This window comes from Rhinolophus ferrumequinum, chromosome 9 (genome assembly GCF_004115265.2).
Source record: "Rhinolophus ferrumequinum isolate MPI-CBG mRhiFer1 chromosome 9, mRhiFer1_v1.p, whole genome shotgun sequence".
NCBI classification, from domain to species: Eukaryota; Metazoa; Chordata; class Mammalia; order Chiroptera; family Rhinolophidae; genus Rhinolophus; species Rhinolophus ferrumequinum.
Genome location: NC_046292.1, coordinates 15204202 through 15333576, shown reverse-complemented (window position 1 = coordinate 15333576; position 129375 = coordinate 15204202). Strand labels below are relative to the sequence as shown.

Below are 129375 nucleotides of genomic sequence, written 5' to 3'. Positions count from 1 at the left end.
GATTAACACTCTCTGCTTTTCCCTCTGTTGACTTTCTCCACCTGCACTTTCATTCCTAGGCGTGGGGATCTCATCCTTGGAAAGCTGTAGGGGGAGGGCTGGGATGTGGGGGTCCCTCCAGGGGTCCACCTACCACTCAAGCCCCAGGAGCACCTGGTGGGCCAAGCTGTGGGGGAAACAGCTCCCGGGGACTGGCCCTCAAGTGCGGGTGCCCTCTGGGGACAGTCCTCACTCTGCCTCTGACTCGAACGGGCACAGACCTTTGCTCGGGCCCCTGACCACTCCCTGCTCCTGTGCTCAGTGGGGAAGAGCTGGACCCAGGGCTGGAGGTTCATGGCATGATAAAGGCTATTTGGGGAGTGTGTGCCGTGTGCCAGACCCTGCTGTAGGCGCCTTATAAACTTGCTGCTCTACTTTAAGCCTCGCACAGCCCTGCGGGGAGGTGCCGCTGAGGAAACTGAAGCGCAGAAAGGCCATCATTTGCCTTCGATCACACAGCTGGTTAAATACGGAGAGGTGCTCTGATCCAGATCCATTGGACTCGAAAGCTCACTCTCTCCTGTGTGTCTTTGTTACAGAAGGGAAAAGACAGCTCAAATTAGGAGCCCTTTTCCAACAGCTCAGATCACCTGCCTCAAAGATGTAGTAAGCTCCCTGTTACCAGAGGCGTTCAAGCAGACACTAGCTAGAGACTGTTCAAAGGTGCTGTGAAGGGGCGGAGGGTAAGGGAAGCAGCTTGGACTAGACCCAGAGCGGCAAACGCGAATGCCCACAGGAGACAGGCAGGCACCCTAATGAAACCTGCTAGGGGAGCGTTCCCAGCCCCCGCCAACATTGCCGTGGGGATATAAGCCCAATTTTATGCGTTTTCAAGAGAAGTTGAATATCTGAAATTTTTATGTGCTGTCTCCAAATATTTAAAGTTGGCAGCTAATGTAAACATTTTAATAACACCACAGTGTGGGCAAACCTGTGGGTGGCGTGGCCACAGCCCATGGACTCCAGACCGTCCTTCAGGGCTCCTCAGATGGAAGAGTCCAGGGCTGGCACCTCACTCCTGGGGCCTTAGGGGCATGGGCAAGTCAGGACAGAAAAACACTGACAGAGGGTAGGACACAGTCACGAGCACTCATGGGTGTCCTCTGCCCCAGCCAGGGCTCCCAGAAATATGTGTTGGTGAGGGAGGCTTTGTGGGGGGCTGGGGTTCTGCATCCCCAAGTCGAGGTAGAGCCAACCAAACCTGGGTTTTGCCCCTTTTGCAGGTGAGGAAACTGAAGACAGCTAGTCTTCTGGAGCTGGGGATCCTTGATGAGTGTCATGCAGGGTCTCTGGTCCCGCTCCCCGCACAAGAACGCAGGATATGGTGAGGGCAAAAAGGAACACCCACAGAGCCATAGATAGGGGAGTCATACCACTATATTCTCGCTGGCGCCTGGGTTGGTTGGAGACACAGGAAGCAGGAGCCACACTATCCGCAACCCGCCATCAACTTCTCCCTGCCAACCCACCAACCCCTTGCTAACTGCAATCCACGCTTGCTAGCTTAGCCACGGGGCAGTTGTATCAATGGCTAATGGCTAACCAGTAACAGCTGATGGCCAACTAGTCACAGCTGATGGCCATCTACTACCCGAGCCAGCACCTTTCCACGTGAGGCCGAGAGCCTGGAAACTGCTCTCTGGGACTCTGTCCCCACACTGAGCAACAAGGGTAGTTCTCTGTCAGGGGTCTGCTCTGTATTCAGAATCCTCTTTAGCAAAACAAGAACTTCATTTCATCAAATGTCCTGTGGGATAAAGACAGCTTGCTTTCAGGTGGCTTCCTGTGCCCTCTGAAATTCCCAGGATGCCCCAGCCCAGGTGCACCCTCTGACTCCAGTCCAGGCCTCTCACCCCTTCTCTGTCTGTTCTGTACTTCAAAGTGGCAACTTGCCAATCTGCCAATGGGAAGGAAGAAGCCCTTAGATCCAGCTCCTGGAGCAATGGGCATGTCACCAGGACCTTTGGGGAGATGTGCCTCCCCTTGTCACCTGAGTGGTCAAGCAGCAGCAAGGCAGCTGGGGAGGGCCTTGGAGGGGGCAGAGGCGAGACTTCCCCAGCGTCACCATCCGCGCTGGACTCTCCATCCCTTCTCTCGTGGAACCCCTGCAATGAAGGGCTTTCACCCATTTTAAAGACATGGAGAGTGGGCTTTATAAGGACTGACGGACGGAGCGGGAAGCTCTGTGGGGTGCAGGAGCGTCATCAGTGATGGCTGTGGTTCATTTGTCCCCTCTCTTCAACGGGATTCGGAGCTTCTTGAGGGCAAAGTCTATGGCAGGGTGCCAGCTGGGTCATGCTGGGTCCTGCTGGAGCCTAGTAGGTGCCCTGAGAATGTTTGCTGATGATTGAGTTGATGTCCAAGAAGCCCACGCCCCGCTGGCCACCTGTTTGAGGCCATCATCACCGGAAGGCCCTTTCTGGTTATAGGGCAGCTTGATGTCTGGGTTGCCACGCAGGTGTGTTAACTGAACCTGCTTAGTGGCCTTGACCTCCACTCTCCGAGGGGTGCATCTATACAGCACTCACCCATTCCTGCCGGAACACTGGCATACTGGACCTCATTGTACGGAACAGGCGAGGTTGGGGTGGGGTGAGCAGAGCTGGACTTGGCCAAGCAGGGCAGCCTCTGAGCCAGTCTTTCCCGCACCTCAGCGTCCCTCCCCTGACCCTCGTCTTTGCCTTCTGGGAGTGGCAAGGGGAGTTGCCGGGAACATTAAATGCGCCCCCATTACATGTGGATACGCCCAGGGGTATTTCTTCTCACCTGACCTCAGTTTCTCCAACTATGAAAATGAGGCTATGCCACCAACTCAGAGTTGCTGTCAGGCTCACATGAGTTCACAGATGCAAACATGCCTGGGAACCTGGGAAGAGATGGCAGAGTGGGAGGCGTTGCTGCATTTTAAAGGAGTTGTGCCCTGCAAGGGACAAACTCTGCAGGGCACCACTTCCGGCACAGGTAGAAGTTTTGGCAGGAGATGGGTGTGTGTGTGTGTGAGAGTGTGTGTGTTGGGGGGCAGCAGTTAATGGTGAAATCCTCTCATGCTTGAGCCACCCTAACCCCTGCCCTGGACAGCGCATGGCCCCAAGCGTCCCCCTCAGCAGAGCCTAGACTCCTGCAGAGAAACCCCGGCCCCTGGCCCCTCTCACGCTGGCTCTCTCGCTTGGTTCATTCGTTGAGGGGACGGACTGGAGGAGGCAGGCATTCCTCACATTTGTATAGAAACCTCTCCTCCTCCCCAGGCTGGAGCACGGAGCCATTCGGAGACCTTCCGGAGAACCAGGCTCCTCACATGAGGCTCACGTGGCCTCCTCACTTTGGGCCTCAGGGTTCCCATCTGTACTGGACCTGCTCCACCCGTTTTCCCATGTTGTCATGGGCATGAAGGGAGCGTGGTGCTGGCACTTCCTGGGCTGGTGCTTGGGTTCCCAGGTAATAAGATATAACCCTGCCTATGAAGTGTTCCCAGGCAGGGAGGAGGCAGCCCCCCGAAACGAGTAAGGAAGTAGCTTCTGTTACATAGAACAGACCTTCCCGGACCATGGGGACGGTGCACTTCACCTGTAGAGCCAGGACAGGAGTATCCAAGGCAGCCCCGCCAGATGGACATACACTGCGCGCCACACATGAAATTTCATATTTTTCTGGTAGCCACATTCAAAAAGTAAAAAGAAATCGGTGGAATCAAATGTAGTGAATACACTTGCTGAATGAATGTTGCCTGGTATGTAATACTAATTTATTTATGTCATATTAATTTATTAATCAATTCAGTAATTCGACAACCCTGCATTGAGCCCTCCTGTGGCGTTGTGGTGCCAGGTGCCGGGACGAGATGGTGGGTCACACAGCTGCGGGTCCAGTCCTCACAGAACTCTGGCCTAATGGGGAAGCAGATCACTAAATAGGCAGTGACAGAGTCCCCTTCCGCATAAGGGACAATTTCAGCAACTGTAAGCACCAACACTTAAAATAAAATGTACAACTTAAAAAAAAATCTTTATATTTTAAAAGTCCTCTTTAAGCAGAAAATACCGAATGTAATCTAGCTCTTTCTCAGTGGCTCGGAGTCATCACTCAATAAAGGGTCGTGGAATCTTGATGTGGAAAAGGACCTCGAGACAAATTAGTTCAAGCCACTGCTTGTGGGACAGTATGAGCCAGAGGTGCCCTCAGGGCCGCAGAAGTGGCTGGGCTGCATTCACCCTTGGTGAGTCAAGGACCCGAGCTTCTCCCCTATACTAGTGTTCTGCCAGCTGCTTCCTCTCTACTCCTGCCTCTGGACAGGACTGCTGCCTCTGACAGTTCCCAACTGCCTCCTAAGGTGTAGCTTCTAATCTATTTCGGACTAAAAAAAAAAAAAAAAAAAAAAAGGGATGCTTATTAGAGTTGTATGCAAAGTAAGAGTCAATGGGATCTAAGTGAGGGACTTGCCCAGAAAGTAAGGGATGTGTTAGTGTCCATGATTGTGGCTGCTTGGAGGTCTCTTCTGCTTATTCCTGGCTGGTCTCAGGATATTTAGTCTCAGGTTGGAGGGTAAGTGAGGTGTTATAAATACGTAAGAGGCTTATTAATGACCAGGCATGCACAGGCTAATTGCTTCCTCCTATTTGCAGATAATCAATCACTTCCACCGTTTGGAACCACTGGCAAGCAGTCGGGTGAAGTGGAAACATGATGAGACGGGATGGGCCTCAAAGGTCTGGCTCCCCACCATACTTCAAGCTCAAGTCTTTCTGGTCCTGAAAAAACAACAAACCAAACCATCCCTTTGTCCCTCACTCCCCTTGCCTAGTGCCTTCTCCCTGTCTCCTCCCCTTCTCAGCAGGCTTCTTGAAGGAATCACCTGTTCTCAAGGACTCCATTTCTTTCTCCCTCAGCCTCTCATTTTCCATCATCACCTCCACAGACCCTCACACACCACCTTCCCCAGACTCCACTCCAGGATTCTCTGTCCCACCCTGGTCCCCATTCGACACCACCATCTACCCAGCTCTATAAATCAGGAAGCTGAACTTGGTCTCTGCTCCCCCTTCTCTATCAGCTGCATATCTGGGACATCCCAAGTCCTTTGACTTTATCACCAAAACATACCTTGAATCCATCCACTCCTCAACCCCTGCTGCCAGCCTGGTCTGAGTCTCCATCACCTCTCACCAGGGCAACTGTGCTGACACCTCACTGGCCTCCGTGTACACTCTCTGTGGCCCTTCAGTCACGCACCACCCTGCGGCCAGAAAGGCCGTTCAGTCCCAAAGATCATGGTCAGCCCCAGGCCCTCCCCTCCCCTAATTTCCAGAGCCTTCCTCTGCTCTCTCGCTGCATAAATATCCAAATTCTTATCATGTCGTAAGGCCCTATCCAGGTGGTCTGGACCCTGCCGCCTCTCCACGCACCACCTCCCCCCTCTCTGAACACACTTGGGCCGTGGAAAACCCCACCTGCACTCTGTGATTCCTTGACTCACACCTGGGTCATGCCTTCCTATGACAGCAGGGACTGCCTCTGCTCTTGCTGGGCTCCCTCCACATCTGCATGCTGGCGGCCCCCGTAAGGATTTGGCTTTAGCCTTGGCTCCCGGTGAGGCCTGGCCCAGACCTAGACCCAGGGCTAGATTCTCTTTGCCATGACCTGCTGTGAGACTCTAGGCAAACCTCGTTGCCTCTCGGAGGCACGGCCCAGTGCGGACGAGGCCTCAACATCTAGGATATCACGGCAGAATCGCCACTGTTCTTATTCATCTTAATAACAGTCCTTTGAGGTAACTTCTGTTATTGTCTACACTCCATAAATAAGGAGAATCAGGTGGGGGTGGGGAGACATGCTTTGTTTAAGACGCCACAGCTACTAAAGTGGCTGGCTCGGAATTCAAACTCAGATCCCTGTTCTAGAGCCTGTGAACATGGTGAGGGGGCAGCTGGGAGCAGGGAGAGGGCTGAGTGTTCAGAAGAGTGGAATGTCTGGGACTCCAGGTTGGTCAGCGGCGAGGGAGGGAGCAGTTGCCACAGGAGGCTGTGATTTGTAGGTGAGCTAACCCTTCCCTGAGCCTCTCAGACTTCTGGGGTGTGTGTGGGGAAGTAAAGGAGCTCATGTCCCTGAGGAGAGGCTATAGCTGGGCTACCACAGAGGACGGGGCAGGGAGGTTCTGCCAAGCCTGGGGTCTGCAGGGACTCACTTGTCCATGGCTGGATTCCAGGGCCAGAACCGGGCTTGACCTCTCAGCTTGACTCTGGCATAGAGCAGGGCCCTCCCTCTGGAGTGTCAGGGTGACTTCCGGGCAGCAGTTGGGGGAAAACCTCTAGATTTGGGGGAAGGCAGCAAAGAGCTTGGGCTCTAGAGTCAGACCTGGTTCAAATCCCAGGCCTGACCCTTCCTGTGTGCTGTGTGTCTTTGGGAGGTCACTTCACTTCTCTGAACCTCAGGTCCTGATCTGTAAAATGGGGATACCACCAGCTGCTCTTCAGGGTTATGACAATTGAAAGGGTGCTTGACACACAGTAGGTCCTCGTGCATCACAGCCCTGTGCCCACTTCTCCCCGCCCAGCCCCAAGACCTTCCTCAGGGTGCAGGAGGGACCAGGCCACGCCTCGTTATCAGAAAGAAGAGCATTAATATCCCTGATATTTAAAAATAACCTTATCATCTTTCTGCCTTGTTAGGAGGAGATGAGCCCACATCAGCAATCTGACAGACGGGGAGCAGCTCTCGGTGTTTGCCAGAGAGAGACAGACAGACAGAAAAGGAGGGCGGCAGGGAGGGAGGGAGACGCAGCGTGTGTGTGTGTGTGTGTGTGTGTGTGTGTGTGTGTTTGTAAGCGAGGGAGTGTCTGGGTGACAGTGACTTGCTGGGGGGCAGTGGGTGAGTGTGTATGGGTGTGTGTGTGGGTGGTGATGGCACCTCTTAGAGCAGGGGAATAGTTTTAGGAGGGTGACTTGGTAACACCCAATAGTGAACGTATTGAAATGCTAAGCAGCTCTACGGATCTGTGTCTGATTTTCATTAGAACTGCAGAAGCAGAGCGTGTGAGAGGAAAGGCGGTGGTGGCTCCATCGCTGCTTGGAAGGTCTGATTACGGGAGCCAGAGCCAGGATCAGGACCAACACCGAGGCCACTCCCACCGGAACCACTGCTGCCACCTTCCCAGCAGCCACCACCGTTACCATCACCATTGGGATGGGGGCAGAGGGCTGTGCACATCAACTGCCCTTCAGGAACTGCTAGTCTGATGGCACAGACAGACCTAGACTCGATCGTTTCGTGGCAGTGGGGTAGGAACACCCACAAATTACTAAAGGGTCAAAAGGAAAGAGAGCTAAACAGGGTGGTAATGGTGTACATGTGGGAAGAGGGAAGGGAGTAGTCATGGGCCCAGAGAAGGCAGGTGATTTCCCTAAGGTCACACAGCCAGCAGCAAATCTGGGACCAGAACCCGATCTCCTGCCTTTTCATCCAATGCTGTGGTCCCTACATGAGGCCATCTCACCACGGAGCAGCCAGCACATGGAGAAGGTGACAGGGTCTGGGTCTCTTGACATGTCAGCCTCAGGGAGAGGTGTGGGGTGGGGGGGTCTGTGTCCTGCTCCCTAGCAGGGCAGGGGGGAATAAGCAGCTGGAAGGGGCCGTCATTTCTGAGGTGTCCACTGTGGGCTGCATGCTTTGCAATTCCCCTCTCCAGAAACCCTCAGCGATCTCATACCACTTACATGAGACTCTCTAGAGCCCCAGATGGACAGGTTGTCCAAGGTCACCCAACCAGGAAGCAGCCAAACTGAGAAGTGAACCCAAGAATATCTGACTCTCAAACTGTGTATGTCCCCCTCAGCCAGACAACTCCCTAAGCCCCTAAGGCAGGTTTCTTGGAAAGGAGACAGTGGAACTCAGAAGCTGGCGACCCATCAGTGGCTCAGGGTCACCTAGAAGGAGCTCCCAAGAGTCCAGTTTAATTTGGAATTGTCCCAAATGCAGATTTACTCCCTGGGATTCAAGTGGAAGAGGAACTGAGAACCCACGGCTGCCAGGCAGGGCTGTTTGAATTCCGGCCAAGCTGTTCCAACCTGGCCCAAGGTCATTTGTTGGGGGAAGAAAGGCAGCTGCTCAGCCCTGCGTGCCCCGCCCTCCCTGCTCTGAGCTGGGAGCTGGGGAGGCTGAAGGACGGAGTTCCTGGTGAAAGCAGATTACCCAGGGAGGGGGCTGGCTGGGCGGGATAGCACTGTGGTGACAGGTCCATCAGGCTCTCGCCTCTACCTCTCCGAGGGGATGTTTCCTGGGGCTGCTGGTGACAGGCCCAGGGTTGTGAAGGGAGTGCTGATGAGGTGGAGACAGCCTGGCCCCAGCCTGGAGGTAGCAGTGGGGGGGGGGGGGCGGGGGGCTCAGCCTCTGCTGCCTCCCGAGAAGCCTGAGTAATTGCCCAGTCACCAGCCCTGATCCAGCTCGGGACCACCCACTAAATCTGTCCCCTTTCACTCCATCACCTCGCTTTCTCCTGGCCACAGCCTCCTTGGGGTGGGCGTGGGGGTCTCCCTGCCTCCAGTGCCCCACCTCTAATCCTGCTTCCACCCACAGCCAGGGCAATCTTTCTAAAGCATGGCACTCCCCTGCTTACCTCCTGCAGCCACCCCACTGTCCCAGGAGAAAGCCCCAGCTTCTTGGCTTGAGAAGGGAAGCCGTTCATGGTCTGGCTTCTGCTTCTCTCTGTGGCTACGTCTTGTGCTCTGGGCCTTTGCACATGCTATTCCTTCCTCCTGGCACCCTCCCCTCACCCTGCCACTTCCCCACAGCAGGGCCTAACTTCTACTTCTCCCACAGGTCTCAGCTCAGACATCACCTCTTCCTTGAAGCCCTCCCTGACCTGAAGCCCTGCAGTCTGGATTGGGTGTCCCCCAGTGCCCCGGGCACTTACCCCTTGATCATTCTTATCCTCACAGCTCCCTGTGATAGATTCTCAAGGTACGTGGGGCATGTGCTGAGTGTTGGGCCCTCATTGTCTCACTCCATGCGACCAAGGACCAGTGTGGTTAGGGCCTGTTTGTCCATCTCACCCACCAAACCGGGTAAGCGGCTGGTGTGAACCAAGGATTCAAGGATCTCCCTACCCACACTCCATCCCATGTCCCACCCTTGGTATCTAAGCTTCTGGGGGTTGTTCTGGGTTCCGGCTGGATGCCAGCCCCGGTCAGTCAGACTGTTGCCAGGGCCAGCCCTCCCAGCAGCCCTGGGCTCCCATCCCAGGCTCCTGACAGTTCTGAGCAGCTTCCCAGCGGGGGCCTGGCGGGGCTACTCATCCCTGTGTGGCCATGAATTCACCGCCCTGGCCTCCAGCTCTCCCAGCCCCCTTTCTACAGCCCCTGGGCTGACTCCTGGTCCTGATGTCCCCAGTCATGACTTCCTGCTTCCGGATCTCACCTCCTGCTAGTCCCCAGATCCATCTCCACACTTCAGCCTCTTGGCCCCGCCAGGTCTCCAGCTTGCTGGCTCCATGTGGTGGCTGGGGACCCTGACCCTGCCAGAGGCCCTGCCCCAGCCCTCAGTCTGGGCTTGGGCTTCTTCTATCAGCCTGTCCCCGTATCAGAGCTTTGAACCCCAACGTGGGAGCTCAGGACTCTGGCCCCCATCCTCTCCCCACCACCATCCGAGGGGCTTGGGGGCTGCGGATGATGAAGTTGTCTCTAAAGAAGGAAGCTGAAGATGTAAACGAGCCCGTGAAATCCCCGATGACAGCCGTGACCACTGTGGCTCCAACCATTAAACACGGAGCTTTAACGGCCCCTGAAATACACCTGGGGCGGTTGTCAGCAGCTCCTGCTCATCACACGTTCACATGCGAGCCATGCACACGCCTGCAAAGGCGTGCACGCACACGCAGGCTCAGCGAGCAGTGCAGAGGGTAGAATGGGGCCCCCGGGGGGATGGTTTCAGCAGCCCCCTTGTCCTAAGGACAGGGAGACTGGGGTCCAGGGTAGGGGGCCAGGCATCCTGCCAGTCTGCGTCCCTCATGGCCTCCCCGTCTTTCCGATTGCATTTTATATTTGCAGAGCACCCACTCATCTGCTGCACCCTTCTGAAACAGCTTTGATGTGGGTCAGGTGCTGTGAAATACCCGCCCGTCCCCTTCCCCCAGCACAGCCGCACACATGCAGCTCCGTAGCTGGCACACAGCAGGCACTAGAAGACACGTGCTCACTGCATACACTCAGTTGCCATCAAGGAAAATTCCTGAGAACCTTGTGCTTTTTCTGATGCCCATTTGGTCTGACTGAAAGCCCTGGCTGGGGAGCCTGGGCTCTGAGTTCTGGTCTTGCCATTAACTCCTGTGTGGCCCTGGCCTCCTACACGGCCCAGGACTGCGCTGCTTTGGTGTCAGTTTCTTTATCTGAAAGGGCGCTGACCTGCCCTGGTCACGGGAGCATCCCATGATGGTTGAATCACATGGTGAATGTTGTCAGGCCTGTGGTCCCTGCAGCCTGGCCAGGGATGGTGGCCCGGCAACTGTGGGAGCTCAGAGCCTTCTGGGCGTTCAGGGCCAAGAGGTTCTGTGAGGGGTGCTTCCTTTGTGGGCAATCATTTTTGTTCACACAGCACTAAGCGCAAGGCACAGAGTAAGTGCTCAGGGAAGGTTGGCTAGTCTGAACATAACCACCAACTCCTATCAGAGTGAATTTTCAGGAAACATTTGAGGATCTCTTCTTCTGTGTCAATTCCCCACCGAGAGAGTTTTGGGTCCTGGCTCTTGCTTACCTCTCCAGCCGCAGGTCTCACCACTCCTACTTCCCCACTCTAAGCTATGACTGCTCTCAGCTTTCAGTTTCCCGTCTACTGTGGTCTCTCCTGCTCCCCTCCGCGAGTCCTTCGGCTGGCACACTCTTCCCCTTGCCTTATCCCTTTGCCTGGTGAACTCAACTTCAAATACTTAAACTTCAGGTCTTCAAAACAGCCTGCCCTGGTTCCCCACGTCAGCGTCAGGTGTGGCCTCAGGTTGCTCGGCCTCCTGAACTTCTGCCATCACAAAACTTATCATAGTGACCCGTCCTTGCTGGGTACCTGGAGCTTAAGAGGGCTGGCACGGTGTCCTGCCCAAGGCTGGGCCCATCACACCGTGAGCATTGATGGACTTGCTGAATGAACGACGATGCCAGGGCAGCTCAGGGTTGGCAGGTTCTGGCAGATGCCCCTGTGGCTCCCACTGGCTCTTGCCTCATGATTTCAGCGCCCACCTGGCTGTGCAGGCCCCTGAGGGCACGCCACATGTGGCCATTTCTGGGTCCCAGACCCTCCACTGGGCTGCCTGTCCTGGAGAGCCCAGGGCCAGCTGCTCTCGCGCAGCGGCCTCTGCCCATTGTGCCACGGGCATGTCAGCTGGGGGCCCCCCTTCTCAAGTGCCATGCGCAGGGCCAGCAAGACAAATGCCAGCCATTCCCTCCCAGGCACCTTTTCCAAACACAGCGAGCCCCTCTCTCCCACTCCCAGGGGCCTCAGGGCTCAATCTTCCCGTCTCACTCTGTTACTTTTGCCCTTTCTAGACGTCATCTGTCAGACGCCAGGGAACAGGGTGCAAAGGACTTTTATTTTAAAATTCCTGAGCAGAAAACTGCCTGTGCTTTCCTGGTGGTGGTAGCTAGCTTGTAACAAGACCAAACCTCAAAGGACTCTATGCAGTGGAAAAGGTCAGAGGGGACCTTAGGGGGAAGAGGACAGGTGATGGTGGAAAAACAGGTAGGCCCGCTGGAAGGGCTGGTAGCTCCAGGCAGGCAGAGGGAAAGGTGACCAGCCCGCATCTGGCAAGTCACCTTTGTCACAAGGGACTGAAAGTAGGGCGGGCAGAAGAGGCAAAGGGCAGGCTCAGGACAAACTCCAGACCCTGGGTATGGGGACACTGTGGGGTGCTGGGCGAGGAGGACGGGGCGACAGTGGTGGGGGGAACTGTGAGCAGGCGACTTCACTCCTCTGGCCCCATTTCCTCACCTGTAACATGGGGGCAGATGCTGGTGGCTTCCCCGTGGCGCTGGCCTGGGGATGAAATGAACTGAGCCGGGCACAGCTCTTAGCGCAGCGCCTGATGCGTATGAGCTGTGCTGGCAGCGATGACTGACTGCACAGGTTCTGCTGTTGCTCGTTACAGTAATGCTGATCGTTATTGAGCCGCACCAGTGTGCTGGCGTCACGCATGCGATGACATTTAATCCTCACCACAGCCTGTGGGTTAGTACCCTTATCCTGGCTTCCCGAGGAGGCCAGAGGGCTGAGGGCCGGGCTCCCGGTCACATGGCCGGGAGCAGCAGAGGGACAGCACCGACAGGCAGACCTTTCCCCAGGGCCTCAGGCTGTCTGCCCGCCCAGGGCTCCCTGCCCTGCTTCTTAGCCTGCATGCCCCACGGGTCCAGGGTTCAGTTATCCCCTGGGGAGAGACGGGGAGCCCGTGGGGGCAGTGGATGTGGGCCTGGTGAGGCTGGTGCTGACCCAGTGAGCATGCTCTGAGGGAGACACTGGTGACCACTGGGGCTGGACATGTCAGAGGGTCAGGAGTGTGGAGGGAGGGACGCCCACTCCCAGTCCCTGGGACTGTGGCCCTGCCCAAACCGTCTGCCCACCATCTCATTTCCAGCAGGGACTTGTTTAAGACTGATGACCAGCGTGCTAGGGAACTTCAAAGGTAATATTTGATGAGTTTTAGCAGCTTTAGCAAAACTCTAATTTGAATTTCAGGCGCTGGTGTGTGATTTCCTCAGTGACAGCTCCGAGGGGTGCTTGGGCTCCGCTGTTATCCAGTGGGGCCTCTCACGGCTGCAGCCGCCTGCCTTCCCGAGGAGGAGAGAAGGGAGGCTGAGGAGCTGAGGCTCCATTGAAGCTCAGGGAGGAGAGGCATAAGCTAGTGACAGGGAGAGAGGGGTGGCAGAGGGAGGGGGCCGAGAACATAGACAGGAACAGAGAGGAGGAGGAGGAGACTGCAGGGAATGAGGGTGAGGTTAGGGGTGGGGGAGAGACAGAGCCACAGAGAACAACAGAGACAGGAGGGGAAAGATAAGAAGACCCCGAGGGGAAAAGGGGAGACAGAAAGAGACAGAGACAGAGACAGACAGGCCAAAAGCCAGACTGAGGGAGGGAATAAGAGAAACCGTGAGAGAGACCAACAGCCAAGGATAGAGGTGGAGACAGAGACACAAGAAGACAGTGGAAGGCAGGAAAAGACAGGGATGGGAGGACAAAGAGAAACAGACTGGGAAAGACGGGAGAGGAGTGAGGAGACCCTGAGAAAGATGGTCATTCACCCAACCCACGTGTACTCCGTGCCAGGCTCAGTGCCAGGCCTGGTGGGCGTGGGGCCTGGGGGTCCCAGCCAGGAACAAGACTTGCAAGTTCCAGGGGTGTGGAGGGCGCCTGGGCTCAGGGTGGGATGAGAGAAGGTTCTGTCTCCAGCCCCCGTCCCTCTCCCAAAGCCCCCTTCCACCTCAGCTGATGCGGCTGTCTGGGAGGTAAGGGGATGAAGTCCTGTGTCTCCTGATCCCAGAGTCCTGTTCTGTCTGGCAGTCCACCTGCTACCCCAACCCCCAGCAACGGGGCAGTTTGCACGCAGGAATGCGAATTCAACCCCAAGGCTGTGTGTGGGAAGGGGGCTCGTTTCCCATGTAGCCCTCCCACACGTACACACACACGCACATGCACACGCACACGCACGCACACACACACACATACAGTGGCTGGGAAGGAGAGAGGAAAGGGGGAGACAGAATGAAAGAGGGACCTAGGAGCAAGGAAAAGTCCCTCCATCTCCCTGGAAAAAATCAGGAGCCGAATACCACACATCTCATGGGGCTCTTGGGGAATAGAAAGATGATTTACGTAAAGGGGTCAGCCCAGCACCTGGCACAACTGAATCTGAGATGAAGGAACACATCCAATAAAGTGGACCTGGGTTCTGGGATCTGCCCCCCTCCACCTCCTCGTTGCCCTTCCTGGGGGAAGAGGAAGGCGGTGCCGTCTACCCCCGCTGCTCCCCCGCGGCTGGCAGGGAGGAAAGCCTTTCTGGGCTGTGTGCCCCTTCAAGGCCCGGCAGGATTCCACCAGCCTCAGAGTGGACTCCTGGTGTGACAGGCCCTGTAACTGCCATCCAGACTGGCACTCAGCCAAGGGGGCAGGGATTGGGGGAGAGTAGGTGGCCCAGGGCTCCAGGCAGGATGGGTGAGGGTAAAAGGCTGGGGGCAAGACAAGAATTCCAGCCCAGTACAGCATGTGGCTACTGAGCACGTGCTCAGACAGCACTGAGATGGCTGAGGGTAGAAAAATGTGAAACATCTCATTATTTCTATATTGATTGCACGTTAAGGTGAAAATAATTTGTCTGTATTGGATTAAGTACAACAATTACATTAATTGCACCTGTTTCTTCTTATCCTTTAAATGTCGCCATTAGGACGTTTAGAATTACGCATCTGGCTCATATTATATTTCTATTGGACCTCATTGTTGTAGAACATGAGCTGGAGGAGCCATGAGACAGATATCCAGGCTTCTGAACCTCTGTTGTACAGATGGGGAGACTGAGGCCCAGGGGGGAAGGGACTCGCTCCAGGTCACACAGCCAGAAAGGAGTGTCTTGGACATGGGAACAGGTGACAGGGACAGAGTTGGGAAGATAAACACTGTCTCCTCTGGCGCTGCCTGGGTGCCTGGGCCACAACTTCATTAGGACGGATGAGAAGGCATAATTTCTGAGTTCTAACAACTGTGAGGTGGATTAGGAGCGTGCAAAGGCTCCTGCCAGGGCTGTTGGAAGGTCCTGACCTCGGGCCTGAAAGCCTCACCAGGGACGGGGGCCAGAGAATTAATGACACCACAGCCACTGAAGGTGTGTGCTCACTGAAAAAGAAAAAAAAAAAACCGGAGCTGAACTATGGACAAGAACGAAGGCTGCAGTCCCTACACGCTTAATGAAGAGCAGAATGGAATTCTGAAAATGTGACCTGCTGGCGCCAACGGCCCTCAGGGACCTGGCAGAGGTCTGTGCGAAGAACAAAGCCAGCATCTGGGTGACCTCAGGCCAGTCCATGGCCTCTCTGGGTACCAGCTTCCGCGTCTGTGGCCCAGCTGTCTTAAGAGTACAGGCTTTGGAATCAGACGAACCTGGCCACCGGCTCTGCCACTTATCAGTGACCCTGAGCCTGTTACTTAACCTCTTGGGGGCCCCATTTCCTCGTCTGAAAAATGTGCCTGACTCCTACTCAAAAGATTGGAGGCTTGGTGGATGACAGGTGTGGAGCGCTTAGCCCCTGCTGGGCCTATGGAGTACCCATGCGTTCCGCAAACATTTGCCAACACCTGCGTGGGCTTAGGCGCTGGGCCTCCAGCAGTGAACTAGACAGGCCAAGCCCCACCCTGCAGTGCTTATGGTGCAGGTGAGGAGAGCACTGAGGAATTTATTAAGATTGTGATGAGTGCTATGAAAAATACTAAAGGAGAGCGAAAGGATGGAGAGTGACATGGGATGTTTTAGTGTGGACAGGGAAGGCTCTCGGGGATGGGGAACCCTGAGCCATTATTAACACTGGGAGAATACCGAGACTCCTGGTGTCGGGTAGTTCCACAGAGGCCACGGATCTCACAGTCCCCCACCCCCTCTCCCCACCGGAGTGCCGTGAAGCACAGCTGAGGCTCTGATGGGGGCCTTCCAGGTTTTAGTTCCACCTCCTAGCGGCTATGTGACCTCAGTAAGTTCCTTTACTTCTCCAGGACATTTCTTCATTTGTACAGTGGGCATACAAGGCTGCGCTAGCCTCCCTGTGTGGGCCAGTAGGGCAGTCAGTCCCCCCACACACGACTCTGACCCGGCCCTGTGCTGGCGAGGAACACACACACACACACACACACACACACACACACACAGCTGCAGCACCGCCTCAGTTCCAAGAATGGGGAAAGGATGAGGTACCATAGAGGCCCAAAGGAGGACTTCCTGGAAAAGGTGGCATCTGAGTTGAAGCTCAAAATGGCCTCAAGCACAAGCAGGCATCCTGGCCTGGGGGACAGCAGAGAGATCAGAGGCTCGGGGAGCAGGCAGTGCTCGTCCTTCTTGGCCTAGAAGTGAAGCCAGGCAGTGTGTGTGTGTGGGGGGGGTGCGGGGGGGCTACGAGCAGTTTGAGTGAAGTATGAGGCAGGGATCGTGAGTGGCGAGGCGGGCGAGGCTGGCAGAGGGCAGATCTCAGAGGCTCCATCGGCCCACTGAGCTGTCAGGACTTCACTGCGGGCTGAGAGGGTTGGAGCCAGGGCACGATGTGGTCGGACCTGTGTCCTGAGCAGATCCCTCTGACAGCTGAAAGGTCTGTGAAGACAGCTCTAGAGACCCTTGGGCCTTCCTTTTTCGGCCTGGGGACGCCAGGGCCTCCAGCTGTCCCTGAGCCCATCTCCTCAGCATGTGCTCTGCTTATAAATGGCACCCAGAAGAGAGATGGTGGCAACTTTCTGGTGTGAGAGACATTTGGGCTGGGCCTTGGAGAACGGGGAGGAGGACGGACTGGCCCAAGGCCTGGAGGTAGGGAAGTTTGGCCCTGAGTAGGTGTGCTTGCTGGGGTACACAGAGCCCCTCCTTCTCCCCCTCCCACACACTGAGAACCTTGAAGCCCTGTCACCTCCCCTAGCAGCCTGAGACTTCAGGAAGGTTTCTGAAGTTTCTGATCAGAAAATAGGTGGCTGCCCGGGGTATCCAGGGGATCCTATGTCCTCAGGCCTCCTGAGGGGTAGGTTTGAGGAAATGCCCCATGCCCCTGGCCCCAGACCCGGGGTTCTGGTCTTGATCACCCAGCCAGCCAGGCCTACCCTGGAAGACTTGGGGCACGGAAGCACCTGGCCTCAGGCCTTGCCTCTCCCTATCAGTTCTAAGGCCACAGCCTCACCAAGGTCACGGGTGGAGCTCCTACACCGGTTATCAGCTCCTATTGCTCTGTGGGCACCAGAGTCCAGACTCAAAGCACAGTGTCCTCCTGCAACAGCTGGCCTTTCTGGGGTCAGGCCCAGGGAAGCGAATAATCTCTTACTGAGTCCCTTCTCTGTCTGGCACCACACAACGACCTTCATGGGTATTATTTTATAATCCTAAGAGGCAGGCAAGGTACTATTATCCTGCCCATTTCATAGATAAGGAAAACAGGGCTCAGAGAGGTTAAGTGGCTTGTCCAAAGCCAGAGCACTGGGCAGTAGAAAGGGTGACATTAGACCGTGTTGACTCTATAGCCTTCTCAAACCTTGGGCTATGCTGGGCTCTAGGCTTGCTTCAGACCAGAGCTCACAGGGATGGCAGAGCCACGGTCCCCAAGCCCCACTCTCCTCCTGGGACAGCCCTTCCCCACCAGCTCTGGGAAGCTTCCCTCTTCCAGGCTTAGATGCTTTTGTCGCCTGTCCCTGCCAGCTCCTCCCAGCTGTGTCAGTGGTGGGCACAGCCCGTAAGGCCCCAGCCCCCACTAAGGTGAGGGGGAGGCAGGGCTGCACCAGATGGAAATGACCACAGGAGGCTCTCACTGGTGCCACTCTCGGCTCCTGTGCCAGCATCTTGGCCCAAAGCGGACGTTTCCCCTCCCACGTGAGGACAGGGAGTTCTTCCAACGTCTTTCCTGAGAGTGGGTGCTGACGGACTGCTGGGGCACATGCATGCTGCACGAGCCTACCGTGGCCTTCACTGCACACTCACGAGGTGGCAGCCCCGTGCTGGGATCAGTCCTTACAACCCACTGTGGGGAAACCGACGCTGAGAGAAGTCACACAGCATGCAAGTGGCAGTCAGGTCCGGGAGCCTGACTTCTCTACTACCCGTGCCATATAAGGAATCATAGAATATCGAACGAGGGTCCTTAGAGGTCATCTAATCCACTTTCTGGGGTGCAGCTGAAGAGACTTGACCAAGGTCACACAGCTCATGAGTTTTCCCATGCATTTAGTTTTCCCATGACTTCCATTATAAATGTGCGGGGACATTGCCACAAATCTCGTTAGTGCCGAGATAAACATCGCATTTAAGATTATGGTATGCTTTTTAAAAACAGTTGAATTGCGCCAAGTACCTTCTACTCCAATGGTTGTTAGAAAGCCACATACACGAAGGTGAGCCTGCCCCGTGAGAGCACGCCTGGCCCCTGCCACCTACTCTGTGTGGATCGCAGCTGGTGCCCAGGGTAGTGTCTTCTCAAAGGTGGGGGAAGGGAGAGGGCTGCCTGGCTGCCTCTGTGGCACCTTCTAATTTCAGTTTAGCTCTGGTCTGGAGCTGGAGAGAAACGGGAGCAAGGAATTGGCATTTTACAGTTACACCAGTGTGACCTTTCCAGCAAAAGCTGGGTGGTCTTGGACAAACTTATCAAGATCTGGGAGAAGTTTCTCAACCCCTTAGAGCTTCAACATACTCATCTGTAAAATGGGATAACAGTAAGGTCACTAGAGTTGGTATCAGGATCAGTCGTGATGGAGGTAGAGCCCCCGGCACAATAAATGGCCTTGACAACGAGGAGGATGAAGATAGAAGAGGGCACAGAGTGGTGACAACACAGACTGTATGAACATGAAGCAAGGGAAAGCCTTAAAGAATGAAACTAAGTATTCTGAACCTGGCAGCGATGTTTACCACTCAATGCATTTCCCTCCTGACACTGGGCACCAGAGGAAATGTCATAGGCTTTGGAGTCTGACAGACCTGGTTTGAATTTGGGCTCAGCCACTTACTGTATGACTCTCATCCAATACGATACCCTTGTCCAATACGATAGCCACATGTGACTATTTAAATTAAAATGTTTAATTCTCAGTCACATTAGCCACATTACAAGTGCTCAAAGACACATTTGACTAGTGTTGGTGGCCGGGGCATAATAGACCATTTCCCTCATCACAGAGAATCCTATTGGACGGTGCTCATCAGGGCACCTGAATGTGGCTGCAGGACCTGCGCTGGGGATGAGGCACACGGCCGGGTCCAGGGCAGCGGGGAGCACATGGCTGTGCTCAGCCATCCCGGCCATGTGGACCCCAGTGGACCCCAGGGCCCTCGCTCACCTGGCCTAAGTTGTGTTTCCCCGGCCAAGTGGATGTAATGCTGGCTAGCTGCTCTGATGGCGGTTAAGCTACTGACTCACTATGTGACCCGGCAATGTTGCCTCCTGGAACCCCCGTTTCTTCATTTGCAAAATAATTCGCACCCCTCCAGCCTCACAGCATTGCTGCCAGAATCAAGCAGTAAATGACTGAAAGGGCACTGAAATGCAGGGACCACAGAAACACAGGGACAGCTCTGCACAGTGGGAGGAGCCTACCTCTGGTGTCGGATGGCTGGACTGCAATTCCACCTCTCGCTAGCTGAGGACCCTTAATTCCACAGAGGAGGCCGCGTCTGAATTCATTCACTCTAAAAGGGGTAACAATGAAGAGCCGACTAAACTGTCACTTTACTGTGAGGATCAATAATGTATATGAAAGTGATCTGAAAATAGCAGAGTGCTACTCAAGAGTTAAGACATTCTGGGGCTACCGTTACCTGTTTCCAAAAGGAGGGAGGCCCAGGTGGGCCAAGCATCTGCCAGCTCCTCCCCTTTCCGTGCTCTCCCTGCCTCACAGGTGAGGCCGCTCGGCTCCCATGGACCAGGTCAGGACCGAAACGGGGACAGCAAATGGACAGAGACAACCTGTTCTGCTAATGCTGGAGAGAACAAGACACTCACTCCACTGGGGCCACATGGCCACCCTGGGGCACTGTCAGATCCAGGAAGTCCGCTTGCATTTGTCACAGCCTTTGGGCTGTAGGATCTTCTCCCAGGAGGCTCAGCGACACAGCACAGAGCAGTTTAGGAGCAGGGTCCCAGGCACCCACAGGCCCTGGCTGTATTCCCGGTTTGCAGCTCACGTAGTCATACGACAGGTGTTCTCTGCTCTCAAGCCATGTGCCAGACACCAGGAAAATGGGGGACAGAGATTCAGACCAGGCCCTGCCCTCTAGGGACTCTGTCCAGCCTGTACTTTTTCACCTTTCTCTCCCCCACAGAAGCCCATCTTACCTGAGCTTTAGAAGCACCGAGAGGTGTCTGCAGAGCTCTGGGTCCCGATAACATGACCGGTATCATTTTTATTGAGCACCTGCTACATGCTATTACTTATACAAGAGTCTTATATGCGTCACTTTTAACGTCCACAATTACCCTAAGAGTTTTTGTTACCTTTATTTTACAGACAAAAAAAAAAAACAAAAAAAAAAAACAAAAAAATCAAGGTTAAAGAAAAGATAACATCCCTAAAGTCACACATCTAACAAAATAGAACAGGGATGAACCCAGATCTCAGAAACTCTAAAGTGTGCATTTTACATTGTCTTCTGTTCCAACACTCTCCAATAAAACGGTTGCTGTTCCAGAAAACATTTTTCCTTTAGGAGCCCAGGATTAGGGGAGAGATGGGGGTCGTATTGGCCAAGATGCTTCTCAGAGCTGCCTGCGCTGGGAAACCAACCTCGTACACTGTGCCAGGCACTGTGCGGGGCTCAGCTGCCCCCTGGAGGTCGGGCAGGACCAGTGTCTGCCCATCTCCACTCCAGGAAGAGCCCTCCTGAGCCGTCAGCTTGACGGAGGACTGGTGACACTGAGGGGCAGGGCCTGAGGCCACAAACAGTCTGGTCCCAAGCAAGGCAAAGGACATGACCTGTTGCCGGCAGACACATTTCTAGCTGATAGAAGCAGAGTTTTAGGCTTGGCTGCTGTCTCCGGCAGGATGGACAGAGATGGAAGAGAAAGGAAAGAGCAGGCAGGGAGACCTGGTAGGTCCTATGACAACAGTCCAGGTGTGACAGGCCAGGCTGGTAAGCACTGGGAAGTATGACTAAGGATTAAGCAAGAAATGCTTGAATATAGCATGGTATTTAAGAGCAAGATCTGGATTCAGATGGCCTGGGTTCAAATCCTAGCTGTGCTGCTCACTAGCTACATAACTCAAGTGACTGCTCTGGTGTTGGTTTCCTCACCTGCAACATGGGGTAGTAAATGCACTGTCCTCATGGTGTTGGTAAAATGAGAATTACATGAAGTTCTTTGTCCAGTATCCACCACGTGGTAAGCACTTAATACTACTAATTATGAGAATACTCCTACAAATATTAATCCCCCACTCTCATGAAAAGACAAAAAGAGAAACACAGCATTTATAGGTACTTTCAGTCCTGAGTCTGGACTGGCATGGGTGTTCTGGTACTTGCTTCTCACATATAATCCTTGCTTGGCCAGTGGGTTACCAGTCCCCTAGGAGCAGGAACCACGCACCATGTTGGCCCAATACGGCCCCAACCTCTACAGCATCTGGCACCAGACTGAGCACTTAGTAGGCTCTCACAGACTCTGGAACCTCAGGTCTAAAAGACACCTGATGTGCCAGGCTACCTGTGCACGTGTGTGTGTTAACAAAAAGGATAACGCACAGTTCTTGCCCTTGAAGGGGTCGCAGTTTAGCGAGGGAGGATCTGAAGTCGTCCTGTGACAATCGAATAATCCCCTGCTCCCAAACCCACTCGCTCCGACCTGGCATTGCTCTCACCCCAGGCGTGCATGCCTGCACAGCTACCCTCCTCCTCATTTCACTTCGGTTCCCTGGGCTCACAGGAAGTGCTGGCTTTGGGCTGGACCCTGTGTGGGGCACAGAGGTTTCAACCTTCAATGGAATGAAAAGCTGTTCAGTCCTGTGCCCGCCCCGTGGGCCCCCGTTTCCACCCCCTGCCCGTTCTTATCAGACCCTCCTGATGGCAGGTCTATGAAATCTCCCCTGGAGGGGACTGTGGGTCCCTGGACTGACCTTGTCCTGATGTGTTTGATCAGCTGTTCCTGGCTTGCGCAGGGGGAACCAGTGCGAGAAGAGCCGGCAGGAGTGGTATTTGATCAGAGCAGCTGGGAGCTCCGGCCAGGCTGGCTGCTGTAGCCTGCTGCTAATCTCTCCTTGGAGGACAAAGAAAGGAGGATGCTCTGATAGACCAGCCCACAGGTCACTTGGGAAACAGCCTTGCTGACAGGGGTGAGATGCAGAAGTTGGGTTCTCCCTGGGCGGTGATGAGGGCAAGTGAGAGGAACCCTGCTTGGTCCCGGCCGAGCAGCGACGACATCTAAGCACCCAACCGTGCTGTCTGGTGCCAAACACGCAGAGGTGCAAGTGTCTTAGTGGACACAAGCCACTAAGCTATGATCTCGTAGCACTGGGTGACAGGGCAGAAGATGGAACAGATGCCCAAGAAGAAAATGAGCTGCTTTCTATGCCCATATCCTAAACCCTCTTTTCTCGGTGAAACCTTGAGTCCTGGGTTATTTCCCAACAAAGGCTGATGACGCTTAGTCTAGGGCAAGTTCTTTCTCCACACCAAACACATCCCTGGGCACAAGCTCATGGAGGGTAAGATGAACGATGAGTACGAAAGCTCAAGAGTCAAGGCGGGAAGGCCAGAAGTCATTACTGTTCTCACTGCATGTGTTGCCACCTGACACTTGAGAGTCTGTGCCTTTACTCAGACATGACCCCTCTGCTCTGGTGCAGGGAGCTCTGAGAGTCTGTGCTCCAAACCCTCTGACCCCCACTCGCTCTGGTCTGGGGCAGAGGTTGCATTACTGTGGTGTAGCCCAGAGGGAAATCTTGCCTTGGTCTTGGGCACGATTGCACTCCATTCCGGGCTCTCTATCTTAGAATACGTTAGGTACCATCCTTCCCTGCCCTTCTCTGCCCTCTTCTCCCAGGCTCTTAGAGAGTATTTGACACATTGACAGACATCCTTTAGGAAGCACCTATATTCTGCCAAGCATTGCACACGTTACCTTCCCTCCTCACAATCACCGCTGGGCTCACCTTGCCCAAGGTCATCGTCTAGTCAGAAGTGGCCTGGGAAGCGAGCCCCTGTACCTTTCACTGTGCTGCTTAGCCTCGTCCAGCCAGGCCCCCGTCCAGGCCTGAGATAACTGGATCAGCAGGGGATCACTCGGCCCATTTCCTACCTCTGCTCAGTCACACCTGGCCCACAGCACCACTTTACCTCTGTGCTGTTCACCTTCATGGCTGGAGCCCAGCTGCCTGGACACTCAGGACGGCTGCTCGAAATGCGCCAGCTCCAGCCCTCTCTCCAAAGACACTGTGTAGGCAGAGGGACATTCCTTCATACAGCCCTGTGGGCACTGGATAAGGGTCTATTCAGGAGACTCCAGCACTGTCCCAGGAGAAGTGAGCACAGAGAGCCCTCTGCCCGGACCTGAGCTTAGACAGCTGCGGGATCTGATGCCTCCCTCCCCTTGCCTCACACGCCGGATTCTTACTGCAGAAAGTAGGTCCAGCCTATCTGTGTGTCTGCTCTTGTTTCCTTGTTGGCTGCCAGCAACATGACATTTTCAGCTGCTCACCACAAAAAGGTTTCTGCTTATTTTATAGTTATCTGCTCAGCACTTTATGCTTTGGGGGCAGTTGAGATTTAAGAGATAATGAAAAGTGGTGGTTGTTATAAGGATCCCTAAGGATTCAGAGAGATTGGAAGAAGAGAGACACGTACAATTGCAGGAATGGACCTTCTTCTCAGTGCTAGAAATTGCAGGGAAGAGCTCACCTGTGTGTGAAGGACTTTATTCCTAACAACTAAAAATTTCAACACTAAATTCATTAAATCCAGGCTTTTAATTCGTACTACAATTCTGTGGGGTAAATATAGTAATTTCCCCCATGTACAGATGGGAGCTGGAGGAGGGAGCTCAGAGAGGGTAAGTATGTCACCCAAGGTGACAGTCAGAAAATGGCATAGTTGGGATGTGCCCAGGTCCGACACCAAAACCTGTGTCTGAAACTCTGCTGATTTAGGAAGCAGACTCCACATGACAGGAGAGCACCCCGCACCCCCCACCCCCATGCTAACATGGCCTAAAGGCACACAATAGCCCCTGGGAAACCAGGCCTATCAGGCCTGTTTGACAGCTGCCCAGAACCGAAGAGAAAACAAGTGTATATCATCACAGCCATTTGAAACTCACACAACATCATTTTTTTCAAAGTACATATTTTATTTATATAGAATAGTGCAAGATGAACACAAATAATGGTTTGTAATCCAATTTATATAGCATCGTGTGCTGGTTAGCAGTCCTGATCACGGGTGGTTGGTGCCAGGTGGGGCTGGCCGTGGTTCGGGAAACAATGAACACTACGTGATTTGGAAGCGACCTAAAGGAAATTAGCCCACGGGACACGTTTTCTCAACAGCATAATCCCCAAAGCACAAACGGCTTCTCTTCGTTATAGGCCGAGCGGTAGGTGTAGCAAGTTTTTGAGTCCTGGCTGTGCTTCTGAGCTTCTGGTCCAAGTCCTACCAGCACCAAGGTTTTCCATGGCAACAAAACAACGATCAACTGCCTTCACACTCCCTGCAACACCAAGTCTTCCTTTTCCTCCCACACGCCCAGTGTCCCTGGAATACACTGGGCCAAGTGGAGCAGGGCTGGGCTGCTGAATTCTTCCTTTGGGAGGACTAAGACATGCCAGCATTTTTTCCATCACTGTCCAACTTTCTAGCTCCCATTTCATAGAAATATTGCTCGTAAGAACCATTCAGTATAAGGTGAGCAGTGTCTTCGTCCCTTATTCCTAGATCTCAGGCACGAGACATTTCAAGGCACAACCCTCCCATCTCATTAATGTCAGTGTGTGGTGACGGCCAGGTCACCCGGGGTGAGAAACCTCAGGCCCTATCTCATCTCATGGAGTCTGGGAGTATTCCTGATTTAGACATGGGTGGACAGGGACCTCGTCCTCCCGATCCACCCGAGAGACTCGAACTGTCAACCACCAGCCGCCTCTCAGAGCTCTTCCTGGGGGAGGAGGACAATGTCTGTTCTGGGCGTCAGCAGGACGGGAGAGTCAGAACGCTTCCTCAGAGAACTGGAATCACCAGGGAACCAGGATCCACACTGACCACGGTATGCGCTGGGCTCCAAGTTTTCCAAACACAAAGCTTGTGAGAGAGAGGACATGGGCTCTCCAACACAAACAAGTAGAGCCCTTCGTCTCTGCCCCGCTGCTGCCCTCTGGTCCCAGGTTCTGCCCAGGGGCTTGGACAGTGCCATCTTTCTTCGGCAACACTGTCTCACTTACCTGGGGTGGGTGAGTGCTCTTCTATAAGTGCCCCCGTTATTCCCACAGAAGTAGACTCCAGCCTGCAATCCGCCTGCCTTTCCCTCCTCATCAGCTGTTTCATGAACTCTGGGAGCAAAGGAGGTTTAGGGGCCCACTGAACAGGTTAAGTGTTCCAAGAAGTCCACAGACGCCTCCACACCCCGGCAAATGCCCCAGGGCTCAGGGCAGCATCAATGGCAAGGAGGCAAAGGGAAGACCATCTGCCCTCACGAAGCATGGGACATGGACTAAGGAGACCCTGGTGACAGTGTCCTCTGCGGCAGCAATTCAGAGGGTCTCTTGGGCAGAAATGGGAGAAAAGAACAAGATGGCCAAGCAGAGCTAAAGAGAGTCTTTCTACAGTAAAACCCACACCTGGGCGTCTCTGGGGAGTGACACTGTAAAATCACTGCCAATGCAGTGTCTTGCAAAGGTCCACTCAGAGCAAAGGCTAAATTCGGGATGAACCTTTCCTCGTCCCTGACTAGGACGGGTACAGAGTCCGCGCCTCCCGACGAGTGTACCCGGGGGAAGAGCTACCTTGTCGCAAGTCCGTCCAGTGTCTGTGTTTGCTCTCAGCACCGCAGAGAGCTGCTCGTCGGGTGATTCTGAAGAAAACGCGTGTCCTATCACAACCTAGATCCGTCAGAAACCTCAGAAAGGGTTTCTCAGTACTTGAAAGGATCTGAAACTTGGGTTTAAAGAGCTTTCTGTATTCAGAAGATTTTTAAAAAGAAAAATCACTTTCCTCCCTAGGCCCTTGGCAATTAATTTTTTATTTACTTTGTCTTTTGGCTGGAAGAAGTTCTGATGACACTGCAGTTCCCAACCACTGCCCATGGAAGGTGAGCAGCTGCATTCTTGTCCGCTGGGCTTGGCCTCCAGGCCCTGTAAGCACAAGCCACTCCGCTCTCTTTCAGTGGGTTTTATCTGGTGTCAAGGGGAGATGCAGTGTCATTTTGCCATTTGCAGGTCAAGAGCTCTCCTGGTCTGATGGCTCACAGGACTGAAAACCCATAAGAAGAGAGAGGCTTGGCAGAAGCGGTGAGGGCTTCCCGTGGAGGGCAAGTCTTAAAGGTTTGAGCACCATCTTCTGGTCAGTTTGTGGCTTTTGATGCCCGACTTGCCTTTGAAAACTTCATTTACTTCAGAATAAAGATCCCAGAGTTGACATGCTCAAGCGATTTGCATATCAAAATGAGGACCCCCTGGAGGCGGGAGCAGCTGCCTAGGTGAGCTGGCCCAGGCTGGAACTCGCTGCATATCCAGCACAAAGCTGGGTGGCAGCCGTACTGGTCCGTGTTAAGGATCCCCCTTCTGCCCTTCCAGCAGTGTGTGGTGGCAGTAAAAGTCCCAACCATGACCCAAATCAACCCCCCGACTCCTGCTTGTACCTGCTGATGTGAAATGTGCTTGGAAAGAGCGGGTGAACTAGCCTTCTGCCAGCCTACAGCTTGAGGACCAGTGATCCAATCAGACACCACCCTCTGCAAGGGGTCAGGCCACACGGGGGGACCGGGAGCCCTGCCTGTGTGTAAACACGGCGCTAGCAGAACTCAATCTTCTGGTACGGAGGAGAGGAAGATAAATGCTAGTCATTCCCTCCAAACGGCAGGAACCTACATCCGTCTAATTGCACTTCCTAATGGCTTCCACAAACCATTAATTATCAGATTACATGTTAGGAACTGAAGATAAAAAAGCTTTGTGAAATTCCGACTCCAGAGGATCACTGACCTGCAGTAGCAGAGGCAGTGTGGAAGAGCTCCAGGGCATAGACGACGGTGGCAGGGGCAGAGCCAGGGGCAGTCGCAGGCGCCCCTCCACCTGACACTGGGTCCTTAGCTGTAGTATGTGCTCCGGAGGGAGGGGCAAGGCCTCCAGATCGGGTAGCAGCTGCAGCCTTTGATGAGGGAAAGGGGTGAGGATAACGTGACGTGGAAAGGCTGCGGGAACTAGCTTTCAGGTGTGAACACCGTGAAGAACATCCTGGAAAGGCAGGGCCTGTCCTTGCAATTGGATGGTCTCACACGAACGCTGCAGCAGAAACACGCCAAAGGCTTCATTTTGCAAGGGCTGCCTGTGCTGGCAAGGAGGGACTCTGCATGGGAATGAGGCTTCCTGCTTAACACTGCTCCGGCCTGTTGCCACCACAAGGGGCCTGGGTGAGCGAAACAGCTGGGAGGACATTTACAAGTGGGGAAGGGGCCAAGTGTGCTCAAGGCTGGGGTCCTTAGGTGGTCTGCTGGTGTTTTTTTTCTCCTTTTTAAGTGGCCAGAAGGCACTGGCCGAGTTTGCAGCCCCTGTCTGTAGGCCACGGTCCCACTCCCGCCATTCTGCACACTAAGGGCTGCCGGCACATCGCACCTCTCCGGCTGTCCTGCTCACCAGCTCCTATCCCACTGTTCTTTCAGACTCTGTTTCAGAGGCTATCCGCCACTAGGGGGTGGACCGTGTCACGGAGGCCACAGCAGCAGGCCTGTGGGAGGGGAAGGAGGCCTGCCTGCAATGGAGGGCGGTGGTGTCGGGATCGGTGATTCACACGTTGTTGGTTCTGTGACTACAACGACATCACTCCTGTTTTCCAGATGAGACCATTTCGGCGGGTGCCAGGCTAAGATGCTCACTGCGCAGAACGACCAGGCGTGGAAGGACACGAGCAAGCTGTGAAGCATTCCCTCTGCAAATGCAGGGCCCTCCCCGGATGGGAAGCCACTCACTTGGCCTCACCGCAGATCAGGGTCACCGTGCCATCCAGCAGGTCCTCCACGGTCACCGCCACCAGCTCAGAGCTGGTCTGAGATGTCTGCGAATCTGGCAACGTCACAAATACCTGTGAACCCGCAAGCTGGGTCTCCTCCAAAGTGATCACCTGCTCTGTTGGGACCGCCGGCTCCGGGGTTTGGATTACCTGAAAGGGAAAGACCGTGAGGCTGCTCTGGGCAGTGTCCACAGTCGGCGTCTCCGAATTTACGTGGTTTTCATCTCATGCTGTAATGACGGTATTTATGTTTTCACCTGAGGAGAGCAATTACATGTGCCTAATGGGAAGAGGCAAATCTCACACACCGGTGATGCAAAAGAGAAGGCAGGCAAACAATGTAAATAACTCTGTGTGCTAAATTGCTATAATTTAGCTCAGTATGCCACCTGAGGGTGCCTGGACTCTATGATTACACACCAGTGAACGCTGGCTCAGTTTCTCACACTGGGTTTTCCTGTCTCGAGGATTACACTGCAGAGTAAGTGCCATGTGAAAGGAATGCCACTGAAGGTGGTTATTCTCATGTTTGAACCATGGAAACTGGAAAGATTTACCAGAAGCCTCACTTTGCCAAAGGTGGTGTCTCTGGACCTCCATCAGGCAAAGAGCCTTCCTCAGTGGTTCCATGGCTACAGAGCTAATGACTACAGGAGGGAGAGCAGGTGGACGAAACGTGACTTCTGTCAACGGCCTCATTTGGCTTAACAGGCTGGCAAGGCAGGCATCTCCTTCTCCCCTCTACAGGCTACACACACCCCTTCCAAATCTGCATCAGCTGGTAAAGATGACCTTCCCATCTCAGGGGGAGCTAGTCTGTGGTTAAAATACCCCGTTTCTGCCTGAACCTCCAGGTTGATGCTTCTGACCTGTGGAGCTTGATATCCCCTAGTATTTTCAAACCAGAGTGCCTGCAGGGGGCACAGGCATCCTGGCTCTTGAGAACCGACCAGGAGTGGGGAGCGCGGCACTAGACACGAGTGGGAAAAAGTGGGGAAGTCAGCTCTACCACCTTTCTGTGCTACTGAGAGTGAAGAGACAAACCGTGACATTCAATCAAAACTCATCTATGACAGTAGTTTTCAAACTGTCTTCTTTCTTTTTTCTTTTAGCAATGGAATCTTTTTCCTCCCTAAGGACATCTTACCAAGAATCCTAGTATGTGAAAAAGCTAAAAGCAGCACTTTTGTTCGGGTTGATACGGGGCTGGGAGTATCATCCAGAGGCCTGCCCACCTGACTCGCCCTCTGCGCCCCACCGACGCAGGAGAACACGGTTTATGAACAACTGGCCGCTCAGGAGGCTGGACAGAGGGAGATGCAGTTGGTTAGCAGTTCCTTTCCAGTCCACCCACAGATTCCGGCCAATCAATAGAAGGGAGTTGCTTTTGCTTTTCCTTTTCTGCCCACCCTCTCTGCAGAAGACTGAAGGAACAGTAAAAGAGAACCAGAAAGGCTAGAGCAAGCTCAGCCTTCAAACATCACTAGAGGTGGCTTCCCATCCTGGGAAAGGCGAGAGGCCCGACATGCCCACATGTCCTGCGCCCAGCCCGGAGGAACAATCAAAGTGTTGCAACTAACGTGTTCCCAGCAAAGAGCCCATCCACCCTTCTCTGAGGTTTCCTGCAACTCTGCCCACATCCCATAGCGTTTCACGGAAGGTGGGGAAGTGCGTGAACTGGGAAGAGAAGCCAAGGTCCTTCAGCTTTTGGAAATTCTTGTTCTAGGCCCCCCACTACGTAGGAGCCACCTCACATGTGGCCGCCAGGACACCAGAATTTTCTGTTGTTTAGTAAGAGGTCTGGAGACTGCCAGGTCCTCTTGGTGGTGAATGTGTTGCTTCCAGGACCCTCTGAGAGCCCGAGAGAGGGAGTCTGGGTGTTGTAACAGAGGCGCCTTGAGAGCCACCTTAGGGACCCTGTGTTAGTGCCCTCGTGTCTGAGGGCTGAGTTACCTGCACGACCTGTGAGGCTGCTGCGTGGGTTTCAGTGCCCGTCACCTTTGGGTGTTCTGACTCCAAGTGCCCCTCCAGCTGGGCCTGGGAGGTGAAGAGCTCCCCACAGAGCTCACAGGGGAAGGTGGTCTCCGATTGCTTGAAGTGCTCCGTGGTGACGTGGTGCTGCAGGGCCCCGGGGAAGCGGAAAGTAGCCGCACAGTACAAGCACCTGAACGGCTGCGACCCTGGAGGACGGGACACAGAGGGATGGGCTGTGGGGGGAATAACTGAGGAATGAGCGGGAAGAGGGAGAGGAAGGAGCATCGAGGACCAAGGCGCAAAGGCAGATCCAGGTTCTGCAGGACCTGAAGCTTCCCGGAAGCCACAGTGTCAGGGGCACTGGATTCAGGCCGAATCTGCCTCTGCTGAAGCCCATTATTCACTCAACGGTAGACGATGCTGCTGACCACACTATTTGTCAATTCTAAGCAGCACATTTGAACATCTCTGAAATGGATTCAATGGCTTCTTCCGACTGCTACGGGCCAGGCAGCACTCGGCTCTCATTGTCAAGGACTGTGCCTGTATGAGCACTGAAACCTGATGAATCCTGCAGATCAAGACCTGTGCAGTGTGTATCTGTGTCTTGGAAGGGAAGCCCTAGGATGGGAGTGGCGCACGTCTTTAACTCCCAGGAACCCAAAGGTTTAGGAGAGAGGAGGCGGCGGGGGGTGGGGGGCAGATGTTCACCATGTTTGGACATTCTCATAGCAGGAACCTAAAGCAGACCAGTTTCCCATGATGCTCAGGAGCCCCGAACCAGTGGCCTCACTATGTCCTCCATCGCCAGTGCTCTTGACGGCAGAGAACAACAGCATGGGGAATAACGCACGTCCACAATCTGAATCGAAAGCTACTCTGAACAGCTGCATTTGTACCTTCGTCAATTTATTTTGGGTCCGATGGGGCACAGCAGTAAATTGACAATCACAAGTAATGCTTTAGGGGTGCTCACTGGTGCCAGGCAACAACTAAGTGTTTCCTGTCTGCTGACACATTCAATTCTCAGTTACCTGATGAGGTAGGAACTGCAACTGTTCCCGTTGAATATGAGGAAACTGAGGCACAAGTTAGTTCGGTGACTTGGCCTGGGTTGCACAGCTGTGAACGGTGGAGATGAGACCCCTCCCCCCCACCCCCAGAGCAGCTCAGGAGCACCTCCAGGAGCACTGACCTGAATGCTGGCACTTGATGTGAACCTGTAGCAAGGCTGGCGTGGGGAAGAGCTCCTTACACTGGTCACACTCGTGGAACTTCATATCTGCAAAGCATGTGAGGAAAGAACAATAGGGTGGCTCTGTAAGGTTGGAGACGTACAGGGCTGGGGGAGGGATGACGGCTAACACTTAGCAAGCATCACCATGTGCCAGGAACCCTACACCTGTGATACAGGAGTGCAACATAGTGGGAAACACTCCAAAGCTGGATCCAGACTGCCTGGATGCAGACAGTGTTGTGAGAATTAAACGACAGAACACACAGAATGCTCAGCGTAGTGCCCTGCACACAGGACATGCTTCCTAACTGCCGGCTGTTGTGATCATCCCCAAATTTACCTGGAGGGCAGGTATTAAGACCAGCCATTCTGAAGAGAAGGAAACAGGTTGAGAAAAGCGAAGTCACTTGCTGAGGTCACGCAGCTGATCCGTCGGGATTTCCGCCCAGGCCTGTCTGCCACCAAAGCTGCCACCCTTCCCGTGAGCTGTGACTGATCATCACTCAGGGACTGACAGACCTTACAGTGCCCTAGAACCACTGACACTCAAACTACTGTTGTTACTGGACTGGCGTGGCATCCTTCAGGAGTACGGGGGCAGAACAAAGGGAATAACCATAGCACACCACCCTCTGGCACTGGAAGCCGGGATTTGGAGACAGACCCAGGATGCAGTGTCACCACACTGCTGCCACACATCAGCTCACATTCCCTGTCTGGGGCACCCCAACTTCACCTGCGTGCTCTGCTTTGATGTGCTTCTTGTGTTCAATGGTGTTGGAAAAGGTTTTGTCGCAGGAGCTGCACTGGAGTGACGAGAACTTAGCAGATCGATGGTTCTGAGCAGCAAACACATCAGGGTGGTGGGTCCGATTGTGGTACCACAGACCAGACAGTTGCTGCAAGAAATTTGGCAAGTGTTAGGTCTTAGAATGTTCCAGCATGCTGGAGAGCTCCAAGGCCCTTGTGCGAGAGAGAAAAACATTCTCAGGGAAGCTTAGGGATCTAGAATCACACTCTTATTATCACACTGAGTGCTGACGTGACAGAGAGGCTAGTGCTTGTGGGAATAAGGCACCTGGGAATAATTTCCTGAGAGGCCACGACAGGGCTCAGCAGAGAAACTCACTCCTCACAACAAGCCTGGGAGGGAGGAGTCAGAATCTTTCCAGTGAGGTAGAAGATGACACAGGGGGCTTAAATGACTTGCTCAGGGTCACACGACTAGTTAGTAGCAGGACCAGGATTCAAAGCCTGGCCTTCTGATGAGCATTTTCTCTTCACCACTGAGCTGTGTCTCACTGCTTCCCAGAGGCCAGGGGTGCAGCAGAGAAAGCTGCCGGAGTGGGGATGCACACTATCCCTGCTCCACAAGGAAGGGTCCCCCTCCGTCCTGGGTTCAGAGCAGCATCAGGACATTCTCCCTACGATTCCATGGTTTCCATGAGGAAATCCAGCCCAGGTTTTCCTCAGCTCTGTAATATTAATGTCACAGCACAAGGTGTGGCACAAAGTTAGCTCTCAGTTTTTGTTGAACTAAAATTAGCTGCTGTGCTTCTCTCTATAACCCAAATCTTACAGATGCCATCAAGGACCATTCTTGGTTTCTTTTTAGTTCTATATGGGGTTCACTTTAATTATACACCAACTTCTATGGTAAAAAAGCAGAGCCCGTCCCTGGGAGTCAGAATAAAACCCAGTAATTGCACTGAACAAGGTAATTCCAAGCAATGCTACACAGCCTGTTGGCATCCTCAGGTCCCTGGGCACATGGAGTCAATCGGTTCTACAGAACGTGAGTACCCGAGGGGGCAAGCAGCGTTCAGTTCAGGGGTGTGAGAACTCTGCTCCGATGAAAGCTCCCCCATGGCATTACTCTGACCTGATCGCCTTAGAGAATCTGAATTATTACAAGCTGCGTTCTTCACGAGAACCAGCCATATCGTCACGTCCTGGAGACAAGATGTGCTCCGCCAGCCACAGAATGGGGATCAAGGAAGACCAACGGGAGCAGGTCAGGCACAGAGTGAGAGCCTCCAGGGAGCCTGAGATCACCTGGTAGGCCTTGTTGCAGATCCCGCAGCTGAAGGGCTTCCCTCCGACGTGGGTTACCATGTGCCGCTCCAGCATGGAAGGGGCGCTGAAGATCTTGCCGCACGTGGGGCAGGGGTGGTACTCCTTGGAGTGAACCTCGTGGATGTGCTTGCGGTGATCCTGCAGAGTGGGGAAGCTCATCCGGCATTTCTTGCAGTCATAGGGATCCTCTATGTCTGGTTCCATGAGAGGACGGGGCACAGGAAAAAACACCACAGGCAGCAGTCAGTGAGGAGTGGGTTGCTGTGCAAAGCTCTAGATACAAGACTGTTCAGAGGTCATGTGCGGGTCGCAGACTCCAAGGACCACAAGTCGGTGCAGCGGTCACCTGACTACCCCCTACCTTCCTCCCAGGAGGCGGGATTCCCCTGAGCCTCTGCATTAACCACCTCGCAGCATCAAATAGTTCACTGAGTCCTCGTTTTACATCTTACAAGTTAAGTTCCATTTTACTACTTTCCAGGGTGTCTCGCTCTTGCTCTTCCCCCGCTTGCAGGGGGCCTTTCTGTTTTCTAATTCTCTATAGAGATTTCCAACATCCTCTCCAGAGCATCACCATTTCCTTTTTTGTCAGTGCATGAATGACAGGAGGAATGCTTCCTTGCTCCCACTTTAGACTCAACAATAAAAACACTTTCATAGGTAACGTTTAATGTGTGCCATGTGACAGGCACGTTCTAAGCACCTTATATATATTAACTCACTTTATCCTTCCAATCACCCTGTGAATAGGTGCTATTATCAGTCGTATTTTATAGATGAGGAAAATCAAGGCTTAGCGAGTGCCCAATGGCACAAGCAGGAAAGGGCTGAACTAGGAAACAATCCCAGCTGTCACTCCCAAGGCCATGCTCTGAGCTACATGCTTAATTGGACATGCCAGCTCTTCAGTGGGATCTTAAAAATAAGAACTAGCACTGATGAAGAATACATTTGCCATCCCTAGGGCAGGAGACTTCAGTCTTCTTCTGAATATAACAGAAAATGAAATGTTTTAATAATAAACTCCTTTGCCCACAAGCCAATCTTATATGTGCACTGATTCCGATTAATTCAGGAATTCTGACATGCAGCAGCACTCGGTATCATTAACCAGTTTCCCTGTGGACATGAGCTCTTGCTATCCCGGTTTTACACTGTCTTTTCATACACTTTCAAGCAGTTGCCCGTAAGCAATGATGTGGTCCTATGACATAGGTAAGGACCAGGCAGAGAGGAGCCTGGATGCTGGGCCTGCTCCCAGGGATATACTCTGACACATGGCAAAATATTTGGGGTCCTTGCCATTCTGAAAATTGATAACATCTTCCCCCACTTTCCTGACTCCCATTTAGTGCTACTGGGGAAAAGGAGACTAAAGCAGAGTGTCACTTAAGGAGATCAAGAGGACATCAAAATTGTAGCACTGGACCCAAGCCCATCTCACTCATCTGGAAGTCCATTGCAACTGGATTTTTTGGACAGTCTTATAAACTTCTGGGGGGTTGGGGGGGAAAGGGCGGCATTTGATATTCCTCCTACAGTGCCCAGTGTCCAGCCACATGCTGGGCACAGAGGCACTCTGGCCAAGTCCTCTGTTGGCTGGCTGCCGATGCACTTGAAAGTTCTGACATAGAACACAGGTTTGTGAGGCAGTGTATTGCCACCGGCTGGAAGCTGCTGTGTGGGGAACATGCAGGCATGGGCAGGGGAGAGGGGAAGAAAGGTACGCAAGGTGCATGGCATGTAAAAAACACAGGCTTTGATGGTGACAGATGGCACCTGAGAAGGTTGCTCTTGTCACCAGTAATGCTTTCTGGCACTTATGGAGCGTTTTGTGTGTGTCAGCTACGGAGCTTCACGCTTACGTGTGAGAGCTCACTTCCGCCTCCCCACCATCCAAGGTGCTAGCGTTACTAGTTTCTTTAGTTTATAGAAGGAGCCTACAAGGCTCTGGAAGGTAAAGAAATTTGTTTAAGCTCTCAAGGAAGTAAGCGGCAGGGTCAAGATTCAAGTCCAGGCCTGTGTGATTTCAGAGACCAAGCTCTTAGCCCCTGCTGTGCTGCGCTGATTACACTCCTGCTGCGGCCGAGCAGCTGTGGAAGTGTGCGGTGGCCGCCAGGCGCCACACAGCGGTTTCCTGACGCCGTCACAGGGAATCACAGAGGATCCTCTTCCTTCCTGAGCATGTGTGTTCAACAGAAGTGTGTCTGTGTCTGTATCAGTTCTAGTAGAAGGGGAGCAAGACGGGGGCAGACCGCACTCTTTGAGAGAATACAACAGCCTTTAGAAGAGAATCTGGGCGGGAGGCCTGTAAAGGAGCGTGACCAGGGACCACTTAGGATGGTGCGCATTAACTCACAAAGTGTCCGGGTTGCTGCTCTGGGGAAAGGCGGTATGACCATAAGATGAGAGTGGGGAAGGAGGGTGACGGTAGAAAATAGAAGCTGTGGACAAATGAGAATATTCTGCTACTCAGTTAATCTGTTTCTTACAGAGGCGCTTTCCTTCCAATATAATTTGCCCTGTCAGCCAAACAAGGCCAGGTGGGCTTAAAAAAAAAAAAAAAGATAAGGAAACAGCCTGGCAGAGAAATCGGCATCACGCAGCGACATGGTAAAATGGGATTCCTCTTAAAATAGAAATGAGGGGCTCTGAGTTTTGCAGGAGAAGAGGGAGGGGAGGGCACTGAATGGGGCCCAGCTCTGGTGGAGTGACAGTTCCGTTATGACTATTACATGCCTTCTCGGGGCCAAGCCTGGTGCTGAGGGCCCGACATCTACAATCTCAGTACATACTGTGAAAGGTGTGCAGGTGAATGGAGAGGCCATTGGCTTGCCGGAAGCCCTTGCCACAGTCCCTGCAGACATATGGCTTGTCCCCGGTGTGGGTCCTCACGTGGCGGGACAGTTCGATGGACTGGGCAAACACAGCATCACAGTACTGGCATGCATACATTTTCCCTGGAAATATACATGAGTTTATTAGAGTCAGCACTGAACGTTTATGACCTGCCTAAAAAAGAAAATCACATTCTAAGCCATGTACTGGGGAAATATAATCTACGAGATGATAGTAAAACATCAGGCAATTTGTAATACACTGGGTGAGAGGTCTGATGACACCTCACATATACAACTGATCAAACAGAGTGTGGTCTCCCTACCCTGAGGGATAAGGACAGAGTTCTTATCACACGAGACCGCCCATCTGTTAACCAGGCCACCACAGTACGGAAGGGCTCATTCTGTTCCCAGGAAGCAGACAGACCCTCGTGCTCAGGAACACCCAAGTTGGACCCTTGAAACACATTCATTCAGTGCGGAATTGCCAACTGCACATAAAGGTGAGAGACATGGATTCAGAGAAGAATGAAAGCCTTCCCCCAGTGATTTGCTAGAGTTTTTACAAAACAGTTGGCTTCTGTTTTCTCATTCATATGATGAGAATATAATGACCAGACTGCCAAAGACGGTTAGAAAATACAGGTAAAGAGCAAGTCTGGAAAACCGGCATTTGTCAAAAACGCTAGACAAACTGTATCTCCCAGCTCCCTTATGGGCCAACCGAGAAGGAGGGCAATCAGTGAGGCAAAGGTCGAGAATCCCGAGTCCTGGGGCCTACTTCAACTAGAGCCACCAACCTCGTTTTCATTTTTACGTATTGGGCATTGAAATAAGATTCTGTTAGGAAAAGAGGCTCCCTAAGTCAAGAATTCAAGTTACCGAGAAGCCCCCGACTTAGTCTGTGGCCCTCTTCTCTACCCTCACTTTCTAGATGATCTTATCTCAGAGACTATATCCCATCTGTACACTGATAACTCACACATTTCTCTCTCTCGCTCCCAGCTTTTCCGAGAACTCCAGACTTTTACATCCAACTGCCTATTCCTCTCCTCCTCTACTTGAAGGTATAACAGGTATCTCAAATTTATCATATCCAAAACAGAGCTCCTGATTCTCTACCCTACCCCCTATGCTCCAATTTCCCCCCACTTCAGTAAATGGCAGCATCATTTACTCATGCCCAAAACTCCACAGCCTTCCTTAAATCCTCTCTTTCCCTCACATCCCTCATCCACTCCATCATTCGTTCTATTACTTCCACTTTCAACAATACATCCCTAAGCTTGAGCGGTTTTTCAGCACCCCCGCCCCAACACAACTCTAGGTGACAACTCTATCACCTCCCCTCTGGACTGCAGCCACGCCTCCTGTCTCCTGTTTATGTTGTACTCCTGCCCTATTAGAGCCTATTGTCCAGGATGGCCACAATTAACTCTAAAACATGTAAATCAGATCCTATCATTCCTTGGCTCAAAACTCTCCTATGGCTCCCTGTGGTAGTCAGATTAATGGCCCCAAAGATGTCCATATCCCAAGCCCTGAAACTTGTGAATATTGTGACCTTACACGCAGAGGGACTTTGTAGATGAGATGAAGTTGCGGATCTTGAAACGGGAGGATTACCTTGGATGATACCAGCAAGCCCAGTGTCATCACAAGGGTGCTTGTAAGAGGGAGAAAGAAGAGTCACGGGAGGAGGCATGACGACGGAAGCAGAGGTACTCAACCAAGGTTTTTCTCCTGCTTGAACTCGACCTCAAAGCCCAAGGAATTCCCGGCTTTACGTAAGTTCTCTAACTATAAAGTCATAATACTATGTTAGCCAGCCTCTCTTCAGAAATTCTCACCAGAAGCATTTTATATGTCTGTGCACATATGTATTCCTAGTTATCTGTGTGCCTAGAGACTTTATGTTCTGTTTTGTTTTTAATCCTCTTGAGATATCTATATATCTATCTATCTCAGCCTAATTCCAAGTGGGTTTTTCCGCAGCTCACCCTGTGAGAGTCTGCAGGAGAACTGAAGAAGCCCTCCGCGCCTTACCTTCTGAGTGCTTCTTCTTGGTGTGGTAGGCCAGGGCAGAGGCCTGGGTGAACGTCATGAGGCAGTGCTTGCACATGAACGGCCGGTCCCCAGTGTGGAGGCGAAGGTGATTCTTTAGGGTAGAATTGGCTGCAAACTTTGCCCCACACTCTTCACAGGAGAAGGGCTTCTCGTCAAAGTGCTCGGTCAGTTTGTGGTACTGCATGCCTAGGGAAGCCATGCCAGGGACCAGAGAGAGACTAGGAATCAATGTCCTGAAGCCAGCGTGAGGATATGTCACAGAAGCACTGTCTCAGGCCAGGCCTCGCGAGGAAGCACCGCATGAAGCACAGGATACCAGGCCGTGCTCTCTTTTGACCTCACACCGCCATGCCACCCCGTGCCCACCACCCAGCACGCCAATCACCTCAGTCCCACACATGCTTTAGTCAGGCATGAAGTATCCTGGGTTTATCCTTCCCGTTCTCCATTCTCTCTCGTTCACTCCCTCTTCCTCCCTCCTTCCCTCCCTCTCTCTCCCTCAAGTAGGACCCAGTCACCCAGAAAGAGAGAAACAAAGCTTGCTTTTATGCTTCATTAGCTTTATCCAACATCTGGGGCAGGGGAAAATAATTCTGACTATACATCCCGTAGTTTCCATGACTCTTGTTTATTATCAAGAAACAAGCGACGCATGGAAGTCTGGGTCACGTGAGAAGTAGCTGGTTATCGTTTTAATAGCTACAATTCACTGACTACTAACTCAACTATAGGGGTTTCGCTGTATTATCTTAAATCTGAACAAGGAGGTGGTATCGGGGTGCCTGTTTAACAGATGGGGAAATGCAAGCTCAGTGAGCTGACTCCAAAGCTCGCGCTCTTCTCAAAACATCACCCCACCTCTGTAGGAACCTGCTCTATTTTCTAAGCCCATCCACGGCCCTTGCTGCATTCAGCTGGAGGCCAGGCCTGGGACCCAAACCACAATATCTGGAATTGTCATCCTCGGTCACTTTGCCTTCTTGAATGTACCTGAAGCATGAGCAAATTCTCTTCCACAGAGGTCACATGTCACTGGAAGCCTCTTCTTCTTCTTCTTGGGGGCGTCAGGCTCTCCACCTGCACCATGGGCCTCCAGCTGATGTTTCTCCAGCTCTTTCTTAGAATCCTTGGTCTCGTTACACTCCTTACACTGCAGCTGTTTGCTCCTGGCCACCCGGCAGCGCTTCATGTGCACCTTGAGACGGCAGTAGAAATGGAAGCTTTTGTCACAGGCCTTACAGATGAAGCTCTTCTTGGCAGAGTCTGGGGAGGCAGAAGTGTCTTTCTCTTGTTGTTTTGGCAAGGAACTAGTCTCTCCTTGATCGTTCTGCTTTCCAGACTGGCACCTTTCTTCGGCTGGCTCCGCTGCCTTTTCATCCGCTTTGTTGTTGGCTTCAAGGTGAAATTTGTTACACACCTCCCACCTTTCCTTGTCTCCGTCTTCCTGAATAAGGAAACCTGCACAGAGAGAAATCTCATGGCTCTGGGAATTCTCTCTGTTTCTACTTTGCTTTCTAACTTTTCTTCTTAGAGGAGAGAGGACACTACTTGAGACCCTCATACTACTCTGAAACAGTGTCACTGTCATCTTTACTTTTTGATTAACACAGAGCATCATTTTACATCTACGTCGATGACTTTCTAAGTATGGAGAACATATAAAATACATAAAAAAGGTAGCGATGGATGAACTCTCATATAACTGCTGCCTCTTCTCTCCACTAAGGAAATCCTCTGGGGGCCTAATAGGACTCCCACCCCTCCCTGTTTCTTACCAGTACATGCCAACTCCTGCATGACAGGCTGCAGGCCTGGGAAAGATCTGTGCACACTGCACAGGAGATGACATATATCCATGGCCGAGATGGCTTTTTCCATGGCTCTGCTCAGCACTGCTCTCAGGGATGCTTCAGGGTCGGCCGTCTCAGAGGAAATGCTCAGAATCTAAATGAATACCACGAGACAAAGGTTTGTGGTTAATATCAGCAGATTTTCTACATGGTTTTCAACTTTAAAAAAAAGCTAATTTCAGGAAGGCACTGCTCCAACTATAACAAGTTTATATCGCTTGTGATACATGTAATAGAGAGCCCTCTTTTCCAAGGAATAGGGAAATTAACAAAAAAAAAAAAAAAGGAGGCACATCTGAAGACAAATGTGCAAATATAAAGAAGGTGCAAGAAAGCATTAAGCATTTCTATGAGAAATATCCTCTCAGAAACCAGGAGTCTCCTAAAGAACTTTCCACATCTTACTATTAAAAGCTTGGAAACCTGTAAGATTTGGGTGTTGGTGTTTCTGTCTTGAAGATCAAAATAATTTTTCATAACATATAACTGCCTCAATATCTGGAAGTAATTCTGCATGATCAGTGACTTTACATTTTTAGATACTTAGATGTACCCTTTTAAACATCGTTTTCTTTCAGAAAGAAACTCTGCTTTTCAAAGAAGGTTCAAATAGGGGCTTTAAAGAGGCCAAGAATATTATTTCAAAGCCGTCCTCTTTCAGAATGTTCGAGCTATCAGCAGAAAGAGTCAGTACACTGAGAAAATAAAGCTAAACCACCCACAGATGGCCAAATGGAATTTTCCTTTTGGAAGATATTTTATTTTTGCTCTTTTCAAGTCTATCTAAATAAACCTGATGTCCCTGGAGGCAGGCATGAGACTAATTAGTGAGGCTAAAACTGATCAACTGCAGAAGCCTCATCTCTGAAGTATGTGGAGAGCTGGAGAGAATCTAGCAGACGAATCTTTCCTCTGAAGCCCACAGAAATGTGTGCCACCTAGTCCCATCTGAGAGTCAGACCAAGGCGGGCTGTCACCTGTGTGGACAGTTAGAAACCAGCCCTTCCATGCCTAGTTGGATCAAAAGGCACTACAGGTGAATTTGTAGCTTAATTTTATGTTCCTTCATAATTCTTCCCCACTCAAGAGACACATGGTCCTGGACTGGACATTCATGAATTCTCCCCTAGTCCCCACCTGATTTTTCTGGGATCCTGGCCACACTCTGAGAAGCCTTACAGAAAATGAGTTGGCACTATTTGCTACCCCATATGGGCAAAAGCTTTGTTCTATCTATGTTTATCTTGGCTCTTTCTAGAAGCCAGAATGGAGCATGTAATAAGACCATTTTACTTTCCTTCCTCTAAAAGAAGTTGCTTCTTAAAACATGTGAGAGAACAGAATCATGGCTCCCTTTGAGTATACCAAGATTTAGACAAATGGAATAAATCTAGGTTTGAGTCACAGAAACCTGCGTTCAAATTCTGACTTCATCTCTGACCAGCTGGAGCACCCCAGAAATGTGACCGGACCCCCCGGAGCCTCAGTTCTCTTATCTGTAAAATATGGACGACATCGGCTGCCACCTCCAGTTGGGAGGATTAAAAAGGCAGAGTGTTATGAACTGTCGAGGGCTCAGCACACAGTAGGCACGCTACAGAAGTTGGTTCCTCCCTTAGGAATGAGGCAGTCGCAGGCAGTAACTCTGTCAAACTCTCTGAAATGAAGCGTTTTTTTATCCCCACCACACCTCTTTCACAGTCTCTGCCCGGCGCTCCTCCCCTGAGGGAGAGCCCTTGAGTTCAAGCCTGTGTTGGATGGCCTCTAGGATCAGTTTGCGATGCCTCAGGATGGTCTCTAAGGCAGCATTTTCTGGGCTGGTCACTGAAAGACAGGGGGATGGCAAATTCATTAGTGAAACTCTGAGCACCATTTCTTCTCTTCACCTCCTCTCACTTCAGCTCTTCAAAATGAGAAGACACCTTGCCTGTCTCCTACCTGGCACTGAGAATGAGGCAAGTGGCAAATAGCACTGTATTCAGAATGCTCGTATCATTATTCATATCAGCTTAGAATCCTTACTATGTATTTTATTTAAAAAGATTTACATTCCAGAACAAAACTTCCAGGCCTTATTTCCAATGGTAGGGCTGTGGAAGACTACCGTAAGAGAGCTCTATTTTCTGGCAAGACTGACAATAATCTCTAGCGGGGGCAAAGCTATGACAGTGGGCAGGTAACCTACCTGCCCGGAAGAAAGCATCAGCACCAGGCTCCCTTCGTATTTCCTCCATGAGCAGGTTCAATGGGCAGGTCTTTGCCTCCTGAGCCACCAGCAGCAGTTGCCAAAGGGCTGTTGCAGAGAGAGTCTGCTTTTCTAGAACAGCTGACATCAAAGAACTGAAACCACCTGAACCAGAGTCATGTTTCACAAGCTTCTCCATGACCTTCAAGATACAGCACAAACATACATGTGAGGGACTTTCTAGCCACTGGCCCAGCCGCAGAGTTGCAAGTCTGAGCACTGAGTTACAGAGGATGTATTAATATTTCTGGGGAGGCGTTTTTCAACATCCTACACCTCTCTCCACCTGAGAGATTTTTATATTTAACAAAGTTTGGCATTCCTCTCTTTGAATGCCTTTCCTTAGTACTGCAGAAATGACAACTATCCTACTTGTGCCTTCGAAATTGAATCACCTTCTATTGCTCCTTCTCTACTGACCCCTTAGCATTCCTCAACATGGCTGTTTTGTTTGTATATATTCATATAAAATATAAACATATTTAAAAAAATTATATATATATATGTACATATATATATATACACACACACACACACACACACATACACACATATTCATTTTTTTCCCCTCTGTCTCATTTTACCCTCCCCACTCCCTCTTTTTCTCCCTCTCTTACCTCTCTTTCTCCAGGGGCTAACCTCTTCATGGGTGGGATCATTTCTAGTAACATCTGGTTGTCTGTGAAAATTTCACAGAGGTTTTCGTGATACCGTCGTAATAACTCAGTCCCATAATCCTCAGGACTTGCTTGGACTGTAAGGATATTAGCAAAACAATAACATTAAACAGAACAAAACCTCCTAAAGGGCTTCTCCTACAGAAGACAGGGGGGAGTTACAAATGAGAGAGGAAGAGATATCAGCACAAGAGCTCTGTCTCATCTGCAGAGAAAGTTCAGCTCCTGGCTTGGGGCCTCATACACATGTGTTCAAATCTCCTTCGGTCTACACTTAATCACTTGGTGCTTCAGGGTCACAGAACGGATAAGCCTTTGAAAGTTGGCACCTGGTGGCAGCAGCTAGCAATTGCTCGACAGGGGCATACTTAGAAGGCTGCACTTGTAAAAGATTCAGATGTACAGATCCGAAGGGTGTTATTCTTCAAGCCTGAGGTAAAGCATCCACATGGTGGTCCCAAATACGGCAGGCAGGAGCTAAGACTGGTAGTGAAGCTGACCCATCGCTCTCCTGTTTAGATGCCCTTTGAGCCAATCTGCTAGGTGCTCTTTTAAGCAGTCGTATTTGTTTTCGAATAAAGAAAAATCAACACTATCAGGCATTTTCCTTAGCTTTGCAGATATTTAAAAAAGTATTCTCCTCTTTGCTCCACAGTATTTCCACTTGTAGGAATCTAATCTTAAGAAATGATCTGAAGGCAAAAAAGATCTATGCACCAAGATACCTGTCGGTGCATAACATGTGGTGATAATAATGGTGAAGATGAAGATAATAACAACTAATATTTACTGAGTGCCTATTACGTGCTGGGCACTGCGCTAAATGTTTTGCCTGTGCTATGTCACAGTAGCCACAAAAACGAACATGACAGGTACCTTTCTTATCCTCATTTCACAGAGGAGAGAATGAGGTTCAGAAAGCTTAAGTCACACAGCTACGAAACGAGTCTTGACAGTCTTAACCATTATGCTACATGTGCCCCCACACACGGGCATGAGTAATATGTCACATACATCCTTATATGGAAAACCACATAGCCTTCAAAAAATAGGATCACAGGGAGGTTTCTGAAACATGGGGGAGAATGTTTATGTTGTACTGTTAAATGGGAAACAATGAGAAAATTAAAAAATATGGTAGAGTATCTCAACATTGTAAAAATAATGTGACAGATAGAATACGTGAATGTGTGATTACTGATGTACTCAAGTGGTAGGCTTTAAGATTGTCTTCTTTATTTTTTAAATTGTTTAGATTTCTATAAGTATATACAACTTTCATAAGCTAGGAAAAAAGTTCTTCCATTTCTCAAATACGCTTTTTTTGACAACCATCTAGTCTTAAGTGCTTGAGCGTAGGGGAGAACTGGCTAGAATTGGTGTTTTTCTAACGAATGGGATATGGACTCATTGCCCCAAACGGAAGGGACACGAGGGGTAGTGAATTGGGGGACCGCTGGAACCAAACAGCACTCCAGTGGGAATGGGGAAATCAAGATTTGAGTTTTTGCTGCTTACATTTGTCAACGTAACTTGTCAAAATGGTGAGCCTTGTGAGCCCATCTGCTCCGTAGGCATTCACAGGCGACACGTGACAGCCCGGGGGAAGCCACACTTTAACAAACTCTGAACCACTGGACCATCAGGTGGGAGCTTAATGGAGAACAATAATTCTCAGATTTCAGATCTTAACTCCAGAAATACAGAGAATCATGGATTTGTGACAGCTAGTTTTTGTTCTGCAATGGCGTTTCTTAACATGATCTTACACCCCCAATATGGAATGAAAGGGGTGTTTAAAGCTGTAATTTTCTGTAGGAGTGGTTCCAGTCCAGAGAGTCAACAATTAACGAATACCTGTGGTGCTCGGCAAAGGGGCTAGTTTCTGCAAATTCTCCAGCAGAAGGCCCAAGTTTGGGAATGTCATCTTCACAGCCTGAAGGAGTTTTACCAGACTCTCAGCAGTCAGGGTCTTCTCTTCAGACATTTTGTGCAACAAATTTTCTATTGTCTCCTTGGGTGTTCCCCCCTCACAGCAATTCAGAATCACCTGCGGTGGCAAGCAATCAACCAGACACCAGTTACTGACAATTCTAAATGTATCTGACACACCACTGGAAAACCCAGCAAGATGGCATTACTAGATGCCCTCGCTCCAGGTCCTTCTCTGCTTGTCTCTAGTGCTACTTTTTTCGTAGTCTCTTCCTTATTCTGTTTCAATAAAAATCCAAAACATTCTCCAAATAGCTCTATGAAAATCCATCTTTCTCAATTGCAGGTCTGTGTGTATTCTTTGACTCCCCAACAGTTTGCGTTTTGTGAAAATATTCTTACCCTTAGGCCTATATGGCAGAGCAAGTAGCTTACATCTAACTTCATTCTTTAGAGTTAGTTTGTTCAGACACTAAGATTGAGAAACAGATTGGCAATTAGCTAATACTTACAGTGTTTTTCGATCTCTGTTCAGTAAAGTATGTGACAGTGGTACAGGTGGCAATTTCAGAGCAATTCTATTATTTTACTTCCTTTTATTTTATTTGCATAGCAATTTGAATACCCAGATAATTTATACATTAGTCTGTGGCCTCTAAAATAATAGATTTAAAGTCTATTTATGGATTCTTTTTCTTATGGATTCTTATTATCTATCCTTCTCATTCTCAATGGCTACTCACATCAGCCCAGTTGTCATCTCACAGTTCCACTCTTTGTTATTCCTTGATGTGCTAGAAGATGTTCTAAGTCAAGAGGGCAGAGGACTCCAGGAAAAGGTTGAAAAATAAAACACGGGACCGCTATTTTACAGATATTTTCCTATTACAATAGAACTATTTCTTAATGGAGTGTGAATCAATAAGCACAACATGGCTCTATGGAACTGTTAATGCAGGATTATTTCAATACATGTAATCTACAGATTCATAGTAGCTGAATTGTGAGCTTTCCTTTGGGAAAGTGCCAGCTCTCAGGAGAAAGAGTCAAGCAGCTCAGTCATGGTAACGTGCCAGAGGACGCCGTTGTCACATTAACTCCCGTTTTAAAATAATGAATTTTGCTACAGAGCCAATTTGGTTTTATATATATATGAAAGGAATAGCTACATTATCTTTATGAAAGGAATGTATATACTACAAATCAAAGATCAGTACAGAACGGAGTCATTCTTTTGCTTTAAGGTTTAATATGTATGAGATTTCTACTAAATGAATCACCATTTAAAATTTCAGAGCTTGTTTCTAAAAACCATCCTGATTTCAGTGCTATCTCTTAGTTCCTAAGCAATTAACCTGATACGTAATGAGGCAGCCAGATACTATGAAGAGTAGGAATGGATTTTAAAGCCAGAAGGCCTGGTTTGAATGCCAGTTCTAAAATTTATTGCCTGTGTGAGCTTAGGCAAGTTACTTACTTCTTGGGACTTTATCTTCCTCATCTGTAAAAGAAGGTAACTCTACCACCTCTTGCACAGTTCTTATGAGGATTCTATAAAATGAAGTTGCTGTATGTGGAGCCTAGCGTAACTCCTAGGACATATGTGATCATTAATAAATGACAATGGCTACTGATACCATTAGGCAGCAGTATGCACACTGGTTAAGAGAATGTGCTTTGTTTAGAAATCTGCCTTCTAGTACTGGCCATAAGCAGCGGGGTCTTTGGGTGAGCTCCTTAAGTGTCTGTTTCTTCATCTTTAAAATTAGGACTGCATAAAGTTGTTGTGAGGGTAGAATTTATATGCTTAAAAGGTCCTCAGCATACTTCTTGGCACACGGTGAGCAGAGACTAAACGGCAGCTGTAGTAATTACTATCTTTGCATGTTTCCACTCCTGAAGACATCCCTATTTACCATTTCATGTAGAATCCACGATACGTACAGATGAGGGCCACGAGGCCACTGACTGGTATCACCCATGACAGAAAGACATCCCGAAAGGCCAGAGAGCATATTCCACGGGACGTCAGAACACTGTGGCTGTTCCATCAACATTCACTTTCTAGACTCCTGCTTTATTATTTTGCTGCAATTTTCGTGAAAGAAGTAGCTTAATGAAGCTCTGGCGGAACCCCAATCCTAAGAAGTATTTTTGTGACTTAGAGCTAATTTAATTCTTCTGCATTAGCCCTTTCTGTCAGGTAAACTGAAAGTGACAGAAGAAAATGACAATGTGGTCTGTCCTCGTGCAGAGAATGAGGCTGAGTTGGTGTTCGTTCTCTCTCTCTCTCTCTCTCTCTCTCTCTCTCTCTCTATATATATATATATATATATATATATATATAAATATATATATATATATATTTATATATATATCTGTATAAATGTTGTTTTACCATGATAATAAAACAGTTCAAAGGACACATTCCATCCAGCTAATAAGGAAGAGGTCTGAGTGGGTAATTGAATAAAATCACTGAGGGAATCGGGTACCTTTAGAGCTACAAGCAACCTACTTTAACTTAGTGCCTGGAATCACACTTAATCTGAAGTCTAAGGAGAAAACTGGTTTAATCTTAATCTTATTTTGTGTATTTTCTTTCTCTAAGAAGTTCAAAGGAGTTAAAATTTTAAAAAATATAACTAATTTGCAAAATATAATTTTGAGATTAAAGATTATTCCCATTTGATATGAAAAAAACAGCAATACAAGATTACTGAGAAAAGAAAATCTAGAATCCAGTGCTTAGCCATTACACCAGTGGTTTCTAAATGTTTTCTCTCCTGAACATTTAAGCCACTTCCCACAGTTTTAAGAATTGATGCCACAAAAGTTCTCTGTGTCTATTCCTTCCTTCCAGATATAAAAATATTTTTAGCACAAAGTTGAAATCAATAACACCAACAAACACAGTTATCCAGTTGACTGGAGAAGTCATGCCAGCAGTTTTATGAGGATTTTAGTAGCTAGCTGGTGGGAGAGTAAATTGGTATAACCTTCTGAAGGGCAATTTGGCAATGTATGAGTATATCAAGCACTTGAAAAATTTTATACTATTTCAAAATCCCACTTCTTAGAAATTATTCTAAGGAAATAACTTCAGAAGTATACAAAGATTTGTGTGCAAGGATGTTCTCTGCAACATCATTTATGATAGCAAAATACTGGGAATAAATAAATGCCCACCGATAGAGAATTAACGAATTATGGTATGTCCATTATACAGAATACAATATAGCTACCAAAATCCACATTGTAGGTACGGAAATATATTCACAATATATTAAATATAAATATATTAAATAAAGTTAAAAATTGTGTAACCCCATTCCAGGATGATTCAAATGAGAAAAAGTGGGAATACATGCTCTAAAATGTTAGCCGTGATCATTTCTGAGTGATGAGATGGTGGGAGATTTGAACTTTTTTCTTTCTGCTTATTTTCCCAATTTTCCGCAGATAAACAGTGTATCATATCTGTAAAGTGGAAAAGACTCATAGTAATTACAAATGTACCTAGACACTTCAACTCTTGGGACAACTATTTTATAAGAAAAACTCACTGAGTCAGAGCAGGCATATCCCTCTATCCATGAATCTAACCATTTAATGCATGGCTACAATATGCAAGTTATTGCAAGGAAAACAGACGCCTGAATCAAGAATCTGAACTTCAAGGGGCTTACTATGTTGTATGTATAAAACACTGCAAGGCAAAAAGTGCTACACGACATAAAAGAGGTAAAAAAAAAAAAAAAAAGTGCTACATGAATTCAGAAGGGAGAAAGAGATACTTGACACAGTTACCCTTTTCTCAGCGCCAGTCAGGAATTCCTCCTTGGCTGTTTCCAGGAACTCCGTAATAGGTCTCAGCTGCGTTACACACTGGATCAGGTCCTCTTTGTGTTCTAGTAACAGAACAGACAAGGTCTTTCCCTCCTCTGTGCTCCCTGGGGGGAGAAAGAGTTAGAGATGCAGAGAGAAGCTAGTCAATTTGAAGAAAATGACAGCGTGGTTTGTCAAGAGAGATCTAACAGAATAGTAAAGTGATTCTCTTAGCCTATTCTGAGGACCCAAATGCAGAATCTCTCTTTTAAAAAGGAGAGGAAAATACTTTATTATTCTGTTTAAACTCTATGAAAGGAAAAATGTTTCATTTATCTGTCGAAACACAAAGCTGCAGAGCCAGCCAGAGGTTAACTTCTGGTTGGCAAGGCCACAGCTTTGTACCTAACCCAAATGAGAGAGACTTCAGCCTTTCAAAGTGCTGTCAGCAAACCAGTTCACCCTGGGCACTCAAAACATTTGGATGTGTGGCTTTTTGAAGGGCAGAAGAACATTATGGTATTCTCCAACTTCAAGGTGCCAGACTAGTTGAGTTAACTAGGGGATAGAAATGGAGACTCAGATTTACCTTGTCTATATTTAACATGCAGCTTCTGGAATTACATGCACAGTTTATGTGAAAATCGCTTACCAGTATCTAAGCCACTGAATAAGTGTGTCGGTGGGGCAAACGTTACAGCATCTGCCCAGAATCACACTGAGTGGCCCGGGCGGACAGGGCTTTGTCCTACCTTTCGGCTGCACTGCTTCCACATCTTCAGGCATTCTGCCTAACAGCGCTGTCTTTACTGCAGGATTAGAATCTTGGTACAGCCTCAGCAGGTACACAACAGCCTGAACATCCAGGCTCCCATCTCTTACTTTCTCCAGGATTCTCCGGAATGCTGAATGTCCTTCTTTACCCTCAAGACATTCCATGATGGTCTATGGAACACAAGTACCCAGAAAGAGAGATCAGCCAGATACAAGAAGCCCACACTCCTTGGATTTGCCAAGTATGGCCCTCAACAATTTGATCCCGCCTTTCCGTGACACTGGCGTTATGACTGCCTCTGCATAACAATTCTCTAACTCCATCCTACTGAAGCAGTCTAGATAAGCACCACTCCTGTTCAGCATTCCTCATTGGATCTTCTTCCAAACCCATAACCATAAGCAGTACCGAAGACTGGTCTCAACTCTATTTCTTCTCTCTTTATTCTCTCCCTTTTGAAAAGCTCTCACATATCTAGATTTTACTACCACCTTTATGCAGATAACCCTGAAAAACAACTCTCTAATCCTGAGCTCTGCATTTAACCTAGAGCCACACAGTTTCTGCTAGATAGGCCTTATCCTCCAGCGGTCTCAGAAGCCAAATTCACCATCTTGACTCTTCTAAACCTGGAGTACAAAAGAAACATCAACAACTCCAGTGATAAATGAAACAAAATTAGCATTTCTGCCTTTGGTCTGATAGAGCGTCTCTCACACAAATGGGAAGAACTATTTTAGCAATGATGAATTTATCTGGAAAAAAATCTGGTGACCAAAACTTAATTTCATGTGTATAGTCTTATTTATAGTCTTTACATTTCTACTTGGCAAAACGACAACCTACCTTTGATGCTTTTTACTGTTGATACCATAAAAGAAAATAGTTTTCTCATGAGTTTTTAGAGAGCAAAAAGTTAAGGTTTTACACACACACACACACACACACACACACACACACCCCATGAAATGATTGCATCAATATCAACACTTGCAAAGTTCAGCTGGACAGTTATAAATTCTGGTGGTAATTATGTCTTTAAAATTTTTGTTTTAGAGATTTTGTCTTTCTCCCTTCTCCCAAATAAATAGGAATTATAGATGAGTTAGACTTGTATTTCTTGGTTTTGCTTTAGCTTGTTTCCTCATCACAGAATGGCTGTATAAAGCCAAATTAAACTTTTTTTTAAAAAGGTCCCTATGTTTTTTTTTGTCATCTCCCAGAGTAAATTTAGATAAAATGACACAGTTTAGTAATCCACATTAAGATTTTACTGGAATAAATAACTACTGTGAACTTATCTCAGCTCTATTTTAAAAATAATAAATGAGATAAAGACATCAATTGAATGCTTAATCCCCTTGATTCAACCCTTCATGCTTTTGTTAGCTGGCCTGCAATCTCTTTAGAATGCCTTTCCCTGACCGCGGCAGGGACCTGAGGTAGGCAGCCTCTAACACGGCTCTCTTGTCCCTACCTCTAGGTACTCACGCCCTTGGGTTGAACCTAATGACTGAAGAGGATAATATGGCAAAAGTAACAGGATGCCACACCTGAGGTTAGGTTACTAGACTTCCGTGTACATCTTGCCGGGTGCATTCTTTCTTTGCTCTGGACGCAAGCTGCCTTGTTGTGAGCTGCCCTACAGAGAGGCCCATGTGGCAAGAAGCACGTCTCCGGCCAACACTCAGTGAAGATTGGAAGTGGATCTTCGGAAGCCTGCCAACAGTCACGTGAGTCGGCTTAGAAAGAACACTGCCCCGGTTGAGTTTTGAGAGGTCTGCAGCCCTGTGCGAGGCCGAGCCAGGCACGCAGCTAAGCTGTGCCTAGATTCCTGACCCACAGAAACCGTGGGTAATAAATGCTCGTTCTTTTAAGCTGCTAAACTTTAGAGAGTAATTTGTTACACAGCAGTAGATAACTGACACATTCCCTCACTGCTAATGCCCTTAGCAGACATGCGTCTCCCTCTTTAGTTTCCCTCTCCTTCCTTCCTTCCTTCCTTTCTTTTGCGCATCATAACTGATACAGCAGATGGCTATCTCATTCTGTACTTGGCCAGTTCTGTTCACCCAAAGCTCTCCGAATATCCCAAATCCACCTTTCTCAGCATCTAATTTGTCTGGCATTATATCATTTGAACCACTGGGGAAGAGAAGCTTTCCTCAATGGTGGCATCTGATGCGCTTCTCATTATCCTCTCTGCTGTCTCCTCCTCTGCAGAACTACTCAGCAGTGAAATTAAAACATTTGTTAACTTCGTTGCTCAGCAGTGACGCTAGGGTAACCATCTGGGAAGAGAAGCGAGGGTGGGCTGATGAAAGGGCCGGGAGGGAACAGCCTATTGCCTGGATGGTCCTGCTCTCTGCTCTTTCTTCCAGAACCTACCGGGGACCTGTATCAGAGCCAGCATTCCTAACTGTTACTCCATCAGCCCCCTCTGCTGCCTGGGGCTCCACAGTGGAGTGAGCCCTTTTCTGAAACAGTGAATCTGCCTAAACAGAAGGGTGTCACATATTGCTACAGGCTGGGGCTCACTGATTGCTATTATGGAACAGAACTCTAAGAGATGAACCAAAACAGAGTTTTGTTTTTTATCTATACATTTGGAACTCTTTTGATTCTTAACGGTACTTCAACAGATTCATATCAATTCATAGTCACATGTGAAATCAAAGCACTTTTATCTTTGAGTAAAAAATAGGTCAATATATTTAAAGATGGGACAGTTTCCTTTTCCTCTATTGTATGTGGTAAACCATTTCATCTTTCCCTATGCTCAGGTCTTTTAATTGAATTTACTTATTTTCCCAACTGTTTGCCTACTGCCTTCGGGTTTGGGCTACACTGTATTCTTGTGCACTCGTGCCTCCCCTCAATGCCGGGGCCAGCGAGTGGCAGTAACGATACAGACCTCAAAAGCTCAGCACCACCCCAGCCCGGTGCATTCGAGCCATCCACTTTACCCCTCACATCAGTCCTAGGAGGCATCACTACGACTCGTTAAATGAGAGTCAGAGAGGTGGAGTAACCTGCCCAAGGTCACATGGTGAGTAAGCAGAGTAGCTGGGATGAAACCTGAGCTCATTCCACTGACCTGGAACCCCCTTCGCCCAGTTTCATTCCCCAGCCTTTGAGTGTAACCAAATCCATTTACACTGGATTCTACTGGACTTACTAGAATCAACATCATTTTGAACACCTGTGTGAGTAGTATCTAGACAATCTGTAACATTCCTCTATTAGTGTAGAGACTGGTACACAGTAGACACTTAATAAATGTTTAACTGAATGAAGTTCCCTTGCCATAAAACCACTAGGCCTTCTATCTATGGCAGTATATCTTAGACTTAATTAGCACAGAAGAGCTTTATTAATAGAAAAACAACCATTTTCATCTCTCATACACCTGCGAAATGAACCCTATTAACTCATTCTCAAGAGGGTTAGCCTACCCTGCCAGCGAACGCAGTCCACAAAACATATAGACCTGCCTTCTTGACAAACCTCCAAAGCAGTGACACAGTTGGAAACATTAGATTTACACAGGAGAGGAGACTTGTTTGAGAAAAAAATGTTATGACATCGTCGGCGTTAGGAGTCTTTCTAGAACTTTCGGTGAAAAGTGGATCAAACAACAAGGAAATCAATAGTAGAAAAAGTTATCTCCTTATTCTAGTGAAATAGAGACTCACTTTGCTATTTACACAATTAATTAAAAGCAGGGACGTGGCTAGGCATAAAGAATACAATTAAAAGTTCTAGTGTAAAAACTGAAAAAAAGTCTGAGTCTGCCTTTAAGTCAAGATTTCACTCAGTTTGGCCAGAAAACCTCTTAGGTCAGTACCTGCTTTTTCTAATGGGTGGGGGATATTACACTGAGAAAAAGACAGGTAGAAGACATGTCCCCATCCCAGCACCCAAGAGACTTCTCCTTAATCAGTTTTGGCTTTGGTTTTACACAATTCAAGCAGCCCAGCCTCTTCTCATATTGCTGCAGTCATTGCTCAGGGAATGGCTTTGCCACCTTTCATCATTTCGCTCAGGAAATAAAATAATCAGGACACTGGTTCATGGGACGCTCCGTAAACTCAATCCAGGCCAGCTGCATACCCTGTATTAGTTTTTCAGAAAAGGAAGAAGCAGGTCCATCTTAACCAGAAATCACTCACAAGCCTTAAAACAACTCTCAAAACTACACATCTAAGGGTAGATTCTTTTGAATGTGAAGCTATCTCAAGTTGTGTTTTGATTGATTAACCAAATAACAACAACCAATAGCAAAAAATATTCAAAGCTCTTTGGGAGCTGAAAATGTATAAACAGAAAAACAACAAACACCCGCTCCAACAACCTTTCCAGTTACAGCTGAATTGATGCGCCAAATGAACAGTTCTTAAATACACCCAACACTGAAGGCTTTTGGTGATTCCGGTAGTTGGGTGACTTCTGGGTACACTGTCCCCAAAATTACACAGGTGGCAGGATTTCTCCGCTATCAAGACTTTCTATAAAGGTAAGGATCCAGCCTTATTTACGTTTGTTTTCTTAGCAACCAGCTCAATGCCTGGCACATACCTGGCACAGTTCAGTAAATATTTGCTGAATTAAGGGGTTAGCAAAGAGTAACACTTGGGGAAAATGGGGTCAGTGACCCCTCAAAACTTTGAGAGACATCAGCACAGACACTGTGACATCTGCTGTCATACAGTAAGAATTTTGTAAGCCATTGATTTTCCCACAGTGTCTCTCAAAATGCGGTTTAGTGATACCAAAACAGCAGCCCACGGAGAACCTGTTAAAGATGGAGATTTCCAAGTTCTGCCACAACCTAAGAATCAGATTCTTTGGAAATATAGCCTGGAGCTGTACAGTTTCAGAAGCACACCCGGGGACTTTTATATACACTGAACCATTGTTTTAGAGACCGATGGCTTTGTACAAGACACTACATCTGCAGTTCAGGAAGCCACTTGCAAGGGAGAAATGGTACCTATTTGAAAACATGACTTCCAAATTATGCCTGAAGTAACAGTAAACCACCTCATGTGTCGGAGTAAATGACCACAGTACTGAGATATTAAAAGGCATTAAGTGAAAAGGGGCTTCAAAGTCCACTAAGTCTAAAATTACTGTGTTCATGTATCACTAGCAACACAGTCGCCATCTGCTGAGCTCCTTTCATGTGCCTGGCATTTTAGTGTGAGTTTTATATAAATAATCTTAATTGCGCAATGATTCTATACTATAGGTGATAACATTCCCATTTTACAAAATAGGAAATAAGGCTTACAGAGATTGAGTTGCAAAGTCACAATGCTAGTGGATGCCAGAGTTGGATAAACTGTACCTCCAACTAAAAAAATGAACATGCAACCACATGGATGAACCTCAAAATAATTACGCTGAATGAAAGAAGCCTGACCAAAAAGAATACAGAGTATGACTCCATTTATTTAATATTCTAGAAAATGTAAATTAATCTACAGACACAAAAAGCTGATCCGTGTTACCTGGGGACAGACAAGTGGAAGGGGCAGGGGAGGGAGGGATCGCCAAGGGACATGACGAAACTTTTAAGTGATGGATTGTTCACCATCTTGATTGTAGGTTTCAAAACGTATCAAACTGCACACTTTAAATATGTACAGTTTACTATATGACAATCACACCTCAATAAAGCTGTCTAAAAGAAAGTGAAAAGACGAAGAAGTACAGAGCCTAAGTACAAAGCAGCACCTCCCAAACTCTGTATTTATTCAATTTAATCTTATGTTCTTAAAGAACTTTTCCCCCTTTTCTTTCTGTAGCAGGAAGATTTATTATGTAACATAACAGAATCAGTTTTAAATACAGCCACCAAATGATTTGTAGAGCTCTTCCTCTGACCTCTAAAACCGAGACAGAAATAACATAAGCCTATAATGATCACCAACAGTGATTCAGTGTTCTTTCAAAGTACTGCTAATGTTATTGCCATCGAAAGATTAGGACAAGAATTGGTGGGGAAAATAATGTTAAATGAATCCATGTACAGTAAATCTTTTTGAGCACCTGTTATGTGCCAGACACAGTGTTAGGAAAAAAACCATGCATAAGACACAGTTCAAGTAACTACAGAGGTGTCACTGATAATTTCAGTATTGCTGATCTAAGGACTGAACTTGCTCCTCTGTATCCAAAGTTAAGTGGAGAGGAAGTCTTAACCGAGAGACTAAAGAGGTGTGCCTACAGCTATCAAGGTAACAAACTAGTGACAAAAAGCAAGGACTGAATAGTTAAGAGAACATCCAAGAGCAAAAATGTAAAACTATAATGTCCTTCAGCACAACTGGTACAAAGGGTGCCAGGATTGACAACTTAGAACCTCCCTCAGAGAAGCGTCAGGGTTAGCAGAATCTTGTAAACAGCTTCTCTCTCAAGAAAACAATTTATAGTCAACTAGCCAACTGTCCATTAACCATGGTTAAAATAAATACTTGACCTTGAATTGGTTTTTTGAAAAAGTAACTTGCTATGCACCGGGGATACATTTAAATATTAGAAGGCATTTATTTCTTGGATTAATAGTAACTAACAAAAACTAAATTGCCTGCAGCAACAAGGGAGACCTCCCTAAACGGAGGCAATGCTCTCTCACTCTGCCCGCACCTCTCAGAACAGAGGCAGGGCTGGGAGGAAGAGGAGGCAAGGGGAATTCTGACGTGGCCGTGGAGTTAGTCCTGCAAGGTCGTGAGGAATTAGGGAGTGAGACAGCCCACAGGTGAACATGCCTTTCACTGAGATAGTGAAGGAAAAACAAAAAACTGTCAGCTAAGAAATAGAGCGTGATAACCATGTGGCAGTTTTCTGTCAGTCAGTACCGAAACGGTTCTACATACGTGGCATACACACATCATTTTAAATCCTGTTGAGAGGCAGTATTAACTCAATGTGTAAGAGAACAGCTCGAAGTCAGAATGCGTAGGTTTGAATTCTTGCTCAGAGCCTTACAAGCTCTGTGACCTTGGCCGAGATACACCACTTCTTTGAGACATTTTTCTCATCCCTAAAACAGGGTAAAAAATAGTACAACAGCATCCACCTCGACGATTTTTGTGAGGATTAAATGAGGTAACATATGTACCAAACGTAGCACAGTAACTGTTCCATAAATGTTCACCATTATTGTTTTGGTGTCTGAAAATGGCCGCGGTGTTCCCAAACACTGGATGCAATTTACTATGTAAGTTTCTACTACATCCTTTTTGTACCATGTTTGAAGTATTTGTTTTTGTTTTGTTTAATCCTTGATTAAATCCGAGGGAATGGTATAATCAGTTAAGTACCCTGGATCAAAACTGGTTGTAAGCTGGGATTCCCCTGGTAATCAAAATACAATTTCGTTTTGAAAGGATCTTGCCTAGTACTCTTGCACGGCTGCCCTTTAGAGAATAAATGTCAGGGGGGAAAAATTAAAGTTTGAAAAAATTGAGACTCTGGGATATTTTGCATTTCCATATTTCTGCCCCATATGGGAAGCGGACCTGGTACCCTGAGTACACTAAGCTAGCAATCAAAACTCATGGTACCTACCTTCTTCTGTGCACCTTTAATTTCTGAACATTCTTCTAGTTTTTTAAAAATATCCTGGGTAACCAAGAGTGCATCTGAGAAGATATTTTCATTTTCTAGAAGAAAATTCAGCTGGTAATGTTTCCTCTCATACTCTGCATGTAAAACAAAACAAAATACGAAATCAGTGGTTCACTGCTTGAAGTGATTTTTAAAGGTTGAAGCTAACCTTTAGGTCACAGACTGTATTTATAATGGCTATCTAGCACATCAGTTATGAGTAATGGGAAACCATGTCTCTGACAGCTCCCTCCCCTGTGCCATCTCCTCCTGGGTAAGTATCAAAAATGGTACACTGTTACTTCAACACTGCTTTTCTGTTCTGTCGTTCAGCTTCAGACTTCCAACGCTCACAGACAGACACTTTAAAAAAAAAGAATGCCCTACTGGGAGTAATGCATTGGATTTTGATATCTATCTAACAGTGGTCTTTCGTGAATTTGTCAATGAAACAAAGAAATTCATAAAGATCACCGAATCTAGGAATTGACGACAGATCACAAAACAACTCTCACGTGAATATTACCTGGTTCTGGGCTTGCCTCCTTCGCCTCACTAAAGACTTGTACAACCGGGGTGGGAGAACCAACTTCAGCGGTACGAGGGGTCTCCACGGGGATCTCTGCGTCCCCCTGAATCTCCTGGGTGGTGGAAGAGTCCACACTAATCTCTGGTGCACCCATTCGGACGGCTTCCTGGTTCTCAGCTCTCATGGGGGCCCCCGCAGGGGTAGAGCCCTCTGGGGAAGAATGAAGTTCCCCTGCACCCTCTGAGGACAGGATTTCCACTTCCGGCTTCTCCGATTCCTTCCTGGGTGCGTCTGAGGGGGGCATGGAGACATCCCTCAGCACCTGACCCTGCACAGAGCAGTTGACAAGGCTGGTGAGGAGACTCTTACAGCTGACAGCCACGTCAAACATCTGCAGGCTGTCGGCTAAAGAGATGATTTTGGAGAAGTTGTGCTTGCCCACAGGGAGCTTGCCCGTATACATCATTTCTAACAAGAGGGCGAACTCCTCCGGGCTCACCACAGACGCATCAATGGAGATGGTGTCTGTGTTGTCCAGCAGGGTTTTGAACAGGAGGCTGGCAGCGGCCAGCACGAGTTTGTGGGCCCTGAAATAAATGGAACCAATGGAAATGGTGCAGTCACAGAACTGCTGCTCCTTGCACAGCGTGTAGAGCTGCTGCAGCAGCTGCCGGCTATAGTTGGGGAGCTCCATCGTGCCAGCTCTGCGCTGAGGACTTCTCTTTCGCCCTTATTCCAGGACCCACTTTGTAAGGCTCAGCACTGGACCCTAGAGAAAACCGAAAAATGCCGTTAGTACATCACAACACACAGGGAAATGCCTGGAATGAAATATTAACACAAACCTACCAACAAAAAGGCAATTCCCTCACTCAATGAACGTTGCTCAATAGGGAGGGGCCCTGTTACAGATGCGCGGAATTAATAATAATCACAACTGTCCTGTGTTTATATGAACGGGACTGTACTTCGTGCTTCATCTCGATGGTTTCATTTGCTCCTCACGATGACTCAACGGAAAAGATACTATATCCTCCCCATTTTACAGATAAGACTGAAACGCGAAGGGACTGAGAGAACCAGCCTAAGGGAAAACAGCCAGTAAGTGGCACGCCCGGATCTCCCGATTTCAAAGCTGTAAGTAACTACGTTCCTGCTCCCAGCGAGTTCTCAGTCAACTGAAGGAGACAGATACATAAACAAAGACTTAACGACATAACGTCCTCATCTCATTCTCTCCCCCTAAAATGCATTTTTCCCTTGCTCCTGCTCTCTGGTTCTCCGACTGCCTCACGCGCCTTCTCAGTTTCCTTTGCTCAGACGTCCTCTGCATCACTTTGGCCTCTAAAGCCTGGAGAGCCCCAGGACCCAGTCATCTCACCTCTTCTCTTCTCTCTCAGCCGATTCCGTACCTTTGAAATCTAAGTGCTGACGGCTTTCAGATTTGTATCTCCAGCTCAGACGTCTACTCTGACCTGCAGACACATCCCTCTGACTATGTACTCAGTATCTCCAACTGGAGGCCTGATAGGTTTCTTAAACTTATATCCAAAACTCTCCAGCCATCTTCCCCACTTCACAGCAATCCTGTCCTTCCGGTAGTTCAGATTGAAAACCTCCAAGCCTTCCTTGTCTCCTGTTTGGTTTTGTTTTTCTCTTATACCCCTTAGCCAATCCTTTATAAATCCTGTTGGTTCGTCCCTCAAAATATATCCAAAATCCAATCACTTACCACCACCTCCACTCTGGTCAATCCAAGACACTATCACCTTCTCTCTGGCTCATTCCAGCAATCTCCTAACTGGTCTCCACGCCTCCACCCCTTCTTAAGCACTACCCCATCCCACTCTATCTTCACCCCGTCGGCACAGTGACCTTTTTCGCACACAGCCATATCCTGTCATTTCTTTGCAGAAAGCCCCCACAGTTTCGGGTCTCACAGTAAAAGCCCAAGCCCTCAGAATAGCCTACAGTCGCTCATGAGCCAGCTGTCTGTCATGGGATCACTCACGTCACCCACCACTCCCCTTCACCAGGCCTGCTCTAAGCACAGGGCCTTCCTTACTGATGCTGGAACAGACTGAGCATGCGCCTCCTCACACATGTGCATTCGCACGCGTGCACGCCTCCCTCTCTCACGCCCACCCGGTTTCTGCTCAAAGCACATTAGCAGGAAGGCCTTCCCTGACCATGGTCTGTACACAGCAACCTCCGCTCCAACCTGAGAACATCCCATGCCTCTTACTCGATTTTTCACCATAGTAATTATCACCTACTGACATACTGTATTTTTACTTGTTTACTATGTATCTCTCTTCATTGGAATGGAAGCTCCATTAGGGAAGGGACTTTTTTTCTTATCATCTGCTATATCCTAGTACTTAAAATTCTGCCTAACACAAATATTGTTGGTTAGTTGATGGAATGCATGAATGGATGAATGGGAGGAAATGTAATGGCAGAGATCTGCACGGAGAAACTCAGTTTGGGGAAGAGGGGAGTCCAGGAGTTAGAGTAAGTTTTGAGGAGGGGCTAACTGCTGACCTGTCAATAAATGACCGCAATGAGGTGGAAAGTGTTGGAGAACAAAGGCATTTCAAGCAGGGAAGCCTGCAGGAGGCGCACAGGTAAGAAAACATCAGAGTGGCAGGGAGTAGGTTAGGAGGTCAGTGAGAGCGGGACATAAAGCAGGGGACAGGGAGAGGCAGGTGGGGGTTCTAGCCACACAGAGAGATAGACAGGCCATGCTTGGGAGCTTGGATTTATCCTAAAGGCAAAGAAGGGCCACTGAAAGGTTTGAATGGGTTTAAGCAGAAATGTCGCATGGCCAGATATGCATTTTAAATCTATCATCTAAGTAAGATTTGTACAGAACTTGAGAGGGATAATGCTAGAGACAGACTCTATTATTGCAGGAATTCAGGGAAAAATCAATGACCAGGAAAAGTGGCAATAGAAGAGAGAGAAAGAGACAGCCAAAACTATTTAGAAAGTGTAACTTGTGATTTAGGGTCAGAATGGATGTGAGGAACGAGATAAACAACTCCCAGTTTCCTGGTTTGATGAGTGGGGATAGATCGTGAGCTGCTCCAGATAATACAAGGAAAAGATAGTTTAGGAAACGAGACATCTAGTTCCGTTTTAGGTTTTAGGATCTGATGATGATAGCAAAATTGTATAATCTCACTTGTATAAAGAAAAAAATATACAGTAAGAAAAGGATAGATATGTTAAAATAACACTGCTTGCCTTTGTTAGCAGGATTATAGATGATGCCCTTTCTATTCCACCATTATTTATTGTCCACTTTTGAAACTGACAGATAAAAATAGAAATTAAAATATTTCCAAGTTCCAGTTTCTGGTCCAGCATTTAAGGAGTTTAGCAGTCACCATTTCGTTCTGACAAGTAAAAAACTGAACAAACACAAAAATCAACAACTCTTCTTAGATTCATCAGAGAAGTGAGGTCACAGGGCAAAACTGCTGCTCCCCAAACTGGAGAGACAGAAAGGCAGATACAGAGAATCACAGCTTATCAGAGCAGAAACCCAACAACAGAAACCTCCACGGGAACCAGTGCCAAAATAGGAAAACTAAACTGAAATTGATGAATTGCTGCAGGCTCAGTGTGGACAGTCTGAGTGTTAAAAACTCCAGAGGGGCTGAGTCATGATTTTGTGAATTTTACCTCCAGGAGCTCTAGCAGATTCTCATAGTGAATGTTGGAGAAAAATTCCCTCCCACTTTTGGGAGAAGGAAGAGAAAAGCAACCATTTAAAAAATACACTAGAGCATTCTGTTCTTCTTAACAAGGCATACCCTCAGAGTCTAACCTAACTGGAGGAAGGGAAATACCCAACTTCTGCCCATTCTAGCCACCCTGCACCACCTAAGGGTGGTGAGGGTGGGGACTGAGAAGCACTGGTGAAGTTCACAGTTCAGGGGCTCATGCTCACCAAAAGACTGAGACCTAATCATAGGTTTATAAAACACTTCCTCCTCCCACACCTTACCACCCCATCACTAAAGGGCTATTTACCACAGTTCTTTCTCCCCAGTACTTTGTGTCTACCTTTCATAAAAAAATTACAAGGCGTACTAAAAGGCAAAAAACAATTTGAAGAGACTTAGCAAGCATTAGAACCACAGTCAGATATGTCAGAAATTATCAGACCAGGAATTTTTGAAAACCATCATTCACAGGCTAAGGGATTTAATGGGAAAAGTAGACGACATGCAGTAACAGATGGACAATGTAAGCAGAGAGATGGAAATTCTAAGAAAGAATGAAAACGAAATGCCAGAGATCAAAAACACTGTAACAGAAATGAAGTGTGCTTTTGATGTGTTCATTAGCAAACTGGATGTGGCTAAGGAAAAAAATCTCTGAGCTTGAGAATATGGCAATAGATACTCATACTTCCAAAATTGAAGAGCGAAGTGAAAAAACATCTAAAAAACAGAACAGAATATCCGAGAATTGTGAAACAACTATGAAAAACAAAACACACAGGCAATAGTAATATCTAAAGGAGATGAAGGAGAGAAAGGAACAGAAGCAATATTTGAAGTGATAACTGCTGAGAATTTCCCCCAAATTAATGTTAGACTCCAAACCACAGGTCTAGGAAGCTCAGAGAACACCAAGCAGGACAGATGCCAAAATAACTGCACTTAGGCATATCATATTCAAACTACAGAAAATCAAAGTTAAAAAAATTCTGGAAAAGAACACCTTATCTATAGAAGAACAAGTTTAGTAAGAATTATGTAAGACATCTCAGAAATCATGCAAGAGAAATATGGAGTGAAATATTTAAAGTGTTGAGAGGAAAAAAACTACCAACCTAGAATTGTGTACCCTGGAAAACTATCATTCAAAAGTGAAGGAGAAATGAAGACTCAGATAAGCGAAACTGGGAGACCTAGTTACCAGTATACCTGTCTTGCAAGAAATGTTAAAGTTCTTTGCAGAGAAGGAAAATGATAAAGTACAACAAATTGAATCGACATAAAGAAATGAAGCATTGGAAAACGAAGAGGTTTCCAATGGATATAACTTTTTTATTCTTTATGGATATAACAGTAACAATTTGTTCAAATTAATAGTAGCAACAATATATTCAATTTATTTACTTATGTGTATATACGCTTACGTGTAAGTGAAATGAATGGCAGCAATGATATAAGGGATGGGAGGGAAGAATGACGATTGTTTCATTAATAAAACATACTTGCACTACCTGTGAAGGGGTATAGTGGTTAAGTGGACTTGGACTAGTTGTAAATGTATATTGCAAACTATAGGGTAACCACTAAAAAGAAGTTTAAAAAGTAAAACTGATGTGCTAAGAAAGGGGAGAGAATGGAGTCATGTAACATGCTCGATCATAACCACAAAAAGGTGGAAGACAAAATAGGAACAAAGAACAATGGCAATATATAGATGACGTTAACAAATATGGTAGATATTAATCCAACTGTATCAATAATCACTATAAATGTCAATGGTCTAAATACACCAATTAAAAGAAAGATTGTCGGAGTGGATCAAAAAACAGGTCCCAACTCGATGTTGTCTACAAGAAATCCACCTTAAGTATACATACAGATTTAAAGTAAAGGGATAGAGAAAGACATGCCATGCTAACACTCATCAAAAGAAAGCAAAAGTAGCAATATTAATTTCAGACAAACCAGACCTAAAAGAACGGAGAGTTACCAGGAATAAAAAAGGGCATAATTAAAAAGGGGTCAATACTTCAATAAGACATAGTAATTCTTAATGTGCATGTGCCTCACAACAGAGTATCAAAACATGTAAGGCAAACTGCAAGGTCTGCAAAGAGAAGCAGGTGACTCCACTGTTCTAGTTGGAGACTATCAGAAACAGACAGTCCATCAGGCAGGAAATCAGTAAGGACACAGCTGAGGTCAACAGCACCATCATGTAACTGGATATAATGGACGTCTGTAGACCACGTCATCCAACAGCAGATGACACGTTCTTCTCAAACTCACATGGAACATTCACCCAGACGGACCACATTCTGGGCCATAAAACAAACCTTAACAAACTGAAGAGAATAGAAACCATACAATCTCTGCTCTCAGACCAAAATGGAATTAAACTAGAAATCAGTATCAGAAACATAGCTGGAAAATCCCCAATACTTGGAGATTAAACAAAATACACTTCTAAATAATACACGGGTCAAGAAAGAAATCTCAAGAGAAATGTTAAAAAGATTCTAAACTAAATAAATGTGTAAAAACAACTAATCAAAATTGTGGGATGCAGCAAAAGCAGTACTTAGAGGGAATATATAGCATTGAATGCACTGATTAGAAGAGAAGACAGATCTAAAACCAACAATTTAAGCTTCCACCTTGAGGAACTAGAACAAGAAGAACAATGTAAATCCAAAGTAAGCAGAAGAAAAAAAAAGTTAGAGGAGAATTAAATGAAATTGAAAAGAATAAATCAATAGAGAAAAATCAATGAAACCTAAAGCTGGTTCTTTGAAAAGATAAATGAAATCTATAATACTCTAGCCAGGCTAACTAAGAACACAAAAGAGGACACAAATTACTGATATGAGAAATGAAAGAAGGCACATCACTACAGACCCATGGAAAATAAAAGGCTACTAAAGAAATGTTATGAACAACTCCATGGATACAAATTTGATAACGTGGATGAAACAGATCAACTTCTTAAAAGTCACAGTCTGTCAGAACTCACCCAAGAAGAAATAGACAATCTGAATAAGCCTGTATGTATCAAAGATATTGAATCAGTAATGAATGACTTTCCAACTGGAAGCACCAGGTCCAGATGGTTTCACTGGTGAATTCTACCCAACACTGAAGGAAGAAATTATACCAAGTTATCTACAATCTCTTCCAGAAAATGGAAACAGAGGGAATAATTCTTAATTCGGTCCATGAGGCCAGCATTACACCAGACAAAGACATTACAAAAAAACTACAGAACAACATCTCTCATGAAAATAGAGGCAAAAATCCTCAACAAAATATTAGCAAATCAAATCTAACAATATAGAAAAAGAATTATACACCATGACCGGGATTTATCCCAGGTATCCAGGCTGTTCAATATTTGAAAATCAATGAATGTAATCCATCCCATCATCAACAGGCTAAAGAAAAAAACACATGATTAAAACAATAGACACAGGAAAAGCATTTTACAAAATCTAACATCCATGCATGATAAAAACTCTCAACAAACTAGGAATAGAGGGGAACTTCCTCAACTTGATAAAGAACATCTACAAAATACCTATACCTAACATTATACTTAAAGGTGAGCTACTTGAAGATTTCCTGCTAAGATCAGGAACAATGCAAGGATGTCTCCTTTTCCCACCGCTTTTCAACATTGTACTGGAAGTTCTAGCTAATGCAGTAAGACAAAAAGAGAAAATACAACATATGCATATTGGGGCGGAAAGAATAAAACAGTCTTTGTTCACAGATGATATAACTGTCTATGTAGAAAATCAGAAAGAAATTGACAGAAAAGATATTAGGTTGGTGCAAAAGTAATTGCAGTTTTTGCAATTATTTTTAACCCTTTAAACCGTAATTACTTTTGCACCAACCTAATAATAAGCGATTATAGCAAGGTAAATATACAGAAGTTAATAGCTTTTCTATATATCAGGAATGAACAAGCAGAATTTGTTCATTCCATGGTAAGTGGAACATTACCATTTTACCAGCACCCCCAAAAAGAATTTAAAAAATAAAATATTTAAGGACAATTTAACAAAATATGTACAAGATGTGTATGAGAAAAACTACAACATTGATGAAAGATATCAAAGAACTAACTAAATGAAGATATATTATATGTTCATGGATTAGAAGACTCAGTATTGTCAAGATTTCAGTTCTTCCTACATTGATCTATAGCTTCAACAACTTAATCAAAATTCCAGCAAGTTATTTTGTGGATATTGACAAACAGATTCTAAAGTTTATATGGAGAGACAAAAGACTCAGAAGAGCCAACACAATACAGAAAAAGAACAAAGTTCGAGGACTGACACTACTCAACTTTAGACTTACTACAAATCTATAGTAACCAAGACAGTGTGGTGTTAGTGAAAGAATAAATAAATAGACCCACAAAAATAAAGTCAACTGATCTTTGACAAAAGCAGCCATGAAAATACAATGGAGTAAAGATCGTATTTTCAATAAAGGATGACTGAACAACTGGACATCCACATGTAAAAAAATGAATTTAGACACAGACCTCACAGCCCTCACAAATTTAACTCAAAATGAATTGACGACCTAAATGTAAAATGCAAAACTCTAAAACTCCTAGAGAATAACAAGGGAGAAAACCTAGATGAACTTGGGGATGGCAATCACTTTTTAGATACGACTCCAAAGGACTGATGCCTGAAAGAAATAACTGATAAGCACTGGACTTACTTAAAGTTAAAAACTTCTGAACTACAAAAGACACTGTAGAGAATGAGAAGAGAAGTCACAGACCGAGAGAAAACATTTGCAAAAGACACATCTGATAAAAGACTATTATCCAAAATACACAATGAACTCTTAAGACTCAACAAGAAAACAGACAATCCAGTTAACAAATGAGCAAAAGACCTTAACACACACCTCACCAAAGAAGACATACAGACTGCGAATAAGCATAGGAAAGATGTTCACGTCGTATTTCATACGGGAATTGCAAATTAAAGCAAGAATGCGATACCACTACACACCTATTAGAATGGCCAAAATCCAAAACAGCACCAAATGCAGGTGAAGATGTGTAGCAATGGAAACTCCTATTCATTGCTGGTGAGAATGTAAAAAGGTACAACTACTTTGGAAGACCGATTAGCAGTTTCTTATAAAACTAAACATACCCTTCCCATACGATCCAGCTCAACTGAAAACTTATGTCCACACCAAAACCTGCAAACAGATTTTTAAAGCAGCTCTAGGCATAATTGCCAAGACTTGGGAGCAACCAAGATATCCTGATGAATGGATAAATAAACTGTGGTCCATCCAGACAATGGAATATTACTCAATACTAAAAAGAAATGAGCGATTGAGCCATGGAAAGACATGGAGGAAAGTTAAATGCACATTACTTAGTGTAAGATGCTAATCTGAAGGCTATGTATTATATGAATCCAATTGTATGACATTCTGAAAAAGGCAAAACTATGGAGACAGTCAAAAGATCAGTGATTGCCAGTGGTTTGGGTGAGGGTGGGATGAACAGGTGAAGCACAGAAGACTTTTCTGGCAGTGAAACTATTCTGTGTCATATTACCATGGTGGATTCATATATTATACATTTGTCAACATCCATAAAATGTATACTACCAAAAGTGTACCCTAATGAAAACTATGGACTCTGAGTGAAAATGATGTAGGTTCACCGATTATAACAAACGTTATCATTGAGACTTTAGGGACGGTTGTGCATGTGTGAGAACTCTCTGTACTTTCCTCTCAATTTTGCTGTGAGCCTAAAACTGCTGTAAAAAACAGGCAGGTTGTCACTGTGTGAGGGATATAAATAATAAATGTCTAACGATTACATTGTTTTGTGCACCTGAAACTAATATTAAAAAAAAGAAGACATAACTATGGACAAATAGACAAATCTCAATAATAAAATTTTGGCAAAAATTAAAAACAAATAAATAAAGATCATTTATTTAAAAAATTTCTTAAAGTGAATGTAAAAATTTTCAGTCCTGATCACCATAAATTCTAATACACCATGGTATCTAACATTGTAGGGCATTCATTATTTCATAAAATATTGTTAGTTTACTCAAAGAGTATCTTTGAGAACATCCAGCCCTACTGTTTGAGTTGTCTGTCTTAATATTTGCGTTATAAAAATTTGTACTTTTTATAAACAGGTAAAGAAACAGTGGCCTATGAGCTAATTGGTTTGAGGTAATAGTAGCAGCAGAAGCAGGACTGGAATCTGTATCTCCTGGTACTTGTGGGAAACAGAAAAAAAATCCCGTAAGATTTCGAATGGGCAAAAGTAGGAGCTATCTTTAGAAAAAAGCACATGGTTCTGAAAATTTATAAATTAACTTATTTTAATACCTGAAAAAAAATCAGAATAATTCATTTTGGAAAGAACACAAAACATAAACTACTAAACAGGCACCGATGTGGTTTTTCTAAAGAACAAATTACAGCAGCATAATGTGTTTTTTCCCCCTTAGAGAAGACACAGGACTTATGGATTACAGTAAATCAAAAGACTTATCTGGACATACATTAGACATTTTTAAACATTCTTATTAACAAGAGACAAGTCATTGAAATTATATGTTCTGAACAAACAAAAACTTACTTAAAATGTCGTATTTTGGTCATATTTCTGGGGAAAGTATCCATATTTTTCATCAGATTAAAAAATAAGAAAATATATCAATAAACCAGAGGGAGGTTTTTTGAGCATTAACTATAGGATTTTTTGGTCAGAGCTATTTCAGATTTTTGTTAACAACTAAATTAGATGAGAAAATAATAGAATAATCTTAGCAGAACAAGCAACTGCTCAAGGTTAAAAAAAACGGAACAGAACTATGTGGCTTATCAATACATAGATACTAAAATCAGGGTTATAAACTTCACCAATAAAAGGAGAATGGGGACAGACAGTTAAGGTAGAAAACATTCAAAGGTGATCAAGGGTTACTTAATGAATGTAAGTTGGCAATGTTGAAAGTTGAAATTGTACTGAGATTAACAGGAATATTAATTAAAGAAGAGACTTTTGGCAAATGGTACACTGAGTTGACGTAAATGGATCTTTTTTTCCCACCACACATACATAGAAATGCTGGATAAAACAAAACAAAAATGCTTTAAAAATATATAGTCAAGATGGAAAAAAAAAAAAAAAGGAAATTCCCAGGCACAGGAAATGAAAGAGACATCAAAATCAAAGCCAGAACAATAAGTGAGAGTTGAGACCACGGTGGCCCATAGGGGTTTCACACTCCAACACAAGCCCTAGGCTTAGAGGGGGAAGACGCATTAATGTTCCACAGAGACTGGAAATATAGCTTCAGGCAGGTAAGAAGGTGGGGGATTTGGAACTGAGAACCTTGCACAAAGAGCCTCAAATACCTATCCCTCTTTGATATGCAATCTGAAAAACCTCCCTCACTGGCTCAGCCAACAGCAATAAAAGTTGCCCATTTTCTAGGACTTGAGTATGGAAAAGGGGGAAAGACACTGGCAAGAAATGTAAAATGTAGGCCTGTGCCACAGAGGTGTCGGATGCAGATTTACACCCTGCATTATACAGGAATCCTGAGCTGCGAGATTAGCATAAAAACTGGTCTTTGACATGCAGCAGGAAAAAAAACAGTATTTTCATAACCCAAGGCTCAGACACTCATGCACGGAAAAAGAAAAACATAGAAAAGAGCTCACTATTACAAACCACATGAGGAAGACACGATGTGAAAGGTAAATCTATAAAAGCTAACAGCAGAAAATGTCAGAGGGTATCTTTGAAGCAGGGGTAGGGAAACTTCTTAATGCCCCAAAAGCCAAAAAATAAAGGGAAAAGGATGAATTTGACCATACTGATATTAAAGGTTTCTGCCAAAGAACTCTGTAGATGTGATTAACAGACAAATGGTAGAATTAGGCGATAATATCTGCAAAGTTTAAAGGCAATAAGGATTTACTATCTAGACTATATAAGAAATTCTTATAAATCTTAGGGAAAAAAATTGAAACCCAAGGGGTGGGGGATGGGCAAATAATATAACTAGGCAATTCAGAGAAGGAGTTCACTTAATTGGTAACAACATTAGTAATAGTAATTGTTATAATAGCAGCTAACATTTATTTTGATGTCTATTATATTCAGAAAGTGCTCATTATATATATATTATATAATATGGATTGTATATTAACTTTATATATATTAACCATATAGTTATAAAATATATATATATATATATATATATACACATATATATGTATATACATACACACACACACACACACACAGTATATTTTATCCTCTAAACAACCTGATGAGGTAGTTGCTATTATTATCCCTTTTTACTGATGGGGAGACTGAGGCCCAGAGAGGTTAAGTAATCTCTCCAGTCTCACAGTGACACATGGTAAAACATGGATTTGCATCTAGGGCACCACTGGTGGGTACATAAATTGATATTTGCTGTTCTGAAAAACATTCTGGCAATATTTAGTGAAATTTTGTGTGCATATATGCCTTATAAGCCAGGAATCAGACTCCTGGGTGTATATCCTAGAAAAATCCTTGCATAGATCCATAAGGAAATATCGCTAGAAAGGTCGCTGGGGCATTATTTGTGATAGCGGGGAGATGAGAGGAAATTTAGATGGCCATCACTAAAAAAAAAAAATAAGTACGCAGGATATATACTATGGAATATTGTGCATTGGAAAAAGCAACTAACTATTCAGACAAAAGCATGGATAGCTCTAAAATACCCAGTGTTGAATGAAAAAAGTAAGAACTAGAATGAGATCTAGAGCATAATACCATTTATATAAGTTTAAAAAAACAAACAATCAAAACAATACTATATGATACATAAAGCTACATATGTAGCCAAAGACATTTTCTCAAATACATAAGAGTGAGTGCCTATGAGGGGAGGGAAATGGGATTAGGGGTTGGAGGTGAGGAAAAAAATAAAAATCAAACAAGAGGGGCCTTTCCCAGATAGATAAATGCTAGTGTTACAGATGAGGAGGCTTCCTGTACCACCCGAACTGTTAAAAAATAAAAATAAAAAGTTACATAAGGAAATGAATCACCAAGAAGGAAAGTCACGAAATGCATGAAACTACAAGAATTGAAACCATAACAATCCCCAAGAATTGAAAACCATAACAATCACAGAATACTACGAAAAACGCTATAAATTAATTTGCATTTTAATAAACAGGCAAAATGAAGTGAAGCCATAGGAAAGAACAATACAAAAAAAGAACAGGCAGATGTGAAAAAGAATTTCTAGGAATAAAATACAATGTCATTGAAATTCATCCATTGATGAACTAAACAGATTAAAGATATCTAAAGAGAAAATTAATGATTAGGAAGAGAAGTCTGAGAAAATTACTCAGAAGGTAGCAGAGTTAAAAAAAAAAGAAATATGAAACAGAGGCTAAATGACATGGAAAATAAAATGAGAAGGTTACACATGCATCTATCTAATAGCTATTCCAGATGGAGACAAAGGAGAACATATGGGAAAAGCAATTTGAAGATATAATTTCTGAGAATTTTCAAGAATTAAAGACAGGTATGAGTCTTCAAAATGGAAACTTCAAAATAACAGCACAGAGAAAAATAATTGTAAACAACCCAAAAGAAAAGATTACTTACAAGAGAATGACAACTGTACATTCTCATTAATAACAACAGATGTCAGAAGAAAATGGAGTAAATTTTCAAATATTAAGGAATACAACAATCAACCAAGTATCTATATCCAGATTGAAATAAAATCATCTTCAAACAAAGATAGGAAACTCACAGACATCACTGAAAAAAATTACTGTAAGAAGAAAACTGAACCAGAAAGAAGGGACAAGATCTAAGGGGGTGGGTTGGGGGGGGGGAGAAAGTAGCAAGCAAAGAAATTGCTAAACGTATCCACTAGAAAAGTTAAAATCAGAAAGACTGATACTACCCAGTGTTGGTGAGGATATGGAGTGACTAGAACTCTCATACGTTGCTGGTGGAAGTGTAAAATGGTACAACTACTTGGGAGAACCGTGTGGTGGTTTCTTACAGTAAAGAATGAACTACTGACACAGGCAACAACATGGATAAATCTTAAAAATATTATGTTAAGTCAAAACCAGGCACAAAAGAGCACATACTATGTCTCAATTTATAGGAAATACAAATACAGGCAAAACTAATCTAGGACGATAAAGTCGAATAGTGGCTGTGGAGGTTGTCGGGTGGTATGAGAAAGGGAATTGAATGGAAAGAGACACAAGGGAACTTTCTGGGGGAATGGAAATGTTCTATATCTTATTCTGAGTGGCCATTAAAGAGTAGGTATTTGTCAAAATTCTTAAAATAGAAACCAAAGCTCATTGTACTGCACATTAATTCTATCCCAATAAAAAAGAAATTAAGAAATGTTGATACACCTAAAATGCACTGACTGTTTAAAAATGGGCGTGGGAAGAAGAGGTTAAAAACAAGGTAGAATAATGATAATCCTAGTAGCTACCACTTATTAAATGTTTACTATGTGCCATGCGCTGTTCTAAGTGTTTTACATATATTAGCTTAATTAATCCTTTCAAAACTCTGTGAAGTAGGAACTCTTATTATCCCCATTTCACAGATAAGAAAATTGTGGCACAGTGAGGTTACACAACTTATCCCTGGGCTACACAACTAGTGTGTGGCAGAGCTAAGGGCCAAACTCAGGCAGTGTGGCTTTGACATCTGTATTCTTAAAAACCCACACTGCCTCTCTGAAATTAAAAATCAAAAACATGGAAGATGAAAGAAGGGAGACTAGAGTTAGGGTGTTGCAAGAGTCAAGGGGGTGACAAAAATAATGATTAACTTTATAGCCTTTGTTAAGTGAAGTACGCATGCTAACAGGTACAGATATAAGGAAGAAAAAGCTAAATAAATATTTGCAAAAGAAAGGTATAAAAGGGAATAATGAAAATGAGATTGATCCAATAGCAAGTGGGAAAAGGGAAAAAGGCCAAGAAAGTGTAGTAAACAAAAAATCACTTAAGATGGCAGAAGTCCAAACGTATTAGTAATCATAATAAAGAAGCAGATTAAACTTTGTTAAAAGGCAGAGAGATTCTCTGATTGGATTTTTAAAAACCAGCTATATGCTGCTTATAAGAGAATTAATGTGTGGGTGTGTTTACACTTAAAACAGTGCTTAGCAAGTAGTAAAGATCACATGTGTTAGCTGTTATTATTACCGAAACAAAGGTGTGAATCATTCTCATTAAACAGTTTTGAAACTAGCCATCTGACAAGACAGCTGAGTATCTATCTGTAAATAAACAATTAAACTATATAATCTTTGTAGACCACTTTCAGGTACAGAATACTGTTATTAAATAAATTTAATATGTAATCATGAAGATTACACTAGTGATTTGGGAGCTGCTGAAATATACTATACAGAGAGGCTAAACGATACTTTGCTGTCTCACAAGTAAAGTGTAAAAGCCTTTAACATGTATTTTACTGAGTTTACCCCTAACTCACTTTGCAAGGAAGTTAAATGGAGGAGAGAGAATATAGTGCTAGATACGATGTCGTGAAAGTGTGTTTTCGGAGTTAAGAAACTATAGTGTAAACACTGCATGTTGGAATCTCTGAGTCCTATAGATTCTGGTATAGAGGCAACCTAAATTATGTTATTAAGTACTTACTGAAACTTCTCGGCTTGGGAAAACTGTCAAAGGTCCCAAAGGAAGGACATTTAAGCAACAAAAGAGCACCAGACAGACGAATGTTTCTCAAAGAAACAATATTAAAGCCTCAAGAAAAGACTATTCTGATACAGAATAAAGATACTTAGAAAGAAAAACTTAATTGGTTGAAGCAAGTGCTGCATAATGACCCAAAACACAAATGGGAATTCAACACAAAGTGAAAACTAGGCCAGCTTTCTAAAGAGAGCACAAAGAATATATATATTTAAAATTTTATTCTGTCTACTACCAAAAAGGAATTGAAAGTTTGGGGATTCTTGACGTTACAAAGAAATAACAGTCAGACACAGGAGAAAAACCAGCAAATGCAAAAGTGAGAACTAAGTCATAATTGGCAGAAAATATGAAATCCTTTTAATGAACAAAGAGGAATATAAAGACTTACAGTTTCGATATGCATTGTTTAAATAAAGTCAATGTTCTGAAATCCACAATTGCTGGCAATGACCTTAGCAAAGCACTCACGAAGCCCTTTACGGCTACTACCGGAGAGTAAGAGTCTTATCTGTGGCTCGGAACTGGACCTGCTATTCCCCGATTTACTGTATTTATTTTCCCATAAGTCTCAGGCCAGCAATACACACGTCAACCAATGACTATTCATGGGTCAATTGCCTACTATTTACTCGGCACATTGCTAGGTGTTGTGGGAGCCAAGTGAAATACAAAACAAGATTCTTGTGTCCACAAGGAGTTTGTAATAAAGTAGACTCAACTTGAGTCTTAAAAAGACTCAATCCATGAGAGACAAGATGGGGGAGAGAAGGGAAAAAAACCAGATGGATCCCGGGGAGTGGCAAGGAAAGGGAAAGGGCTGGAACAGGTAAATGCAAGTTAGGTACAATTTCAACAGGCAAGGGCAAAAAGGTAAAGAACTGCAGCCAGTGGGAGAACCATGAACCCAGCTCCAGAAGAGGCACACTTGGCATGGATGCTGGAAATAACGTATGTGCGTAGGCAACTGGCACTGCACCTGGCATTGAAAAGGCATCCAAGAAGTAGTTGCCATCATTCTATGGACACTGAGCTGGGTAGGGTAGGTCTCCCAAAACACCCAGGTACAGGAAGTGTGGAGCCTTACAGGCTGCCTAGGTTAGGGAGGCCAGAAAAGGAACAGAGGAACTTACACCTGTTTTGAGGGAAAAGCTTCTGAACTAGAAACAGCGCAATGAAAGCGGAGCTTTACCAGTGACAGGTAGGATGGACGAAGGAGGACAAGTAAGCAGCAGTGGGAAGGAAGAATGGGCATTCTGCATATATTGTCCACCACGAAACAACTGCAGTTCCATGGAGCAGACGCTGGACCCACCTCTGCCTGGCTTTCTGTATCCCAACATTCAAGAGAGGAAAGCCATTCTAATACCTGATCAAGGGTCCTCTATTCTGGTTCCCCTAACAATTTTGCACTCACCTCGGGCACAGCTATTTCACGGTATGAGACATCTCTCTTACGGTCAGGCTCAACGCAGCCTTACTGCGTGAAGTGTTTTTCCCCCGTTGCTATTGATAATCCCTAGCTCCTGAAGAAAACTTTTACTTCTATCTTGATGCCTGGGCTCTGCTGGAACCAGAAAGCTGGAAGAGACCTTGCTGAGCCCTACTCATTGCTTTCAGCAAACACAAGTTCATTACTGTGTCACGTACTCTTGTTGCATGACCAAATGACCTTAGTCCAATCTCTTCCCTTTTTAAGGGAGGAAACTGAGGTCCTGAGAGCCTGAGTGGCTCTTTGATCTGAGTCAGTTCTAACCCCGTGGCTATTTAGTGTCGCACAAACAATCCAAATCAGGTGAAATAACAGGCACTCTCAACATAATTAGAGCAAAGATCACACATTTAGAGACAAGAAATGGGGCATTTACTACACGCACAAAAAGATTTAAAATGTAAGGTATCTAAGGAATCGGCTAAGTTAAAAGAGAACGACTAGCAATTATTTCTGAGAATGCAAGCAGGATTGGTGAGGTTAGAAAAGGGTGACTGCGGCTTTTAGCGGGCCCAGATTTCTCAAGTTCAAAAGCAGTTGTCATTTGGTCTCTTACACTGAGGGCCTGAAAGGCAGCAATGTGTACTGTAAGGGATGGAGACTTTTGTATCTGACTCCTGGGGCTACGGTGCATCTTTTCATACGTATTGTCACGTTTATTTCTCACGTTATCATCATTCCATCCCCAGTGCTAATCTACTGCTGTTCCAAAGCCTGAGATTTGTAGCAATGTCTGAATGCCCTGCGTGCTTTCCTAAGGTGCATTCTGGTCATTAGTGCATCCAGGTAGCCAGAACAGCTCTGAAGGACTCTAGTACCGAAGATTCCAAAGTGGCTGAATCGGGCATAAAATTCACCTCTGGGGATTTGGGAGGCTGGCCAGTGAGCAGATACCAGGTAGGGATGACGCTGAGATAATAACATCTTGCTCGTATACTGGGATTTGCACCTCGTCGTCCCATTTATCCTCCTTTTACAGAGAAGACTCTGGTTCAGAGACGTCAAATGGCTTGTGTAAGGCCACAGAGCTAAGAAGGGGCAGAACTGAGCCCAGGTCGCAACTCTCAAGCCCGGTCCTTTCCTTTATAACATGCAGGCCACGCTGGATGCCGAGACTCAGCTACCAGCTGTGCAGGTAATTCTCCCTTCCCAGAGCTCAGCAGCCATTAAGAAGTGTAGCTGTCAACTCTTGGTTACTTAACAAGTACACTTACAGTCTCACCCTGAGGGAACTGGTTAGTGAGCCAACCCCATCGGCTCAGGAGACCATATTTTTCTCAATTACCAATTCATGTCTCACAACACACTCCTAATGATGTCCTGCAATCTTTTCATATTCTACCGAATTATAGCAGGATATTAGTCATCAAAACACCACTAGTAAGAGCTACTAATAATTAAGTACCTTATTGTGTTTCTAAGAACTGTTTATACGTTACTTCCTTTAATATAACAACGCAGCAAGATCGTTAAACCCATTTACAAGTAAGTCCAGATAATTGAAGAGGTGAAGGAACAGGCCCAAGGTCACACAGCAAATCAGGGGAGGAACTGAGACTTTAACCTAGTCGGCCTGATCCTAAAGCTCACACCCTTCTCGCCACTAGAAGTTTCTCAAACTTTAATATGCGTAGGAATCACCTAGGGACCTTGTCATAGAAAAGATTCTGATCCAGGAGTTCTGGGCTGGGACCTGAATTCTGCCTTTCTAATAGGTTCCAGGTGCTACGAATGCTGTTGGTCCAAGGAACCCTCTCTGAGTCACAAAGGACTATACAACGTTGCCTGTTCTCAAATCACATTCTTTTCATAATGAATCATATATTTTAAGCAACGCTTCACCTCTTAAAAGTCACAAGTCCTCCTCATTATCCTTTCCTTTTGCAGCTGCCCTTGGCTCCAGCCGGAAAAACAAACTCCAAACAGCCCTGGGAATAAAACCTACACAATGTGAAGGATTCCAATAACCAGGCCTTAGGTGACTACTGTGGCCTGGCATCAACTCAAACTCCTTTAAAATGCATCTCAGCAACCTGGGCTTCCAGGACTAGCCAGCTTCCCTGGCTGCTGCCAGAACAATTAAGAGGTCAAACTGCTCCTGACCTAGAGTTAAGTGTCAACTGAACCTAGTTAAGCCTTGGACGGGTCTAGAATGGTGCAGCCAATCAATAAATGCATGCAGAAGTGAATACAGTGAAGAGATCTTAGCTCATGACGCTATACATGACTTGCTGGGACGTATCCTTTCTAGCCACTGTGCTGTTGGTCTCCCCGTACAGAATCAGACAACTCTTCCTCCTACCCAGACCCCCTGAAAACTGTATTAAATAGCATTTCAAGGCCTGTGTTTTCTTTCCTAGCATAAAGTCTAAAATTAAGGCTCAATATTATGTGCTGCCTCGATATTTGGTCAAATCAGGAGAGTCTCCACAGGTTTAACCATAAATTCCACTCCCCACTCTGCTCCCACGGACAAGGTCCCCTAGCCAAACAATCTTCGTTTTCAAAGGGACCAGGTACAGTTCCTGCTTATCTCGGAGTCGTGGGGTTCAGTTCCCTCCCAGCCCCTCAATTATTCACATAAGCCAATCACATCCTCTGGCAGGAACCAGGGGTACCCCACCCGCTAATACTACAAAGCCCCGCCTCCCAAAGGCCCTGGCTCCTCTGCCCCTGCATGGGGTCAGCTGCATGGGGTCCGGCATGGCAGGCTGTGTCCTTCCCTGGGGCTGGAAGGGTGTACGTGTGACTAAGAAACTGCTGTCCGTCTCATCTGTCCAGTGTCCTGTGTTGTGTGTTCAGTCACAGCCCTAGGGAGGGAGTCCCTCCCTTATCAGTGGGGTGAAGAGGAGGTGATTACAACTTCTTTGCCTAATCCACTGGTCTCTGCTCTTTCATATCCCTGAATCTCTTGGATGCCTTTGGCAAAGTCAACCGCTCTCTGATGGGAATAATACACTTAGCACTGTGCTAAGCATTTCCATACACTTCCCATCTAATATCTGAGGTAGATATCATTATTATCCCTAGTTGACAGATGGGGAAACTAATGCAACAAGGTTATGCAACTCGCCCAAGACACACAGCTGCTAAGTCTGAGCAGGGCTCAAACGCAGATCTGCTTGGTACCGCGTTCTGCATGACTACCTTAGTCTCAAGAGCATTTCCCGGCTCACTGCTATCCTTCCTCAGCCCCTCTCACAGACAGAGATGCGCGGCTGGACGGGCTCACAGGGGGCCCCTTGTTTCTTCTGCAGGTCTCTGCTGCAAAGGTGGATGAAGATGTGTATCTGGGAGAGAGTGCTGTTGGAACAGGCCCGCTGACTGGCTTGGCTGCCAAAAGACTTCCCTCCATGGCTTGAACTTAAGGTCTGGTTTGGTTGTCAACCTTGCAGATACAAAAACCCTATCCTATACAAGTCTCACCGTTAATTGGACTTGGGGAGGTTAGACAACACCGTCTAAACTCATAAGAGAAGAAACAGAAACCAGAAAGTCAATTTATTAGTTCATTGACTAGTGAAATATGCCTGCTCTTTGCAGTTATCTATAAAAATAATTTAAGCAGCGAGGTCAAGTCTCATCAGAAAGCCTTTTAGGAATCCCAGTAGAGACTGTATGCTACCTCCACGGAAGCCTGGTGCGTCTGTCGTTGCCATGGAAGTGAAGTCCTGGCCCTCAGACTGGTCAGGTAGAGTCTGAGGTCAATACACACCGCACGGGCAGCGCCAGCTGTCACTGTCTTGTCACTTCCATCACCGAGTTAGTTCCTAGTCTCTGCCACTCTCTTTTGATCTAGTTGGATTCAGCTCTGTCCTTGAGGTAACCTTGTGCAGGTACCTAACGGCACTGACTATGTCCTCATTTCTCAGTCTCTCTAAGAATGTAAGGAGTGCCCTCCCGTTTCTCCTGCCCACAGGCTTTTGTCGATGCTCCAAACATCAGTCTACCGCAGATGAGAACTACTGCTCCTTCCAGGAGCCTAAGCCCAGTGAAACTCAGCTCACTTCCAACTTAGCCACCTTCTAAGTTCCACCTGGGGCATCTACCTTCCACGGGCTACCCCAGAGGCTGGCCTCATCCCCTTGCCCTCTGTGCCCTCACCCGCTCCTTCCTCCCATACCTTTCTTTCACCTGTTACGCTGCCTGTCTTCAGGCCACTCTGCCACACATCACTGATTAAAACTTAGAAAATTATTCATCGATACCCAACATAAATGAAATGGTTCCTGATCAGAAGGATAATAAAAATCAGAGAAGTCTGCAACTAGAATTATCGTTAGAGACTGTAATTCAGCCCTATCATTTTACAGATGAAGAAACTGACTGAAATTTAAATGATTTGCCAAGTCCTGTATCTAGGTGATGGCAGGGCCAGACCCAGAGCCCAGTACTTGAACTAAAACACCCAACTGTTAAGTATACACAACATGCCCTCCGTGGGGAGGGCTTCCTATGAAGTATCTCACAGACTGGCAGCCACTAGTACTAGGTAAACACAGCACAGTTACTGTGCTTTTTTTTTTCCTTTGAATGCTGATTAAATATCAACCATTGATAGCTCTTTCAATGAGAAAAATAATTGTCATTAAGCCATAAAACTGCCCAAAAGTGCCTCAGGGAATACATGATTGCAAATTTCCCAATTTACTATCATTAGTAGAACTCTAAGCAAATTTGTGACTTAACAAAAACAAAAAAATTTTAAGTGACTATTTCAGATATTTAAAAGACAATATATTAATGAATTTTTTTACTGAGGTCAGGATGAATGATTAAAAAAAAAAAGAGAAGCCTAGGATAGTAGAAGAAAAAAGAAATTAAATATTTGTGTCTTTAGACCCACTTCTAGGAATGTATATAGAAATAATTAGATATAATGAAATATTTATGTATACTGTATTCGGAGCAATAGCATTGATGGCTAAAAACTGGAAACTTAAATGTATAATATGAGATTTTAAAGTAAATATGGTATACAGTCATATTATGGAATGTTACTCTACCTATAGCACACGTAACGCCCTCCAAAAAATAAATTGGGACTTCATCGAATTGAAAAACTTTTATATATCAAAGGACACTATCATGAAAGTAAAAAGACAACCCACAGAATAGGAACAAATATTCTCAAATCACATATCTGACAAGAATCTGGTATCCAGAATATATAAATATAGTATATCAGAATATAGTATCCAGAATTCCTACAACTCAACAATAAAAGGATAAATAAGCCAATTCAAAAGTAGGCAAAGGATATGAACAGACATCTCTCCAAAGAAAATAAAGAAAATGGCCAATAAGCTCAGGAAAAGATGCTCAAAAATCAGTAGTCATTAGGGAAATGCAGATCAAAACCACAATGAGATACCACTCCACACCCACCAGGATGTTATAATAAAACAAACACAGAAAATACAAGTGTTGTTGAGGATGTGAAGAAATTGGAACCCTCCTACACTGCTGGTAGGAATGTAAAATGGTGTGGTTGCTGTGGAAAACAGTTTGTTTGCCAGTTCCTCAAAAAGTTGAACACAGAGCCACCACATGACCCAGCCATTCCACTCCTAGGTATACACCACCCCCCAAAATTGAAAACATACGTCTACACAAAAACTTGCACACTAATGTTGATTTGGCTGTTACTTAGCCAAAAAGTGGAAACCACTCAAATGTCCGTCAATGGATAAATGGACAAACAAAATGTTGTATATCCTACACAATGGAATATTATTCAGCAACAGAAAGGAATGGAATATTGATATGTGCTACAACATGGGTGGACCTTGAAAACACTATGTTAAGTGAAAAAAGCCGGACACAAAAGACCACATAGTGTATGAGTCCATTCATATGACATGTCCAGAACAGGCAAATCCACAGGAACAGAAAGTGGATTAGTGGTTGCCAGATGCTGCGAGGAGGGGAGCTTTGGGAGTGAACGCTAACGGGCACGGGCTGTTCACGGTATATGGATTATATCTCAATTTTTAAAATTAGGCTCTTGAAGATTTTTAATAATGTGGGGAGATGCTTTCAATATACTAACAGAAAAAAACAATATAACTATATCTATAATTCCAATTTGGTTTAAAAACATATGTACATGCAAATACACATTTGCATTAAAAAAGACATAAACTATTTGAAAATGCTAACAGTGGTTATCCTGAGGTGGTGTTATTGTGAGGAACTTACTTTCTTTTTCATACATGTCAAAATTTTCTATAGTAAACATGCATTATTTTTACAGCCAGGAAATTTAAAAATAGAAACCCAGGTAGGTCTGTCTGGCTACACAGCTAACATCATTTCCAACATACTATTCACTCACTGCAAGGTACCAGGCAAAGTCAATAAGATACAATCTCTGCCAGCAAAGAATTTACATAAGCCTAGGGTGGGGTTTTCACCCCAGTCCATGGACTGCGGAGTGGAAGAAAAGTGCACATGCTCTTTAAATTACATGCAGGGTTGTCCATTTGCGCACTCTCTGGGGGGCAGGCCCCACGGCTGTCACGAGCAGCAGTGTAGCTTAGTGGTTAAAGGCTGGAGCTGGAGCCAGACTACCTGGGTGTGAAGCTTGCATGTCCAGTTAGCTTAAATGTGTGATCTTGGGGAAATTACCTATCCCGCGTGGGGCACAGTTTCCCCATCTACAAAATAGGAGTAAAAATAGTACCTCTCTCACTGGTTTGTTAGAAGATTAAAAGCGTTAGCACTCCAAAAGCACCAGTACTATATGCTAGGGACATACTAAGTGCTCAACAAATTAATTAGCTGCTGTCTGCTGCGTCATCGTCATTATCACCACCATCACGTCACCACCAGATTCTCAAGGAGGGAGAGACACCGCAGATTAAGGACCACGAGTTGGGTTGCCACATCTCAAAACTAGCGCTGGCTCGATAAGCCTTAATAACCATTACATCCAACCAATTTATTTTTTCAGAGTCTCTCGATTTCTAATGAAACTTCTTTTGAGGCATGCTATAAAATACAATGAGGCAAAACATCAAAAGGCTTGACAAAACAAATTGCTTGTGTCCTCTTATCTTCTAATTCCTAGAAACAAGCGATTTTTCAAGGCTATTAAAATGGAAGGAGGCTTTGAGAGACTTATCTGTGCCTCCCCTGCCTTTCTGGGCCATGCTGCTCTGATCCAGTAATTCATCCAAGATGACTCTTGACAGGCCAAACTACAAGATCTCCTAAGCAACAGATTCATCTAATGAGCGACTGGGGTTAGTGACTGCATTACACCCAATGCGACTCTTGCATCCTGCAGGCCCGAGCTGCAACAAGCAATCATCGCGTCAGTGCTTTCACATCCAACCTCTTAGGTATTAAAAAGGCCCTTGGCTTTGTCATTGGCCCTGATAGATATTTTGCTCTGCCCTGAACATGTGGATGAGTTCTGAGTTTTCACCAATTTGATGATAAGATACAGTTTTCTTCAGCAGGGAATAAATCTGGACCACACAGTAACACAGTACCAAATGCCAACTTCAAAGATACTAGTCTAATGTAAAAATCAAAGAGCTCAGACAACTAAAGAATAGCAAATCAGGCCTTGGAACTCCAGAGGCTGTGTGCTTACAGTAAAGGTTTGGAACACAGGCGCTGGAAACAGAGGACCCAGGGGGTGAATTGCAGTGGTGCCCTTCTTACTAGCTGTATGACTTCAGGCAAGGTGCTTCTCTCTCCAGGCCTCAGTTTTCTCATATGTAAAATGGGGATAATATCAGTCTTCATCTCCTGGGATAGTGATAAGCAATAATAAGCCACTGTACTTAAATAAGTCAACAATATACATAAAGGACATGTCCTGTAATATTTTAAACATTCATTAAATGTTAAAAGGAAGCATAAAAATACACCTGCCAAAATATTTGTTGTTATAGTTCTTAGGCCGGGTGGTCAGCTCACAGATATACTTTTTAAAAATCACTCTGCCTCACCATTTTATATGTTACATATGTATCTTCTATATATGTTAAATATTACATGACTTTTTTAAAAAAGAAAATAATTTCTAGAAAACCACATTATATTCATATGATACAGCTGGTCTGAGATGGGAGTCAGCTAGAATGGGGAGGGTTAGGCCTGTCACAGATAATTGGGCTGTAATTAGAGATTTCATACAAAGCCTTAAACTGACTGAAAACTAGGAGAAGATACAAAGAACTTCTGAAATCACCTAGTCCAATTCCCGGGTTTTGCAGATGAGAAAACCGAAGTGTTAAGGAAAGTGTTTTTAAGATCTTCCGGTTCACTAATGACAGAAATGAGACTCTTACTGTCACCTATGTCTGAACTATATATTCTAAGTGGAAAGCAATGAGGAAGACATTTTGGAAAGGAGAAATAGACAGACACAGTTGGAAAGGGTGAAGGTAGTGACCTAACAATATGGAGTTAATATTTACTAAGATTTATTATATCCCAGGCACTGAGCCAAGCACTTTGCATGGGTGGCCTTATATAAATTTTGCAAAACCTGTGAGGCAGTTACTATTATTAACTCCCCTTTCAACTGAGAAAGTGGAGACCTACAGAGATTAAACGACATCCCCCAAATCACAAAGCCAGTGTGAATGGTAGTCAGTAAATGAACCCATGCTGTCTGACTGCGGAGCTGGAACCTTTACCACTGTACGTTGCCCAAGCTGGAGAATTTAAAAAGCATGAAGCTCTCGATCTGAGTCTTTTTCCTACTTTTTTGGTAATGTCTCAGCTCAGAGACGTAATGTACGGTAAAGCTACACAGTAAATAAAGTGATTATTAAGTAAGAGCGAATGACATTATTTAGAATCTACTCATTCTGTGCTCTATGAGGCACCACACACACATTCCTCAAGCCCCCACCCCGACTTGCCCAGGGTCACACAGCTGGTACGAGTGCCGCTGGGGTACGTGGAGCCCTTGCAGCTCTAGTGTCACTCCAAGGCCCCACTTCCCAACCTCATCACTGGACAGCACGTCCAGATCTTTACGAGCTCAGCCAAATGCCCTGAACTGCGGCTTGGCACTGCGCAGAGAAGAAATTCAGCATAATCCCTGTTCTCGAAGAGCTTATGGCACAGGTGGGAGGAAGAGGCCACTTTCAGTTTAAAATCCTTCTTTTCTTGTACCTTCATAGTGAAGCGGCAGAAGTACTGAAGAGACTACGAACCTTCGGCTTCCTGCAATCCTGTTCTCACGCCACTCCTCAGATCCCTACCTTCAAACACCCCTGCGGACATTCATAGATGAACTCCCTCTCCTCTCCTCCTAGTGCTGTAAGGTTTTTTTGGTCTTTGAAGAAATGGGATGATTTTCATCTCTTACCTTTCGCCAGTCCATCACCAGGGAGTATGAAAAGAGAGGTAACTTAAGGAACTAACAAAAACAAACAAACAAACAAATTGCACAAGGGCGTAACTTCTCTATTGTCTTGAACTTTGGGAAAGAGTCTGTAGGAATCCATACTATTTGCTCAAAAATGTTCAAAGAAGACATGGACAATTTCCCTCTCAACGTTTTGCTGCCCGGGGTAAAACATCCAGAACTCTAGGGGCCCATTAGTCTGCTGTCTTGGACTTTGACCTTAGAAAGTCTCCCTCTGGTTTGAACTGACTGGAAGTGAGGCCAGGGGACAGCAGAGTGCCAGCTCTGAGCAGCTGGTGTCCAGGGTGGCCAAATTTAATGACTGCCGGGGCTTCAGATCAACATCCAGAAGCTACAGTACCATACCAGTCTAAGGGCTAAATGAGTAAGAACAGCAAGTTTCACTGTTATTTAAACATATAGGTTCCTGACATCGTGCTAGGTAGGGGCTGGGCACACAAAACAGTGGCAGATTGCACTAATAAAACTAGACCAAAAAACAGGAAAGGCAAAGCGTGAGCAGAGCACATAAGGAGTAAGGTAGGGGGGCTTACTGTTTGCAAACGGTAGAAGTGAGGGCAGTAGCTGGGATATGAATTAGCAGGGAAGACTAATAAAGTGCAACCAGTTTGAGTTTAGAAGAGTGGCTCTGGATTGTCTCCCTTGCCTGGGCTTTTCCCTAGCCAGCTGGTTAAAATTTGAAAAACCTTAATAAGGAGCTAAAAATAAAAGTCGGGTTCTAAAGCCGACTTTAGCTTTGTAACCTTGAGTTACTTAACCTTTGAAAACCTGTTTTCTCAAGAGTAAAATGGAGTTAACATGTATGTAGGAGCTCATAATGTTATTTTCACTTTTGTATGTTTGAAATTTCCATACCAATTTTTTAAATGGGGATTGCTTAGCTGCTGCAAGGATTACAAGAAATATTTATGTAAAACACCTAGTACAGTGCCTGCACTTTGCAGGCATTCAATAAATGGTAACTACTATTACCAACATAGTATTTTTTAAAGTTCTAGGGCAGGGATAAGGAGAACAAAATGCTGTGAACCAGTGAATTAACAGCTGCAGAGTGCAGACTCACAGGTCTTACAGACTTCTTACTCTTTCTTCCACTTTCATTTTCCCCTTACTGCTTTATTTATCCATTCGACAACTACTCCTATGTACTGACTACCTACTGTACGTAGGACACAGAGTTAGGTGGTAAGAAGGGGAAAGACAGGTAGACAACAGAAGGGATTTTGAGGGGACAATATAACAAGATGGGCTGTTGGGGGTGTATCTCAGAACCAAATGAAATGATATGCAGAAAGTCTGGAATATGTGGGTATATGCAACTTCTCTGAGAAGTTCTGGGGGCATTCTCAAAGAAATTATTTATTTTTTTAAAGTTAAGAACAAAAGTTTAGGGCGGCCAGTTGGCTCAGTTGGTTAGAGTGCAGTGCTCGTAACACCAAGGTCGCCAGTTCAATTCCCACATGGGCCAGTGAGCTGCGCCCTCCATAACTAGATTGAAAACGACGACTTGACTTGAAGCTGATGGGTCCTGGAAAAACACACTGCTCCCCAATAAAATTAAAAAAAAAAATTACAAAAGCACTATGTGCTAAAAAAAAAAAGAATGAAAGTCTAACAAACTGAACAAGAAGCACACAAATTTTACATAAGGAAAAACATAAAGCATTCCTGAAAAACCATAAAAGTAGCCTTGAGCAAATGGAAAGATAGACTGTGATCTTGGATAGGAAGACTCAATATCATAAAGATGTCAGTTCTCCCTAAGCTAACTTATAAATTTAACATGATCTCAGTAAAAATACCATCAAGTTGTTTCCTCCTGAAATTAGACAAACTGATTATAAAGTTCACATGGCAGAATAAACAAGTCAAAGCAGCCAAGGAATGCTGGAAAAGGGCAGTATGAAAAAACTGGCCTTTCCAAATAGTAAAACAAATTATAAAGCCTCTAAAATTATGATGCTTTTGTAATGACATATGAACTGACAAACCAAGGGAACAAAATAGAAAATCCAGGAATAAATCCAAATGCATACAAGAGGTTAGTATCTAAGAAAGACAGCATCTCAAATCAGTGGAGTAAGGTAAGAACTTTTAGTGTTGGGGCATCTGGCTGGCCAATGGGAATAGATAAAATTGGATCCTCCTTCAAACTAAATGCCTAGAAAAATACCAAATGGATCAGAGTCTTAGATGGGTGTTTTTTTTTTAAAAAAAGTGAAACCAGGGGGCGGCCTGGTGGCTCAGGCGGTTGGAGCTTCGTGCTCCTAACTCCGAAGGCTGCTGGTTCGATTCTCACATGGGCCAGTGGGCTCTCAACCACAAGGTTGCCAGTTGGACTCCTCGACTCCCACAAGGGATGGTGGGCTCCGCCCCCTGCAACTAACAAGGGCATCTGGACCTGGAACTGAGCTGCGCCCTCCACAACTAAGGTTGAAAGGACAACAACTTGACTTGGAAAAAGTCCTGGAAGTACACACTGTTCCCCAATAAAGTCCTGTTCCCTTTCCCCAATAAAAAATCTTAAAAAAAAAAAAAAATGAAACCATGTATGTACTAGAAGAAAACATTAATGAATTCCTCATAAACTGAAGAGTAGGGCAAACGTCCTTACTCTGATTCAAAATCTAAAGCAATACATACACTGAAAGACTGATAAATATGACGATATAAAGATATAAAACTTTTATATAGCAATAAAACATATGCAAAGTCAGGCATGTGACACACTGGTAAAAATATTTTTGCAACTTATACCACAGACATTGGGGCAGATATCCTGTATCTCATAAAAGGAGAAACAAATTTAAACTATACTGATATTTTGTTTCTTACCTAACAGATTGGCAAAAGCCCAAAACTCTGACAGTAAGACTCGAGAAAAATAAAAAGGCAGGTCGGGCATGAAATACAAACTTTTGTGAATGTACCTTGTTATATAGTTTTGATTTTAGAACGATATAAATGGTTTACATTGTTAAAAACAAAATCAGACTTTGAAAAGCAATTCTTAAAGTTTAAAACAAATGAAACTGTTTATCAAGTTTACCAAGTTGGTGGCATAACCACACAAAGAAAATAACTACAAGTGACTTCAGGACAGTATTTGACTATATATCTCAAGTAGCACATAGTGTGAGGACAAAGGAATCACATAGAAAACTAAAATATTCAGTAATCTAATGATTCCCGTGGATGACAGAACTGCTGGTTAATAACACGGCCAGGGACATCACAGCCTCAAAGCCCCCCAGTGTGGCCCAGAAAGGATGAAGTTCTGTGACCCAATGAATGGCTACTAGCGCTCCAGTAGAAGGGTGAGAGGGGAGTGGAAAGCGCTGAGATGTGGCTTGAGACTAGCGCAGCCAGAGAGCTTGAGGGCAGGCAATGTTCCTGGTGGAGCTGTATGCATGGGAGTGACATGTTCCGAGCTGTGCTTTATAAGGATCCCTGGCAACCATGTACGAAACAGACTGAAGAGGAACAAAGCTGGAAGCCAGCTGACCAGCTAGAAGGTTTTTGCAGTAATCCAGGACAAGGGATTATAGTAGCTTTTACCTAAGGAGAAAGGGGACATCCAACAGGCTTATAGTCCATATAAATGTGTCTCTTTGTGGGTGGGGAGTGGAACAGGGGGTGGCAGGTTCAGAGAAGGGGAAGATCCTGGGAGAACTCCCAGGTTTTTCTGCCTTTAGCAACCCTGGGGTACCATTCACTGAGACTAGGAACCAAAGAGAAATACCAGATGGAAGAAAAATGGCAAATTCACTGCTGCCAGACCCCCTGACAGCATCTTTCAGAGCTCGTGGGGACACAGAGCTGGAGGAGTCAAGAAGGGAAACCCACAAGTCAGGCTGCAGTCCTCAAAAGCTGAGAAACAGAGGAAGTGAGCGGGTTACAGTAATTTGCAATATCTTCTCAAAGTCAGAAACAGAATCACATACTGTTCACTTTTATTTTTATATTTAAAAAATTCAAGTAACCAATATTTGGAGCCTCAACAGCTATTACTCACCTTTGTAATCCTTTGTTTCTAATCTCCCTCATCCTACCTGGGCCCTTTCCTTCATAAACTATTCTCTATTATTTGTCCCAGAACCAGATTCTAGGGCCTGTAGCAGAGGGCATTCATGCAAATACCTCCAAAGATCATACAGTTATAAAATCTCTGATGTTTAAATGTAAACAACTAATTGTTAAACATTATATGGGCCAAATAAACTCTGGCCGACTGAAATTTTCTATTGAGGTACCATTTTTACAAGAAAGCCTAAGATAAAGATTTAAAAGCTATTTCCTTCTTTTTATTTCCCTTTGAGTACTAATAAAACCAGAAATTACAACTATGAATTGACTTTCTCAGAGGTCCTAGTATTAGAGAAATTCGGAGATAAGTTTGGCTTCAAAACAGAAGCTCTTTACTTTCGCAGATGTAGAGGGACTCCTGGACAAATGCTGGGGAAGCATCCTCTCCTTCTTGACACCTGTCTCTGTCTCTTTGAATCTATCCCTCTCTTCCTCCTCTTTCCCTCTTGACCCTCCTCTCCTAAATCGGAGGAACTGACACCGTCTGTAAGAAGTGGAAGTCTAGAGCCAAAGGATTAGGCTTCTACTACTCTTCCTTTCACCTGTTCAAAGAAACAAATATGGTATCTGCTAACACGGTTGCCAAGACAAACACTATGCCTCCATTTCAGCAGCCTCAAGTGAAATGAGGACAAACAGGGTCTCTAAGGGATTTCTGAAGCACCTCATTGGGTAAATATCTCTATTACAAATGAACATTCAACTATGCTTGACCACTTTCGGCAGGAATCAAGGTCTGAAAAGATATTTTTAAAACTCAGAAGTCAACGCCACAGAACAGTAGGACGTAACTGGCTTTGGGGGGATTTTCATCACTACTGTGATTCAGTGATGCGCTATTTCATTGTTGGCTCTGCGCCCTTTGAGGGGTCAAGGACCCCCTCTGAAATCTGATTGAGGTAATGCACCCTCTTCCCAGAAAAACGAATTCACACAAATTTGCAAGCAAATTCCAAGGATTTGTGGACCCCTTGCAACTCCACTGTTCCCCCAGATTATCACTCCCTGCCTTAGGGGCATCAGCTATAACACATTTACTTCATCTAAGGAAATGAAATACTTGGTGTCATGATTTGAAGATCTGACAATACGGTCTGGAGGATAACGACATCAGGGAAATGTAGCTTTCTTTCTTTACCCGTCTCTCTCCCAAGGCCTGCAGGAGTCTCAAAACTGCATGCTCTCTGCAAATGAACTACCACACCCTCTGCGTGACCTAAAAAAAAAAAAAAAAAAAAAAAAAAAAGGGACAATCTCATCTCTGACTTGAAATGCCCTTAATGCTTAATTTTTCCTCTATGTGGTGACAACTGGCTTTCTCCACATTATTCAAGGTGCTGACTTTAGAAGGCAGGCTATTGGCGATCCAGAAAACCAAATAGCCCAATTCAATGTCCTTGTAAAAATCAAAGAGCTCACTTTCCTGAAGGGCTGAAAGAGGCTGAGAGGTCACTGCCTTCCTCCAGGGTGCTGGTACAGGCAGAACTCCAGAAGGGAAATGTAAACACTCAGTATGAGGCAACAGGGCATACCAATTTGCTTTTCAATCTATTTTATTTCAGTTCAAAGCATCTTTGCAGACAGATAGTCCCAGAAAATAAGCCACACTTTGGTTATACTCAGTCTTCCTCAATCTCCAAAAGCAGCTGAGTATTGCCAAAGTGCGGCTCTTTTTCCTGCACTGCCTGTCTGCCATGATGCTTTGAACTGAAATAGATTGAAAAACAAATCAGTATGCCCTGGCTCTTCCTGCAGTTTTATGTTAGCCTTCAAAGCTAATGTTACCACCTACTCTTTACTGGAACCCAAAAGACCCAAATCACAGAGTAAAACTGAAATACTTTAAATTTGAAGGTCCCACCCAAGCCTAAAATAGCAATTTAATTCAAGGCTTGTTGTTTAACGTTGCATTAACACGCCACTCTGTCCGGTTCCTCGCTCCACTTGGTGGGCTGGATTACATCTTCTGATGACATGTGCCATCTGGGAACTGGACACAGTTTAAAGCAAAACTTGACATTGCTGATCTTATATAGTTCACTCAATTTATTACGGCCTCTGTAATTTTTCATGTTCATGAGCCCAAACATATTATTTTTACTTACTCAAAAAGTCTGCTACTTGCTTTAAAGTATTCAATTCCCTGCTTAAAGTATGCAACATTATTTTGAAAACTTTTAGAGGTAACCCACAATCATTTGTAAACAAATTTTGAAACGATCACCAACTAGAAGAAGCCTTTCATTTTCTTAGAATGCCATACGAAAATGCACATGTACACAATGGAGGAACACAAATGGTTTTGAGCTTGAAATACTAAAATGATGAAAAATGCTCTGAATAGACAGTTGTAAAATTTGGCTGGAAAAAAACTTATATCCCGGTTGAAAAAAATTACATCCCAGCTGGAAAAGTTCATCTCTTAACAGAAATATTAAGGAAAAACAAGATCTGTTCCCCTACCTCCAAAAGACAGAAACACCCCGTCCCACACACACAATTTTGTGTGTAACACACTTCTTGATTTTTGTTATTATTTAGCATGTTAAATAAGTTTCCATTTGGGGCCAAATTTGGTTAGTTCTCCCTGATTAGAATTCAGTAACATGTGTAACAACAAGAAAACTCAGAACCTATTGTTACAGTTCGTCTTATTTAATCCACACAATAACCCTTTGAAGAGGTACCATTATCCACATTGGACAGATTAGACAAGTAATCTGTAACTGGCCCAGCAGCATGCAGCTCTGTCAGCAGCAAAACTGGGTTTAGGGCCAGAGATCAGAGCACAGGACTGTGAAACAGCACAATCACTCACTCCTTTCGGTCCTCCAGCATCCCGGGTTCCTGCCACTGTAGTCTCTGAACCTATTGAAAAATTCTGCCTCCCCACTTCTCTCCCTTTTCCCTTCTTGCTGGACTGGTTCCTTGTCACTCAACAAGTTTCAACTTAAACTACCTTTCTGGAGGGAGGCCTTCCAGGGCCATCCTGGGAAAAGGAGTCTGTCAGGTTAGCATTGTTTTGTTTCCTTTATAGTAGTTGCCACAGTTTGGAGTAACTTTGTTATTTCTTTACTGTCATGGACACTAGGTTTTAGGTCCATCTTGCTCACCCTGGCTTAGCACGGTGGTACCTGGTACATAGCAGGCACTCAAATATTTGCTCAGCACATGGCCTGGATTTGTTGATTTAATATTTACCAAATGACTGGTTGTGGGCACTGGCTAGCCCCTGATACAAAAAGGTAAGGTGTGGTCCATGCCTTTGAAGACCTCCCAAGTTGGTAGAAAAGATAAACAGAATAATCTGTGGTGAGTGGCATCAGTTTAGGTTCAGGTCCCAGCTGCCGTATGCATTCATTAGCTATGTAATCTGGACATCTCTCCTCTGAGTCTCAGTGTCCTCATCTTTAAAATGGGAATATTAATACTACCTATGTCATAGCGTTGCTGTGAGGATTAAATGATAATCCACATAAATCAAGCACATCGTGCAGTCCTTAGCACAGAGGAATCACTCAATAAATATTAACTACTAATTTTATTATTATGATGCTATGACAGCTGTATTTGAAATTATCTTTATTTACTTGTGTACCATCTGTCCAAGCCCCTATAGAATTTAAATTCTGTGGAAGGGCAAAGAGTATATTGATCTTGTTCGCCACTGTATTTCCAAGGATTTGAATCATCTCTAGTACAGAGTAAGTGCCAAACAAATGTTGAACAATTCATGAATGCATGCGTGCAAGCATGGGTTGTTCTAAAACCATTTGTTCAACTAGTGATGAATAGCTAGGTGTGGGAACTGCTGCCATCTAAGAAAGGAATCTAAATTAGAAAATGGGGTGTGGCAGAAGTTTGATGATGTAGCCAAGAAGAAATTTCACTTTGGGGTTGTAAGTGAATCTCCACAAACCACACAAAGATTGGAATACAATTCCAAGGAAGAACCAATGATAGCCCCAGATTGACCAGGTAGGGGACTACCAGAGGTGAGCTCAATTTTCAGACCTATAACTATTATAGTACACCCTTAAAGAGCTTAACCACTCAGAATCTAAGCTTCCTTCTCTTAAAAGAGAAACATGGACACTTGCCTTTAAAGTGTTGTTAGCACAAAAATGCTGGATATGAATATAAATAAAGCACCTAGCTTATCATAGCAATTCCCACTTTGAATAATAAGTCAGTAAGACCAGCCGAGATAATGGAAGCCAGTGTTTTGTCAAAGAGCTCTAAGTGCATGGGACAGTTGTTAACTGGAGTTTCCCATTCCGTGAGAAGCGGCCTGAGGAATCGCTGGACAACACTGACCCAGTCTACTTGTGTCTATGGCAAGGGTCGGCACTCTTTTTATGTAAAGGGCCAGATAGAAATATTTTCGGCTTTGTGGGCCAAGTGATCAAAGTCTTGCGACATCTGTGTCAACTACCCAACTTTGCTCTTGTAGCAGGAAGGCAGTCGTAAACAAAGCATAAACCATGAACATGGCTGTGTTCCAATAAAACTCCACTTATGGACTCTGAAAATTTGATTTCATGTAACTGTCACAATTCATATGAAATACTGCCCTCCCCCCAAAAACCATTAACAAATGTAAAAACCATTCCTAGCTCCTGGCAGACAAAAAGCAGGACGGGGTGGGGGTGGGAGGGCGGATTTGGCCCAAGGCCAGTTTGCCTGTGCCTAGTGTAGGGACTCGGCGGGGGAGGGGGACGAGACTAAGAGCGTCAGCAGCGAGAGGCCTGCGACCGACCGACCGCGCGGGGTAGGAGGCGGTGCGGGGCTAGGGCAGGCCCCAGGCGGAGAGAAGGCCCCAGAGGGAGCGAGCGCCCCGCCTGGGACCCCACAGCCTTTCCCCGCCGGAAGCAAGAGCCGAGCCTGGCTTTGGGTGTGGGCCGCCCGTGGGGGTCCGCGTCCCAGGGCGGGGGAGCGGCTGGCACTTGGCAGGGCCGGGCGCAATTCGCCCTGCGAAAGGGTCTCTGCATGCCCCTCATTTGGGGCGCCTCTCTCCGGCATCAGCTACAAAAGGGGTCTCCACGCTGAGTCCCAGCCCCGTTTCTATGGTTACCTGTTCAGCACCGATTCAAACTGCCGTTCTTTATTGACAGCGCCATAAAGGACACGAACACTCCTGCCCAAAGGGAACAATAAAGATTTCTTCATTCAACAGCGCCATAGACGCCAGAAGACGGCCATCTTGAGGCCGGCGCAGACAGGCTATAAGCGGCAAGGGGGAGGTCCGGCCTGCCCCGCGCGCTACAGTCACGTGCTGGGGGGGGTCTTGGGGGTGGGGCCTGTGTCACGCGCGCTCTCTCCACCAATACTAGGACACTGGAGTAAGCTGGTTACTGACCTCATCTCTGACCTATAACCCCTAACCCCTCCCCTGCCTACACTCCCTTAGGAAAGTTCAAGTCGAGTTACACCGCCCCTTGCGGGGGGGCAGCCCTAGGGTTAGGATCAAGTAGACACCACAGGTTTCTTTCCATTTTTCCAAAACAACTTGTTCACGTGCAAGGCGGAGACGTGACCTGAGCCTCGTCCCCAGACGCATTCTCATTGGTGGAGAGGCTTGGCGCTGCTCAGACATGATAGGCTAACATACCCGAATCAACCAATCGTGATGTACTGAAGGCATTTTGATCCCGCCTCTCCCTCCTCCAATTTCAGCATTTAGGGATTTGGGGGGAAGGTGTTCACAGACGTTCTTTTTCTCACTTTCTCATGCGCTTTGTCGCACACTACGCGTTCCACGTTGAAGCTCCTCTTGCCACCCTCACACAGCTAAACAGATGAAGTCAGATCCAGACAATGTCAGACTAATTAAGTCACATCAGCGCTGCCCTACTGAACCTCACACTGTCACTCTGTCACTGCCACGCAGCTAATTTTTCTGTCACTGCCAGTCATGCTGCCCAAATCCAGTTGTCTCAGTACAATGCTGAGTTCCCTCTGTGGTTACAGCTGTTACATCAACAGTGTCAATATCCAGCCATTCTGAGAGCTGTCATTGTCAGACTGACTCCTACACCATTACCGTTTTTAATCACAAATTCAATCTGCGGGGCAGAACTGTCACTCACAATGTTGCTGTCACCTGGTCCATCATCTTTTACTGTCACTGTCCGATATGCAAACACTGTCAATGACCACAAACTTCAAACAGTTCTGTACAACATAGCACTTGGAATGTGTGCCCAGCGGTCACCCTTTCAGTTGTAGTCACTGTCATTGTCACTCACCTACTTTCACTGCCACATAGTCAAGCCAATAGTTAACAAACCACTACTGGGTACACAGCTGTCCTTGTTACTTCCCAATTAGTCACTTTCCCTATTATACTCACACATCACTGTCACATTCAGGGTCAGATTTACTGTAGCTGACATGCAGTCACTGTTGTAGGCGCTAGAGCCACAACACAGCTGTGTTCATTTTACTACCTCCACATTCTCCTTTAGTGAATATCCCCAATGCAGAGTGGCCAGATTTAGCAACAAACAAACAGCTAGAATGGTGCTTGGCACATAGTAGGTGCTCAAGAAATATTTGTCAAATTAATGGAGTAAAAAACAGTATTATTCTAATGTACTGTATGTGAATGTGGATGCCTTAGGCTTATGAGTCTCAAACAGTTGGAATAAGTTTGCAGGCCCAATCGGTCCTCCCTCTTTCATTTAGCAAAACTCTACATTCTATAGGAAGTAGAAGAAGAAAGCACAAGAAGTGTGGCTATTGTACCTCCACTGAATTCCTGGGATGATGGTTACAAAGAATTTTTTAATTTTGTTTTTATTTCTTATTTTAGTTCATGTTTTAAAACCAAAACATGTTTGTTGTAGAGCATTTAGAAAACACAGGAAGGACTCTTTCCTTCTGAAGGATTGTTTTAGACATAACAAAGAATGCCACGGCCCAATGCACCCCTACACACTCACAAGGATCAACGGCTACAGTTTCTCCATAATTGTTTACTTAAGGTTTGCATTATTAGAAATTCCCGTGGGGCTACCTTGCCTACAGTTCATGAAGAACAGCATAGGGTCATGGAAAGCAATGGCCCTGGCTTCTGGGTCGCCATTCTATGAGAGAATAAAACAGTGGCTGGACCTTCTAAGGACCTCATCCCTTGGGAGAGCCTCAAGGGTTTTGGAGAAATAACTTCTCCAGAAGGTCCCAATCCTTGACCTCGAGTGGGAAGGTACTTGTAGACTTTTCACCCTTTTTTCTACCTTGACAGAGAATATTCCCAGGCCAATGGCTGAGATGGTTCCAGCTAAACTACCAACTGTTTCCGGAGTGACTACTATATGCCAAGAACACCGGGGTGAAAAGTACATGGTCCCTGCCCAGTAGGAAACAGCACAGCCACTACCATATCTACAGCAAATAACAGCAGTCATCATTTATCTTGCTTTTACCCTCTGCCAGGTACCATGCCAAGCTCTTTACCTAGATTATCTCATTAATTCTCATAACCACCCAATGAGGTAGGTAACATTATTACCCCCTTTTATGCAGGAGAAAACAGACTCGGAGAAGGTAAATAATTTGCTCTAGGCCACACAGCCACTAAGCAAGTGGCTCTGGAGTTTAAACCTAGGAAGTCCGACTCCAGAGCCTTGACTGCCTCTCCGATCCAGAATCATGACTCATGATATGTGTACATTATAAACAATTCAAGGATTATAGAAAAATACAAACAAGAGTTAAAAACAGAATCACTTTAAATCCTACCAATTAGCAGTAGCATATTATTACAGATGAGCATTTCTCCATCTCTGGGCACATATATATGTAGGTAGGTAGATGAAGAAGTAATAATGATAATAATGAATGTTTCCCTCTAGTAAGCGCTGTTCTGAGTGCTTTCCATGAATTAACACATTTAATTTACTCAGAGAGAGATGGATAGACATAACTTTATTAAAATGAGCTCATTTAACATATTCAGGATTCACATCAGCAGCCAACCACCTGGTGATGTTTTTTTTCCCAAATCTGGTTCTTTTCTCAGCCTTTACTGTCTTCTCTCTGCCTTCCAATCAAATCGTAAGCCCAGAGTCCTTGGGCTGCAAAAGCTGAGTCTTTAAATAGCACCCTCTGCACAGCTGCTGCCCAGTCAAATGTCTCTGCTGTTCCCCAAGGCAGTGGTGTTATTTGTAGAAATGAATTTTGCTAGAGGCTCGACATATGCTTTTTATTTCTTAGAGTAGGTATCTGGGCATTGTTTTCCCTGACTTTCTAAGTGTTAGGATTTTACTATCCTTTTTTCCAATCCAACTGAAGCTTGGTCTTTAGATCTTGCCCAGTGGAGACCAGAGTCTCAGATAAGGATGATATTGGAATTTGCCGAGTGACTCAGAAAGGTCAACCGCCTGTTCATTCATCCCTCCGGGATGACAAAAGACGAGGAGAAGGGAGATGGCCTGGCTCCCACGGGGCTGCCTAGCCAAATGGGAGTCTGGAGCACTTCTGTGGGTCCGGCTCTACCAACGTCTTATATTGTGAAGAAATCCCTTGCCTCAGTTTCCCCAAGACAAAAGGCACTCTTACATTTAGAATGATGGAATCAGCATCTCCACGGAGGATGGAGACTCCACTAAAGCTATGATTTTTCCAGCCAAACCTGCGTCTCCTCTCTAGCTCCCCAGCCCACCCACCATGTTCTGCGGGATTGCTCAGATCAGACACCTGGAAATTGTCCTCGACACTTCTGTCACTCACCCTCACCCAGTCACTCTAAATATACTCTATTTCCACAAGCAAAGCTCAACTGAACCTTTACCTGTCACCTACTGTACTAGCCTCCTCATGCAGGCTCTTAGGATATCCCTTACATTGTTCTGTAGATAGCAGGCCAGCGTAGTATTTCATTTCTACTAGAATCAACTTTATTTAGGTACCCTAAAGTTGCAGACAAGAAAATGTACTCATTTAAAGTGGAGTGTTAGCCAATATATACACCTGGGTAACCAACACCATATCGAGACATAGAACATTTTTATGTTTAGAGCCGTTTTACGTTCACAGCAAAATGGAGAGGAAGGTACAAAGATTTTCCAGAGCCCCCTGCCCCTACCCATGCATAACCTCCCCTACCAGAAATATCTTTCACCAGAACAACACAGTTGTTGCCATTGCTGTACCTCTACTCATAGATTGTTATCCCCCAAAGTCCATAGTTTACATTAGAGTTTACTCTTGGTATTGTACATGCTATAGGTTTGGACAAAGTATAATAACATGTACCCACTATCATAGTATCATACAAAATAGTTTCACTGCCCTCAAAACTTCTTCTGTGCTCTGCCTATCATCCCTCTTTCACGCCAACCACTGGCAACCACTGACCTTTGAACTGTCTCCATTGTTTCGCCTTTTCCAGAGGTCATATGGTTGGAATCGTACAGTATGTAGCCTTTTCAGATTGGCTTCTTATTCTTGGTAATATATTTTTAACTTTTCTCCGTGTCTTTTCATGACCCGATAGCTCATTTCTTTTTAGTGCTAAATACTATTCCATTGTCTGGGTGTACCACACTTTACTCATTTACCTATGGAAACATATTTTGTTTGCTTCCAAGTTTTGGCATTTATGCCTAGAGCTGCTATAAAAATCTGTGTGCAGGTTTTTGTGTGGGCATAAGTTTTTAGTTCATTTGGGTAAAAACCAAGGAGCACAACTGCTGGATCGTATGGGAAGGGTATGTTTAGTTTTATAAGAAACTGCTCTCTGTGTTCCAAAGTGGTTTTACCATTTTGCATGCTAACCAGCAATGAATAGGAGTTCCTATTGCTGCCCTTTTCCATCTACAATTGGTGTTGTCAGTGTTTTGGATTTTGGCCATTCTTATAGGTGTATTGTGGTATCTTGTTTTAATTTGCATTTCCCTGATGATATATTATGTAGAGCATCTTTTCATACGCTTACTTGCCATCTGTGAATCTTCTTTGGTAAAGTGTTTGTTAAAGTCTTTGGCCCATTTTTCAATTAGGTTGTTTGCTTTCTTATTGTGGAATTTTAAGAGTGCTTTGCGTATATTGGATAATAGTCCTGTATCAGGTGTGTCTTGCAAATATTTTCTCCCATATTGCTGGTCTTCTCACTCTCATGATAGTGTTCTTCACAGAGCAGAAAACTTTAACTTTAATCAGTCTAGCTTATCAATTCTTTCTTTTGTAGATCATGGCTTTGGTACTGTATCTAAAGAGTCATTGCCATAGCCAAGGTCGTCTAGATTTTCTTCTACATTAGTTTCTAGGAGTTAATATAATTTTGTTTTTTACATTTTGTTTTTAACCCATTTTGAGTTAATTTTGTGAAGGCTGTGTCTAGATGAATTTTTTTTGCATGTGGATGTCTGGTTGCTCCAGGACCATTTGTTGAAAAGCTATCTTTGCTCCATTGTACTGCCTTTGTTCCTTTTGTCAAAAACCAATTTACTTTATTTGTGTGGGTCTCTTTCTGGGCCCCCTATTCTGTCCTATTGATCTGTTCTTTGGCCGACACCACTGCCTCGACTACTCTAGCTTTATAGTAAGTCTTGAAGGTGCGTAGTGTCAGTCTTCCAACTTTGTTCTTTTCCTTCAACATTCTGTTAGCTATCCTGGGTCTTTTGCCTCTCTCTAGAAACTTTAGAATCAATTTGTCAAAATTCACAGAAGAACTTGCTGGGGTTTTCATTGGGATTGCATCGAATCTATAGATCACGTTGGGGAAGAAGTGACATCTTGACAATATTGAGTCTTCCTATCCATGAACATAGAATATCCCTCCATTTATGTAATTCTATAAATTATTTCATTAGGGTCTTGTAGTTTTCCTCCTATAGATCTTGTACATATTCTGCTAGGTTTACACATAAGTATTTTATGTTAGGGGTTGCTGATGTACATAATATTGTATTTTTAATTTCAAGATCCAGTTGTCATTGATGGTGTATAGAAAAGTGTTAAACTTTTGTATATTAACCTTGTATCCTGTAACCTTAATGTAATCACTTATTACCGTGTTTCCCTGAAAATAAGACCTAGCCGGACTATCAGCTCTAATGTGTCTTTTGGAGCAAACATTAATATAAGACCCGGTATTATATTATATTATATTATATTATATTATATTATATTATATTATATTATATTATTATATAAGATTGGATATATTATATTATATTATATTGTATTATATTATATTAGACTGGGTCTTATATTAAAATAAGACTCGGTCTTATATTAATTTTTGCTCCAAAAGACGCATTAGAGCTGATGGTCCGGCTAGGTCTTATTTTCAGGGAAACACGGTAGTCTAAGTTTTTTGTTGTTGTTGATTCTTGATAATCATGTCATCTGTAAACAAAGACAGCTAATTTCTTTCTCCCCAATCAGTATATCTTTTTTTAATATAATATTGTTTTTGTTTTGTTTTTCTCCCCCCTTCTTCCACGCCCCCTCCCCCACTCCGGTTCAAGGGGTTGTTTCTCAGTCTAGTTGTGTAGGACACAGCTCCTGGCCCATGCTGGTATTATGAGCCTTGTGCTCCCCCCCGGCTGAGGCTCTCAGTGACTGGTGGTCCGTCAGGTGCTCACGGCAGCACACGGTGGTAGCCCACTGCAGCCCAGCTCCAGGGAGAGCTATTGTTCACAATCTTAGCTGTAGAGGGTGCAGCCCACTGGCTCAAATCGGCGACCTCGGCATTAGGAATATGGTGCTCCAACCACCTGAGCCACTGGGCCAGCCCCCAGTATATCTTTTATTTCCCCTTCTTACCTTATTGCATTAGCTAGGTATTCCATTAAGATGTTGAAAAGCACTGGTGAGAATTTGATATTCTTGCTTTGTTCCTGATCTTAGCGGGAAAGCTTCTATTAATACTTTCTCACCATTAAGTATAATGCTCTCTCTAGGTTTATTGTAGATGTTCTTTATCAATTTGAGGAAGTTCCCTTCTGTTCCTACTTTGCTGAGAGTTTTTATCATGAATAAATGTCGTATTTCCCCAAATGCTTTTTCTGTTTATATAATCGGGTGATTTTTCTTCATTAGCTTGTTGATGCAATAGATTACATTTACTGATTTTTGAATATTGAACCAGCCTTGAATGTTATGATGTATGATTATTTTTATACATTGTTGGATTTGATTTGCTAATATTTCATTAGAGATTTTTGCATCTGTGTTCATGAAAGATACTGGTTTGTAGTTTTCTTGTAATGCTTCATTCTTGGTAGTGTAATACTGGCTTCAAAGAACAAGTTAAGAAGTATTTCCTCTTCTTCTATCTTCTGGAAGAGATTATAGATATTTGGTATAATTTCTTCCTTAAATATTTGGTAAAATTTATCAGTGAACCCATCTGGGCCTAGTGCTTTCTGTTTTAGAAGGTTATTAATTATTGATTTAATTTCTTTAATAGATATAGGCCTATTCAGATTGTCTATTTCTTCTTGTGTGAGACTTGGCAGATTGTGTCTTTCAAGGAATTGGTCCATTTCATCGAAGTTATTGAATTTGTAGGCATAAAGTCATCCATAGTATTCCTTAATTATCCTTGCGACCTATAGTGATGTCCCCTTTTTCATTTCCAATATTAGTAAATCGTGTCCTTTTTTGTTTTCCTTAGGCTGGCTAGAGGCTTATTGATTTTATTGATTTCTTAAAAAGAACCAGCTTTTGGGTTTGTTGATTCTTCTCTATTGATTTACTACTTTCAATTTCAGTGATTCCTGCTCTAATTTTTATTTCTTTTCTTCTGCTTACTTTGGAATTAATTTTCTCTTTTTTTCCTAGTTTCCTAGAGTGGAAGCTCAGATTAGTGAATTTAGATCTGTGTTATTTTCTAATATCTCTTTTCTTTTCTATAATAAAGTTATAATATTATATAGTAGCCCCTTGAACAATGTGGGGATTTGAAGTGCCAATCCCCTGCACAGTCGAAAATTTGCATATAACTTTTCCCCCTTCCGCCTTCTGCCCCGCCCCTGCCCCCCTTCCCCACTGCAAGTCAAGCCATTGTTTCTCAGTCTAGCAGTGGAGGATGCAGCTCACTAGGCCGTGTTGGTATTATGATCATTGTGCTCTACCTGGCTGAGCCAGTTGGTCGCTGGCCACCGCCAGCCGCTCACGGCAGCACATGGCAGCTCACAGCAGCACATGGCAGCTCATGCCGGCTGGTGGCTGCTCCCAGCAGCCCAGTTCCAGATCAAGCCGTTGTTCTCAATCTAGCTGTAGAGGGTGCAGCTCACTGGCCCATGTGGGAATCAAACCGGCGACCAGGGTGTTAGGAGCACAGCGCTCCAACAACCCGAGCCACCCGCCGGCCTCTACGTATAACTTTTGACTCCCCAAAACTTAACTACAGTCAGCCCTTGGCATCCATGGATTCAACCAACTATGGATTGAAAACTATTTTTGATCCACAGTTGGGAATGAGAAAATACCATCCATAGTTGGTTGAATCCATGGATGCAAAAGCCATAGATACGAAGGGCCACCTGTATTTATTGAAAAAAATCTACATATAAGTGGACCCACGCTGTTCAAACCCATATTGTTCAAGAGTCAACTATAATTTATATCATAAATTTCCCTCTAAGGACTGCTTTTATTGCAGCCCCCATATTTTGATAAGGAGTGTTTTCATTTTATTAGTCTAAAATATTTATAAATTTCTCTTGAGATTTCTTTCTTTACCCATGTGTTATTTATTAGTGTGTTGCTTAATCTTCAAGTATTTTGAGATTTTCCTGCTATCTTTCTGATGTTGATTTGTAGTTTAATTTCATTTTGGTCTGAGAGCAGAGATTGTATGGTTTCTATTCTTTTCAATTTGTTAAAGTTTGTTTTATAGCCCAGAATGTGGTCCGTCTGGGTGAATGTTCCATGTGAGTTTGAGAAGAACGTGTCATCTGCTGTTGGATGACGTGGTCTACAGACGTCCATTATATCCAGTTACGTGATGGTGCTGTTGACCTCAGTTGTGTCCTTACTGATTTCCTGCCTGCTGGACTGTTCGTTTCTGATAGTCTCCGACTAGGACAGTGGAGTCATCTGCTTCTCTTTGCAGACTTTTCCGTTTGCCTTACATGTTTTGATGCTCTGTCCTTAGGCACATTGAGAATTACTATGTTTTATTAAAGTATTGACCTTTTTGTTGGAGTATTGACCCTTTTTTCATTATGTAGTGCCCCATGTATCCTTCATAACGTTCCTTGCTTTGAAGTCTGCTCTGTCTGAAATCAATAAAGCTATTTCTGTTTCTTTTTGATTAGCATGGTATGTCTTTCTCCATCTTTTGCTTTTAATTTATATGTGTCTCTGTATTTAAAGCGGGGGTTTTGTAGACAACATGTAGTTGAGCCTTGTCTTTTAATTCATCCTGAGAATCTTTCTTTAAAAAAAACTATTTTATTGAGGTATGATTGACATAAAAAACTGTACATATTTAAAATATACAACTTGATGAGTTTGGAGAGACGTGTATACGCATACGTATTGAATTCCTTTGTCTATTTTAAAATCGGGTTAATTTTTTTTTTTTTTACTATTGAGATGTAGGAGTTCCTTATATATTTTAGGTATTCACACCTTATCAGGTACGTAGTTTGCAAATATTTTCTCCCATTCCATAGGTTGCCTTTTCATTTTATTGTTGCCATTGCTGTGCAGAAGTTTTTTAGTTTGATGCAACCCCACTTGTCTACTGTTGCCTGTGCTTTTGGTATCATATCCAAGAAATCATTGCCAACGCCAATGTCAGGAAGCTTTTTCTCCAATTTTTTCCTGTAAGAGTTTTAGGAGGTCATGTCTTAAAGATTTTAATTCATTTTGAGTTGATTTTTGTGTATGGTATAAGGGCTCAATTTCATTCTTTTGCATATGGAGATCCAGTTTCCCCAACATTATTTATCGAACAGACCATCATTCCCCTATTTTGTAGTCTTGGCATCCTTATGGAGGAAGAGTTGACCGTGTATGTGTGGGTTTATTTCTGGGCTTTCTATTCTGTTTCACTGGTCTATATGTCTATTTTATGCTAGTACCATATTGTTTGATTACTGTTGCTTTGTAATATATTTTTAAATCAGGAAGTTTGATGACTACAGTTGTTTTTGCTCAAAATTATTTTGGCTCTTTGGGGAGTTTTGTGGTTCTGTATGAATTTTAGAATTGTTTTTCCATTTCTGTAAAAAAAAAAAAACAAATTCCATTGGGATTTTGATAGAGATTGCACGGAATCTGTAAATCACTTTGAGTAGTATGGATATTTTAACAATATTAATTCTTCCAATCCATGAACATGAAATGTCTTTCCATTTATTTGTGTATGCGTTAATTTCTTGTATAGTTTTCAGTGTGTCTTTTACCTCTTTGATTGAATTTATCCCTTAGTAGTTTATTCTTTTTAATGCTATTGTAAATAGGATTGGTTTTGTAATTTCCTTTTCAGATAGTTTGTTGTTAGCTTATAGAAATGCAACTGGTTTGTGTATGTTGTGACAGTCTCTTTTAATAGGTGCATTTAGACCATTGATATTCAAAGTGATTATCGATAAATTTGGGTGAATATTTTTCATATTTATTACTGTTTTCTATTTGTTGTTCTTTGTTCCTAATCTTGTTTTCCACACTTTTTCATTCTTTTGTGGTTTTAATTAAGCATATCATATGATTCCATTTTTTCTCCTTTTTTAGCATATCAGTTATACTTCTTATTTTACCTTTCTTTTTACCCATTGCTTAGGTTTTGCAATATACATTTACAACTAATCCAAGTCCATTTTCAAATGACACTATATCACTTCACAGGTAGAGTGAGTACCTTATAATGACAAAATAATCCTAATTCTTCCATATTGTCCTTTGTGTTATTACTCTCACTTTTTCCATTTATACATAAACATACATAAGAATATATATGCTTATATACGAGTATGTGCATATTTATATAATCAATAGATTGTTGCTATTAGTATTTTGAACAAACTATTATGTTATGTCAATTAAGATAACAAAAAGAAAAGTTTTTATTTTATCTTCTCTTATTCTTTCTCCAGTGCTCTTCCTTTCTTTATGTAGATCAATTTTCTGACTTACATAATTTGTCTTTTCTCTAAAACACTTCCTTTAATATTTCTTGTAAGGTAGGTCTATTGGTAAACAGTTCCTTAAATTTTTGCTTGTCTGAGAAAGTCTTTATTTTCCCTTCACTTTCAAAGGATAATTTTATAAAGTGTAATTCTAGGTTGGTGGGGTTTTTTTTCTTGTAAACATTTTAAATATTTCACTCTAGTCTTCTGTTGCTTGTATGGTTTCTGAGGAAAAGTTAGATATAATTCTTATTTTTGCTCCTCTATAAGTGATGTGCTTTTTTTCTCCTCTTCTTTCAATTGTTTTTCTTTACCTTTGATTCCTGAAGTTCAAATATAATATGTCCAGGAGTAGTTCTGCTTTGTTTCTATTTTTGCCTTTTTTTTCCTCTTTGGGGGAAATTTTGGAGGTTTCTATTGAGATATCCTCAAGCTCAGAAATTCTTTCCTCAGTCATAGCCAGTCTAGTAATATGCCCATCAAAGGTATTTTTCATTTCTGTTACAGTGTTTTTGATCTGCATCATTTCTTTCTGGTTCTTTCTTATAATTTCCATCTCTGTTTACATTGCCCATCTGTTGTTGCATGCTGTCTGCTTTATCCATTGGCATATTATTCATAGTTGTTTTAGATTCCTGGTTCGATGAGTCCAACATCCCTGCCCTTTCTGAGACTGGGTCTGATGCTTGCTTGTCTCTTCAAACTGTGTTTTTTGCCTTTTAGTATACTTTGTAATTTTTTTGTTGAAAGATGGACAAGATGTACTGGGTAAAAGGAACTGCTGCAAATACACTGTTAGTAATGGGTGGCAAAATGTAGAGGGAGCAGAAGTTTTTATAGTCCTATGACTAGTTAACAGGTTTTTAGCAAGCCAGTGCCTCTACACTATAAACTTCACAAGCGCTTCCCATTCCCTCAACTCCATTAGATGAAACAGGATGGCTAGAGTGGGCTAGAGTTGGGTATTTTCCTCCCCTCAGGTCAGTTAGGCTCTGATAAAAGTAACTCTACCAGGTTAGAGTCTGATTCAATAGTTTATTATGAGGGCGACCTGATTCTTAAGAAGAACAGAATGCTCTGGTGTATTTCAAAATGGTTTCTTTTCCCCTCCCTCTGCCAGAAGTGCTCTGATACTCACTGCGGGAACCTGGGAGAACTCTAAGAGGTCAAACTCACGAACGTGTGCCCCACTCCCACCACCACCACCAATGACTCCGTCCCTCTGGAGTTTTTAACTCTCAAGATTTGTCCACACTGAGCCTGCAACAATCCATGAATTACAATTCCAGTTCCTTTATCCCCAGGCTGGTTCCTGTAGAGGTGCTGCTCCTGGGTTTCTGCCCAGTAACTTGCGATTCTATGTATCTGTCTGTCTCCTGAAAGTGGGGACAGCAGTTTACCCTGTCACCTCACTTCTCTGATAGATCTAAGAAGACGTTGATTTTACAGTTTAGCTTTTTACTTGTTAGGATGGAGTGTGACTTCTAATCTTCTTACATGCTGGCCTGGAAACCAGAAGCCCTATCCTAGAATATTTTCATCCCCTGAAAAAGTTTTCTCCTTCTCCTTCCCTATTCAACTCCCCCCACCCCACACATACCCAGTCTGCGAGATTCACCAATCTATTTCATATCAGTAGAGATCACTTTCGTCCTAGAATTTAATAAGTTAAAATTATATAATATGTTGTATAAAATTATATAATTCTGTAACTACAGCACAACTAGAAATTTTAATTCCAAACTATTAAAATAAAACTAAAAAACTACAAGGAAAAAAAAAACTATAAAAGAATTTTGCTGTATCAGGATGCTCTGGGCTGAAAATAATAAAAAAAGAAATCTGTCTAAACCAATTTCAAGAATAAAAAAATGTATTATCTTATATAACAAGGAGCCCAAAAGTTGGATAATTCAGGAGCTGGTTAACTGCAACACCATGAGGTCATCACAGTCAAGTTTCTTTACATCTTTCTACTTTCTACTTTTCAGTGCATCAGACTTATCCACAGACTAGCTCCCCTCCTGGACACAAAGTAGGTGTAGCAGCCCCAGGCTTCTCACCGTCATAACTACATTCATAGGCAGAATGTTTCTTTCTGTAGTTCCCATTTTGTTAGAGAAAAAAAAAAAAAAAACATCTTTCCCCAAAGCCCCTCATCTCCTACTATATGCTCGTCTGCCTCATTGCACCATAGAGTCACATCTAAGCTAATCACTGACAAGGAAAAGGAAACCATTATGTTTAGCATAGGTCAAAACTAGGTCACTCTCCAACTCAGTCTCTAAGGTTGGGATGGGCTAAAGTATATGACCAAGGGGAGAAAAATGGAGGGATAGGGAAGCAGGTCACAAAACAGGGAAACCGAAAACCAGAATGACTAATAAACAGATGAAGAGATGTTTAATCTTATTTATAATCATAGAAATGCAAAATAAAGTGAGAAATGGATACTACTTTACATCCAAAGATAAAATATGGAATAATAACCAACTGCCAAAGATGTGGGGAAAATGCAACACTTATGTGCTGCCAGGGAAAGTGAAAATTAGTGCAGTCATTTTGGAGAGCAATTTGAAGGTTTTTAGTGGTGGACAAAATGCATATCGCTTTATCCTGCAAATCCCGTCTTGTGTATAAAACTCAGAGAAATTCTTCTTTAAGTACACAAAGAGAGATGTTCATTGTAACCTTGTTTATAATAATAGAGCTGGAAGTGACTTAAATGTCTGTCAATAAGGAATTACTAAATAAAATATAATATTGTATAAATAATGGAATATAATGTAACAGTCAAACAAAGAGGCTTAGACTTACATTAATCAATCTGAATAAATCTCAAAGAAGCAGAATGAGCTGTGCAGCAAGGTATCACTTAGGTACATGAGATGCACACACCTAACAACACCATGTGTTATTTATATGAATGCATACAGATGCATGTAAAAAATGTAAAATATGTTCATAGGTATAAATAAAATGGACAGAGAACCTGAGAACGGTGCCTATGGGAATAGAAGATGAACAGAGAAAAATTAAATTGAAAAATAATATTATAGTAAATAAAATAGAAATACATAATAAATATGTGCCAACCTGGGGCAAGACTGAAGTTCCTTAAGCATGGATCTGAGCTGGATTCATCTTTCAAGCCACAAAACACCCAGTTTTACAAGTAATCGGGCGCTCCTTCCTGTTTCTTGACTGATTCCCCAAACAGAAAACTGCTGAGTCTGATGTGCTACGAAGTGAGATCTGTGTAACGATTCATATGAATATTTTCCTCTTTGGGGCTCGCATCATTTGCTTCCAACTGTTTAATCTCATCAAGCAGTGCACTCACAATTTCAAGTTATTTCTTGTGAGGCCATTATCATCGCTCGGTTTTTTTTTTGTTTCTCATTTGGCATTGTGTTTCTCAAGCAGCTCTTTCCCTCCAGGTTTTGAGCCATCTGTGATAAAGAAGGTACTTAAGATTTCAATAACAACAAAAACAGATTAACTAAAGGTTTGCCTTTCATGTTGAGTGTATTTCTGTTCAACTTGCAGGCAAGGCACTACAAAGCGTCTTTATTTTGTTTCAGTGGATCGAAAATGAGGCCGAGATACTGGATGAAATGTATTTATTCTCTTTTCATCTGTTTCCAAGTGTGGAAATCTCTTCCCTCAGAGACCCACGTGGCTTCCTATGTCATGTGTCTGTTCAAATGTCATTTTTCTGAGAGGCTTTTCACTATTTAGAACAACATCTCCATTACTCCCTACCTCTTTTATTCTGCTTTAGTTTTCTCCATGACACTATTTTATCATATTCTATGTTTATTTGTTTATTATCTGTCCCCCCAAGCTAGAATGTGAGCTCCATGAGAACAGAGACCCCCCTTGCTCACTGCCTGATCCCCACATTGGAAAGAGTGCCTGGACCGGAGAAAACGCTCACTAAATGAGCACTGAACTGCATGTAGGAGGAATTTTCTGGTGAATTTTGTTCTTCATTATACTCCTATTCAGTTCAGTATATTTCTTATAATTAATGCTATCAGAATTTCCCCCTTTTGCTGTTAATCTTTCCACCCTGTCCATATATTTAGTCATCTGATATTTATTGAGCTCCTACCATGTACCAGGCACTGTACTAGGTGCTGAAGGATTCCGTGGCAAACGAGACAGGCCTTGCCTCATCGTTTTTTGCTTCTGCGTTCAGCATGACAGTAACCTCGATTTCCTAAAATTGGCATACACTGATTAAAAGTGTACTCCATGCCACGCACAGTGGATCTCGTTATATCCACGACCTTTTTCAAGCCTCACAACAGTCCTATGAAGTTGATATTGTTAGAGTGGCTCGAAATTTCTTCCCCATAAGCATTCAGTTTATGGACAATACAGAAGACAACAGAATTATTTTGCCAAAGCCAAATAGAGGCTTCCAGAGAGCAGCACGCAGGCCACAATATGTGGAACAGGTGCAGAGCCCCTGCAGAGACGGTCCCACTCCCCCACCTGTCCCCCAGGGCCTCTCGGTGCTCTTTTCCCAGTAAGCACACCTTTCTCTTCAATTTCACTGATTTGTTTAGCGACTGTCTTATCCCTCAAAGCTTTTTATCCAGAAGAAATGTAAACATACAGAGTCACAGGGCTTTAAGACGGATTTGAATGGGATGCCAAACATGTTGATATACATTCTCCTTTTCCATTCCACACCAACACTGCCCCGTCACGAGAACAGAGTTTTGAGTCACTTTAGTATTTTTTCTATCATCTTAGAGACAAGGAAATGAACAGAGAGGCTGAGAAACTTATTCAAGGTGAGTAAGTGGCCAATTCGGGATTCATACCTAGGTCTGCCTCCCAAGTCCACGTTCACCTCCACTGAGCTATGCCCACTCCATTGACCCATTTTTACCCATTGAGGCCGCTGCCAATTTCCCTTTCACGTTTCCCTTCCAGAGCAGGGTCACTAACCTGGGAGATGGAAGATCTGGATTTCAGTCCTGACTCTGCCCCGAATTTGCTGCGTGACCTTGGGCTGTATGTCTTCCCCTCTCTGACCTTCAGTTTCCTCATCTGCAAAATGAGAAGGGGAAGATGAGCATTTTGTCGTATGTTTTAAAATAATCCCTTTCATCAAATGACATCACATTTAGAATACAGTATGCAAAGACGTAAAACAGGTGAACATGGAGTTTCTCTAGTTGAACCTGGAGTTGGGGGTTCCGAGCTTCTCCCCCATGTCCCTCCCCCACCACTGGGGAGAGTCATGGATGGGAATCTGTGAACCTCCAAAACTGTGTGCTGAATTGCGTGTGTGTGTGTGTGTGTGTGTGTGCGCACGTGCAAATTTTTCATCAGTCTCAGAGGGGTCCATGATCCCCATTAAAAAGCTGTGATGATGATGAGGATGACATCAGTCACAGCTGACACACACCAGGAGCCACACCAAACACTTTATATGCATTAACTCATTTCATCTTTACAATAACCTGATGAGTAGGGAGTAATGATAGAATCTTCATCTTATAGATGAGAAAACCGAGGAGTTAAGTCAAGTTGCAGAAGGTTGTACAGCTAACACATGCTTTTTCTAAACATCTCCTAGCTTTTTATAAGGACAATCAACCTACTCTCTTTGGTTAAGTTTTATATACATAGAAAATATTATACTGTCTCCTATGGGATATCATTTTTAATTAACAATATGTTTTGCATTCAAGTCGCTGTACCTTTTAAACAGGCCTTGCCCAGGACACACCTCACAGCTTTGATTTCCTCTGGGCTGTCCAGCTCGATCTCTGCCTGAGTGTTCATGCCTTCCCCGGGCTCTAGGACAGTGTTTTGCAAAACTTGGTCTAGGAACCTCCCCTTGGGATCACCTGGGAACTACAGATCACCTCTGATCTGAATCAGAGCCTCTGGGGTGTGTCTCTATGTGTGCATTTTTCACAAACTTGAGCGTATAGAGGTTGGAAGCTCCTGATTATGAAATCCCACTGCCTGAAAGCCTTTGTAGAGAGGGTGTGGGTATGTACGCCAGGTGGAGCACAAGTAACAGGAAGGGAGGGAGGTAATGTCATACAGCTCTGCATTGAGCTTTGTGCTAAACACCATATTTGCTATCTGAGGGCAGAGACTTTGTCTTAAATCAGTATTCCTACTGATTTAATAAATACTCTTCGGTACATGGTAGGCCAAACACTATTTATTGAAGAAGTGACTGACTGACTGACTGACTGACTGACTGAATGGCTGGGAGGGTTTTAAGCAGGGAGATCATAATCTAGTTTTAAAACGATGACTCTAGTCGTAGAATTGCAAATTGATCCCAATGGGATAATATTGCAGGCTGTTGGGCAGGCTGCTAGGTGTCCAGGCTTGAGATGGTGGTGGCTTCGACCAGGGTGGTCATGAGGGATGGTGGAAAAAGGGGACAGAGAGAGGCTTGGGAGGGCAATAGCTCCAGGACTTGATGATCGGGGGCCCGAGGGACAGGCAGGAATCAAAGGGGGTCTCCATAGTTTTGACTTGGACAACTGGCTGGTTGTGGTGCCATTCGGAGCTGGTGGCTGTAACCTGATCGCGTCAGAGGTGAAACCTCAAGCCCATGGGAATGATGTTGGGGTCACCTGAGTGACTGCAGAAGACACTGACTAAAGACCCAGGTCCTCTTCAAATCCACCTCCATCTTCTAGGGAGCAGAGCGGGGGGATGGTTCGCAGTAGGAGAGGGGAGAGCACCTGCAGTGGAGGGGCTGCTGGGCGTAGATTATGTCAGCAATTTCAGCAATGCAGGTATTTAAGACTTCCTGGCAGTCACATAATTGAGGCTCCCTTAGGGCCCTGGAAGAAATATCATCCAATAACCAGCAAATACACCTGGCCTCTCAGAGATGCAGTGCTACCGATGACCTTGATGGTAATGACCTTCAGGGGAAGATGCAAGTGAGCACAAAGCCAGTCGGAGGAAACTCTCTAACCCAGGGGCTGCAGCCACACAGCTCAAAGTGCATGGCGGCCCGCTTGCCTCTCTGGCCTGGTAGCAATTAGAATTCTTCTCCTGCATTGAGCACCTCAAGATGAAACAGGTGGAGATTTGCCGAAGATCTGTCTTCAGCCGGCACCCTAGCCTTTATTCTGGCAACTCTTGGGTCACAATAAGAACTTGGCCTCCATTCCAGTTTCAGTCACCCAATGGCGAATTAATTCATATTCACAGCAGCACAAAGGCCCACGCCAAGCCAGTCTCCAAGGCAGTCTCTCCTTAAGTGTCATTGATTCGGATCCTGGTTGGCAGTTAGGGTAAGCAGGGGTTTCTTTACAAGAGAACCTCTTTGGTGTGGCTGCTTCTTTGCCATGGGGGTAGCCATCCCACTGGAGGGGGCTTGCTACCCTGCACAGGCCCGGGGCATTGTGGGGAGCATTTGGTACCCGGTCTCCTTGTCGTGGGCTCTGCAGAGGATGGCCTGGTCTTTTTCTGGCCTCTTTGGCACATACCGTTCCTTCAGCCTGGAAGGCCTTTCCTGGCCCTTTTTTACCTGGCCAACTGTCTTTGTCCTGAAGGGCTCAGATCAGTTATCACTTCCTAGAGCAGTGCCTCTCTGTCACTCCCACCTGCTCGCCAGGTGTCCCTCCTCTGGCTCCCACAGGCCCTGGCTCCCCACTGCTGATGCTAACTGATCAAACTGGGGTCTCTTGCTATCTACTTGCTTTTCTATCCTGTGGGCCTAACACAGCCTCTGGCCTGTGGCATGGGGCAGGACCCCGGTAAGTACTTGTGGAGGGAAAGAAATACATTTGCAATGTTGTATTGGTAAACAAGAACCAGAAGATTTAAATTCCGTAAGTGACCTTGGAAGCAGGACTCCTTTGTACCAACTGACATGGGAGACATCAAGAATGGAGACCAGGAGTTGGGCTTCACCTGCTGATTTCTCTCTCTCTCCTTTTTCTGATACTGGAATCACAAACTTTAGTTTGAAGACCTGAGACTGAGACTTAGCTCAGCCACTCTGAGCAAGGTCGTTTCCCCTCTGGGCTCCAGTGTTCTCTCCTTCGTGAAGTAAAGTGGTTGGACTACATACACAGAGCTTATACATATAATTTTAAGTGCTTACAAGTGCCGGGCAGCGTTCTAAGTGCTATACTTGTGTTATATCATTTAATCCTTATAACAATCTTATGACATGGGAAGTATTTTCTTATATTCTTAATGGGGAGTCTGAAGCACAGAAAGATTAGAGTACTTGCCCAACGTCTCACAGCCAGTAACAGATGGAGCTGGGGCTTTCACCCAACAATCTGTTTTTCCAGAGCCCATCTCTTAGCCCCAAAGCTGAACTGCCTCGCAGCTGGATGATTTCTAAGACCCATTCCTGCTTTACAATGGGAACTCTCATTCTTCTATTGAAGATATTTACATTTGGTGCCTTCAGAGCCCGTTTTTAACTGGCTGCTTCCACAAGAGAACACAGGAATCAGCCTTTTTTCTCTGCCCTTCATTCTGATTACAGAGGAAATCAGTGAGGGCATAGATTCAGAAGTTGGGTCGACCTGGGTTGGAATTGCAGTCCCACCGCTCACTGCGGGTAGTTCCTTTACCTCTTGGGACCTCGGTTATGGTGCCTATGAAAGTGGTTCCAGAATCTTCCTCCTTGGTGGCTACAAGGATGAAATAATATAGATAGGGCTGCCAGATTCAGCAAATAGAAATACAGGATGTTCAATTAAATTTGAATTCCAGATAAGCAAGGAGTAATTTTTTAAAAATATAAGGCCCATGTGATATTTGGGACATACTTACGCTAATAAATTATTCCTTGTTTACCTGGAATTCAAATTTTACTAGGTGTTCTATATTTTATATGACAACCTTACGTGCAGAGGAAACCCTTAGCATAGTGCCTGTCCCATCGGAAGTGTTTAATAAGCTCTAGAAAGATCTCTACTGAAACCCACTACTTTGCATTTCCTGAGGACTCACTTAGCAGTCCTGGACGGTAGTTAAAATCTGCTGTGGACCCCTGATTAACCATGTGGCTCGATTGTCAGGATTTGAGAGGACTGACCTAGGATTTCAGTAGACGCGGCTTGAAAGGGCCTCACCAGAGGCAGGGCAGAAACTGCAGGTCTCCTGGCAGTTGGTCTCCAGCCTGGCCGGCTCACTCCAGTCCGTTCCCTATCCAAGGGCGCCATCTGGTGTCCGCATCTGGTTTTGCAGCCTGGTGTATGGCTCTGAGCAGAGGTGGAACAGGGGTCGGGATGGGTGAGGTGGGGGTGCAGAGAGGCCTGGTTTGTCTCGTCCTGTTCTTCGCCCCAACAGAGCCTCCCTTCCTAGTTCCCCAATCATCCTGCTTCCTCTTTTTCCATCCACCTCTGCCATCTGTATCTCTCCGTCGACACTCACTTCAGCCTACTGAGCGGCACCTGCACTACATCTTAGATTCTCAGAGGCTGCAGGTGTGTGAGAAATACCACCAATCAGGAGTCAGAAAAACTGAGGTCAGGGCCCAGGGAAACCGTGTACTAGCTATATGACCTTGAGGGGATTCACGAAACTCCTCTGAAACGATTTGCTTCGTAAAGTGGTGATGATCATCCCTGCTTTGCACGTGTTGAAGGACTTTGGTGAGGAAAAATTGGTTGTGCACGCGAAAGTGTTCTGAAAACTCTCAAGTGCCACGACAATGTAATTTTACAGTATATTATTCCAGAGCATCTATAATAATAGACTATATTATTAACAGTGATAACAGCGGCCTTTCCTGGGCATCCTAATACCCCAGCTCTGAACGCCTGAGTCGTCTGTACCTGCTTACCTCGCTTTGCCTCTGACTTTCAGACTCAGGATGTATCCCTCCAGGTTGGCCTTTCTGTGCTGCATTAGGTCCCACCAGCATTAGGGCGGCAGAATGGGCGGCAGAATGGCTCATGTGGCAGTATAGAGGCCTGCATCTGCCGGCTGTTACCCAAACTCCCTGTGCCTCAGTTTCCTCACCTATATAATGGGGATGATAGGCAGCAGCTTCCCTTGTGAGGATTAAATGACATGGTAACGTGAAGCACCTGACAACTTTAGCAAACCCTAAATAAAGGTTAGTTAGTGTTTCCTTCACACGCTGGCTGTTATTCTGACTTTCTTTTAAGAAACGGTGTGGAGAAATGGAAACTGCATGGGGTTTGTAGGCAGAGGGAAGTGACTTTGAATATCGGCTCTGTCACCAACGTCATCACTATTGGACTCTGGCAGATGTCTCTACCTCTACTGAGCCAGCTTTCTCTCCCATGAAGTAGGGATAGAAATAGAATCGATCTCCATGGTTGGGGTGAGCATTTCATGACATCACTTTGTAAAGTAGTCTGCATGTTTCCGTCACTGCCTAATGACCAGATAAATGACAGCTTTTACGTATTGCTCTCACCTCTTTCAGCCACATCCATTCATCTATTCATTAAAAAACATCTATTAAGCTTCCTCTATGGGACCAATCCCATGCTAGTTGCGGGGGTTACAAAAATAAATAAGACATGAGTCTGGCCCTCCAGGAATACGCTGTCTTGTGGAGAAATGGTAATAAAAAGAGCCACTTTCATGTATTGAGCACCTACTATGCAGCAGACACTGTGTTCGGGCTTTCTGCCCTTCCTCTCAGTGACTCCTCAGGAAGACCCAGGATTTCAGCCCAAACCCAATGACAGGAACCCAGAGGCCTTGATCTCAAACAATGCTTTCTCCTGTCTTCCAGGATTGACTGGTCGGGTAAGAAGGGCCCGTGCAGGAAAGAAGGGCCATCATGGAGGTCTGAGGGAGGCCAGTGTGGGCCAGAGGAGGAAGTGCTCAACTCCACGGAGGGAGAGTCGGAGAGGTAGGGGCAGCCGGAGGGTTTGCAGAGGAGAGTTTGGAGAGCGATGCTCTGAGGGGGTGGGGCAGTGAGCAGAGGCTGGGAGGAACAAGCAGCAAGGTATCTTCAGGGGGCCTGAGTGCTTCGGGCTGACAGATGATGCTGGAAACGTGGGTGGGGAAGGTGCTGGGATCCTGGGGGCCTCTGGGTGTCCTGGCTCTGCTGGGGACTCCATACTGTAGGGCAGTGTGTGGGTTTCAAGAGAGGTGCGTGAATGGAGAAGGGGTGATGTGAGCACGATGGCAGCAGTGTGCAGGGTGGAAGGGGGAAGCCAGCAAGGAGGAATTTGCTGTAACCTAGTTCCGGAACAAGAGCAGTGGCCAAAGAGGGTGGAGAGGGTCAGCCGTGCAAGGAAGGTGTGACGGGATTGCCTTCCTCTCTTACTGAGCTGACACAAGGGAATAACTGAGGCGGGATTTTCAAGGCTCTTGTCACGAAATATGAGCCTGGTGGTGCCCAGTTGTTAGATCTGGGCCCTCAGAGTCATTCCAGAAACCAGGAAGGTATTGACATGCCCACGTTCTCCTCTTGGCCCCAGAGAAACTCTTTGGGGGTTTTAGCCCTTCTCTGAGACTCCGCCTTGGCCAAGCTCACCCTGGGCCAAAGCAGCCTGCTGACCTGCAAGGAGGCAGTGCCCGTGGTGCCACTTTCCAGTCCCTGACCAGGCCGTCTTCTCACACAGGAGAGACATGAGATACAGGTGCTGGGGATTCGTTTCCCACTTTGGGGTTTCGTGAGAAGAAATAGAATGAGAGAAGGGCAGGAGGAGAGATGTAGGCCCCCCAAAAGTGAGCTAGTGAATTAGCAGCATCAAACAAATAATAATAAAAATTGTAGCAGCCATCATGATTTGGGGCTAGAAATAAGCCCCAGTTAAGATCGTCAGCCAGACGAACGCTTTTAGTACATTATAACGATGTTCCAGAAGAAGATGACATGACTGTATTTGAATAAATGTAGATTGTTGTACATGAAAAACTTAGATATCCCCTGAAAATATGCCCTGATGCATCTTTTGGAGCAAAAATTAATATAAGACCCAATCTTAGTTTAGGGGAAATACGGTATAAGACCCGGTCTTATTTCCAGGGAATCACGGTACCTACCGGGTATTGTGCTACCAGCCTTTCCTACTTTACACCATATCTGGCCCTCACAGCAACCCTGTGACATAGGCACCATTATTTCCCTCATTTCACAGAGGGGGAAACTGGGGCAAAGAGAGATAAATAACCTGCAAAAGGTCACACAGTCATCAAGAGTTTGAGCACCGCAAATAAAGCTGCAGTGAACATTGGAGCACCCTTGTCTTTATGGATAAATGTTTTCAGATTTTTTGCGTAGATACCCAGGAGAGGGATTGCTGGGTCATATGGTAATTCTGTTCGTAATTTTTTGAGGAACCGCCACACTGCCTTCCGTAGCAGCTGCACCAGTCTGCATTCCCACCAACAGGGTATGAGGGGTCCTTTTTCTCCACAGCCGGACTTTGGGTGGTGAACACACAATGTGATTGATTTATAGAGGATGTAATACAGAATTGTACACCTGAAATTTATGTAACTTTACTAACAATTGTCACCCCAATAAACTTTAATTTAAAAAAAAGGGTTTGAGTACCTATCACTGACACTCTTTTTCTTCAACCTGCCCCACTCTACCTGGTGTGTCTGACAGCCCTGTGGGCACAGGGGAAAATGGAGGCGGGGCTGGGGCAGGTGCAGACTCGGGGGATCCAGCCGCCCTGAACTTCCTGCTGGTCTGAAGGGGGTGACAGGCGATCCAGGCTCTGGTCTCCACTCTGCCCTGACTCCCGGTGGGACCTTGCATGTGGTGTCTTCATTCTGAGTTTAACAATTCTCTCTGTGCAAAGAGAGTTGGTTTAGGTGGTGTTTAAGTCTCTTCCCAGATTAAAACGATACCATTATAAGAGCCGTGGAACATTGGGGTACCGAGGATCCAGTGACCCTGGCACTCAGCTGGACTGGTGAGGGCAGGAGCCGGGCTGTGCACGGTCTCCTCCCGGCTGCAGCCCTGATGAGACGGGTTCCCCGACTTCGGCTCCCTTACTATTGCACAGAAGCCACTGGAGGGCGCTGTGTCCTTACAGTTCTGGCTGAGCGTCCCTCCGAGGGCCTTAGAAAGTCCACTTGGAACTGATGGGAACTGGCAAGGCGGGCGCCAGTCCCTGGGAGGCCTCCGGACGAAGCGTAGCCCTCTCAGGCCGTATGGGGCAAGTAGGACCTGACCCTGTGAAAGGATGTTCACGGCCCCCGACCGGACGTCGCGGCCCTGGCTCTCGGTCTGCTGCTGACTCACGGCGATCCCTGGGCAAACCGCTCCGAGGCTGCTTGAGCTTCCGTTTCATTCGGCAGCTGTAAATGGGGACAGTCATGTCCGCCTTATGAGCCTGTTGTGAGAAAGGCTCTACCTGGGAGAGCACGTGTGAGAGCTTCCAAGAACTTGGATGCTCCCTATGCCAGAGAATCTATTGTTAGTGCCCTCGAAGGATCATTCCAGAACCGTCTCCAAGGGACGAGAGAACATCCGGTGAGGGCCTACCGTGAACTCCGAACGGGCGCTGGCACTTTCCCCAGACGACCTCCTTTACATTCTCACAAGGCTCCAGGAGGTGCGTTAGTATCACCTTCGTTTCACAGCTGGCAAAGCCCAGAGAGGTGACATGGCTTGCCCAGGGTCACCTAACCACTGGTGGCCTTGGTGGAACTCAAACCCATTGTCGGTCTGGCTCCATAGACTTGCCTTTAAACCTGACACGACCCCACACCGCTGCCTCGCGCCGAAGCAGGAGCGAGTCCCGTGCATCTCTCTCACATCTCCGAGGCTGAGGGGTGTGGGCACCCCTCCCGATGGCTGTCCCATGAACTAATATGTCCTTGACATGGAAGCACATTCTAGTGGGGTCGGGGACTCCCTAATTTGGCAATTGTATCTTCCCTTGGATTTCAGCATGATTCTTCCTCTTCCCTGGGAAGCAGAGCTGGCCCTGGGATGCAGGTGGCCTCACCTGTCACTTGACCAAACTCTCAGTACAAGTAAGTGACAGATGGATGGAAAAAGCTCGAGTTATGGTCCGTCCCTAGGTTCCCTGATGTGTTTGGGGTACAGGGCGATTTCCTCTGGTGGAGGAACGCGCCTCCATGAGATGGTCTAATTGAAGGGCTGGTCGATTTCTCAGTTTTTGTTTTCTATTTTGATTAGAGAAAGACTGTGCTATCTACATGGTTGTAGATAGAGTGTGGCTTAGTTTTCACAGTTTCTGTTCTTGTTGTCCTTATCCTTCCGTCAGCCTGAGAAGGGGGGATGGAACAGCCAGGTGAATTCTGGAATCCACCAACTTGGGGGGTTCTTGGAGTCCCAGAATCATGGAATTGTGGTGCCGGGAGGAGCCCTAGACACCAGGTAAGCCAGACCTCTCAGGGTAGAGATGAGACAACGGAGGCCCAGGGAGAGAACCAGACGTGCCCAAGGTAGCCCAAGGTCAGTGACAAGTTGGGACCAGAATCTGCCTGCTTTCCTGGTCTCATGCCAACGCATTTTGCTAAGTCACTTGCTGCTTGAAGTACGGTTAGCTTAGAAAACTCAGACAAGCAGAGAAGGGATGGGACAATGGAGGGGGGACAGGGTGATGCTGACCTTGCTCTTTGAAAGCTCTAGTGGGGAGTAGATTGTCTTCATCTGACGTCAGCCCCTGGGCAAATAATGGCCATAGAAAGCAAATATTATGAGAGTAAATGTGTAAACATGGAGCTGGCGACAGTTTTAGTGTCAGAAATAGGCTGAGGACTCCAGGCTCTATGAGGCTGGCCCCCTGATGCTGCCTCTTACCGAATGCTGGGGAAACAGGACCTGTCTGCAAAGATGAGGGGTGTGGGTCCCCCTGAGAAGCTGTGATAACTGGGGAGTAGCTTGCCCAGGGACTAAAGGAGAATGTTCAGTGATGCAGGAAGGAAAAAACACAGTCAGTTACTAAGTTCCAGACCCAACTGAGCACTTTATAGAGATTTTCATTTAATCTTCCCAGTAACCCTGAGGGACAGGCATTTTACAGATGAAGACACTGAGGCTCAGAGAGGTTAAGTTACTTGTCCCCAGTCACACAGATAGGAAGTAGTGGAGCAGGGATTTGATCCCAGGTCTGTCTATCCTGGGTGTTTCAAAATCTGGACTAGGGAACTTCCTTTATCAGAAATACTAGATACCCTTGTCAAATAAGAGATACCCTGGCTTTGCTCCAGATCTACCAAATTGGAACCAGTGAGCCAGTACTTTTAACAAGCTCCCAAAGAAGGGGTGGGGGGCCAATGCTGCTAAGACCTGAGAATAATTGCTTAATAGCAGGAGTTGGCCAACTTTTTCTGTAAATGGATAGATAGTAAATATTTTAAACTCTGCAGGCCTTATAGTCTCTGTTGCAATTATTCAACTCTGATACTATAGTCTGAAGGAAGCCACAGACAATATGCACATGAATGAATGTGGCTCTATTCCAATAAAACTTTATTTACAGACACAGGTGGTGGGACAAATTTGGCCCATGGTAGTTTGCTACCTCTTGCTTAGTCTACAGCATGCAAAGTATCTCCACAGCCTGTCTCTCTTGTTTACCAAGCAGCTCCATGACTAGGGTATGGTTATCTCCATTTTGCAGATGGGAAAACTGAGGCCCAAGGAGGTAAAACATCCAAGGTCACAGAGGGAGTGCTTGGCCACGCTGGGATTAGAACTATACTTCCTGATACCAAGTCCAATGGCACTGAAATGTATGAAGCCTGCCAAGAATGCCTGGACCACGGGGATTGTCAGTATTTAATGAAAGCAGTCACCATTCATTGAGCATGTACCGTGCGCCAGGCAGAGTCATTCCCTCATTTATATGCTACCCAGATGTTGAATGTCATTGTCTCTGTTACATGGGGCCGTCACAACCTCCCTGGGAGGTAGTAAGGCATCTGCTGTGTGTCAAAACCAGCTTATCTTGAGTGCCCCATACACCTGATATGCCACAGCTGGACACGGGAAGATGGAAACTGCTGACAACACATACTTGCCTTTCCATTCTTGAGTATGTGTGCACACCCCCCTCTATTCTCAAACAAACATCAAACAGACATGTGGTCAGTTCAGTGACCTCCTTGTCATAGGTAGGAGAACACAAAATTCAAGACCTACAAATGACTCATGGGGTTTACATGAGATGTCCCCAAGGAGATCAGGAACCAGGAAACTGCCTGGTGTGGGGGAAAGAATGCTGGACTTCCAGCTGGCCTAGATTCCTCACCACGCTCAGCCCCTGGTCTGCTAGGTGACCTTAGGTGTCCCTTTCCTCATTTGTAAATGAGTGTCACCCTCCTGATTTGTGAAATCGATGGGAAATAGGTTTTCTCAGTTGTTTCAGCCACCCAGTCATTCAACCAATCCCTCACAATATATTAAGTACCTACTACGTGCCAAACACAACTAGATCATTTTGATTTGAAATTCCAAAGGTTTGAGATTCAATCCTTCCTCCTCCTGAATAGGGGTTAGTAGATAAATGATAGGTCTTTTGGTTCAAGGATGCCTTGGGCTAGGATTTCTCACTAGGTAAAAAGTTTCTCTCTGTCCCCTGCATAAAAGTAGGTCTTGGCAAGAATCTAGAGCCAGCTCCTCCCACCAATCCATTCATTAATCCAACCTTCCACTTACCCTTACACAGAACCTTCCCTCTGTTCACCTACCTTTGCATCGCTCCATCCAATCATCGATATGTTTCTATCCATCCATTGATTTACCCAAGTACTCTTTGAACACTTACCATGTGCCTCATTTAGCATCGTGTCTGCTACTTCCCTGCCTCCAGGAAGTCCCCACTTGTGCCCACAGCAACCTAGGGTTTGAGGCAGAGGTAATGGAAAGCCCGGAATCCACGTAGCAATAAGTCTCCATTCTCAGAATCCAGGGAATTTCTGGAATGCCTTCAGGCACTTTTAGAATAGACAGGGCCAAAGACTGATCTGCTCAGGCTGCACATTCCTTCCCATCCAGACGTGGCCCCTCCTCCTGGTTCTGCTCTGAGGACACTCGAGGCCCCAGCCCTGGGCCTGCGTGAACTAAAAGCAATCCTATGTGACAAGGTAAACAAAAGGTGGTATATCCATTCAATGGAATATTATTCAGCCGTGAAAAAGAATGAAGTACTGACAGAAGCTACAACAGAGATGCACCTTGAAACCACCATGCTAAGTAAGTAAAAGAAGTCAGACACGTAAGACCACATAGTGCCTGATTTCATTTACAGGAAATTCCCAGAAAGGCAAATCCGCAGAGACAGAAAGTGTATTAGTAGTTGCCAGGAGCTAAGGGGAAGGAGGAATGAGGAATGACGGCTAATGAGTACAGAGCTTCTTTGGGGGATGATGGAATGTGCTGGAATTCGATAGTAGTGATAGTTGCACAACCTTGTGAATATAATAAAAAAAGTAACGTTGGATTGCATAGTGTAACAGGGTGACTTTTATGGGATCTGAGTTATTTAAAAGGATTTAAAAGTTATTAGGAAACATTAAAAAATTTAAGCAGTATTCTCATGTGTGATCACTTAGGCTCCTCCCCACTTCGGGTGACACAGCCAGGGCAGGTAGCACTGATGCTGCTTTTCAGCTGAGAAACTGGGTACTCAGAGGGAGTGAAGGACCTGCCTTGCTAATTAGTGGCGGGTGTAGGGGGCGAGATGCAGACTCAGACTCCTGGTCAAGTGCTCTTTCCTTCACGTCAGGCTGGGTGACGAGTACATGGTGCCTCGTGAGCCAATCCCGCAGCAATGTCGATTTGCCACTTAGTCCAGGGGTCTCTGCAGGCAGGAACTATGCTAGCAGAGGCTACCACAATAGCTAATGGCTGCCATGCAAGAGCATTCCTCGGTGCCAGGAACAGGGGCTTGCAGACCCCTGTCACAGACCTCCATGGTTAGCTCCAAACCCCTTCCCAGGTTCACCCTGCCAATTCCTGGGGAATCCCCAGTGAAGATGGACTGGTGGGAGGTCACGCTGTCCCTATTACGGAAACCAAATGGGCAGGGGACAGACCTATAACTTAGGTTGGGCCATAAACATTGAGCAACACCGGTATGAAGGTTCGGGGACCACTAGCCTCCTGGTCATCATGGGGACTGCAGCCGTCCACAGCTGGGCTGCTCCCATCTGCTCTGATCTCTGCTGCTCTACTCTTCATCATTCCTGGTTTTCTATTCACTTTCTAGGCATGGTCTTCCAGCTTCCTCTTGATTCTGTGGGCTCCCAATATCGTTTCAATAAATTCCCTCTTCCACTCACGGGAGACAGAGTCTGGCTCTGTTACTTGCAACCATTCACTCTGACCAATGTACTCAATGAGATAGATACTTTTATTTGTCCATTTTACAGATGAGGAAACTGAGGCTCAGAAAAGTGAAGTAACTTGCTCAGAGTCCCCCAGCGGCAAATCCATGATTTATACCCAGGTCTGTGAGTCCAGAGCCCAATCTCTCAACCTCTACAAGAAAGAAGGGACAGCAAATCTTTCCTATAAGCCAAAAACTGAGTGGGCATATTCTCTCAACAGCTCTGCGAGGGACAAATTATCTATATTTTAGAGCGACGAAAACTGAGGCTTGGGGAAAGGAGGTTACTTAGTTTACAGGTCCCAGAGCTGAGCCAAATCCTGTGCTATTTGCGGACGTGGGAACTGAGTCTCCAATGGTGGGTGTCCCCTCTTCCCAGTTGGCACTTCTGATCGGTGCTCTTGGCTCCACCAGCACCTCCCTGCCCAGGCCTGAGGGGGTAGAAATGAACTCAAGCCATTAACATATGAGCTCAGGGGTTGGAGCAGCCCCTGAAAAGAATCCTGCCCCAACACTAGTCCCGCATAAACCAGGGGCTCAGGAATTCACAACACTGGTAAATACTGTTTCTTCAAAAAAGTCTCTCTTGATATATTTTATTTGTGAAAAGGCAGTCCATGGCAGGGCCCCGTTGCTTTTGGCCATCCAGCAGAGCTCAAAGGGTGCTCTGTCCCAGCTGGCACCCCTGGGGCACGTCCATGTCTCTGCATCTCAGGCCACAGCACCAGGTCAGAATGTGGCATTTTGCTTGGGCTCCAGTGGGCTGTGGGCAGGACTCTGGGAAGGACGCACTGGGGAGTCTTGGTGGAGAGACACATGGGTGATAGAAGGAAGGGGGCCCTGGGCTCTGTTTTTCTAATAGCCCCAGAACCAGCCTTAGCCCAAGTCCCAAGGCCATTCCCAAACCAGCTTCAATTTAGGCTGGACATTAGTGCCCACCTCAAGCCCCCTTTCAGCCCTCATCCCAGCCAGCCCTCGGCACCAGCCCCAGCTTGAAACACCACCCACAACTGCCCTAGCCCCACCCCCCATCCACAGTTTAACCAGAATTCAGCTCTGTCCCGAGTTCAACTCAAGCTCTGTCCACTCCAGGCCTAGCCTCAGACCCATTGCAGCTACAGTCCAGTTGGAACACTCAGCCCTAAGCCAGGCTTGAATCCTGCTCCCAGCTCTGCCACACCCTGGTGCTAACCTCAGCCCCAGCTCAGCCGGGAACTCCAAGGCCAGCCAGTGGTACGCTCTGGTCAAGGACAGAGGGGTCACCAGATGGCTTTCCTCTGCATTGCTGTCTGACACAAATTACTTTTAAATACCTCCTAAGTGCCAGGCCTTCTTTAGGTGCTGGGGACATATCTGAGAACACAAACATTGCCGTGGGCAGAGGGAAGAGCCTCCTTCCTTCCCTCCCAGCCTTCCTCCTACCCCGACCTGTACTTCCTTCCTACGCTCCCTTCTTTCTCCCAGCCTCCATTCTTTCCCCCTAACCTCCATCCTTCCCCTCATAGACGCCCTCCTCTCCTTAGTCTCCATCCTTTCCCCAGCCTCCCAGCTTTGAGACCTCTATTCGCTCCCCACCCCCACCCACTCTCTGCCAGGAGGCTCCCGCTGTGCTTTGAAACAGCCACTATCTTCCTTTGTGATTTGGGCAGGTCTCCTCCCTCGAGGCCTTGAATACGTTTTCTAATGGACGGTAAGAAAGGGAGGGTTGGACAACCTGGCCTTTGAGGTTCCACCAGTTTGTGACCTTCTAGAAATCACCCATCTATGCACCAAGGTCAATATCTGAGTGGTAAACAGAAGCTAGGTTTTCTGGATTGGACTTCAGTGGTAGAGAGAAGGCGCTGGTATCTGGGACCAAACAGTCAGTCTTTTCTCTGGTGGAATCTGGAAAACAGGAATTCTTTCCTCTACCCAAATCCAGAGTCATGCGGCAGCAGGAGTCATGCAGCCTGGGCCCCGTGGCCACTTGCCCTCCGACTCTTCCCCATCACTTTAGGACGATGTCCTAGAGCCCCCATGGGTCAGGCCCTGATCGGGTTCTGACCCCCTCCCTCTGCCCGAGCTCCCCGGCTTCTGCCTCTCCTGGTCCGGCCTCAGCCTCTCTTGTCCCCACCACTGGTCTCTCCTCTCCTCGTTTTCTCTCCTTCTGCTCTTCTATGTGTTATTTTTCACTCCCTTTAATTGTCTTAGGCGCACCTCCCTCCTATCTTGTCATTTTCTCTGCAGTATTTTTCTTTCCTCCGTTTATCTCTGTCTCTTCCTTTCAATTCTCATCGTCTGTCACTTAACAACCGAAAGAATGCAAAGGAACTGGCACTTCGGATCAATGGCAGTTGAGGAAATAAGAGGAATTTTAGCCCTTAGTCCTCAGAAATTCTTGTGACTTGTCCATTGGGAGGAGACACCTGCATTGTCTGTTTAACATAGCTCTAGAGATGGTGCTTCATCTTGGATGACCTTCAGCGCACTGTTCCTTGAGGTTTTACAATAAGTTGCATAATCTCACCTGGTCCTCCTGGCCATCCAATGAGGAAGATGGGGCACATGTTAATGTCCCCATTTTCCAGATGGGGAAACTGATACTCCGAGCGGACAGTGACCTCTCATGCAGGTCAGGAGCTGCCCCCTGAGTTCAGTGCTCTCCTTTGTCTCCTTCATTACACCGTGGACTGTACACCCACCTCACACACTGGGAGGAATATTTCCAGTTGCTTCTGGGATGCACAGGGGCCTCCAAAGCTGGGTGGTAGGTGATGTTTTGCACCCAGTGCCACGATCCACCGGTCACTGCAGCCTCTGCGGGAACGCAGGGTGGCACTGTGGAGAATTTGAAGGAGAGGCTGCTGGTGTTGGAAGCCCAGAGAAAGGGGATCTTCCTTATGGAGAGAAGACCCATGGGTGAGGGGGCTGCTTAGGGAGATAAGGCCCTGCCCACTCCCACACAAGACCTTGGCATTCAGCTCAGAAAAGTGGCCCAATGAGAGAGCTCGCCCTGGCTCAGGGCACAGGCTTTGGGTTCGAGTGTTCGCTGCCATGTGATCGCTCCAAGCCTCCCACTCCTTAATGCAATGGGGATGCTGCCACTTCTGAGGGTGACAGATATGACAGCCCTTTGTTAAATGTATGGCAGGCAGGTGCTTGTTGTCAATAACATGGACCATTTATATTGAATGTCAAGGACCCAGCATTTAGCAGAGGTCTCTCTGTTGACCTAAGAGCACAATAAGGGGTTTGTGATTCTCACCCAGTTTGAGAAAGCAGTGAACTTGAAGTTGATTTATTCCACCATCTTGAAAGGGAAACCTGGCAACGGGTAAACCATCATTCGAATAGTCTTGTAGTCGTATGTCATTGAGTTCAAATTTGGATGTGAAGGTGGCGTTTACAAAGATACTGGTTGTATTAAATAAGCACTAATAATTGCCGAAATTTTTGTTTTATTGAGCACTTACCATCTGCCAATAACTGGTAGGCCCTTTACATGCATTCTTCATCCTTACAATATAATGGGGTTAATGTCTCCATTTTAGAGACAAGGAAACTGAGGCTCAGAAAGCGGAGATAAGTTGCCCGCTCTTGGGTGATGGATCCAAGATGTAAACCTAATCAGGCTGGCTCCAGAACTCAAGTTCTTAACACCCATGCTCTAATATGTGCTGAGAACGTTGCCCACGTGATCTCATTTCATCTCACAATAATTACGCTAGATCAGAATAGTAATACTTATTTTAGCTAGCACGTGGGGAGCTTTTGCTGTGTGGCAGACCCCGTGTGAAGCACAATACCTGTATCATTTCATTTCATCCTAACAGCTCTGTGAGACGTCCCAGTTTTGTAAACAAGGAAGTAGAAGCTTGAAAACAAGGTTCAAACCCACCTCAGAACAGTGTCCAAGCTCCTTAGTCCAGCATTGGAGGTGGAGGAGCTCCCTCCTGGCCCGGCCCCTGCCACCCTCCACTGCCTGATTAGCTGCCTGTCCCTCCCCTTACACTCAACTTCCCAGCACTGTTTGCAGTTCTCTGAGAGTATCCTGGTGTTTTATGCCTCTGAGCCTTTGCAAACCCTGTTTCTTGTATTTGGGATACTGGATCCTTTTATATTGCCTAACACATACTTGTATTTCAAGGCTTAACTGGGATGTCGCCTCCTCCAGGAAGCCGTCTCTGATTGCTTATGACTGGCCAGGTGCCTTTGTTATGTTCTCTGGTAGATCTCTGCCCCTAGTACACTGGGTTGTAATCACCTCTTTGCTGGTCTGCCTTCCCTGCTGGACCGGGAGCACTACGAAGACAGGAACCTGTCTGTCGCGTTAACGATCATTTTCCTAGTTTCCAGACTAGCACCTGACTCTAGGAAATGCTCAGTTTATACTTGAGTAGACAAATAATAAAACACATCAAAGTAGACCATGCTAAGTTCATTGAGTGCTTACCCAGTGCCAAGTGCTTTGTGTGTATCATCTCATTTAATTTTTACACCAACCTTAAAAGGTAGAGACTATCATTATCTCCATTTTAAAGATGGGAAACTGAGGCACGGCAAGGTTAATTCTTTGCCCAAGATCACAGCTAGGACTGATGATGCTGGGATTCACACCCAGGTCTCCCTACACGATCCTGCTTCTGAGATACCTAAAAGGAAGTCAAAATACTCGGGAAGGAGTAAACTCACAGTATAATGATCAACATACAAGTATAGTTGATTATTCAAATGAGCAAGCGCTTTTAGAAAAGATGAGCTAAAGTAAAACTCTTTCAAATGCTCAAAAGTAGGCAAAATAGGGGGAAAGCTCTCTAAAAGTTCAGCAGAGTCTGCATCCCCCAACCTGAAATGCTGATTGAAATGGGGAGCGGGAGGAGCTGAGGCTAAGCTGGCACAGGTGATGGTCAGGATTGGTCCCTGGCGAGGAGGTAGCAGGACAGCTCCCTAGACCAGGTAGGTGTACTCTCGGCCCATTTCAGGCTCCCCCACCTCTCCTCTCCACCCTGGCTGGACTCACTCAGGCTGCTGGATGGATGGGCAGACTCCCACACTCAGCCTTGCTTCGAGGGCACATTCTCAGTGCTGGGACAGGGGTGTTCCGGGCTGTTATCTGTCTGGTTTGAATTAGATGCTGGGCTCTGCAGAACCTCGGGCTCATTAGTGGTTTCATCGCCCAGCCTGGCGCCTGCAAGATGGTAACATTTTATTGTTTCCTTGCTTTTTCTTTCTTTTTTGTTTCTGTCTCTTTTTCCCCTTTGTTTAATGTTTCAAATTTCCACCTCATGCCACAAAAATGCAATGGCTGCCACAGTCCCGCTGGGACACAGTCAAGACAACGGCACATCTGGTGCCTGCACCCCTCGCCACTCTCCAGGATGCCACAAGCTACGGACCCACGGATCCCTCCCTCAGGGCTGGACTCACAGGGAAGCGGGTCTGTGTGCTTCCCTGCTCCCCTTCCCAACACACAATACACCCCCATACTGGCATGTTACTGGGAACTCAGGGTGGCACAATGGTTGGCAGGCATTTCTGGGGTCTCTCTGCCTCTGTTATTCTGCTTTTTTGTTTTTTGCCCTGACCCAGCTTTGAATTCTGATCCACAATTCATTCTTTTATTTAACAACTCAATTTTTGTCACCTGCAAAATGGATGTAATAAGAATATCTGTCTCCTACCATTGATATTAAGTTGAAAGGAGACGTGAGCAGAAGGTTTTTACCCCAGACGTGGCACGTAGTAAGTGCTTAATAAGCAGTATGCATTGCTGTTATCCTGCGGATGGGGATAGCTACTACCACTTGGAGAACAACTACCTCCATGGCTTCAGGGAAGAATAGACAAGAAGTCTCACCGTATCAGGTGTGGAGAAGTGCTCAGGAAGGTGTATCAGTGTTCACCATCATCACCACCATCACCATCACCATCACACCTATCATCACCATCAGCATCACCACCACCATCATCACCACCATCATCACCATCACCATCACACCTATCATCACCATCACCATCACCACCATCATCACCACCATCATCACCATCACCATCACCACCATCATCACCACCATCACCACCATCATCAGCATCACCACCACCATCACCACCACCATCATCACCATCATCACCACCATCATCGCCATCATTATCATCAACATCATCATCATCACCACCATCACCATCACCATCACACCTATCATCACCATCAGCATCACCACCACCATCACCACCATCATCACCACCATCACCATGAACAACATCATCATCAACATCATCATCATCACCACCATCACCACCATCACCATCACCATCACACCTATCACCATGACCACCACCACCACCATCACCACCATCATCACCATCATCACCACCATCACCACGAACAACATCATCACCATCTCTAATTCTACTTCTGTTATTCTTTCCCTGTTTTCTCCTCAGCAGACAGTGGGAGAGAGTGTGATGAGGAGAAAGGGAGGAGGGCTGAGCTGACTTGGAAGAACTGAATTGCAGGCTGAAAGAGACTCCTGAAAAAAGCGATGGACTAAGTTAGGTGGGGCAGGGGGAGCTGAGGGAGCTGGGGCATTGGGTCCAGCCCAGGAGAGGTGGGAAGGAGGGGGAAGGCAGTTGGAGGGAGGAGTTAATTTCTGATGGCTGTGATCAGAGCTTACTTTCCAGACCATACATTCTGTTACCTTTGAGTTGACAAGGATTCCTCTAGGTTCTGTAAGTGTCACAGCAAATCTTTGGAGAGGGGGTGATGAGTCCCATGCCCAGTGCTGCTTTGTCAGGCAGCAGGAGCGGGTGGGTGTGGAGGGGGCAGGTATTGCTGGGCAGGGCTTCTGGGAAGTTGCACCATGTGTGTGTCAGCTCATCCTGGGCAGGATGAGCTGTGCCTGGTGGGGTCTGTGAGGGCTGTGCCAGGACAC

General features: G+C 45.5%; 1 protein-coding gene across 5 annotated transcripts; it reads right to left on the bottom strand.

The window, feature by feature from the left end:
• Positions 1-21880: 21880 nt before the first annotated feature.
• ZBTB40 (zinc finger and BTB domain containing 40) lies at positions 21881-93317 on the bottom strand. Of its 5 annotated transcripts, none has more exons than XM_033113876.1 (18): positions 93170-93317; positions 57576-58347; positions 57011-57144; positions 49413-49605; positions 48643-48785; positions 44758-44950; positions 42841-42977; positions 42164-42365; positions 41669-41802; positions 39904-40072; positions 39119-39586; positions 38108-38314; positions 36017-36181; positions 33201-33415; positions 31882-32044; positions 31104-31190; positions 29888-30114; positions 21881-21977 (listed from the first exon to the last, which is right to left on the bottom strand). In XM_033113876.1, the coding sequence occupies exons 2-18, from the start codon at positions 58270-58272 to the stop codon at positions 21921-21923; spliced, it is 3591 nt and encodes a 1196-aa protein (XP_032969767.1). In that variant the 5' UTR covers positions 58273-58347; positions 93170-93317; the 3' UTR covers positions 21881-21920. The 5 variants fall into 5 exon arrangements, with proteins under 5 accessions (XP_032969767.1, XP_032969766.1, XP_032969763.1 ...); XM_033113872.1 differs by lacking the exon at positions 21881-21977 and adding an exon at positions 27890-28084; XM_033113874.1 differs by lacking the exons at positions 21881-21977; positions 93170-93317 and adding exons at positions 27890-28084; positions 83950-84140.
• Between the last annotated feature and the right edge of the window lie 36058 nt (positions 93318-129375).

Coding starts and splice junctions, on each gene's coding strand:
- ZBTB40 (XM_033113872.1), bottom strand. CDS start 58,272: ATGGAGCTCCCCAACTATAGCCGGCAGCTGCTGCAGCAGCTCTACACG. Junction 41,803..42,163: donor TGATGCTTTCTTCCGGGCAG/GTAGGTTACCTG, acceptor CCTGTCTTTCAG/TGACCAGCCCAGAAAATGCT. Junction 32,045..33,200: donor TCTGCAACAAGGCCTACCAG/GTGATCTCAGGC, acceptor AATTTCTTGCAG/CAACTGTCTGGTCTGTGGTA.